At 44.5% G+C, this 140,028-nt stretch overlaps 3 protein-coding genes across 13 annotated transcripts; 1 reads left to right on the top strand and 2 right to left on the bottom strand.

Moving 5' to 3' along the window:
* Positions 1-1,252: 1,252 nt before the first annotated feature.
* LOC121453658 (zinc finger protein 367) lies at positions 1,253-15,822 on the bottom strand. The gene is made up of 5 exons (XM_041660584.1): positions 15,247-15,822; positions 8,468-8,618; positions 7,133-7,252; positions 5,724-5,862; positions 1,253-3,669 (listed from the first exon to the last, which is right to left on the bottom strand). The coding sequence occupies exons 1-5, from the start codon at positions 15,664-15,666 to the stop codon at positions 3,447-3,449; spliced, it is 1,053 nt and encodes a 350-aa protein (XP_041516518.1). The 5' UTR covers positions 15,667-15,822; the 3' UTR covers positions 1,253-3,446.
* Positions 15,823-26,941: 11,119 nt separating this feature from the next.
* Positions 26,942-51,258, top strand: LOC121453325 (intracellular hyaluronan-binding protein 4-like). The gene is made up of 8 exons (XM_041660005.1): positions 26,942-27,415; positions 32,448-32,607; positions 36,161-36,322; positions 36,655-36,723; positions 38,987-39,070; positions 44,746-44,917; positions 48,500-48,685; positions 49,896-51,258. Exons 1-8 carry the CDS (start codon positions 27,064-27,066, stop codon positions 49,950-49,952), a joined length of 1,242 nt encoding a protein of 413 aa, XP_041515939.1. The 5' UTR covers positions 26,942-27,063; the 3' UTR covers positions 49,953-51,258.
* A 5,397-nt stretch (positions 51,259-56,655) lies between these two features.
* On the bottom strand, positions 56,656-132,381 carry LOC121453499 (dual specificity protein phosphatase CDC14B-like). Of its 11 annotated transcripts, none has more exons than XM_041660321.1 (15): positions 131,482-132,381; positions 104,860-104,950; positions 104,215-104,290; positions 101,393-101,485; positions 86,277-86,353; positions 82,416-82,482; positions 81,031-81,093; positions 77,605-77,692; positions 76,957-77,187; positions 71,448-71,586; positions 71,176-71,335; positions 70,279-70,376; positions 62,069-62,185; positions 60,197-60,256; positions 56,656-59,905 (listed from the first exon to the last, which is right to left on the bottom strand). In XM_041660321.1, exons 1-15 carry the CDS (start codon positions 131,639-131,641, stop codon positions 59,869-59,871), a joined length of 1,557 nt encoding a protein of 518 aa, XP_041516255.1. In that variant the 5' UTR covers positions 131,642-132,381; the 3' UTR covers positions 56,656-59,868. The 11 variants fall into 11 exon arrangements, 9 of the variants coding, with proteins under 9 accessions (XP_041516255.1, XP_041516259.1, XP_041516257.1 ...); XM_041660325.1 differs by lacking the exon at positions 131,482-132,381 and adding an exon at positions 106,161-106,391; XR_005975018.1 differs by lacking the exon at positions 62,069-62,185 and adding an exon at positions 66,649-66,795 and having other exon boundaries at positions 59,895-59,905.
* Between the last annotated feature and the right edge of the window lie 7,647 nt (positions 132,382-140,028).

Here is a 140,028-nt window from a genome sequence, read left to right as displayed (position 1 = left end):
CCAGCTTTTACTCCAGGTTTTTATCATTGAGAACAGTTAGAATTTGTGCTACAGGGAAGGGCCCAGTCCCTGGGTAGGGAGAGTTCAGGGCAGGCGGTGGGATGTGCCTGCCAGGAGGACCTTGTAACAGGTAAGGACTGAGGGATGCTGGAAGAACCTGGTGACCACCTTGATATGTTAAAAGCACCTCGGTCAGCCATTTGTCCCAGGTTTGAGACCCAACATCAGTATATGTATGCCCACACATACATGTACAGAGATGTACCCACTCATCCCAGCACATGTGGAGGCTAGAGATTGACACTGGGATTTTATGTGCGTGGTTGTTTTTAGAGACAGGGTTTCTCTGTGTAGTCTTTGATGCCCTGGAAATCCATCTGGTCTTGAACTCAGAGATCCGCCTGCCTCTGCCCCCCAAATGCTGGGACTAAAGGTGTGTGCCACTTCTGGGCAGAATGCTGGGATCTTTCCTCAATCTCTCCTTGACCTATTTTAGCGGGAACTGGAGCCTGCCATTTTGGGTAGGTTGGCTGATAGGCAAGAGAGCCCCTTTGATCCACTGGAGCTGGAGGCCTCACCACCCTGCCCAGCTTTTATGTGGGTGCTGGGGATCGAACTCCAGTCCTCACGTCTGTGCAGCATGCACTTGGCCCACTGGGCCATCTCCCCAGCCCCAGCATAATTTTAGCACTGTGATAATGAATGAGGTGAGGAAATTAACATCCACACCAAGCCAATATCATACGGTAAGCTTTTAATCCCAGCATTCAAGAGGCACAGACACACAGATCTACAGAGGGAAATCCACATCAGTCAGGGCTACAAAGTGAGACCCTGTCTCAAACCAGTTTTAAAGAAACAGTAATTTGGCCAGGTGGTGGTGGCACATGCCTTTAATCCCAGCACTCAGGAGGCAGAGCAGGTGGAACTCTGTGAGTATGAGGCCAGCCTGGTCTACAAGAGCTAGTTCCAGGACAGTCTCCAAAGCTACAGAGAAACCCTGTCTCAAAAAAAAAAAAAAGAGTAATTCTGACTATATATATGATGCTGAAGGCTGGATATATGATGTAGTTCAGTGGTAGGATGCTTGCCTTTTTTTTTTTTTTTTTTTTTGTGGCCATGAACCTTAGAAAAGCTATCTGAGAGTTATGGGTTGTTTCTATTTTTTTAGGGTTTGTTTTTATAGCAGTTATTTTATTTTTGATAGAGAAATAAATTATAAAAGCTGCAAGAATGACCCATGTCCTTTAAGCTTTAAATTAAAATAAAATTTTATTCAAAGCATCTTTTAAAATTACAGCATGTTTATTAATATGCTGTTAACTCTGCCAAACTACAACTTAGCCATATGAAGCATAAAACACTTCAAAAATCTGAATGTAACCACATTTTTAAAACAAAAAGCAGTCATAACACACCTCAAATTTTAGATGTCAATGTATTTTGTCCAAGTACATAGCATATATATACCCTTTAAAACATGGCCAATGGTAAGCAGTTGGAATAATTTCTTAAACTGTCCAATCATACAAATAAAAATACTTGGGAACATAACTACATGGGTGACAAAGTCAGCTGGAGAAAAAAGCCCTTTTATCATCTGTGAACTGGCTAACTGCATTTTTCAAATTGTACTGCTGTCCTCAAGGTGAGCTGATCAGATTCCAAACTTCCCAATACTGATGAGTGCTGCACTTTGATCCACATACTCCCATTCATTATCTGAGGGAAAGTTCTAGAGACAATGTTGAACCCCAAACCAAGAAAATTCAGATGCTATGGTCTCTTACCAAACTTATAAGTGCTCCAAGTTAAAAGTCTACATACCAGACTACAAATAAAATTCTTAGACCATTACAAATATAAATTCTGTCATTACAAAAAGCCCCTAAAGATCTGCAATTGACTGTACAGAGGACTCCATTTTTACAGTGTGTCCTCGTCACACATTATTGTAACCACCACCTCAGTTTCATACCAGTGCTACCCCCCTTCTCCCTCTCCAGGCCGCACAGTCTAACTACCGGTGTAATCTAAACTTGTCGGGTGCTCTCTCAACTCAGAGAGAAGGCACTGAGGAGCCCGTCTTCCCCGTTACTTTGAAGTCTTCAGTTAAGGGGTCCATAAATCACCGTGTTCTGTATCTAATTTCATTCCCCTTTGAACAAAAGCTCAAGTGACAGAGATTCCTGACTCCATAAAAGAGGTGGCTGCCTGGCCCTGGGATTCTGTTCATTCCTAAATACACAGCGTGTGTTCAATAACTTCCTATTTGGAGAAAATGGTTTTGAACCACCAGACAACACACTTACAGTTAAACTATCTCAGAAGCCTGCACACTAGAGTAGCGAATATTTATTCAAGTGTTTAACTGATAGCTCGATTTAGTGAACACAAAATAGCTTGGCATGTTATTCTGAAGTGAAGCAGAAAGGTGGGAATATGCACTGAAATATAAATATGGAGGCTCCCATTTGCTAGTAATGCTAAACAAGCAGTACAATTAAAATTTAGTGTTTACTATCAAAAGACCTAAAACATTCCACTACAAAACAGCCCTGCAGATGTCCCTTTTATTAATATAAACACAAGTGCCAATCTCAATACAGGACCCATAAAGATCTCTCTGATGTACACACACACATACACACACACACACGCACCAGTTGCTGGGTTACCTAGACTTTGCAAGATTAATCACTCAGGCCCAGCAGCTGAGCAATGTGCAAAAGTCCCCAGGCCACAAGCTGGGTGAGGAGCGCTTTCTGGGCATCAGCACTACAGTGAGTAAAAAGCCCAGAAAGGTGGGATAAGACTCATTTTTCACCAATTTAAAAAACTCTCAACTACTGCCCCTTACCAAGATCCTCAAATACCTATTTTCTTCCAAGTCTATAACTTATAGCATCTTTACAAATAGTTGGCCTCCCATTTCTCTAGCCTTAATGGGCATGTGATTTTACAATTTAAAAAATATGTATCTTATACATATGTCTCACACTGCCCTGTTTCAGTGTTTACAGTACTGTCACACATACTAAAACTGTTTAAAATGATCTTATAAATAATCTATTTCAACCTTCTTTGGCTATTTGTACCAATCTGTTTTTTCATACAAATGTCTTATTCACAAAGTGCTTCCTGTGAGAACTGCTTTCAATGAATGCATTAAACTTGCAAAACCTAGCTTCCCACAACATGTAGCTTCTACCCTGTAACTGCAGTCCATATTTACAAAATATTTTAAACTTTACATCAAATCCATTTCTGTATAAAAAAAAAGTGCAATTCTCTCTCACCCCATGTCTGAGGCAACAACATTCTTCATAAGTTTCTACAGAATAGCAGCCTATGATAAGCAAATAAGGTGCTTAGCTTATGCCCAAGGATCTACTTTTTAAGTATGCTGGGCAGTACTTTTGTACAGTGAAGAGTCAGTGTCGGGGCTACTGGCGGAGTGGCGCCCCTGTTAGGTTGGCCAGCTCAATGAGCGCCAGGGCCCCATGCAGCCGCTCTCGCTGCTCCTGCAGTCGGCGCTGGGCGCCGCTCTTCTCATCATCCTCGCCATCAGACTGGAGGTACTCCAGCGGGTCCTGCTGCTCCTGATCAGCCTTCGGAACTAGCTTGCCTTTCAGGGTGGGCGTGCGCTGCTCTCTCATCTCCCAGTACCTGTGTGAAAGGCAGGCAGATTATTTACATAGTAGATATCAGGTTGTCAAATATTTTCTTAGTGGGGCTGGAGAGATGGCTCAGCACTAGCTCCTCTCCCAGAAGACCTGGGTTAGGTCCCCAGCACCTACATGACAGCTCACAACCATCTGTACTTCCAGTTCCAGGGAATCTGATGCCCTTTTCAGGCCCTCATGAACTCCTGCACAAACATACATGCAGGAGCACACACACAAAATAAATGCTTTTAAAAGTAGTTCTCAAAAGATGAAGCAAAAACAGTAAATAAACATGTTAAAAAATTCAACATCTTTAACTATCAGGAAAATTAAAATTACACTGAGATCCTATCTTGCCTCAACCAGACCTATTATACATACTGATAGGAATAGAAATAGCTCAGCCACTTCAGCTATCCCATAGGATCCGTGTACTGTAGGCTTACTCCGGCACTCACAGTAGCCACATTATGGATCAGCCTAGGTCTGAGTAGATGAACAAATGAGGAAAATGTTGTAGATGCACATTGTCTGAGCACTTGCGAGTGTCAGTGCTGCCCCCATGCACTTTCCTAACATGGCTCCTCTTAGCCCTCAGGGTATAAATTGTCTGATGTTCTAAATAAGTTATCTATTGCATGAGACTGTAGTCAGCCTCATTGGTCAGCTCCATTCTCCAGGTTCCACCACCTTTACAACAGTAAATCAAATATAATGGATTTTATTCAGCCATAAAGAACAAAATTATGTAGACATGAAAGACAAATAGCATGTTTTCACTAATTTGTGGATCTCAGACTTTATATAGTTTCATTAAATCGTTTATGTGTAAAGTAGAAACAAGAATATCCAAGGGAATAAAGGTGACTAGAAGAAAAGGATATGGAGGGATTACTGTGATCATATTACCTGATAGACTTTTATGTATTTAATGAAGTCTATTACAATATCCAGTGAAGATATATTAATAAAAATGGTATGTTGTTAAAGCGGTTCTTTAGTAATTGTTTTTCTGTGACTATTCAGAGGTAGCACAGGGACATGAAATTCAGGAGAAGACTCCTCCCTCAGGCATCTACAGTCAGTCCTTGCTGTTTCAGCCCTCATACTCCATGCTCTATCATCTGTTCACCATTACACCATGTGGTGCCATGTCTGTAGCTCAGCTCAAAGGTAGAACATTTGCATAACATGTATCAAAGGCCCTGAGTTCAATTCCCCAACACCAGGAAAAAACAAACAAACCCCCTACCTCTATGATTATATATGAATGAGCTTTAGACAACACCTTTCTTATTTTTTAACTCCGGAGATCTAACTGCCTCTGCCTCACAAGTGCTGGGATTAAAGACATGTGCCACCACTGCTCAGCTTTTTTGAGGGGGTGGGGGGCAAGACAATGGTTAACTTTTGGCAGAATTAAACATTAAACCTATGAAATATGACCAAAAGCTGGGCGTGGTGGCACAAGTCTTTAATCCCAGCACGTATAAAGCAGAGGCAGGCACAGCTCTGTCATCTCAAGGCCAGCCTGGGCTACAGAGCGAGTTCCAGGATAAGCAGACCTGCTAAAGGAAGAAGGGAGTGCTCCAGTCAAGAGCACAGGCCCCAAACAACAGTCTCTCAGCTGCTAAAAGCAAACAAGGGCCCACTGTGGCTGGGGGAGGCAGAGCCACAGCAGCACTGCTGAGAAGCTGTAAAGATGTTTGCATCAGACAAGTCTTTAAGTCAAATATCCTAAGAGAAAGATTTTAATACAGACTTCCTTGTTGCCATGACTTGCAAATTCATGAGTGTTTCATATTTTTCAACAGTGAAACAAAGAAAATGAGACACTCTATTCTTGAGGCAGCACACAAACTATTATATTTCATTTTTATCACACATAGATCCCAAGAACCATTAACAACTCTATAGGAAATTAAGAGTTATCTGAACTATTTTGTAAAGTACGTATAAAAGTAATTTATTTAAAATAAGAGGAGAATTCTCAAAATGTAACATGAACCCAAGCCCCAAAGGCACCTTTCTGGGAGACAACACACGCAGCCTTACTTTGCCAGCCACTCGGCAGCAGCTTTGTTGTCTGCAGACTGATGCTTGCTGAGTGTATCTGTTGGCTCTTCTCTCTTCAGCCTGGCATAGGGGTGCTTTGGACAGTGGCGGTTTGCATGGGTGAATCTGCTTAGGCAGCCTTTAAAACACAGAAGAAATGCTCACTAGAAACTGGACACTCAGACATACTAAACATGCTAAGCTTCAATACATTCTATAACCAAACAAACTTCCATAGTCACATCCATGGGATCCAATGCCCTCTTCTGACCTGAGGGCACCAAGAATACATACAGTATGTATATATGCATACAGATAAACACATGCTCATAAAATAAATTTAAAAAATTAAGCTTTCTATCATGTCAGCTGTGGTTTTATACACCTTTGATTCCAGCACTCAGAAGACAGAGGCAGATGGATTTCTTTGAGTTTGAAGCCAGCTTGGTCTACATAGTGAGTTCCAGGCCCTGCAATGCTACATGTGAGACCCTGTCTCAGAAAGAAAAAGAAGTTTCCTCTCATATGTGGAAACTAAAAATAAATACCCTGTAAACATAAGATGTAGGCAAATTATCAAGAAAACCACCAAAAAAGGGCAGAACTATACTGAAATATAACTGAAAATTTACGCACTTTAAAAAAATTTTTTTTGGACACTGTGACTTAAAAAAATAACACTTCAAGGGCCAGCAAGATGGTTCAATGGGTAAAGGCAATTGCATCCAAGCCTGAAAACCTAAGTTTGATCCCTAGAATCCAAGTAGTCTCCCGACCACACACACAAATAGATGGATGTAAAAATAGATCACTTTAGAAAAGATATACAATGGGGCTGGAGAGATGGTTCAGCAGTTAAGAGCACTGGCTGCTCTTTCAGAGGTCCTGGGTTCAATTCCCAGCAACCACATGGCAGCTCTCAACCATCTATGATGGGGTCTGATGCCCTCTTGTGGCATGCAGGCATGCGTGCAGATAGAGCACTCATACTCAAAATACATACTTAAAAATTTAAAAAGAGCCGGGCGATTGGTGGCGCACGCCTTTAATCCCAGCACTCGGGAGGCAGAGGTAGGCGGATCTCTGTGAGTTCGAGACCAGCCTGGTCTACAGAGCTAGTTCCAGGACAGGCTCCAAAGCCACAGAGAAACCCTGTCTCGAAAAACCAAAAAAAAAAAAAAAAATTTAAAAAGAAAAAGAATATATATCTACTCCAGTTAATACAGTACCTGTCTAGCATGTGCCAAGATCTGAGCTTAATCCATAGCATGGAGGTAGATTTATGTTTTATAAAAGCTTTTCAACAATTCTCTCTTCTCAAAAAATCTAAGTAAAACTACCCGATGGTTACTAAAAATCTAAGTAAACCTTACTCTAACTACTCTAAAATATCACTTCTAACACCATACCATTTTCTGAGCAGACAAAAGGCTTCTCTCCGGTGTGAAGACGTTGATGTGTTTTTAGCTGCCCACTCTGAACAAAGGCTTTTCCACAATCAGGATAGTCACACAGATATGGTCTCTCACCTAAGAAGACAGACATCATATCAGACCTGAGGCAGAAAGGCAAGAGGAGGAAGGGACAGGAGGACAATCCTCTTTACAGGGATCAGAACTCCAGTGAGCAATGCCCAACACACCAGAGCAGCCCTCCTCCACAGAGCACACTGCTTCCTCTAGGTCTTGAGGATTTAGAAACCCAGGGTATAGTCCTTAATAGCAACATCTTCAGCTTCTGTATACTTTTCTCCTCAACACTCCAGCTATGAGGCTTTCCTGATTGATACACTACTTCCAACTCTGCTGTCTGTGGCTATTTCCTGGGTCTTGCTCACCAGAGGGGATGCTGTAATAGCCTGCTAGCTGATCTCCAGCCTCCATACACTGTGCCTCAAGCTGGACGCACCAGCACAGAAAACTGCTTTTGTGTTTGTAGTACCAGTAATTCCTCAGACCATCCCAAGCCCTGCTGAGCTCCTTGGACAACTGAAAGTTGCCTGCTGATTTTTAAACGGTTCCTAATATCTTCTCTGCAGGCAATGTCACCAAATTCATTAGCTACTTGGAGAAGGGTCTTTATTTTCCTTCAGAAGAGACATTCCAGCCAGGAGGCAATGCCTTTTTATCTGTTTTTTTATCCTTAAAAATACTGATAATAGTGGAGCACACCTTTAAATCCCAGCACTCAGGAAGCAGAGGTCAGCCTGGTCTACAGAGCTAGTTCCAGGAAGCCAAGACTATACAAAAAAACTGTCTCAAAAAAAAAAAAAAACCATAAACAAACAAACCCACACCATCCTCCCTGCCCTTTCAAATCCTCACACAGGCTCTCAGCAGCACTTTGTACCCCCCATGAAGTGTCCTGTGGTATTTATTTACCACAGGAGTCTCCTGCAGAAATTCTTACTTTCTGCATCATTTAAATTTCTACATACAACATAATGAAAGCTAGATAAGATGCTCAAAAATATCAATTTTAATTAATGTATTATTTATTGCAAATGACAAACTTTAACCAATTACAAGTCTTTCAATATGACTCAAAACAATGACACATCCCTTTATATCACATTACTTGCAGAGACATTTACAGTCATGATAGCTATATATGCAACCAGGCAATGGTGGTGCACACATTTAATCCTAGCAGTCAGGAGGCAGAGGCAGGCAGATCTCTGTGAGTTCGAGCCCCCAACTAACCAAGTATTACTTCTAGCCATTTCTACAATGTTGCCATCTTACCTGTATGAGTCCTTTTGTGAGCCTGGAGTGATTTCTCCCTCGGAAACACCCTGTTACAGATGTTACAGCGGATCCTGCTGGACGAATGTTCTCCTTCATTTATTAAGTCCCGGACAGTGTCTGCTCTGGGTCTACCACGTCGGATTCCATCCTGTTGACATTTTATAGACTTTAATAATTTCCTATAATCAAAGCAGTACACCGGATGGTCGAGTTGGGGGAAGGATGGAATGGGAGAACAATGAAAGGGAGATCTTGACAGAGCCATTATGGGGTTAAGGAGAAACCTGGTGCTAGGGAAATTCCCAGGAATCCATCAAAATGACCCCAGTAAGACTCCTAGCAATAGAGAAGAGGGTGCCTGAATTGGCCTTTCCTGTAATCAGATTCGCGAATACCCTGATGTCATCATAGAACCTTCATTCAGTCATTGAAGGAACCAGATGCAGAGATCCACAACCAAATACCAGGCCAAGCTCCAGGAATCCAGTCAAAGAGAGGGAGGAGGGAATATGTCAGCAAGGGAAGTCAAGATCATGAAGGGGAAATCTACAGAGACAGCTGAATCAAGTTTGTAGGAACTCATGAACTCTAGACCAACAGCTGTGGAGCCTCCATGGGACCGAACTAGGCCCTCTGCATGTTGGAGACAGTTGTGTAGCTTGGTCTATCTGAGGGGCCCCTGGCAGTAGGACCAGGATCTGTCTCTGGTTCATGAGCTAGCTTGCTGGAGCCCATTACCTATGGTGGGATGCCCTGCTCAACCATAATGCAGGGGAGGGAGGGGCCTGGTTCTGCCATCTCAACTTAATGGGCCAGGCTTTGTTGACTCACCAAGGAAGGACTTACTTACCCTTTGGGAGAAATGGATGGGGAGTGGGCTGGGGGAAGGTGAGGGAGGGTGGGAGGAGGGGTGGGAAGGAGAAATGGGGTTGGAATGTAAAATGAAATTTTATATAAATATACATATATATGTATATATATATAAATAAAAATGATACAAACTTAGTAGCATCAGCAAGAATGGGCTCCAATAGCTCACCTCTCCACAGATAACAGAAAACTAGAATCAGTGGTCACAGACTTAGTATAGTCTACCAGCAATTATCTCATCAAATACTGAATCAACAAACATCCTTACAGCATTTTCACTTACCCATTCTTTCTTTATCCAGTAGCAACTTTCAAAATGTCTATATTCTTAGTGTGTGGCCCTTGTCCCCACTTGCAGAGACGGCAGACCAGACCCTGTTCAACATGAACTGTCTGCTGTGACCTGGACTGGGCATCTGATGAACTGACACAAGGCACTTGTCTTTGCCTCACCTAATTTGGATATCTGTCAGGATTTAAGACTAACTACCGAGAGGGCATTGCTCATAAACCTTGTAAAACAACCTGCTGTTCTCTGGACCAAATTATTGGTTTCAGCTAAAGCAAGCAGACACAGGAAAAGCGTGGGAGGAAAAAATCAGGGAGAAAGGTTTTTTTTTTTTTTTTTTGTAAAGTTAGGACACCGAAAAACACAGAAAACTGAGCATACTCCCAGAAAACCCTGAACCCAGTCAGAAGCTCTATCTGGGGCTGATCAAGCTCAACACACAAGAACGTGAAAGCTGTAGCAGCTGTAAACAGGTAGGTAAGCTAAACGTATCCACAGTTGAGAATGTGGCTCAGGGTGGAGGCACTTGCTTACGCCGGAGGCCCTAAGCTTAATCTCAGTCCTCTGCCCTAGAAAGAGATAATCATAAACGAAAACGGCACAGATGTAGTTTTAATAGGCTACTGAAACTAAGGTAATGTGGATTCAAAATAAATTATACATTTAAAAGGTGAATTAATAATTTCAGGACAATCGCCAGGAAGTTTAAAAAATAAATTAAAATGGTGTATGAGGGAAAGTCAGCTCAACATACAAGGCATCAATAAAGAAATTGAAAAACAGACCAAGTTGAATGAACATTAAAAAAAAAAAAAACAAACAGAAGTCCTTCCTCATCAGTAACTACTTTGAAAATGAGGAGGGCAAAGTCTCCCATTAAAATGCTAAGACTGAGATTTTCAATGACAACTACATGCTTTCCACAAGATTTAATTTAGATAAAACATGACTATATTAGTAAAAGGACATAAAAAAGATAATTACAAATACTTCACACCAAATAGACTCCCTAATATGCACAATTAAAAATGACATAATTAATGGAAGAAATAGTTCAAAATAATCTGGAGACTTCAAAGTGTGTAAGGCAAATAAGCAGGACCACAAAGAAAGAGGACAGACCCTGCCTTAGCAGGGTGAAACACATCTCAATGTATCCTAGACCCCTTTCCTGGACACAAAGAATGAAGCTGTAAGTTAACAACACATGGAAAAACGGAAAGAAAGAAAAAAACCTTAGAGAATTAAATACTCAAAAGCTGTACAAGACAAAAGAGAAAACATTTTGATATAACTGAAAACAGATTACAACTCCTGAGTCAGGAATCTGAAGGTCTAAAGACATCAGTACAACCTAAGACAAGCTCCCAAATTGGAAAGGGTCATTCTGTGTGTGCTGGGAAATGGGGCTCTAGGATCGCTGTTCAGTGGATGCAGGGACAGTGATGAAGTTCTAAAAGTTGTACAACCATCAATACCCTAAATGTCAGAATTGTACACTTCATAATGTTAATAATTTAATGCCATACAGTTTTACCTTAATTTAAAAAAAAAAAAAGGTTCAAGTCTTTAATCCCAGCACTTGGCAGAGGCAGATGGATTTTTCTGAGTTCAAGGCCAACCAAGACTACACAAGCCTCAAAAAGAAAAAAAAATTAAATTAAAAAAAAATCAAGACACTATAATGGCACATACCTGTAATCCCTGCACTCAGGAGTAGAGGCAGGATGATTACAAGTGAGTCTGAGGCCTGCCTGGGCTACAAATGAAACTCTATCTCAAAACCAACCAACAAACAAAAGACAATTGAAATAGCTGATAGCATTCCAGTTCCAGTGTGTCACAAATGTATTACAGTAACGACAACAAGGCAGAACTGAATAGTGTTCATGGGAAGTCTGGACTATCTCCTCTAATCTAAAAGGACATGTTTTTCTTTAAGAACTCATTTTATTTTCCAGGTAAGTTGTCACATTCATAGGTTACATGAAAACCGAACAGTGCTACAAGTATCATGCACAGCTACAAGCACTGTGAAGATGTTGTCACTGCTTTTCTTGTAAAAACCTACAGGTTTCCAAAGCATAAATCTTAGCCTCAAACCTAGAATGAAAATTTGGCTCTAACCAAATTTCTTTCAGTCAATTTTCACTTTGAAAGAGAAACTCACAACAGGCATGGTGGCACACACCTTTAATTCCAGTACTCTAGATTAGTGAGTTCAAGGCCAGCCTGGTGTACAGAGCTAGTTCCAGACAGCCAGGACTATACAGAAAACCCGTCTCAAATAACCAAAAAGAAAAAGAATAATTAATTAAAGAACCCACTACTATTTTCTTTACTACTAGAGAAAAATAAGACATGTTCAGTTGTAAGGGGCACACAAATACAACATATTTGCCATGTACAGGTAGTAGCTCAATAATGAGCAGTATTTACTAGCCACACATATTTGTGTGCATGTGCTGCATACAGGCATGCATGCCTGTGTCTGCACATCTGGGAACCAGAGGCCAGTGTCAAGTGTCCTCTATCCCTCTCCACCTTATTTTTGAGGGTCTCTAGCTGAACCTGAAGCTCACCATTTCTACTAAGCTACCTGGCCAGAGGCCCCGGGATCTGCCTGTCTTTCTACATTCATCACTGTGGACATAGATAGATGTGTTTCACCTTTTATGTGGGTGCTAGGGATCTGAACACAGGTCATCATGCTTTTTGCACCCTGAGCAGCCTCCCCAGTCCCAACCATATATTAAAATAACCAGTACTATTTGAATAGTCCCTTTTCATTTTTGTCTTAAAAATAAGAAAACCATGTTTCTAGGCAAGTTTATTAGCAACCAATTGTATCCCTGGCCTGAAAGACAAATCTTGTCAAGATTATTGGTGATTCAAAGAAAAAGCAATGCCAGCCTGGTTGTTTACTCCTGACACTACAAAGTGTCCACTTCATGTCATGTAACAAATGGTAGCTACTATACTAAAAGAATAGATTTTTTAGGTGATGATGATCAAAAATTACTATATACAAATCAACTATGTATAAGACTACACAGACTCTAGATGTTTGGATATTAAAAATGAATACAGGACAAGCAGGAACCAAAACAAGCTAGCAGGTGACATATTCTTTATCCACTCAGGAAGACAGCATAGGTAGGGACACACAAAAGAGCAACAGAAAGCTGATACAGAGTGTGCACAACTCAGATGTTAACACCTCCCCTAGAAGTCATAGCAACAAACAGAAAGTAAACACTGCTCACAGCCATTTGGTGCAAAGAGCTGCTGACACAGGCTACCCACAGACTTGGGCAAGCGTCATGACTCACTCAGAGATCATCACTGTAACACAAGGGGCACTGAACTCCCTCTTTAAACCAACACCTTGACCAGAAACCAGACAAGGTCCCCTTCTCAAATAAAAGCATATTCCAGCACTTTCTCTCAGGTTTAGAATCCTAAATGAATTTCTCGAGCTGCACTTGGATGTCTTCACTAATGAAAATAAAAAAGGCAGAATCTGTAATCAAATTACTTCTGAAAATTACAAATATTCTGTGAGAAGAAAAAAAATACATATGTAACAGCTTTTTCTTAACCTCTGAGCCATCTCTCCAGCCCTAAATTCCTTTTTTTTTTTTTTCGAGACAGTGTTTCTCTGTAGCTTTGGAGCCTGTCCTGGAACTAGCTCTGTAGACCAGGCTGGTCTCGAACTCACAGAGATCCTCCTGCCTCTGCCTCCCGAGTGCTGGGATTAAAGGCGTGTGCCACCATCGCCCGGCTGTAACAGCTTTTTAACTTCCACATTACTTCTGGTATATTTTCCTCTAAAAGAGGTGAAGATGCAGAAATAAAACTCAAGTTTATGCACTGTGAGAACATTTACACAGATCTGTGTAAAGATAAGTCTGACTCAAGTAAAAAAGAACACAGTTATGATTTTACTTATTTATAACAGTGGTTCTCAACTCATGGGTAGTGGCCCCTAGGGGGAGGGTCAAATAACCCTTTCACAGGAGTTGCCTAAGACCATCAGAAAATACAGATATTCACATTACAATTTCTCATAGTAGAAATTACAAATATGAAGTAGCAATGAAATAATTTCACAACATGAGCAACTGTATGAAAGGGTCACAGCATTAGGAGGGTTAAGAACCATTGATTTACAACATTATTTTTCTTTGATAATCCAAAAACATTAAGTTAAAGCTAAGATTAAGACATGGGAGGAATGGGTAGAGATAGCTCAGTGGTTAAGAGCACTTTTCCAGAAGACTCAATCTAGATTTCCAGCACCCACATGGTGGCTCATAACTGTCTATGACTCCAGTTCCAGGCATGCACATGTGTAGACATACATGGAACAAAAGCATCTATACACATAAAGTAATTAAAAATTAAAAGTCACAAATACAAAACCTTCCACAAGTATTTGTGCATGTAAGCCATTACACTGCTTAACCTTACAAGGTATGTTCTAAGAAAGACTAAAACATTAACACAAAAATTACAGCTACCTAAGGCACCTAAGATGTTATCCTAGGAGACTACCTAAAGCCGACAACAGCAGCTGTTCCCTACACCAACACAGGTACCAACACCTCGACTGCTCTTTCAGATATGCACTGATGTGCAGTTTCAGTACTTGAAATGTGCCAAAGCAGTCTTAAAACTTAACTGCTCTCCAATAATAATGCCACAGGTAAAGACTGATTTCCTCCACCGAAACAGTTTCAACATTCTAGTTAAAGACCGTAATGGGATTAAACTTGTTTCAATTTATAAACAAAGTATCCCTTTATCCACTAGGTGATACATCTGTAGCTAGGTGATTTGCTCACTACATCTGTAGCAAACCTATGTTATTCTGGCACCGAACCAATAGAACTTGGATATCTATCTCGTATTATCAATACTTATTCCACACACAAATTTACCGGCACCTTTATCGAGCGCTGACGACTGTAAAGTATTAAAGTCCACAGACACAGTACCGGGACCATCCAAGCAGTCACCCTGTACCAACACTCAAGGAAGGCTCCCCACAAAATCTTGACCAGCACTCCCAGTAGCCAACTATGCGATCTTAATGAAAACGGTTCAACAAACTCTGAAGCCTCAGCTGCTCCGGATAGAAAGTATTTATTGGGCATGGTGGCGCTAGCCTAGAATCTCAGCACTCGGAAGGTAAAGAAGGGTGGAACTCTGAGAGATCGGGGCCAGCCTGGTCTAGTTAGGGAGTCCCCGGCCAGCCAGGGCTACACTGATACCTCGACCCCTACCCCCATGAAGGCTGAAGCCGGGAGCTCACAACCTTTCTTCCCAGATCTAGAAGCCTGAGGTGCGGAGTGTCTGGACCACGGACTCGGCCAGCCTCCCTCATCACCCCGCTGCACCTGCTGCCCTCCGCCCGGCCTTAGCTCCGCGCCCGTCACGTGACCGCCCCGCCCCCAGGGGTCCGGTTTTGGCGCGCGGCAGTGACGTCAGCGTCCTGTCAGCCACTGCCCCCGCCGCCCCGCTTCTCCTCCCCAGCCCCGCCCCGCCCCGCGGCCGAGCCGCACCGTTAACGGGCCCAGGCTGCCCCGCGCCCCGACCGCCCGCCCTCGCTCACCTTGAGGTGGCCGCTGTCTGGGCTGCTCGCCTCCTCTTCGTCCTCCCCGCCCGACGCCCCGGTCACCGAGGCGGTGGATGGCGGCGCACCCCGCAGCGTCGGAAGCTCAGCGGCCGCGGGCAGCCCAGCCGACACGACGCCGCCCGCCGCCGCCCCCGGGCTGAGCGTCACGTTATGCGCGTTCTCCCCCCAGCGCCACGGGTACACCATGAAGTCGCTGAAACCAGGGCTGGTGGGGACGAGCGGCGGCGGCTGCTCGGGCTCTCCCACGCCACCGCCGCCGCTGCTGCTGCCGCTGCCGCTGCACGGAGGCGTTGCCGGCGTGGTCCTGATGACTGACACCAGCACGCGCTTCGGGGAGTCGTGGCAGAAGATGACCGGCGGCGGCTCCGCCATGGGTACCGGGGCGCCGCGGATCATGCCGACCGGCCCGTCTGCAGCCCTCGCGCTCTCAGCTCGAGCTTCGGATTGCTCGCCCGTGCTGCTCCGCCTCGGCGCCTTACAGCCGCCGGCTCATGGCAGGCGGCGCTGACCAGAGTCCCCGAGAATAACAACCTGCCGCCGCGGTCCCCCCGCTCCGACTTTTCCCGCGTTACATTTCGCGCCTGGGCGGAACCAGTCACCGCGAGGACCCTGCGGCTGGCCGCCGCGATGAGTGACAGGTCTCGCGGGCCAATAGCAGGGCCCAGGCTGTGTTTCGTCCGGTGGGGGCGGAACCAAGTCCGAGCGCGGGTCCTTACTGCCACGTCATTGGACGCCGCTCTCATATTTTTTTTTCTCCTTTTTTTTTTTTTGTATTGAGGGCCTACTGCGTTCGAAAAGTCGGTGGGAGCGCGCTCCTCCTCCGGACACACCCGTCGGAAGCTCCGCCCCCGCCGGTGTGCCCTGCAAAAGGAGGCTGATGATTGGAGCGCTGCGGGGAAGGGGCGGGGACAGAGTACCCTCGGCCCCGCCCACATCAGTAAAGGTCGCTGCTGGGCAGGAAGGGCTCCCCACCTCCCCACCCAACCGAACCCCGCCCGTCTGGGGCCCGCCTGTGTCTGTTGGGCGGTGGTTCCCGCGCGGAGCCTGTTTAAAGGGCTGTGGCCGTGCGGGGCCCTGGCCCTACCCCGAGCTCAGCGACAGCAGGGTACAGGTTTTTTGTGTTCGAGACGAGTCATCCGAGTCTCTCGACATAACCCTCGCTGGCCCGGAGCTCACTGTGTAGACCAGGCTGGCCTCCAACTCACATTCCCCTGCCTCTGGATTGCTAGGACTAAGGCGAGCGCCAGCATGCCCGCCTAATGGAGTCCTGGGACCAGCGTCGCTAAGAATGAGTCCTGCAGCGTCCCCCGCCTCCGGGAGCTTGCCACCAAGCTTGGGACCGCGGTGGGGTGCAGGAACGACCGTGCACTCATAAGGCGGCTCCCGCCCTCTGCTTCCTTCCCGTCTCAGCACCCAGTGCCCGAACAGTGGCAAATCGAAGGCCCAACCTCCTCACTGGAAGGTGCAAGCGTGGCTCTGGCCCACTTGCTTGCCGTATTTTCCAGGCAGTCCGACGCCCCAGTAGCGGTTCAAAGACTTGAATCGACAAATAAATTAAGTGGTTAAAGGATAGATCTGGTAACTGACTCATTCGCTGTATTTTCCTGGCAGCCTGATCCTAATAGCGGTTCAGTAAAGATTTATATATATATATATATATATATATATATATATATATATATATATATCGAATGAATATCCAGTGGTCAAGCGATAGAACTGGTAACTCCATCATGTGTGCAAAATAACACGTTAACTAAACCTGCTAATGCAAAGTTATGCGTAAGTTAATTTAGCCACAATGTTTTGTTTTGCTTTAAAGGGAACTTCCCAAGTTAACAAATCAAAGCAGCCAATAGTGTGCGTCTTATGTTTTATTTTTTTTAAGTGGAGAAATCACATTTTATTTTGCCATAAACAAAATATGGCAAGACACACAAATCAAATCTGATTTCATGGAGAGAAAGTAACTTGGAAACAGAAGTGAAAATGTTTCAAGGGGATACACTGAATAATGTGTATCTTTGAAGTGGGACAAGTGAAAATATCCTTTCAAAAAATAAGGAACTGGGCAGACAGACAGATGGCTCCATGGTTAAGAGCACTCGCTGCTCTTCAGGAACCTGAGTTCTAGCACCTATGGTAGCAGCATGTGATTCCCTCTTCTGGTTTCCTAGGACAATGTATGCATATGATATACACGAAGGAAGCATAACACCCATACATATTTAAAATTGTAAATATGTATTCTTTCTTTCCTGGAGGCTGGCTACTAGAGCTGGTATCTACTGTATGTGTAGGGCAAATTCAGATGAGATTTTAATAGTCAATTTGGAAACTGAACGCTCAGCTTTTGTTTCCCTTAATGTAATAAAATTGTGAAACAAAAAAGTTTTACAATTTAAAAACAAAAAAGCCTTACTATAATTTTTGGAATCCCCTGAAAGGGAACTATAAGTCATCTATCTGGCACTTGATAAGTGAAAGGGAAAAGAGTGATGGCCACAGGAACACTCGAATTAGGGGCTGGCAAGAGTCGACGGTTAAACACTGGCCAATAGTTCCTGTGTAGCATTCACAACATGCCCATATGCAGGATGAATCACAGAGCAAGCAGTACACTGACTTAATGCTTCTAAAAATTACCCCTGAGCAAGGGTAACTGGGAAATTCCATTGGCTTCCAGCCTCAAGAGAATGAAAAACATATCAGGAATGTGGGGATTCACCTGAGTGTGATGCTGGGAGAATTGAAGTCACTTTGAGAGCTGCTTCTGGTTTCACTTCTGTGCTCCCAGGGGGCTATATGAAGTGTGGTTATATTCTGGAAATCTGATATAATTAACAAACAGTCTAATGATGTGGAATAACTCTGAAGACAAACTAAAACCCATCTGAGGCCAGGTGGTGACAACACGTGCTTCTAGTCCAGACACTCAGGAGGCAGCAGCAGATGGATTTCTAAGTTCAACACCAGCCTGAGCTACACAGTGAGTTCCAGGGCTACACAAAGAAACCATCTCAAAAAACAAACAAAAATCTCAGAAAACAGATTACATTATTTTATTTGACTAATTATTCAAACTGTAGTCCCTAGGGCCTGGGAGTGTGGTTTAGTGGTACACCTAGGAATATGTAAGGTTTTGGACTCAATCCTCAGCACCCACTATGGAAAAAAAAAGTCTGATAAAAGTCTTTTTAAATGTATCTTAAAGTCTCAAAATGGAAGTAAAAAAGATTTTTCAATTTGAACATGCAGTGCATAAAGAAGCACGAGTCTACTTTATTGCTAATTAATACAAAAATTTTTAAAGTTTTTGACACTAAATTTCTGGGTGTTATGGTAGTTGTTGTTTGTTGTTTTGTCCTTTTTCCAGAATTTCTCTGTGTAACCCTGGCTGTTCTGGGACTCACTATGTACTCAGACTGGCCTCAAACTTAAGAGATCCATCTGCCTCTGCCTCCCAAGTGCTGGGACTAAAGGCATGCACCATCACTGACTGACTACATAGTAGTTTTTTAAATAAAGTGATTTGCTGTCATGGAAAATATACATGAAGCAGCTTTGAAAATGGAAGCTGGGAGGCTGGAGAGATGACTCGGTCATATTTAATGCTCTTGCAGAGGACCTTGGTTTGTTTCCCAGCATGCATCACATGGATCACAGGCAGTGGATCACAACTGCCTGAAACTCCAGTTCCAGGGCATCTGACAACCCCTTCCGGACTCAGGCTCATCAGCATATACAATAAATATATATATATGCCTTTGATTCATTGAGTCCCCAGGCTACAAACACTCCTCTTGTTTTCATTAATCCTGAATAATTTTATTTGATCCTTACCAGATTCTAATCAAATCCCTAGATTAAAAAACTTATTTTAAAGCAATTTTCTAGTCTTCTGCTCTGAAGTCAACAGTTCATATTGGTGCTATTTAGAGGCATCATTCAATAAAGGCTAACAAAGTACCACCATATCTGTGAGCTGTTTAGTAAAATAGAAATTATAAACTTACAGCTACAGGATTATGGCCTCTGTCTAGACAGAGTATGACCTATCTTAGCCAAGAGTCTTTGAAGAATAAGCAAGCACTGGTCCAATACAGCTAAAGAAGCATCCAGTAAGAGTCACAGGCTCCCAAGGCTGTCCCTTAAAAAGGAAAAAGAAAAAAAAGTTACAGGCTATCAGCAGGATTACTTTTTTCCTTGGAAGATCTGAGAGATCACAGTGTGAAAGCAAAGGAAGAGGAAGATAAAAGAACTAAAGTTATGTACTCTAATTAGCTTTAACTATCAACGTGACACAGCCTAGAATCACCTGAGAAGGGAGACTCAGTTGAAAGATTGTCCAGATCAGATTGCCTGGGGTAATTCTGTGGGAAATTGTCTAGGTTAACTGATGTAGGAGGGCTCAGCCCACTGTGGGCAGCTCCATTCCCTTGGCAGGTGTTCTCAGGCTGTGTAGAAAGGCTAGCCAAACATGAGTCTCTGAGTGAGCCAACAAGCAGCATTCCTCCATGTCTCCTGCTTCCAGGTTCCTGCCTTGAATTCATGCCCTTAGTTCTCTCAGTGATGGACTGTGACCTGGGAATATCAGAGGAAAGAAAACTTTTCCTCCCCTAAGTTTTTTCTTATCAAAGTGTTTTATTACAATAACAGGAAGGAATCGTAAACACTGTTCATATTACAACATTTACTAAATAATGTCAAAGGCAGATTCCATTGATCAAGAAAAAGCTTTTTTTTAAAAAGATTTATTTATTTATTGTGTATACGGTATTCTGCCTGCATGTGTGCCTGCAGGCCAGAAGAGGGCACCAGATCTCATTGCAGATGGTTATAAGCCACCATGTGCTTGCTGGGAATTGAACTCAGAACCTTTAGAAAAGCAGGCAGTGCTCTTAACCACTGAGCCATCTCTCCAGCCCAAGAAGCCTTTTAATATATATATATATATATTGCCTGACAGTAGTGGTTAACCCCAGTACTCAGTAGGCAATGCCAGGAAGATCTCTGTGAGTTCAAGGCCAACCTGGTCTACAAAGCAAGTTCCAGGAAAGCCAGAGTTATTACACAGAGAAGCCCTATCTCAAAAACCAAAACCAAAAACAACAAAAATATATTTATTTTTATATGCATTGATATCTGTGTGAGGGTGCCAGATCCTCTAGAACTGGAATTACAGACCATTGTGAGCTGCCATGTGGGGGCTGGGAATGAAACCCAGATCCTCTGGAAAAGCAGTCAATGCTCTTAACTACCGAGCCAACTCTGCAGCCCCAAGAAGCAGCTTTTACATTATGATACAGCAAACTTCTGTAGAAGTATCCTATAGTATACTGTAGTCAGTATCCCAGCCCCAATCCTTGGGATATTATTCTAATTTAGATGGACTAACTCATACTTGAGGATTTAAACGGCTCCAGGAAAAACTCAGATCCTAAAAAGAATCACGATCCTGTGTGTAGGAAACAGGCTTATTTAAAGAGTGACAGAGATGGGAGATACCTGTATGGCAGGGTTAATTAGGAAGTTCTTTCATAGTAAAGTGTAACCCATGACAGGGAAGCAAAGAATTATAGCAAGAAAAGAGTTCCTGATTCAGGAAAGGTGACCCAAACCTGTAACTCCGGCACTCAAAACTGGGAGCAAGAGGATCTGAAGAGGAAGCCCATCTTTGACTGTAAACTAGTTTGAGGCCACCTGGGCTATATAAGGTGCCGGTTTGGTTTTCGTTTGTTTCTTTGTTTTTAAAGATTTTTATTATGTATACAGTGTTCTACCTGCATGTATGACTGCACACTGGAAGAGGGCACTAGAGATGGTTGTGAGCCACCATGTGATTACTCAGGACCTCTGGAAGAGCAGCCAGTGCTCTTAACCTCCGACCCATCTCACCAGCCCTACAATGCCCTGTTCTAAGAAAGGAAGAGTGGAGGAGTAGAACGAGGGGCAGAGGAGAGGAGGAGAGAGGAAGAAAGAAAGCCACTGTTTGTGGAGGTGTTGGTTAGGGTTTCTACTGTTGTGAAGAGGCACGATGATATTTTTTTTCCTCATTTTTTGAGATAGAATTTCTCTGTAACTTTGGAACCTGTTTGGGAACTAGCCCTTGTAGACCTCAAACTCACAGAGATCCACCTGCCTCTGCCTCCCAAGTGCTAGGATAAAAGTTGTGTGCCACCACCGCCCAGCAACCATGACAATTCTTACAAAGGAAAAGATTTAATTGCGGGTGGATAACAGTTTCAGAGGTTTAGTCCATTATCACATGGCAGCACGCAGGCAGACAAGGTGCTGGAGAAGGAGCTGAGAGTTCTACATCTTGATCAGCAGGCAGAAGGAGTCTATCTCACTGGGCATGGCTTGAGCATGTATTTGACCTCAAAGCCCACCTCCACAGTGATACAGTTCCTGTGATAAGACTACACCTCTTAATAGTGCCACTCCTATGGTTAAGCATTCAAACACATAAGTCCAGTTTCAGTAATCTCACCTGGAACTTCAAGTTCTTTCGTGCAATAAGTCCAACCACTTGGTAAAGTCTGGTACACTCAGGGGTGTGTTCTACTACAGTCTGTGAGGAATGAAGACAATAGAAGACTGTTTGGCACCTTGTTCACACCTTCCAGGGCTGGTGTGGCTGCAATTGTAGAAGTTCCACATGACAGCCAGCAGGAAAAATAAAGCAAACAAATAAACAGAGGCAATAGGACCTGGGAGACATTCTTGAACAACTCAGAAAGATTTAAAAATTCGATTGCTACCTACGAATAGAGATGGGATCAGCAAGATGGCTCAGCCAGTAAGGACCTATGCCACCAAGACTGACAACCTGAGTTCAATACCTGGACTCACAGCAGGAAAGGAAAAAACTGAGTCTTGCAACTTGTCCTCAGACCACATTCTCACTGTGGCATGCAAGGCCCCTCCCTACTAAAATATAGTAATAATAAATGTGAGCTATATAGAGATAGACGCTTAGAATTACTTGCATGTATGACATTGTCCATGTACAACAGTTGAAAAAATAGGTTAGGGAGTGAATTACCTCTTTTTGATAAGCTCAAATCAGGTCATCTTTCTCATGTAGGTTTAATATAATATAATAACACTACTTATACATGAGGACACTCTGGTGATGTGAATGAGAATAGCCCCCACAGGCTCATAGACTTGGATGCTTGGTCAGTAGGAGTGGCACTACTAGGAAGGATTAGGAGGTGTGGCCTTTGTTGGAGCGCCTGTGTTCCTGGGGGTGGGCTTTGAGGTTTTCAGAGGCCCAAGCTCGGGCCAGTTGCTCTCTTTCCCTACTGCCTGTGGATCAGGATGTAGAACCCTCAACTACCTCTCCAGCACCATGTCTGCCTGTGTGCCACCATGCTTCCCACTATGACAACAGAATAAACCTCCTGAAACTATAAGCAAGCCCCAATTAAATGCTTTTTTTTTCTTTTTAGAGAAAAAGACATGCTGTGGTCATGGTGTCTAAGACACACACGAGAACACTAAGACAGACACTGTGAGGGCTCCACAAAAGCAATACAAATATTTAACAAAATCACACACTTATCCATCAATAGAGCTAGAACACAAAATTAGTGGTTGCCTTGTGCTAAAGGTAGAAAGTAGGTTGACTGATTGGCCAGAGGTATCTTCTGAAGTGGAGGGGAAAAGCTTAAAAACTAGATTGTAACAATGGTGCACAAAGCTTTAAGTTTATTAAGTGGAATTTTGCATTTACAACAGGAGACTTGAGGGATGGAGCATTGACTCTGGGGTTAAGAGCACTTGTCCTTGAAGAGGATCCTGGTTCAGCATTCAGCACCCACATAATGACTCACGACTACCCACAACTCTAGTTCTGAGGGATCCTGCACCCTCTTTGGATTCCACCAGTACCAAGTACTCATATGATGCACACACATACATGAAGGCAAAAACTCACACACACAAAATATTTAAATCTGAAAAAATTAAACAGGAGGCTTTTGTAATATGTAGATACCACCCCTTGGAAACCACTAATTTACTTTCTGTCTGTATGAACTTTATAATTGATATTTTCCATAAGTGGAATCCTATTGCCTTTGGCATATTGTGTCTGGCTTCTTTTATTTACTATAATGTTATAGAAATGCAGCTGGAAAAATAGTTCTATAATTAAGAGTGCTAACTGTTCTTACAGAAGACCAGAGCTTGATTTCCAGGACCCACACCAGGTGGCTCACAACAGCCTATAACTCCAGTTCCAAAGGATACACACACACACACACACACACACACACACACACAGAGAGAGAGAGAGAGAGAGAGAGAAAGTTAAAATCCCTAAAAAGTTCTTCCAGCCATCAGCTGATAAGTGCTAGGTAGCTTCCAAATTTGGGCTGTTGTTTTTGTTAATAATGCCAGCGTCATTTGTGTATAAGTTTCTGTTTGGGTGTGTGTTTCAAATCTACTTATACATATCTCACAGTTACAAATGTCTTCATTTCTGAATCCTTTTCTGCCTGATTCTATTTAATTTCTAAATCTTCTAAATCCACCCTCCAACATGTCTACATGAAGCAGAAGCCCATTTAGAACCTCTGAAGTTTAATTTTTTTTTTTTTTTGGTTTTTCGAGACAGGGTTTCTCTGTGGTTTTGGAGCCTGTCCTGGAACTAGCTCTTGTAGACCAGGTTGGTCTCGAACTCACAGAGATCCTCCTGCCTCTGCCTCCCGAGTGCTGGGATTAAAGGCGTGCGCCACCACCGCCCGGCTGAAGTTTAATTTTTTAAAGAGTTGCCCTGCTCTTTCCTCCAGTGCTCACACTGAAAGTCAAAACCTCTTCACATCCTCCTAATGTATATTTTGTTTTCCTTTAAAAATTACAGCCATGCCAGGAGACTCCCCTAACCAAGCCGGCTAAGGGAGACTAGCAACATCGGCAAGCTCTGGGTTTGACTGAGGCACTCTACTTCAATAAATAAGGTGGGAGAGTAAATGAGAATAATTCCTAATATCAACCTCAGACCTACCTCCACAAGCACTTGCACACAGGTGCACACACATCCATACATACGTGCTCAAACACATGTAAACATGCACACCACACACATGTAAAAATGGGAAAAAATACAATGGAATAATATAAATGCCAGTTATCAGAGAAAATGTGCCAGGCTGTCACAGGTAGCTTTTATTTCCATTTTCCTTAACAGCTAAATTTGATGAAGTGTGACTTGCTTGTGCATTTCATGTCATATTTATAAAGAGATCACCTTCCCACAGCTTCTGGTCTCTAAAATCAATCATCAGTAATAGGAATCAAGTCTCTTTGGAGAAATGGCTGATGCCAAGAGCTTCCAGGAGTAAATAATCATCTTTACTTCCAGAAAGTATGGGAACACTATCATTATGTATCTCAAAGCAACACAGGAGTCAATGAGAAAGGTCCTGTGTCTAAAGCTGCACTGACATGGGCAACAAAATGAATAATATAAGCCAGTGGTGGTGCCACAATGCCTTTAAGTCCAGCACTTGAGAGGCAGACACAGGTGGATCTCTGAGTTTGAGGCCAGTTTGGTCCAAAGAGTAAGTTCCAGGACAGCCAGGGCTACACAGAGAAATCGGTCTCAAAAAACCAAAACACAACAACAAAATGTAGTTCAGAATTGTGTAGACAGAAGTTTCTGTCCTGCCCAGTCCCATAGCCATTCAGTCCCAAATAAACACACAGAGGCTTATATTAATTATAAACTGTTTGGCCTATTGCTCTGACTTATTGCTAACTAGCTCTTATTACTTAAATCCACCCATAATTCTTGTCTATAGTTAGCCATGTGACTCGGTACCTTTTCAGTAAGGCATTCTCATCTTGCTCCCTCTGCATATGGCTGGTGATTGACTTTTCTCTTCCCAGAATTCTCCTACTCTGGTTGCCCCACCTATACTTCCTGCCTGGCTACTGGCCAATCACCACTGTATTAAACCTACATGAGTGACAAATCTTTACAGTGTGTGAGACCATTATCCCATAGCAGGATTGCATTCACAGAATAAACTAAATGCCATGAATCTACACCACATAACAAATCATTGAATACCTTAGTTTCTAGAAAAGAAGGCATTCCAATTAAATTCCTAACCTGCTTTCTGTTTCAAGTGATACAGCTGGAATATTGAAATGCCCACGTGGGGTCATGGTTTTAAACACTTGTTCTTCAGCTGGTAGTGTTATCTGGGGAGACTATGGAGTCTTTAGGAGAGAGCGCCTGGATGGATGAGTCCTTGGAGGATAAGTTACCCCTGCCTGGTTCCTCTTTTGCTCTCGGTTTTTTGGTCCATCATGATGAGAACAGCCTCCACCCCAGGCTCCCGACATGAACTGAATGCTTTCCCATGCCTTCCTTGCCATGATGAACCAGATACCTCTGATACTAGGAGCCAAAACAAATCTAATGTGCTATTGTGAATGCAGCAAGGCAAAGGTAACTAAACCATGTGGATTTACCCATTCCTGATATGACCTGACCCTTTGCACAATGTTTCAAGGTTCATCTGCGCTGCAGAGTGTTCTTTTTCTGCCCAGAATACAAGCTGCTGCTGTGGCACACTTCATTGAGTTGCCTCTGCCTTCTGCTCACTATGAATAGCACCTTTGAGAATAACACACGTTTTTATTTCAATAACTGTTTTCAATTTTTGCTAGAAAATGCAGGCATTATTCTTTAATTCAAAAAAGGAAATGACCAGCTTCTTAAAATCTCTAGACAATTCAACAAGTATTTACTGAGAATCTATCAGCTGCCTGAATGGCAAGTCTGGGGGATTACAACTTGAGACAAAAATCACTTTCGACTTCTTTGCACAGGAAAGTAGAATAGCAGTAAAACTCAGACCTTTTAACGCGTGGGTTTAACTATTCCTTTTACATGTGAACAGAAGGCAGGGGTGGGGCATGGAGAAGTGAGGGAAGGGAACAATTTTGAAGAAAGCGTAACGGCATATATATGCATATATACACATATATAAACACATATACCACAGAACCATTACTTGCACGATAACTTACAAAGTTAATTTTCAGGACAAGAGAGATGGCTCAGGAAGTAAAGGCACTTTCCAGCAAGCCTGACAGCTAGTTTGGAATTTGAGTACCAGAAACCAGGCCTTAACTGACTGTCTCAAAAGCAAACAACCACTAAACCTCACCCTGTCCGCGCCTGCACGCATCACCTCATCACAGTGGGTCGCAGGGTTATTTCTTTGGTTTGCTCTTTTGCCCCTGTCACCTCTGTCAGAAGCTCAAGTCTCTGCAAGCCTGACTGGCTCAGTTCCCAGCAATACTTCCATCTCCTGAGAACTCTGACTCTCCTCTAAGCACTTTCTCTCAGTCTACAGCCATTCCCCGAACACGCAGCCCCTGAAAGACTAGTGACCAGGTCACCTAGGTGAAGTGCAGCGAGGCGCAACCGGATTCCCACCAGGCTGTGCTGCGCAAAGGCGAGCTGCCTCCGGGGTGCCTCCCGTGGTAGCTCCGCCCCAGTCCCGCACCACCACGCCCACAGACCGGGGGGGGGGGGGGGGAGGATAAGGTGGGGCGTGACGTCACAGACAGCGGCTGCCCATTGGGTCGTCGTGCGCGCCGGGGCCGGGGGGCGTGTCTACGAGCGCTGATTGGCTGGCGCGCGCCGGCGGGGCGGAGCCGACCGCGGGCCGGGAGCGCGGCGGCGGCGGCAGCATGGGTCCTCGCCCGCGGCTTCCCTGAGCCTCGCTGGCCTAGGCTGCCCGCGGCGCCCGCAGCGGCGGCGGCATGAAAGGGGCCCTGGGGAGCCCGGTGGCCGCCGCGGGCGCCGCGATGCAGGAGACGTTCGGCTGCGTCGTGGCCAACCGCTTCCACCAGCTGCTGGACGACGAGTCGGACCCGTTCGACATCCTGCGCGAGGCCGAGCACCGGCGCCAGCAGCAGCTGCAGCTGCAGCGCAAGCGGCGCGACGAGGCGGCGGCAGCCAGCGGGGTCGGGCACCGCGGCGGCCGGAGCACGGCTGTGGTCTCAGGACACAGACCCGGCGCGGCCGGCCGCAGGGAGTCGCAGAAAGAGCGCAAAAGCCTCGCGGCAGCGAGCGCACAGGAGCCGGACAACCCTGGGGGCCCGCAGCCGTCAGGTACGCCGTGGGCATCCAGCTCACCCCCTCCGCCGCTGGACTCTGGTCGCGGGGACAGGTCCCGCGTGGGCGAGTCAAGTCAGAGCTGGGAGTCCTGATGGGCGCAGGGCCCCCTCCAGGGTAATCACCCTAATAACCCTCCCGTGGGTTATTATAATATCCTACCCTCCAGGGTCACCCCCTCAGAGTCAAATTTCCTGGAGTCAGTCTCTCGCAAGATATGACCCTCCAGGGCCACCCTTCTGGGTTGTCACTTTTCCAGGTCACCCTGTCTCGGTGTAGAGGCCAGGGTCTTAATCCCGGTGGGCTCATCACAGTTGAGGGAGAGTAAGCAGGGCAGTGAATTTTGATGGACCGAGGATCCTTGGTTACTCTCCCAGGATCCCTTATCCTCGAGAAGGGGTAGGGGAGTCATCCTCCCTAGTGGGGTCGGGGGGTCCTTGTCCCTATGGACTCGCTCTGCGTCGGGGATGGAGTGGACCGAGCTGAAGGTTCTTGATGGATGAGAAGGCCCGGGGTCCAGGTTCGGTGGAGGGTCCGGGGACTGACAGGCTGAGGGTTGCGAAGCTAAGATCCCGACATCTGCCCCTGGCTGCATCCTTCATTCCTTCACCCCCCCCCCCCCGCCCCCCCGCGGGCCTCTGCGGGATTCAGCTCCGTAGGCGACGCGCAGTTGAAGCCTTCAGGGATCCCAGACTCTGGGCCTCGAGATTCAGGGAGGCCTGGGCACCCGAGGGTGCAGGAGCCCCGGAACGGCAGACCCTGAGCTTGGGGTCCCGGCTTCTCTGCGCCTTATCCCTTTTCTTTATCTCCCTCTCGTAGCTTCTGTGGCATCGATTGCAGGTGGAACAGATAGCGTAGGTGGGGAGTGTAACTGTAATTGATTCAGTACTGCTTTTGGAGAGCCGGCTTTAACCTTTGCAGTCAAAATGTTCAAAGTTACCCTTTCTGGTTAGCAGAAGGGCCAACCCTCTGCTGGGTGTGCTTGTGTGCACAGCAGGCTCCTTCAGACTTCGGGGCTGTCACCTGAACTGCGTCAAGGCTTTTGCAGCCACGCTCTTGCCGCCTGCTTGCCCCGTTTTCCCCGTGATAACGTAGGGTTGGCAAGAAGGAGTATTGAGACCGGAGTGCAGTTTAACCACGGGGTAGGCAGGTATTCCTGTGAGCATTATTGCTTTGTCCTTGCTTGAGAAAAACGGTCTAGAAAACCTCTAGCTTTACGGTTGAGGCTTCGGCTAGGTAATGTTTACTGTAATCTGTGAAGTTAATTTGAGACATTGCTTGAGAATCAAAATTATTACAACGAAGATGGATACCACAGTGGGTGTAGGATTTCTTTTAAAATTGAAATGCATTAAACTGTACAGTTTTACTATGTATTTCTCTTAAACGCATTTATAAAAATGGAAGGGAAAGATTAGAGAAAGGCTGTTTTGCCTATTTACTTCTGTTTTGTTTGTTTTTTGAGACAGCGTTTCTCTGTAGCTTTGGAGCCTGTCCTGGAACTTGCTCATAGACCAAGCTGGCCTCAAACTCAGAGATCTGCCTGTCTCTGCCTCCCGAGTGCTGGGATTAAAGGCGTGCCACCCTCCCTCCATCCTCCCCTCTATTTACTTCTTAATCAAGTGAAAATATATTAGCCTTTGAAGAGTACCAGTTAAATTTTTAATTTGTTATTGTTGTTGTTTGTTTGTTTTTTGAGACAGGGTTTCTCTGTATGACAGCCCTGGCTGTCCTGCAACTAGCTTTGTAGACCAGTCTGGCCTTGAACTCAAAGAGATATATGCCTGCCTCTGCTTCCCTAGTGCTGAGATTAAAGACGTGTACCACTACGCCTGGCTAAAATGTCGATTTTTTTTAGCCCTTTAAAAATTAGAAATATTTTTGTTATGATGACCCAGTGTTTGATGCATGATGAGCAAGTGATCCACCCCCCCTCAAGCAATCTCAGAAATGTATGAAGCTAGCAAATGGGTCCCTTATTTTTTATTATCAGTAGCACTATGCATTATATACATATATTTATGTAATGAAAGCACAGTGTGGGTCGAAAACATGAGGACCTCATGTTCAATCCCTAGTCTGAATCCATGAGCCCCAGAGAGAGGCCTGGTCTCAGAGGGTATGAACCAGGGTTTACTCTCGCTTCTGGATCCATGCGCACACTGGCACACGCGTGCACACAGCACATTGCTGTTTCTGTTTTTGCAATCTACTCTCTCACTTGGAACCGTAAGCTAGTAGACTTAGAACTTTCTTCTGTCAGTCCACAGTCTAGGGGTTCTGGCTTTAGAGACCTAGTTGATGCTGTTAGAATGGAAATTTTGAAATGAGGGTTCTTTTTCCAAGTGTGCATGATTACCATGCCCGAGGCTCCTGTTCTAAATGTATCTGATGGACCGCAGAGAGTGACTGTAGGTGTTAGTGCTAACTGACATGAAAGACCATGGTTCACTGTGCTCAAAATTTTTTTTTTTAATTTAGCCGGGCAGTGGTGGCACACACCTTTAATCCCAGCACTCAGGAGGCAGAGGCAAGCCGGTCTCTGTGAGTTCCAGGCCAGCCTGGTCTACAGAGCTAGTTCTAGGACAGCCAAGGCTACACAAAGAAACTCTGTCTTGGAAAAAAAGAAAAAGAAAAAAATGCAAACTTTGAATGTCCTGAGTGAATGTAGTGAGCACAAATACTCAGCACATTTGCTGTGTAACAGAACAGTTGCTGATCTCAATGATGTAGAAGTCACTATTTTTCCCATGGAAATACAGATTTCTAGTGTTCTTGTCGGTCTAATGATGACCCTTGGGTGAGCCTTGTCCAATAAATTCATTCTTCAATCATTGGTTGTTCCATTCTTGTTTTCATAGACTTTCAGGGTTCTGGTGGATAAGCCCACATTCAGTTCTGTCTTTTAGGAAGTCTTATTGTAGACAGCTGACAGCTCCTTATTGAAAGGGCTGGGGAAATGCAGCATCTGCAACTGCCTTGCTGATTCAGCACAGAGAAACAAGCTAGGTCCAGTTGCATCTGGATCTCCTAGAACCAAGTTGTGGGGGAACACGGAAATCTCTCTGGTTACCTTTGTTTTGGGATTTTAGAGAACTGTAATGTTTGCAAGGTATTCCATTATTATAATAAATTACATTTAGTAGTTTCAGTTTATACACAGGGACACTGGAAGACACTTAATCGATTAAGTGTCTTAGAAATAACTAAGAGAAGCCGGGCGGTGGTGGCGCATGCCTTTAATCCCAGCACTCGGGAGGCAGAGGCAGGTGGATCTCTGGGAGTTCGAGGCCATCCTGGTCCACAAGAGCTAGTTCCAGGACAGGCACCAAAGCTATAGAGAAACCCTGTCTCGAAAAAAAAAAAAAAAGAAAAAGAAATAACTAAGAGAAGCAGAAAGAAGTGAGAATAAGCACTTCAGCAATTCTGTAGCTGAACGGAGATACATAGTTAAAAATATGAGTGGCAAGTGGGAAATCAGAAGCTGATTAAAAATAATAGTTCTTTTCTTGAAAAGATCTTTTTTGTCTTTTATGTGTGAGCATATTTGCCTTCATGTGTGTATATATACAGTGTATATGCATTTCAATGCCCACAGAGGCCAGAAGAGGGTGTCAGATCCCCAGAACTGGAGTTACAGATGGCTGTGAGCTACCATGTGGTTGCTGGGAATTGAACTCAGGACCTCTGGAAGAGCAGCGAATGCTCTTAACCTCTGAGGCATCTCTCCAGCCCTCACCTTATTTTCTTGAGACAGGGTCCTTTAAAATAAATTTAATGACTTATTTTATTTCATGTACATTGATATTTTGCTTGCATACATGTCTGTGTGAGGGTGTCGGATCCTTTGAAACTGGAGTTACCAACAGTTGTGAGCTGCCATGTGGGTGCTGGGAAGTGAACCCAGGACCTCTGGAAGAGCAGTCAGTGCTCCCAACAGCTGAGCCATCTATCTCTTCAGCCCCCTAGAGACATACTTTTCTTTCCTTTCCCTTTCTCTCTTTCATTCTTTTTTCTTTTTCTGAGCCCAGATTTCTCTGTGTAATCTTGACTGTCCTGGGACTCTCTGTAGACCAGGCTGTTCTTGAACTCAGAGATCCACCTTCTTCCCAAGTGCTGGGAGTAAAGGCCTTTGCCACCACTGCCTGAGACATGGTCTTTCAATAAAGCCAGAACTCTACTGTGTATCTGTACTAGCTGACTAAGGCTAGTCTGCCTCCCTAGTGTTGGTGTTACAGGCATTCTTCATCACTCTTGGCTTTTCTCTAGGTTCTGGGTGTCTGAACTCTGGTCCTCATAATTTGCACAACAAGCACTTTGCCCACTGAGCCATCTCTCCAGCACCCAATTTTGATTTCTTGGTAATGTAAATTTTTGCAATCAAAGTTCTATTTATATCTCTCGATGTTCTAAGCATACCACAAACACCTATCTTCATGCCAGAAGATAGACCCTAGTTGCCCTTGGTTTGTTTGTAGCTAGGATTCTTTTTTGTTTTGTTTTGTTTTTGTTTAGCTTTTCAAGACAGGGTTTTTCTGTGTAGTCCTGGCTGTCCTGGAACTCTCAGAGATTCACCTGCCTCTGCCTCCTGAGTGCTGGGATTAAAGCACCACCAAGCCCAGCTGCAGATGGGATCCTAAAAGTATTGTCTGAGGTACAGGGTTTTTAATCCTTTAATTTTCCTAGATGAGTCTTTATCACTATGGCTTGGTAAAGGTGTATTTGTGAAATGCCATCCATCCAGTAAAAGACACCTGACAGCATTCACAGAGGCACCGAAAAAATGTCAGACTAGCCAAGCATGGTGGCACACCCGAGGCAAGATGGTCATCAATCCTGTAAGTCTGTAGTTGGTATGGGCTAACCCTGGCATTTCCAGGACATGGTGCAGTTTTCTAATTAGCAGACACGGCACTGGGAGGCGGTGACTGTTTCTCCCTGAAGCCCTCGCTTTCCAGCGACTTTGATTCTGGGCAGAAACCGTGGTGCTGTGGATGCTGTGCTTGAGCTTTGCTTTGGTTCCCCGCAGGCCAGAAGCGGACTCCCAGAAGAGGGGAGCAGCAAGGATGGAATGACAACCGGGGGACAGACGCGCTTGATAGAGCAGAGCGAAGGCCCTACAGGGAATATCGACTCTATGACACTGAGAGACAGGCAGACTTGGCAGCGGAGAAGTTTACAGATGAAAAGTATGTACCTTAGTCCTCGGTTAGGGTGGCCGGGGCCCCAGAGATTTCCAGATAACTACTAGGCTTTGTGACATTTCTGTGGTGGCAGTCCTACGAATAATTTGCCAAGGTAAGTCTCAAGTCATGTTACCTTCAGTAGAACATGAAGGATCTTCCATTTACCTATACCTTAGTATATAGGAAATGATTATACAATTAAAAATTAATTGTGGCCGGGTGATGGTGCACGGCTTTAATCCCAGTACTTGAGAGGCAGAGGCGGGCAGATCTCTGAGTTCAAGGCCAGCCTGGTCTACAGAGGGAGCTCCAGGACAGCCAGGGCTGTGCAGAGAAACCCTGTCTTGAAAAACAAAACAAAAAAAAATGTGGGTTCGGGGTGCAGCTCAGTGGTTGAGCATTTGCCTACCATGCATAAAGCTCAAAGAACAGAAGGTTCATACAAAAAGCATTTAAAAAAACTTATTTTAGCCGGGCGATGGTGGCGCACGCCTTTAATCCCAGCACTCGGGAGGCAGAGGCAGGTGGATCTCTGGGAGTTCGAGACCAGCCTGGTCTACAGAGCTAGTTCCAGGACAGGCTCCAAAGCCACAGAGAAACCCTGTCTCGAAAAAAACAAACAAACAAACAAACAAAAACTTATTTTATGTTTGTGGGACTCCGCCTTTGTGTATATATGTGTACCACATCTGTGCCTGGTGTTCATGGAGGCCAGAGGGGTATCAGATCCCCCAGAAGCAGAGTTACAAGTGGTTATAAGCCTAGATGCTGGAAATCAAACCCAGGTCATTTTTAAGATCTCTTAACTGCCAGCACTCTTAACCTCTGAACCATTTCTCCAACTTCTGAAAAGCCCTCATGTTATAAAACAAAACAAAACAAAACAAAACAAAAATAACCAACAAAACACACACACACACACAAGTATATTGAAGAGGTTAAAAATTCTTCTGAAGTTAGATTAGGAAACTAATTTTGGGTTTAGGGATATAATCACTATGAGATTAGCAGTTGTCTCATGACCTCCTCATGTAAACTGTTGTACATGTGTGTTCATGCACACACAATAAACAAACACATGTGAAATCACAAAACCAATCAACATTTTTCCATCTGTTAATCTACTGAGGTAGTAAAGTGACATATTAGTTATTTTTCTTTCTTTTTAAAAATTTTACTTTTAAAAAAATTTATTTATTTGTATTTTATGTACATTGGTGTTTTGCCTGCATCTGTGTCTGTGTGACGATGTTTGAGCCCCTGGAGCAGGAGTTACAGACAGTTGTGAGCCGCCATGTGGGTGCTGGGAATTGAATCCAGATCCTCTGGAAGAGCAGCCAGTGCTCATAATCGCTGCGCCATCTCTCCAGCCCCATTAGTTTTCTGTTGCTGTGACAAGATATCATGATCAAGGCAACTTATGAAAAAGAAAGCATTTCATAGGGGCCTTAAAACTTCAGTGGGTGTGTCTTTAACCTTCATGCCAGGGAGCATGGCAGCAGGCAGGCAGAATGGTTCTGGAGCAGCAGCTGAGAGCTCGTTTCTCATCTATAACCACGAGGTAGAGATCAAGCTAACTGAGACAGGAGTGGGCTAGTGAGAGCTTTTGAAACCTCAAAGCCCACCCCCCATGGCACACCTCCTTCATCAAGCCCACACCTTCTAATCCTTCCCACACCTCTGGTCCTTCCCAAACAGTTCCACCAACTACGAGGCAAACATCCAAACATGTGACCCTATGGTAGTGCACACGCCTGACCACTCTATTCCCTTATTCTTCTTGACACACATGACGGTTTCCCATGGGATCAGCAGCGTTTGCTTGGTGTTTTTGGTTGTGTGCTAACTGCACACAATGCGTTAACTGTACACTCAGTGGTTAATTGTGTACTCAGTGACCCATTATTTGGGTGTCTCATACATCGCCACTTGTTCAGTGCTAATGGGCCTGTGCTTGGCTCAGCATCAGGCTTTTTAATGACGCATGGGAGCAGAAGCAGCTTTTGCTCTGTGTCAGGCATTTCCTCAGTAGAGTCCTACAATTAGAAGCCAGGTGAGGTTGTAACCTGCATCTGCTTTAGTACAAAGTTAGGAGGGTAGAGATGGTATAAAAACAGATAAAACTGGGATGGGGGAGGCTTGTCGACCCAGTGTGACAAACCACTGTCACAGCTACCTACCAGCTCGCTTTGTCACTTATCTGGGATAGCATCTCCCGCAGCACAGTCTGCAAACTGGGCTGTAATCCAGGTTGGCTTTTGCTTATTTGAATTAAAGTGCACTTACTTCGAATTTCTTGATACACGTTACTAGACAAAATTATAAAATTTTTGTTATCTTAAAAGAGTCTAAATTCAGCTCTTAGAGATGGAAAACAGAGACCTAGAGTTGGAGTGACTCGGATCTCAGTTAGTTGACAAGGATGTTGACTCTATACAGGCAGAACACGTGTTTTCCTTCAGAAGTGACATCCTTTGTGTGAGGAGTTGACCGAGCCCAGGATCAGATGCAGAGAATAGTCATGTTGGTGTATGTGGATCTGGGGTGCAAATATTCCTTTGAGTGAAGCAGAAGCTTTTCCTTAGGCCTCTTAGTGAACTTAATTGAACCCTCTGAACATAGACTTTTTAGGTTTGGCAGGCGAGCACCTGCTGTTCTTCCAGAGGAACTGAGTTTGGTTTACAGCGCACTTACGTACCAGGAGCTCACAACTGCCTGTAATTCCAGCTCTGGCCTCCAAGGGCACACACAGAGATGTTTGCTTACATAGAGATTGACACAGGCATACACATAAATAAAAATAAAGTAAGTCACTGGGTGGTGGTGGCACATTCCTTTAATTCCAGCACTTGGGAGACAGAGAGAGGCAGGTGGATCTCCGTGAGTTCGAGGCCAGCTTGGTCTAGAGCTAGTTTCAGGACAGACAAGGCTCTTACACAGTGGAACCTTGTCTCAAAAAACAAAATAAATAAATTAATCTTAAAAATCACTAGTCTTCCCTGTCTTTGGTCACAGAATAGAAAAAAGTTCAGTATGTTAAAGATTTCAGCTCTAAATATCACCTTCTGGGTATGTTTAGAAGAGAGATTTGGAGGGATAATTTTTAAAGATGAAGCATTTTTCTTACACAGACCATTTCAAATTAAGTGTTTAATACCAAGACAGGAAAGAACCTTTACATTTAACTAACACAGTCATTGTATATAAACGAGGAAACTGAATTCACAAGTGAAAGCCAGTTGAGAAAGAACAAGGACCTGTGCTCCCTACCTGATACCCATGTGACCCGGGGCAGATCCTTCCTGTGCTGCTTCAGGTTCTCGTCTCTTTACAGAAGTTCTGTGTATTAAACGTGGCTGTGAGCATTAAAGTGCTGTGTGTTCAGTGCCCAGAGAAGTGCCAGGTACTGTGTTCAGTGGTGAACTGTTTAGTCAAGCCATCATGCTTTCTGACTTATAACCATAGCTGCCTTCTAGAGTTGGTATGTTCTTCTCAAAAAGGCTTCAGACCTTTTAAGTCCAGTTCACCACTTCTCGTCATTCCTGTCTTCTCCTAGACCAGTTGACAGGTTTGACCGAGACAGGCCACTGAGAGGACGTGGAGGCCCCAGAGGAGGCCTGAGGAGCAGAGGCCGAGGTGGACCCGGGAACAGAGCTTTTGACTCCTTTGACCAAAGAGGGAAGCGAGACTTTGAGAGATACAGCAGCAATGATAAAGCGTAAGCTCCTTTGCTGTGCCATTTCTACTTCAGCTTTTGTGTCTGTTGATGATCAGCTTAATACGAGCGCTGTCATTCTCGTGGAACAGGATTTCATTCTGTAAGATTACATGCATCTGTGTGTATGTTGTGGGGGTGGGCTGTGACATGCATGAGTGCCGTGCCTGTAGAGGCTAGAAGATGATGCCAGAGTTACAGACAGTTGTTGCTGTCTAATGTAAGTACTGGAAATTAAACCCAGGCCCTTTGTAAGAGTTGTCTCCGCAGACACTGGGGCAGTGCTTTCTGATTGGGAGGCCGATGAGGAACATGGCTGTTCTTTGTTTCTTCAGAGCAAACAGAATGGAGGACAGCATGGGTGTCTGCGGTGTGCGCTCCTGGGGATCAGGTAAAGACACTAGGTAAGGTGCAAGGGTGTGTTCTCTGAGAGCCTGCAGTGGAGCCAGAGTCCCTGAACCTTGACTTTTTAAAAACTGTGTTCTCTCTGGTTCTGTTTGTCAAGTAGAAATTGATGTGGATTGTTGTTTGGAGTGTGTGTGTGTGTGTGTGTGTGCGCGCGCATGTGTGTATGTGTGCAACTGACTGAATCAGGAGAAAGCTTTTTAAAACATAGTTGTTGTGTTGTACTTAGATTCTTAGACTGTTTTTAACTTAGCTAAAATAAGATAAAATAATAGACCTTTAGGGGGTCAGGTATGGTGGCAGATGCTTTGGATTGGGAGGCAGAGGTAGGAGGCTCTCAACGAATTCTGGACCAGCCTGGTCTATATAATGAGTTCCAGGCCAGCCAGGGCTACATCATGAGACTCTGTCTCAAATAAATAAAGCAAGTAAATAAGCAAATAGACCTTAAAAACAACATAACAACTATGTTTTTAAAAGCTTTCTCCTGATTCAGTCAATTGCAGATGTACACACACACACACACACACACGCCCTAAACAACAATCCACATCAATTTCTACTTGACAAACAGATGGCCACATATATGCTCATATATCTTAAGTATATGGTGTGTACACTTGCACATCTCAGAATATGTTTATATATATATGAGACAGGTTCTCAATATTTGGCCCAGATTACTGTGAATCCTTCTGCCTTAGCTTTCCAAGTGCTGGGGTTATAGACATATGCATCACACTCAGACCTGTACTTTATTTCCCTGTGAGTGTCCAAAGTTCTTACAGCTGTTTATTTGGTAAAGTATTTTTCAGGGTCTTTACACGTGGCTCAGGTAGAACAACTCACAACTGGGTGGTGGTAGTGCACGCCTTTAATCCCAGCACTCTGGAGGCAGAGGCAGGTGGATCTCCGTGAGTTCAAGGCCAGCCTGGTCTACAAGAGCTAGTTCCAGGACAGGCTCCAAAGTTACACAGAGAAACCCTGTCTCAAAAAAAAAATTTTTTTTTTGCTTATCATGCAGAAAAGTCTGGGTCTGTTTCTAGCACCGTATGAACTGGGAGTGATGGTGCATACCTGTAATCCCAGGTTCTGACGTTCAAGGTTATCTGTAGCAAATAAGGAGTTCATGAAGCCTTGTATCAAATTGAGCACTTGCTGCTCATATAAGGGAGTTTCAGAAGTTTTGAATAACTCTTCTATCTTTGGTGGGCACTGTGCCCACACGGTACCCAGACAGGCATGCAGACAAACACACATATACAGAAAATAAAATAAGCTTTTAAAAAAATTGAAAGCTATAATAATTTTTTAAAATCATTTTTTGAGGTTTACTTATTTTACGTATATTGTGCTCTGTCTATCTGCATGTACACTTGCATGTCAGAAGAGGGCGCCAGATCCCATTATAGATGGCCGTGAGCCACCGTGTGTTTGCTGGGAATTAAACTCGAGACCTCTGAACCATCTCTCCAGCCCCCAAAGCTGGAATTCTTGCCAGGCTTGGTAACATACACCTGTGAGTTCAGCACTTGGAGGGAGGATCCCAGCCCATTGCAGAGGGAGGTAGATTTGTATGTGAGTTTGAGGGTAGCCTGGTCTACACAGTGAGCTCTCAGACACTCGGGGCTACACAGTGAGACATTTACTCAAAAATAAAATATATAAAAAGAGAAAATGAGGGGCTGGAGAGATGGCTCAGAGGGTAAGAGCATTGCCTGCTCTTCCAAAGGTCCTGAGTTCAATTCCCAGCAACCACATGGTGGCTCACAACCATCTGTAAAGAGGTCTGGTGCCCTCTTCTGGCCTGCAGGCACACACACAGACAGAATATTGTATACATAATAAATAAAAAAAAAAGAGAGAGAGAGAAAATGAAAAGATAGATTCTCCAGTATTATAAGAGTTTGGATTTTTTTCCCCTGATCATTATCGTCTGGTCTTAAATTTAGAGCATTTATGGATGTTTCTATTTATCTCTAATATTTTGGAAATAACTTTTTGTTTTTAAGGCAGGATTTCTCTTTGTAGCCCTGACTGTCCTGGAACTTGCTTTGTAGACCAGGCTGGCCTTGGACTCACAGAGATCTTCCTGCCTCTGCTCCTGAGTGGGAAATAACATATTTTTAAGCAGCCCTTACTACTGTTTTTCACTGCAGTATGGATATGGTCGCTTCAAGGGCATGCCCCTAAGAAACGAGGCCTAAATTGTGTTTCCTTGGCGTGACAGACTGTATGACAAATGTTCTTGCTGCTTTTCAGTGACACGGAGCCAGCTGCACCCATGGACGAGATCTCAGCGATGGAGGAGTCCCAAGGCACCCTGGATGAGGAGTCTCCCGCCAAGTAGGCAGCTGCTTCTTAGACCTATGGGTTATCTCTCATAGTGATTCTTAATGATACATTTCCCCTCCCCTCTCAAGATTGGACACTGTGTGCATGTGCGTGTGAGAATGTGCATGTGTGCATGCGAGCATGTGTGTGCGTGTGTGTGTGTGCGGGGAGGTTGCTTGTGTGAATGTAGAGGCCAGAGCAGGGTACTGGGTTTCTTTCTCTGTGGTTTTGTCCCTTGTTGCCTTGAGATGGGTCCCTCACAAATGAAAGCTCACTATTTCAGCTAAGTTAGGTTGCCAGTGAATTCTTAGGATCCTTCTGTCTCCACTCCACATTCCTGGAATTTTTAGGTGGGTGTTGGACATTCACACTGTGGTCCTCATGTTTGCAGGTACTCTCAAAGAAGATGGGATCTCTCTGTGTAGCCCTGGCTGTCCTATAGTGCAAAATTCAGACCAGGGGTCTCTCTGTGTAGCCCTGGCTGTCCTATACTATAGTGCAAAATTCAGACCAGGGGTCTCTCTGTGTAGCCCTGGCTGTCCTATACTATAGTGCAAAATTCAGACCAGGGGTCTCTCTGTGTAGCCCTGGCTGTCCTATAGTGCAAAATTCAGACCAGGGGTCTCTCTGTGTAGCCCTGGCTGTCCTATAGTGCAAAATTCAGACCAGGGGTCTCTCTGTGTAGCCCTGGCTGTCCTATAATGCAATATTCAAAGCAGGGGTCTCTCTGTGTAGCCCTCGCTGTCCTATAATGCAATATTCAGACCAGACTGACCTTGAGCTCACACAGCCTCACTTCTCTCTGCGCCCCAACGCTGGGATTAAAGGTGCACACACCTTACCCAGCTGGAGCAAGCATTCTTAACCCACTGAGCCATCTCTCTAGTCTTTCCTTAATGGTTTTAAAAGCTGAGTCCTTTCTCATATCATACTGGGTTGATCTTATTAACAAACTAGTTAAGTAATCTGATAGGTTTTTTTTTTAAGTGAGAATAGATTAAATTCAAGCATTGTGTCTTCTGCCCCCTTACCTCTTCTGTTTTGCTTTTGTCCCCTTTATTCTCCTGTCTTCCTTTTTTCCATGAAGACCGGGTCTCTTGTTCATACCTAGCACACTGAGGCTTTAAGCCTCCTTTCCCTGTGAATGAGCGAGGGTGCTAGCCACAGAACTTGTAGGATCCTCCTGTTTCCTAGTTTTGTCTCTCAAGGCAAAGCCACCTCCTGGAATCCATAGCCAAGCAAGTCACAAGGCAGGGCTAATTGGAACCTTTGAAAGGTTTTTGTTGTTTAGTTTGGTTTTTATTTTTATTATTACTATGTGTGTGTATGCATCACATGTGCATGTGGAGGTCAGAGAACAGCTTTGTACATTGTTCTCTCCTCCCTCCTCTATGTGGATTCCAGGATCTATCCCAGGTCACTAGGCTTGTGTACAGCACCTTTACCCATTGGGCCATCTCTCCATCCCCTCTGGACAATCACACCGTGCAGCATCCCAAACCTTGACAGGACTTTCCCCTGGTGTTGCCACACCTCTGAGCAATCCAGTGCCCCAGACAGGAAGCTGGTGGTCTTCCCATCCTCAGAGCCTCTTTTCCTCGGTGCAGAACACTGTACCATCTCTTCTCCCACCTCTTAGAGCTTTGGGTCCATTCCCACAGATTTCTTCAAACCCTCAAGCTGTCAGTGTATTCATGTATTCCTCCCCAGCTCTGGTCTTCTTGACATTTTAAATGTGTGCAGTCTCCTACTGGCCTTGCACTGTGCCACGGTTATTTCCTCTCTTACTCGTTCTTTTAACTCCAGACCTGCCTCCTGTTGTCATTACCCTCTGAACACTCCCTCCATGTCACCAGGCTTAATGGCTACTTCATTCTGGATTTGTGCGGATTTGAGCTCTGCTCTCTGGCTCTGGTTTCCCTCTGCCTTGAACATCTCCTTTGTGACTCATGAGGGTTTTGCCTTAGGCCTCTTCTCCTTTTCTGAATCTTTACAGTATCTTACATACCTGCTGCTTAAATTGTCATGCCTGTGTTGACACCAGAATACAGATCAGTGGCTTCCTCCTTCAGTAAGAGCTCAAGGTCTGTGTGCGTCTCTTGCACACCTTCTCCAGCATCCCCTCCGCTTTGCACGCTCAGGTGACTGCACTGCTTGCTTCCCCATAGACGTCTGACCTCACCAGTGTCTGTCTGCTGGAACAGCATTATCACCTGTTAGCTTCCACAATGGAAGCTAAGAAGTCTCCCTGGGAAGCCCTGTCTTCAGTCCTTTCCCACCCCCAAATTCAGGCCTGCGCTCAGACCCTAACTGTTCACTGTCTGTCACTGGTACAACCTAACCTGTTTTCTGGTTGTCACTGCAGCTCCCGATGGCCTCTGCATTCCCACTGCACCAGAGTGGCTCTTAGACTGGTTCTCTGAGTGTCATGTCCTCCGACCCCTTGAAACCCCCTCCAGTGGCTTCCTGTTCCCTCCCTGTTCTTACCCTGATGTGTACAGTCCCGCAGGGCCTGGCCTCGCTGGGATGCTCAAGTTTGACTATTCTTGTGCCTTCCCAGGATTCATTTTGTGGCCCCTACTTCGTGTTCTGAATGTACCTTATCCTCACCCCACTGGGAGCCGTAGGCTTGCTTCCCTGCTTGCTGAATTCTGCTCTTGACCCTGCTGCTGGCTTCTTACTCACCTTCAGCTGCAGAATAGACTGCACCAGTTTGATCAAGTTATTTAATCTGCCCTCATCTGTAAAATGGGGCTAACCAGCTGCCGCAGCATGGAGTTGTAAGGACTGTGTTGTGTGCATGGCTATGTTCATATCCACAAGTGGGAGAGAGGGAGGGGCACCGAGAATGGAGCCAGAGCTTGGTTGCCATGTAAATACCTGCCAGTCTCATCTTTGCTTCTTATAAGATTGGCAGTGACTGACAGTCGCAACAGCTGCGAACTTACTGCTCAAAACAACTAAGAATGTGTTTTTAAAATCGGACTCATAGTTAATGTGCCTATTTGGACAGTGTTAACTAAAGAAACAGACGCATAATTTCTGGGAAAGTGAATTATGTAGGAAACACTGTTAGAGGAGTAAACACTTGTGTGTGTTCAGGTGCACAGAGGTTGAAAGCCAGCAGGTTTTTATCATTCTAATTGACAGAATTAAGACACAGTAGCCTTCCTAATATTAGACAAGGTAGGATGGACTAACACTGGAGGAGGCTAAGCAAGGCCACCATGCTGCTCTGTGCAGAGCAGCAGAATGTAAGCCTCCGTGGGAATTCAGTGCGGCCAGCAGAGTAACCATGTTGGCCAATGTTGAGGAGCTCTTGTTTCTTTGGCCCCGTCAAACTTCAAAATCATGGAAATCTCATAGCGATGTGCCATTTTTGATGGTTTAAAAATTCCATTCCTTGGCCGGGCGGTGGTGGCGCACGCCTTTAATCCCAGCACTCGGGAGGCAGAGGCAGGCGGATCTCTGTGAGTTCGAGGCCAGCCTGGTCTACAAGAGCTAGTTCCAGGACAGGAACCAAAAGCTACGGAGAAACCCTGTCTCGAAAAATCAAAAAAAAAAAAAAATTCCATTCCTTGCCAATAATGTTCTCTCCTCGTGGCTCTGGCTGACTGACTTGACATTGGGCTTTCAGCATTAGCCACAGTGCAGCTCCAGTTCACCTCTCGGGCTCAGAACTTCTCGACGGAAGAGCTTGAATCCTGCATGTACAACCTAAAACACACACTTACTCTTCCAGTTTGGCCAGTTTACTGATGTGTTATACACTTCCTCCCTTGCTTCACGCAGCAGCTGAATTGTTCCTCATCACAGCGTTCTGACGTTGGAGGGAGTCTGCTACCCTGACTGCTTTGGTCTCTGAGTTTTCCTCTTCACTGGAGACCTCACATAAGTGGGATCTTACACAGGAAAGAGGACACGCTGGTTTATTTCACTCTTCATCATGTTTCCAAATTTCTGTCATTTAATGACCTTCCTTAATACTTTTGTTTTGCTTTGTTTTTGGGACAGGGTTTCTCTGTGTAACAGCTGTGGCTATCCTGGAACTCACTCTGGAGACCAGGCTGGGCTTAAACTTAGAAATCACCTGGCTCTGCCTCCCGAGTGCTGTCATTAAAGGCATGTGCCACCATGCCCAGCCTTTGTTATTTTTTTAATCCCTTATTTTCCTTATCTGTTCATCAGACAATAGACACTGGTAGTTTGTAGTTTGAGGCACTGTGTAGTACCACTGTGAACATTCGTGTGTGGTCTCATATGGATGCATGTTCTCATTTCTCTCAGGTGTGAAATTACTAGGTCATATATGAACTGTCAGAAAAAAAAATTTCGAGACAAGATCTCTCTATGTAGGCTGCATTAGAATTTGCTATGTAGCCTCAGGAGTCTTGGGGCTCAGCTGTCCTTGAACTCACAGAGGTCCAGCTGACCTTACCTCCCTAATGCTGGGTTTAAAGGCATGAACCACCACACCTGACTGTAAAATTTGAACACCCACCAGACTGTTTTCTAAATTGACACACAATTCCCTAACCATATATTTTTGACACCCTTGTCAACACTTTTTAAATGCCTTTAAAGACACTTTTTTTCCTTCTTAAAAAAGAATTATTTTTATGAGTGCTTTGCCTGCATACATGTATACCACATGCGTGCCTGGTGCCATGGGGTCCAGAAAAGAGCATTGGATCCCCTTGAATACAGCTGGTTGTAAGCCACCACGTGAATCCTGAGACCCAAACCCAGGTCTTCTGCAAGAGCTGCAAGTACTCTTGCTGATGAACCATCTCTGCAACCCTTAAAATGCCTTTTTGATACCAGTTGTCCTGTTAGGTGTGGAATGGGGTAACTTCTTGTGGTTTGCCACCCTTCTCTGACAACTAATGATATTGGGCATTTGAAAAGGTTTTTAATGTGTCTATTTTGCCTGCATGTGTATGTGCAAATGCAGTTCCTTTGGAAGCCATACGAGGGCACAAGATTCCTTGGAACTGGTGCTTCCAGAGCCAGCCATCTCCTAGTCTGTTTTAGATAGGATGGGGACAGAACGTTTGCTCAACACATGCTACCCCTAAGCTCCACCCACAGTGCTCCAAAAAGGTCTACAATAAAAACCTCACTCCAAACTGACTCATAGAAGAGGGTAAAACATGAACGATTTTTAACAGGTTCTCACGATGAAGTTACCAGACAAATGTGGAAATAAGCATGAAGATATAATGAGGCCACAAGAAAACCTAAACTTATAATGTGATCAAAAATAGTTCTGGCATAATGAGGAAGAGGTCTAAAAAGGGTTTGGAGCATGGGCCTGGAGAGAGTCTGAACCAACAGAAGGGGTATTTATAAAAGTGTACTTTGTGACCCATTGTTTTAAGACTTCAGTCCATGGTTTCCATGACTTTGTGTCCACAACATCTCTTATTTTTCCCCAATTATCATATTGCCCCCTGCCGTCAGAAAAGGTGCATGATGGTGTAATTGATGGGGAGAACATGGGGTGATGACGTCATTTTCACAAACCACTGTGAAGGTACCTTTAGTTTGCAGTGCAGGATAGGATGGAAGAGATAAAACTCAGATGTGACCCCAAGGGTCTGGTTACTTTCCACCTTACTACATTTCTAATAAAGTGCTACAAAAGTTCCATCAGCAAAAAAAATTATGATAATATACCTTTACAGAGTTCCTGAGTTGGAGGTAGAAGAGGAAAATCAAGTCCAAGAGATGACCTTGGATGAGTGGAAAAACCTTCAAGAGCAAACCAGACCAAAGCCTGAGTTCAACATCCGCAAGCCAGAGTCCACAGTTCCTTCCAAGGCAGTGGTGATTCACAAGTCCAAATACAGAGACGATGTAAGTAAGCCTTCTGTCTTGGGGGAATATGTACTGCTGCCCTCATCAGGCACAATCAGACCTCTCTTGGAGGACGTGAAAACAGAACCATCTGTGTGGGGAGTGTGATGTGGAGGCCAGAGGAGACGTGTGGTTCTCAGCACTGAGGCCATCTCTCCAGCCCCTCCACCTGAGGTTCTTGTTTCTGCTCAGGCCTCACCAAGGGTGATGGGAAGGAATGGCACTTGGTGTGTCGACAGGAGAATACCGCATTGTCTGCTGGCCTTGAAAGTAAGCCAGGAAGACACAAGCGCCAAGGGTTCCGTCCACCTTGGCCTCTCGGAGGCACAGAGCAGCTGTTTCAAAGGCTACTATTTTGATGATTAGATCGCCATCCCCTCGGGTTCTTTCTTTTTTTTTTTTTTTTTTTTTTTGGTTTTTCGAGACAGGGTTTCTCTGTGGCTTTGGAGCCTGTCCTGGAACTAGCTCTGTAGACCAGGCTGGTCTCGAACTCACAGAGATCCGCCTGCCTCTGCCTCCCGAGTGCTGGGATTAAAGGCGTGCGCCACCAACGCCCGGCCCCCTCGGGTTCTTTTGTTTAAGACAAAGTCTTGAGTATGTAGCCTGGTCTGGCCTCAGACTCTCCATCCACCCATGTTTCAGTGTCCCGAGGGCCAGGCTAAGGTTTGCACCACCACACTCCTCTTTCATGATGAGCATTCCACTGGGTCAGTTATGAGTTGAACCAAGACCAGGGAACCTATATGTAAACAGAGGCTTTCTGCTGCTCCGCCCAGTCCTGCAGCTGCTTTTAAAATACTCAGAGGCTTACTAGTACTTATAAGTGCATGGCTGATGGCTAAGCCTTCTTACCAGCTAGCTCTTAACATTTAAATTACCCGGTGTTTCTTATCTATGCTTTACCACATGGTTCGTGGCTTGTTCTCATTTTCTACATGTCTTGCTTCCTTTGTTGCTGGCTGGCTGGCATTTCCAAGACTCTGCCCTTCTTCTCCTCTATCTCTGCTTGGATTTCCCTCCTGGCTCTTATTTATCAACCAATGAGACCACATATTCACAGTATACAGAAAGACATCCCACAGCACCTATATTCTGTGATCCCTTTGTTACGGTATTTGAACAGCACTGCTTCCTCTGTCTAACTCCAGAAACTGCTGAGAAGTTCCTAGATCGCTGATGGCACTGTCAGGTACCAGACTGCAGCCAGCTGTACTGAGGGCATTATTATGGACTCTGTGTTGTGTAGGGTTATTCTTCACAGTTCCTGTCTAGCACTGATCCTGTGTGTGTGTGTGTGTGTGTGTGTGTGTGTGTATACATACTTACTCGTGTGTCTATCACTCTTCACTTTTGTTTTGAGACATGTTTTGAGACAAGGTGTCTCAATGAACCTCGGACTCACCAATTCAAGTAGACTGGCTAACAAGCTCCAACAATCCTAATCCTGTCTCTGCCCCCCGCTGTTGGGGTTACAGATGCGCTCAGCTTTTTACACGAGTGCTGGGATCCACTCAACCCTCATGCTTTATGCAAGCACCTCCCCAGTATCTCCCCAGCTCAGCATGGGGCTTTTTACCAGATGCCTGGACAGAGAGTCTCCAGGGAAATAATGTTTATAATAAGTAAATAATGTTTACAAGGCTGATCCCTTACCACTTTCTCCTGTTACTGAAGTTAAAGGAACACTGAAGCACCCAGGTGCAGAGTTTAGAATTCCTGTTGTCAGGGCTGGAGAGATGGCTCAGTGGTTAAGAGCATTGCCTGCTCTTCCAAAGGTTCTGAGTTCAATTCCCAGCAACCACATGGTGGCTCACAGCCATCTATAATGGGGTCTGGTGCCCTCTTCTGGCCTGCAGGCATATACACAGACAGAATATTGTATACATAATAAATAAATAAATATTAAAAAAAAAATTCCTGTTGTCCCAGCACAAGCCAGACTGTGGTGATAAGCAATCTTCCCCGCTGGGGAGACTCGCCAACTTCCAGTCAGCTCAGAACACTGTGTATTTTTCTCTGTGTTTCTCTATTAGTTAGATTTCCAGTGTTGTAGCAAAATGTCTGAGATCACTTATGAGAAAAGTTTTGATTCAGCCTCAGGTTGTGTGACCCAAAGATGCAAGCAGATGGCAGAAAGCCGTATGCTTGCCTCACTGCGGCCAAGAAACAGACAGGAAGGAGCTGATGTCCTAATGATGTCCCCATCTGGGACTCAGCCCCACGACCCACTTCCTCTTACCATGCCCACCTCCTCCAGATTCCTGTGAGGATTTTCATGCGCACTTTGGTCAGTTGAGTACTTCATTTAGGAGGCTGCTGATGACACAGTATATCCACTCTGCCTTCCTGGTCAGCTCAAGGTCTAAGACACTTGACTGGTAAATTCTGAGGTGTTCCACCAGAGACCTAGGAGGCCAGAGTTGGCTTAGCAGGCAGCACGTCTTTTTGTTATTCTTTTCTGTTGTGAACACTAAAAATGTAGCTTCCTGTGAAGCCCAGTACTGTTAAGGCTGGGAAACAGGTAAAAATAGTAGCCGGTTCCTCAAACAATACATATTATCCTAGGACTTTCTTTGGTGGGAGGTCTCTTAAGACACCAAAATCTTCGAGGGTAGCCTAGTCTGTAAGAGCTAGTTCCAGGACAGGCTCCAAAGCTACAGAGAAACCCTGTCTCAAAAAACCAAAAGACCCCGAAACCAAAGTAAGTTAGCAACCCCAAGATTTGGCTCATGTTGGTTTAAGAACGATCCTGGCTAAAAATGTCATAGATTAACTAGGACCAAAGACATTTACCTTTTTTTTTTTTTTTTTGGTTTTTCGAGACGGGGTTTCTCTGTGGCTTTGGAGCCTGTCCTGGAACTAGCTCTGTAGACCAGGCTGGTCTCGAACTCACAGAGATCCGCCTGCCTCTGCCTCCCGAGTGCTGGGATTAAAGGCGTGCGCTACCATCGCCCTGCCAAAGACATTTACTTTATTGAAACCAAACTAGCCGAGTCCGATTCATATTCCCTGGCTGCAGAGATCTGTCGGAATATTTGATGTAACTATGTTAGCTAACTCATTGACATTCAAAATACACTTGAAACATGCTAATATAATCTTACATTTTAACATACCCAGAGTGGGTTATTTATTTTTTTATTTGTTCCTTTTAAGACAGGGTCTTACTATGTAGTTCTGGTTGCCTTGAAATTTACTATGTAGATCAGGATGGCCTCAGACTCAGAGATTCACCTGCCTGTTTCCTGAGTGCTGGGATTAAAGGCATGAGCTACCACACCCAATAGGATTTTGGTTCTACTTGAATAGTAAATTCAAAGATGCTTGGTCAGAGACTAACTAGGATCCCATACCTATATCCCCAGCACTTGGGAGGCTGAGGGCAGGAAAGCAGCCTGGGTAGTTTTGCTTGTATTAGACCAGTGTCTGGTGTCTAGCTAGGACACATCCAGGGTCTTCCAAGTCCACAGGGACACACAGGCCACCAGTGCAACGTTTTAAAAATGTTCGTTACTAGGCCCAGGCTGTGCATCTGTGGAGATGGCCGTGCGTGTGACCGCCTGACCTGTGGCTGTGTTCCAGATGGTGAAGGATGACTATGAGGATGAGTCCCATGTCTTCCGGAAAGCTGCCAATGACATCACATCCCAGCTGGAGATTAACTTTGGTAACCTCTCTCGGCCCGGACGGGGAGCCAGAGGCAATGCCCGAGGAGGCCGAGGAAGGATCAGAAGAACAGAGAACTATGTCCCCAGAGCAGAAGTGGTGGTAAGTCCTGACGGCCTTTTGTGACCAGCTGCAGCAGGCCGCACCCCAGAGCCTCAACTGTGTGTCTTCCCCTGCCAATCTCGCGTAGATCCCCAGCCTCTAAAGCACCCTTGTGCACAGCGCCCTCCAACAGTCGAGGTTTCTGAGCAAAGGCTTCCCTCATGAACCATTTCTTCCTGCTGTGTCCCCCTACTGCGCGATTACCCATCAGTGCTGCTCCCTCCAGGAGGCTATAGCCAGTCCCAGCCCAGTCTCCTGTGCTGGGATGAAGGGTCTGTAGCTTGTTAAACACACAAACACAGGGCTGGAGAGATGGCTCAGTGGTTAAGAGCAGTGCCTGCTCTTCCAAAGGTCCTGAGTTCAATTCCCAGCAACCACATGGTGGCTCACAGCCATCTGGAATGAGGTCTGGTGCCCTCTTCTGGCCTGCAGGCATATACACAGACAGAATATTGTATACATAATAAATAAATAAATATTAAAAAAGACAAAGACAAGACCTTTTTAAGCACACACTTGAAGTAAAAACAAATGTATTCTGTGAACAGTAACTGCCACTCCTGTTGAGCGAACAACCGCAAACTCGTGCAGGACACAGGTGCCACATCTGTCCCCTGCTCCTATGCTGAGGCTCATCTCAGGACTCTTCAGAAAACCTTGCTGTGACCCCTTGCTGTGACTTAAGTTCCCCACTTCAGGTCTCCCTGAAACTTAAGCTCTGTGTGGGAAACTGTGAATTCATTCTTGCTTACCTTAGGTACCTAGCCTGTAGTAAATGGTTACTTTTTAGGTTTATTTTATACGTATGTATATGAGTACTTTACATGTGTGTGTCTACCACCTGTATGCCTGGTGCCCTTGGAGGCCAGAAGAGGGCATTGGATCTAGATGGCTGTGAGTTACCATGTGAATGTTAGGGATCAAACCCTGGTCCTCTGGAAGAGCAGCCAATGTTCTTAACCACTGAGCCTACTCTACAGCCCTAAACAGTTACATATTGGGACAAGAAAGTGTCAAATCCAGAGGGCAAGAAGGAGACAGCTCCTGACGGTGGCCCTCAGGCCACTGTGCCTTCCACTGTGGCTCCATTGGTTCCTCCCTGGGCTGTCAGGGGTAGAAATGAGGTGGAAATGTGTCACCCAGTAAGTGGTCTAATGCTGGCCACAGCTGGGTAGGGGAAGTGACTTTAAAAAACCTCTCTTTTCTTTAGACCCAAGATGTCGCTCCCAACCCGGATGACCCTGAGGACTTCCCGGCCCTGGCCTAACAGCCATTCCCCGTCAGCAGAGCAGCACTATGAAGAGACTTTCCTTGCCGCGAGAAGAGTCAGACTCTAAGAACAATAGATGTTGCTTTTCCCGTGTCGTGTGAACTGGCTGCACTTTCTTGCTCTGTGGGATGTGAAGTGCAGGTCCCATGAGGTCAGGCACTTCCCACAGATGAACGATGGAGACCTTAGTAAGGAATAATGTTTCAAATGTATACATAGATTCTAACAGTTCTGCCACCGAAGTCCAGTGTAAAGTAATCAGACGGCAGAGCCGCTGGGCATGGTGGCGCACGCCTTTAAATTCAGCACTTGGAGGACAGATTTGTCTACAGAGTGAATTGTGAAATCCAAGAAAATAAAAATAAAAAAGAACCACCTATTGAGATGACTTAGGGAGTTGTCTAGACAAGCCCTCCAGCATTTCAGGAGCTGCCCATTTAAAGCAGCCATAGCCTGGTTTTCACACCATTGTCCATCACGCACCAGTAACAACCACTCGGTGAGGCAGAGGAAGTACTAGCTTTCAGTGGTGATTTAAACTACCTCGTGGTATATGTCTGTGCACACTTAGTGTTCAGATGGTTGTTAGGTGTATGATTTAAAACTGTGTTATTTAAGTCACTAATCAAATGAAAAGCTTCCTGGTAAATGTATAGTTTTTCTTTCTTAAAACTATTGTCACCTGGCAGTGGTGGCACACACCTTTAATCCCAGCATTCAGAGCAGAGTTCAAGGCCAGCCTGGTCTATAGAGCAAGTTTCAGGACAGTCAGAGCTACATAGTGAGTAAGACTCTGTCTCTAAAACAGACAAAACAAAACAATAGTGTCAGAATTCAGCGCTGTTACTACGGACTTATAACTCAGTCCCACTTACCAACTGTGAACACCGTGGCAGGCTCCTCCTCTGGGCCACCCTCTAGTTCCTGTGTTGTTCTTCCCACCTCTGGTGGAGTTTAGGAATCACTTCATGGGTCAGTCACTCACCTGGAAGCCCACTAGGCAAAGCCACCCAGCCACTGGTAAAATCGGAAGATTCCTCATGTGGGGGAGGGCCGAGCCAAGGTATCACAGCTGTGGAGATGTGCTTATGGTGGAGCCTCGCCTCCAAGACCCGTGTCCTTCCCACTTGGTCATAGTCTGAGATGGTGCTGAACTGGACCCAGGTGTGAGGGTCGGCGTTCCCTCTGAACTCTCTTGGGGTTTGGTTGAATCAAAGTTGAACCTCTAGATACGTTACTACCAAGGATGTTCGCTTCGGGTGTCCTCCTGCTTCTGATCCCATGTTTATTAAATGAATGAGTACAAAGATATATGAACTGACTGTCTTATTCATTTTCCCTGGAGCTGGCACACTGCTTGTGAGTACTATGGGATGGCTGGGGCAGTGTAAGGGCTGCCCCACGACATCATTCTGCCTCCCTTGGCTCTGAAGGTCAGCCGAGCAAGGCTGCCTGTTAAGAACATTCCCATCTGAGTTGTCAATGACACTGGGAAAGCTTGAAGCAATGCTGCCTCGAGTCACACGGTCAGACGATGGACACCTTGCTGATTTGATGGGGCGAGTTGATTTAATTATTGCTTGTACCTTGGGTCACAGCCTGGGTATTCCAGAGAAGATGGCAGAATACAAGTCAAGGGCCGGGCGGTGGTGGCTCACGCCTTTAATCCCAGCACTTGGGAGGCAGAGGCAGGCGGATCTCTGTGAGTTCGAGACCAGCCTGGTCTACAAGAGCTAGTTCCAGGACAGGCTCCAAAACCACAGAGAAACCCTGTCTCGAAAAACCAAAAAAAAAAAAAAAAAAAAAAAAAAGTCAAGGGCAGAGAAAGCCATCAGCAAGATCATTCTGCATGGATGTATACCCAAAGTAGGACCCAGGCTCAAAGTTGCCTGCCAGGCTCCTTTGAGGGGCTGGGGGAAACATGTCATGAGGTGGGCACTCTCAACCGGTGATTCTGACCGATAACTTAAAACCCAAACAGATTAGTCATACCAGAGAAACCTTGTCTCTTAGAAGTGGGAGACCATTCCGGGGTGGCCTGTGTGTGTGTGACTTCTGAACCAAGTGGTTTCAGACTTCAGGGCTGTAGAACATAGCTGGGCAAAGGAATTCTGCTTGCCTTGCTGGGGCATGAGCCGTGCCAACACATCGTTTCCCATCTCTGGATGAGTGACAACTTAAGGCGTTTGGGAACCAGAAGCTGCTGCTGTGCTAGGGATGTCTGCTGCAAGGGCCTCCACAGGTCTGCACTCTTGGCCAGGCTGTTCTGCAAACGTCTTTGCTGTTTCCAGGCAGGTCAGGCACACACTGTCTTGTCAGCCTTAGTTCCTCATGTGCAGGCAAGGCTGAAGAGCCAGCTGTCCCAGGGTGGGAAAACTGACCACACTCTTGTGAACATGTGCTGCCCACTGCAGGCTTACCATGCAGTACTACAAGGAGAGGCAAGGTCCGCCCATATTTCCTGCTACTGCTACCTCCCACCATCCCTGTGAGAATCAATTTCCCAGGGTCCAGTCTACTCCCTCTGTGGCCCTAGGTACAACCCAAGGGACAACTCCGAGTGGACCCTGAGCACTGAATTGGCTGGGCAATGTCCTGTAGTCACCTATGTTTATATGGTACAGGAAAGGATTAAGAAAAAAAAACAAAAAACAAACGGGTTCACCCGAAACTTTCCTTAAATAGATGAAACCGTCCTTAAACAGATAGAACTCTTGATGACTAAAGTCCACACCAAAACACTTTTCCTCAGAGTCTGTGCTAACGTCATTTCTCCCTCAAGGCACCATATCCTGACCCACCAGAATTACTATTAAAAGGAAACAATACAACTCAGACCACCCACAGCACGGGTGTCCCCACCATGGGAAGAGCCCAAGGCAGACAAAGGCCCCATTCCCCGAGCCCAGTGTTCTTTCTAGGCACTGTAACTGGAACACAAAGGACCATGTGTACCTCAGTGGGACATAGGAATCCTGGAGTATTTGTGACACGCTCCTGCTTTAGCTACCCCAAGGACCACCATCAGAGAGGAACTGGGGTAGACTAGGAACCAAGGGAGAGCTTAGTCTTAAGACCCTAGCGGCTCCTGCTGCCTCAACCCCATCCATCTCTGCTCCAGAACTTTTGCTCAGGCTACAAGGCTTGGTAACAGGAATGTCCCTAATCAAAACAGGTGTTTACAAACCAGAGAACCACCTGTGGGCCTGGCAGGTCCAATCAACAGGGCAGAGCCACAGAAGCCTTTAAAGCACTCTTCATAAGAATGCCCAGTTGCAGATGGCCAACGTAGCTGGGGACACAGAAACATTTATAAGGGGGTGAACAGAGAGGCAGTCCTGAGTTGTCAAATACTAAAGGCACCACGGGCACCTATGTGCTCATTCCTGATGAACCCCAGAACCGTAACAGGAGGCTCTTTATTTAATAAAGTCCCAAGTGCTCAGGAATGCAGATTGGCTTTTGGAAGGGCAGAAAGGGAAGAAATAATACCAGGCGGCCTATGAGGTAAGTGAACCATGACCGGCGTGACCACTGTTGAGGATGTTCTCTGAGCATCCCATAAGGCCTTGAGGTAACAGGCAAACAGGTTGTTCTCCCCGGCATGCTGTGCACCCGTGGAACCAGCCATGCTGCTGGAGAAGTTGAGGGTCTTTTGCCCACGGGAGGCATTGAGCTGAGAGGGCTCAAGTGGTAACAGCCCCACTGGGCTTGTAACTGAGCAGCTACCCCAGGGCTGTCAACTGGGCTCCCTCCTCACCCACCAACAGAGCCGACGTGACACCCAGTGGCAATACTGGAAGAACGAGGCAGACACGTTTGCGGGGTGGCTGAGGCACAAGCCTGAGAAAATAGGCTTACATTGTACAAGATTCGCAGTGAGGAGCGCAGCACCGTAGTCAGGAGGGATCTCTGGAGGGTTAGGCCCTGCGGACTCTGAGCCATATCAAAAGCCGGTCTAGAAAGGTTACAGCCCGAGACAGCCAGCTATCACTGGAAAAGGAGGAGATGGTTAAGCTGTTCTCAAACCTGTTCTTACCCCTAGTCCAGGGCCAGCCATTGTGCTCATGGCAAAGCATGACCAATGAGACCCTTGCAGAATGTCCCTCCGGATAAGTACACCATGACCGCCTCTAGCTCCCCTCCCCGTCCTGTCCTGCCAACCCACAATGCTGGAGGACTTGCTGCCAACCCCAGGCCTGCCTGAGGTGTTTCCTGTGTCGTCCAGTCAGACCACAGACCTCCCCCATCTCCAAGGGAAAACAGATACAGGTTACCGTGAAGACACCTAGGATCAGGCAGGAAAATAGCTGACTAGACAACCCCAAGCTCACCCTAGAATTTGGGCCTCAGAAGCTCCACTTTTCCACTGTCTCTAAGTGATGTCTTTTCCCTTCCCATTGGTCTTGGATCAGAGCAGAAAGGGCAAGGAACCCCTATTTCAGCAGGATCCAGTGCTTGGGCGGCAGCTTTGATGCTTCCAACAAAAGCTCTATACGCACTTAGTCATTCTGGGGGCAGGGCAGCAGAATCCCCTGACGTTGGCAGAAATGGGAGAGGAGGGGACGGGGGCTGTCCAATGTTTGGGAGTCTGGCTGGCACTGAGGTGTGGGTGGGACTGCCAGACACCCAGCATCATCTAGAGTCCTACACAAGGGAGAACTGTCCTCTGAAAAGATTCGTTCCGTAAGCTCGCTCCCAGTAAGGCAGCACCCACCCAGCCTGTACCTCCTCCCCCGCCTTCTCCTACCCAGAGGCTGTTTAAAACTGTGCTGTTCTGTGAACACTGGTGAGTACTGGTAGCAGGCAGCCCTATGAGATCCGGTCCTCCGGGCCAAGTGCCTCCTTACCTGGCCAATTCTGTTTGCACAGAACACTGGTCATCCATGAGCTCGTCAAGGCCATGCAGACTGGCTGACAAAGAGATGAGACTCCGTTAGAAACAAGGCAGGACTGCAGGCGTGGTACAGGGAAGCACCTAAGGACTCCCACACATATGAACCAGTCCCCTCAAAAAGGGAGCGAGGGAAGAGACTGTACAGATTGCCCAGAAGGGTCCTTTTTCCTCCCACAACAAACATGATAGAAACAGGGTCATACTGTGCCAGTCACCAACAACAAAACACTTCAAATCTGGATAAAAGAGACCCCATCCATGACCTCAGTGCAGGGCGGGGGGTCAATATCCTGCTATCTGACTAACCAGCTCATCCACGTCTCAACAGCTACCAACGGGAGCTGTTACCATCCATTTGAAAAGCACTATAGCAATATTTTCATATTTTTTTAATTGAAAAATACATATTAGTAAATACCAAGCACTTGCCCTGAGTGGCTCATGGTATTAACTCATATAATCCAGCAGGAATATTATCATCCCCATCTTATAGAAGTAGAAACAGATCGATTGACTCAGTTCCAGTCGACAGTGGTCAGAGACCAGTTTTATACAAAACCAGTCTGGGCTCTCCTGCTCCTACCATGCTCCTACCAACATAGGCGTGAAAACTGGCTTTGCTTCTTTAAAAGGAAATGTTTGTGTGTATGTTGGGGATGGGAGTGTGTGCACCCTGTAGAGGGCTGAGGACAGTTGTGTCGAGTTCTTTCCTTCCACCTTTCTGTGGCTTCTAGTTGGGCCATCTTGGTAGCCCTTTTGCTTAGCTTTCCCTTCGCCAGGGCTCTGAAGAAGACACTCCCAGAGACTTGCCTGCTTTGGGTGTATTTCCACCTTCCCGCAAAGATAATGTGAACTGACCCCATTCCGATGCATGAGCTTACATACCAAAGATACCAGGAAACATGGGAGCTATAAATCTAAAATCAGGCTACGTTATCAGACATTCACTTGTGCTAAACGGTACAAAATAACCTCCGCAAACCTGTGTTCCAGTCGTGGGGAATACTCTGCATGAACTGTTTCATTTGGTTCACTAGGGAAGGAATGTCAGTGTGGAGATGAGACTACAGACCGTGTGGCCCCGGGTCACACAAGCAGAAAACCCAGGGAGCTGAGACATAAAGGGCTTTGCCAGGTATGCGACCAGGCTGCATGCTATGATCCAGGACCTACAGGCCCCACGCCTACTATTCCTGACTCTTATCTTCCAGGTTGTCCAGTGTGGAATGATTTTATAGCAGGCACCCTCACTCACTCACCTCCTGTGCATCCTGAAGCCCTAACCCCTCTGTACCTTACAACTGGCTACATCTAGAGGCAGGACTTTTAAAGAAGTGAAGGCAAGCCACTACCATGGCCCTAATCCATTCTCACTGGTGACCTCCTAAGACAACTCCAGGGATGGGCAGACAAAGAGGACATCCAGTGAGAAGGGTCCATCAGCAAGCCAAGAACAGCAACCTCAAGAGAAACCCACCCCGCTGACATCTTGATCTTGAGATTTGTGCTTCCGGCACTAAGGGAATATATTTTTCTTTACTTGTCCCACACAGTCTGTAGTGTTTTGTTTTGATGTCCCTTGCAAGCTAAAAATTAAATCACACGCCTTTAATCCCAGCACTTGGGAAGCAAAGGCAGGCGGATCTCTGTGAGTTCGAGGTCAGCCCGGTCTACAGAGTGAGTTCCAGGCCAGGCTCCAAAAACTACAGAGAAACCTGTCTTGAGAAAACAAAATCAAATCCATTTTATATTTAAATTACTATCTACTGATTTTGCTCAGTAAGTGGACGCAATAAGTCAAAAAACTGTTTAATATTTTTAATTATATGATTGTAAATTATACAATTTCTACTATTTAATATTTTGTATAAAACCATTTTACAATACACAAGATTTTCAAATGCAACAAGAAGTATCAAAAACTACATGTATGTGCCAAGTTTACAGGCTACGGTGAAGCTTTGTCTTAAAAATACCTTCAGGAGAATAAACATCCAACCACTTCTCTCAGCTTTAAAAAATATGATTAGAAATATACAATTTAATAAAATATCAAGACAACGATTGATCAAATACTGATTCATCAGTTACACTTTAAAACTTCACTTAATCACCTGCACATGAGCGTACAACAGTCTTCAAATGAAGGATGCAGAACTGCGGTTCTCTAATCTGACGGACACATCCATCCACAGTGAGTTCTACTGGGTCACTAAGGAGGTAATTTCTTATACAGGATAGGCAAACTCCTATCAAACACATCTGTAGTATTATTTCCACCCAGTGGCATGGGAAACACTCAGATTTAAGGAGAAACGAAAGAGCGGTCGCTAACCTTACTAGGACATTTCAGTGGAAGAGAAATCTTAAAGAAAATAGATTTTTAAGGTTTCTGACTAACTGCTTTCTAAACTCCGGTAAGAACTTTCAGAAAATATATGCAGAAAGCAGCTGTTACTTCTAGGACACACACCAAACGACAGCGATTCAAGGTAACGGAGGCCTAAGCGTTCCAGGCACAAAGTTACCCAGATAGCTGGAAAGGTCTGTTAGACCCGAAAACGCTCCAAGAGCCTCATGAGAACACTTGAGAAAGCCTCTATGACCTGTCGGGGCCCAAGCCAAGAGGTAGAAGCCACCCGTGGGGGAGAGGCGGGAGGGCATGGGGCAGGACAATGGGTAGGGGCTACGTTTGGGGGATCAAGTTAAAGCTGTAAAGTTCTGAGGAAGAGCATCATGTGGCCATGTTTGACCAATACAGCTACCATTGTTCAGGGCCCATCCTTCCTGCCTCTTGGCAACAGAGTTCTAGCTGGGCCTCGTAACTGTATTCATCTATCTGTAAGTCCTGAAGCCCAGCTTTGCAGAGATTACTCTCTGGAACTCTGGAGGCTCTGAGTTCCCCTTCACCTATATGCATACTTCCCAGTTCTAATTCTGCTGGAGAAGGACTTGATGACTTTCAAAGCCATCTGAAGTTAAGGGGCCCCTCCACCCAACAGCCACTGATTTATGCTCTGCAGCAACAGGGTCTTCTGCCCACTAATTCAAAGCAGGAAGGATTTTCCATTAGTCAGACCCAGACCTCCTGCGTCCTAGATGCCACCAGTCGGTGCTGGTGACTGTCCATCCCTAGAATTATCACCACAGCATCTGAACGAAGTAGGATTTCCTGGGAATGTGTCCTCACCAACTCACGTTTCCTAAGCAACCAGGCAAGAGAGGAAATTTTAGCAAGAGCCACACCACAGTGGTAGCAATTGGAGCTGAAAACAAAGGGGCAATTTCTAAAAAGCACTGTGGTTATCACTGACGCCCAAGTGGTTTTATTCCCAGACTCAATCACCATGAGTCACGGTGGGCGGGCCCTGTTCATCCATCCTGATACACAAGGCAAATCCAGCTTGGTTCACAAGGAAGTAAGGTTAAGTACTAGGCCTGGCTTGCTCAGGGGAGGGAGAACCTCCCTGCGAGGGTGCTATTTTAGACTCAGGTGCAGTTTGATTGAGCATTACAAGTAAACGAAATGTCCTCCTACCTAGACCTTAACTGCCTTTCTCTGGTGTTTAAAAGCTGACTGGGGAGGGGCTCTTCGTGTGGATTCTACATTGATATTCCTAGGCCCCCAACTCAATGTCAGCCAGTGCCATAGAGGATAGAAACACTGAAACGGGGGACCCTATGTCTTTCCATTTCTTTCTTTCTTTTTTTTTAATTTACCAGACTTTAACTTATTCATTCCATCTACAAGAAGGTCAATTGTTCAAGTAGGGTCGCCTGCTCGCCTGACACTCGTCTGTCTTAGGAAGGCACTGGCTCTCAATGGCTTTCAATACTGCATTTCTCTAGTCTCCAAACTGGGAAGAGTCAATAAAAACCATTCCTCTGCTGTGGAGGTAACCAGGACAACTCTAAAGCATTCTCTAACGATTGGCTCTGTCTTTTTCTTTTTGGCAACAGATAAATTCTGGCTTTTGCAATTGCTTCATGGCACAGGTGCTGTTGACTTCCAGCAGGGGTGAAGAGAGAAGGCACGCTACAGTTTCTAGTCGTATTCCCTAACCAAAGGCAACAGTGAGTTCTCTTACACAAACAGCCTAACTCCAGAAGCAAGCAATTGCCGCTAAAATCAAACTGTGGATCATACAAATAACAAAACTCCACAGCAGCACAGAGAAAAGACTCTACAGAGGGTGAACAATTTTGTCTTTAAAGCCACCAAACACCAGCATTGCTGTTTGGTTTTAATGGAGGAAACACAATTCTGACGTGTGACTGAGCGATCTAACGCTCAGCCCTGAAGTCTTCATCCTAAAGGACACAAGGAAGGACTTACACAACCTTTCAACTGAGAAAAGGTTCAAACACTCTATCAACATTCTTTAGCATATTTTGGTAACCACAGCAACACATAACAGTGTTTAAATGTAGTTTTCACAGATTGTTATTAAAGCACTCTTTGGTGAAAGACAAGCAGCTTGGGTACTTCACATAGTGAACATCACGACAGTATTAACAGGAACAAAATGAAACATTGTACCAAATCCTGTCTTAGACGGAGGGTACCACTGGAGAGATGCTCCTCTTCTTTCATCTTTAATCACAAGACGGCGGTCACAGGCTGAACAAAAAATAAATACCCAAGAGACCTTCATCAGATCCTTCTGAAGGCCAGCAGCGAACACGATTGCCATCACAGGAACACACATGTACCACGATCACCAGACAGCTCTCTGGTGGCGGAGGGCCGGGTATTGACACCTGAGACTAAACTTTCGATAGCAGCTTTCATCCAACTTGAGATTACAAAGGGGGAGTCGGGCCCTCAAATGTTCAGCCACGCCCTACAGTCAGTGTGTGGCTGAGAGGCCGGTGATATTTTCTTCATTGAATGAACTTCTTATGTGGAGAGAAACTAAGGCCTTTGCAGTGTCTGTTTTGTTTTCAGAGCGATTGGCTAACTCCTGTTGGGGTTTTCTGTTCCTAGTCTTCCCTGGAGTGCTGGTCAGCGGTTTTTTAACGCAAGACTGTCTTAGTCCTTGAAACGGCTGGACTGAGGAGAAAAAAGAAAAAGATTTACCATGAAGACTTTCAAGCGTCCCAAAGGGAGTTTCCGAAGACAAGGGCGGCAACACGAGACAAGCAGGGACACGCGGAGAAGTGCATACGTGGTGTGGTTCATCTGACTCTTTGGAAGAGACAGGACACCACCAACCATGAAGACAGACACGAGAGGAAGGCAGGGCAGAGGAAAGTTCAAATTTCATTAAAAAAAAAAAAGCAATAGAAACAAACAAAATAAACAAACACAAGCAGGCGCAGGCAGCAGAGCAAGGCAAGGTACCATAACGCCAGCACGGGCATTTGTCGCAAAGCGTTCCTCCTCTCCCTCCAAGGAGCCAGGCTGTGGGGGAAGAGGGAAGAACGGAAAGAGAGAGAGAGAGGGGGGTTACTGGGTGGTTCCAAGGCCAGAATGTGGTCACAGGAAAAGCTCCAGCGCCTCAAGCAGTTTCTAGTTTTGGCAGCCCCACCTTCTCAGAGTGCTTGGCCTGTCTGTAAGGAGATCTGGGCTCACCAGAAATCAACCTGACTCACCCTTCCTCTCTTCCTTCCTCCCACAATGTTATGTTTCAAACCCACTGGCAACTTTCAGAGAAAAAGGAAGAGCGAGAAAAAGAAAAGACAAAGTCACCCATAAAACTGCTTCTGATCGGGAGGTGACCCTCACTTGGCTAACAGAAGACACATCTGAATTTGGTGTGTAGTTTTTACAGACATGAGCTAAGAGTACTGAGTACAAAGACAACTGGCAGGTCTAATCAAACGGAAATATAACTGGAATCCAAATGCCAGCACTTAAAAATAGAGACAACATCCCAGGACTCCTGGAGATGATGGTGGATGAAGGATGAAATCCCAGAGCAATGGAACAGGACCCAGGGGCCGAGACCGTGAGAGTCGTGATGCAAAGACAGGAAAGATGGCCATGGATTTCACAGCAAGGACTTCAAAAGTCCATCTCAGGTAAGATGGTCACAGACACACTGATTTATGGTTTGGATGAGTAATGAAGGACCCCGAGCACCACACCACACCACGTAACAGGATGACAAGGTACAAGTTACCCCGAGCCACAGGCGTTAGGACAGTTTGGTGGCAGAAGAGTGATGGTTCCCAAAGATGCAACCTGAAAAGTCACTTGGACAAGACAGACTTAGGAAAATGGGATGAAATAATGAAAAAGAAAGGACCATACAAAAGGAAGTGCAGCGATGGGGTGAAGTCGTCCACCTGGAGGTGCGATGAGGGTGCTTCAGAGTGAGGGTGGAAACACAGAAAGGCAGCATTGTAATGGATTTACACTCCTGAGAGGAGGTAGGGGGTGTAAAGTGTGGAGACTACAAACTTCCTTCTGAACCTGACAAATGAGCAGGAGCCACGCAGGGCACCAGCGCAGGAACCAAACCTCTCTATCCCGCAGTCTGCATGCTCCACGCCGTCTGGACGTGGTTTCAGTCCAGATGGACACACAACATGAGGGCAAACTTACACCGATGTAAGTGATGAGGATGAAGACTTCCCACGAAAGGACAAGACTGTAAAAGAGGCGGGCGAGGAGAATGCAGAGTCTGGCTCAGGATAAGCTCAGAGCTACCCATTTCAAAGTGGAGCGGCACCACCGCCAGCAGATGGCGCCCAAGCTCCTGCTGTCTACCTATGGGCGGGAAACAGCGACCCTGTGGTCTGTCCCTCATCAGAGGCTGGGTCTCAGGACAGCTTAAAAATTACACAAGTGCCTTTGGTTTACAACAAACATCCAGAGACAGTGGAAAACTTTCTCAACAGAGCCTAGCATAACAACTGAGGAGACAGCAGAGGAAGCAGCCACGGCAGGTCTTGAAGAGAGAGCTGTGGCCAGAGATTGCTCTGCCATGACTCACTGAGCTGGACCTGACAGACATGACATGAAGGGGCTTCCTCCAAGACGGGCGCAGCACCCTGGAAGAGTTCTGGGGCAACGCCCTCAGCTTCCCCATGTCATGCCAGAGACAGCACTTGCAACACAAGGAATTTCCTCTGGACAGCCAGTAACACAGAAGCCTCCGTTCTCATCACAGAAACTCCACCTTCCTATCTTCATGTCTGCCCCAGAAGCTGGGGCCAAGAGAGTAAACTGGAGACACATGGGCCCTCCAGAGCAGGACTCTTTTCTCACCTTTTTAGACTGCTTTTCCCCGAAGCAGATCTGGTGGTTCGTTTAGTAATGCCTGCACTGCCAGAAAGGTTAGGTTCAGGGGTTTTACAGCTCTGAACACTGGGCTGAAGAATTACTCTGAAAACAGTTGGAAAAAGGTAAGATTACAGTCACTAAAACAACTTTTAAGTAGTTGACAGAGAAAGGCAATTTTGCACTTTGATATAATTATTTGTTTTGCAAATTGAAGAATATTATGCAGTCAACATTTGCCACACACACACACACACACACACACACACACACACACAAACCTTGAAGCACATTACTACACCAAGCATCTCGTTTCTCTTTGAAGGTTATTCGGAGATAACCAGAATAGTCATAAATCCCGTATTTCAAATATACGTCTAAATATAAACGTAGCAAAACAGCTACATAATATTCACTGGTCAGAGCAGAAAGCAGATATAATAAACAACAAATAATTTTATATGCCAATGGAAAATTTAAATAACGTTCAAGCAAAATTTCAGTTTTGTCTGTATCATAACTATGTACTAAATGTTCAGTTAATCACTTAAATGCTGTGAAACTTGTCTTAGTTAAAACCTAAAAGCCTTTCTATGACAGAAGACTGCCCAGAAGGAAAAATCACAAAACAGAGCAAGCAGGTCACACACAAAGCATGCTCCCCATAAGTGAGTCTCATTAAACGGTCAGAAGAGAAAATAGCAGAAAACACCAAAAGATGTTGGCAGGCCAGTCTTTGCTTCAGAACCACATGCACTCATTTACCTCCATCAGCGTTTGCTAGAGGAAGGAGAAAACACTGACTTTAAAGCTTCCTCCTTAGCCGGGCAGTGGTGGTGAGGCCTTTAATCACAGCTTAGGAGGCAGAGGCAGGTGGATCTCAGTGAGTTAGAGGCCAGTCTGGTCTACAAAGCGAATTCCAGGACAGCCAGGGCTACACAGAGAAACCCTGTCTGGGGGTAGAGTGGGCTCCCTCCTTTTAAGTCAAACTATAGTCGGGAGAGCCAATAACAATCTGCAAGAGACCAGCTCCAGGGAGTAAAAATAAGTCCTTTCAGCTCTGGAGGAGTCCGCTTCACAGGCCTGTCATGGCCAGGATGATTGACAACTGGTCCTCCTAATGAAGCACAGGTTCCGAAGTTCTGATGATGGTGGACTGCCCGCAGTAAAGGCACCCAAACACCTCACTGCTTGGCTCACAACAGAGTGAGAACAGGCGGAGCTGTCAACCCACTGCTGTTCCAAAAGCCCTGCAACTTCACAGGCAACGCAGGCCCTGGCTGAATCTGCCCGTGTCACACAACTGACCTGAAATATTCTAAGTAGAAACAGTAGGTGCGTGCAAAAATGTGACTCAGGAAGGAACCAACATGAGCCCAGATACCCAAAATAGGATTTAGTGAAAGTTCTTTTTAAGGAATGACGTAACAATTTAGGATGCACATCATAATCCCACATATTTATTGGGCACGAGGACTCACTTCAGTATGTGTATATAATGTATAACAGTAAGATGGAGGAGCTGACTCAGCCCGGCCTCATCCATCATCCCTAGTGCTGGAAACCTTCAAGGCCCCTCCCTCGCCTTAAGAAATTCTGTCAGTCGTCACCACAGTTACCCATACTGGGCTATACAGAATACTGATACTACTCCCAACCAACTGCTAAAATTTCTTTCTGCTAATACAAATTGAGGAGGAAATATTTATTTATCTCTCTTAAGGATATGAATCTAGAATTTGCATAAAGGCAACCAAATCCACCAGGTTTGGTTTGATTTTTCCAGGTTTCTGGGCAGGGTGTATACTTGATTCTCCTCTATGGCTTCTTGACAAAAGAGAAAGATGAGACTGCATTTTTCTGAAATGTCACTCCTCTATTTCAAATCATTTGAGGTCAAAAGCAAGGGTAACTACCGTACTGTAAGATCATTAGCACAAATAAAAAAAAAAAAAAAGAAACCAGTGCACCGCCTGCTCAGGAAATCTGCTCCTGGTTTCTTAAAACTGAAACTGAAAGTTTAAGTGCTATACAATATGAAGAACTACAACCCCCCCTCCCACCCACATCCCCCAAAAAGGCTGGGCACTGGTGGTGCACCCCTTTAGTCCCAGCACTTGGGAGGCAGAGGGAGGTGGATCTCAGTGAGTTCAAGGCCAGCCTGGTCTACAGAGCAAGTTCCAAGACTACCCAGAGAAACCCTGTCTCAAAAAACAAAAAGCAAACAAAGAATTGCAACTGAGTCAATAATTATTTCTTAGGCTGACTGAAAATAAATTTTTAGAGCATTAATTTTTCTATAAAATAGTGTAAAGGAATGTGAAATAGTGATATTAGCGGTTACTAATTTCTGTGGAATTTTGACGCTCAGAAGGAAATTCAGTATGCATTAACCACACCAGAGAAGCCTCAGGTTATCCGACCCGAGTGAGCAGTTAGCACATCAGTACAGTGGGAAGCTCCAGAACCACGCTGACATACATGAACTCAGACAGGGCAAGGAAGCCAAACTCAGGTGTTTCCCTCTGCCACCTGCTCTCCTCACCTGGCTTTTCCCAAGCAATATGCAGAATATACATTTTCTCCCCTCTTTCCCAATGAAATTTGCATTGGTCTTCCTCAACTTGTGCCCAAACAATAGACCAGTGCCCTCTCTGTGGTGTCTATGGAGCCTCAGCTGCCCCAAATCTCAGACAGTGACCATGTGAGAGACACAGCAAAGTTTAAAAAAAAAATAAAAACAAAAAGCAAATGATGAGCCATACCAAAGTTTATAGTATAACAAACAAACAAACAAAAAACCAAAACCAAATGTTTGACCAGTGTGTTCTCTGAGCCTCCAAACGCCTGGCCGGCTTTCTAAGGGACCACTGACTGCCACAGAGTTTTTTGTATGATGCCCCACAAAACCCTCCAAATTTCTCTAGCGATACCGCCCCCCATGCATGCACTAGAAATAGAACACTAAAAGCTTTCTGGATTTCAGGTTCCAGACAACCAGCTAATGGAGTCTTAACGGTTGCTAGGCAAGGCTCTCTTACCAGCTCACAGCAACGGACCATCACCCACAAATGAAGCCACTTTGGAAGAAAGTGACCAGGAACTAGTGGTTATAAAGATCACACAGATGGCTACGAAGATCAGCTACGGAAAGGCTTTTGCTTTTGTAAGTTCAAATCAGTAGGCAGGCTAAATGGAATGCCCTGCTTAGGTCCTGAAGTGTGGTGGCAACCCGTTACAGGTGACCTGACTATCTGGCAGAGGACGCCGAGGAGGAAATCCCCAGCAGAAGCAACACTTAAGTTGAAGACATTTGAGCCTGAAGACAAATATTATTAGCAGCAACTCCACCCACTCAGAACATCCTGGCCACTTGGAATGGTCTGAGAGGAACTATAAAAGGCAACACCGCTCTTCAGTTGACAGAAGAGGCAAAAAAAAAAAAAAAAAAAAAAAAAATTAAATTCTATAGAAACCTGAGTGTGAATGTAAGATTATAAATTCACCTAAGATATTCAAGAAAATGTCATAAATAAAAATGTGTTCAGTAGGTTTTCTTTAATCTTCAAGAATTGGCACTGATTAATTTTTTATTTTTCTCAGTCATATGAAAACACTCAACAGAACCACAAAGGACCAGGGTTGGTTGCAATGCACTTTTACTTTGGAAGAGATTCTAGAAAGGAATTCCAAATGCTTTGGTAATTTCTAAGTCCAATCTGAGACAAGAAGAGTCATTTTTCGAATGAACAGAAGAAAGGTTACGGAAAACAGACAGATTTGGGGTGTTGTTGCTGTGGGACAAAGTCTCCCTCTGTGGGTCTCAACTGTGGTGCTCCACATGGGTGTTTTTTACAACACTCTGCGGAAAAGAAGATGACAGATCTCAAGAGACTACAAACCTGGGTACATAATCTAATAAAGACAGTCTAGCTACGCTTGAGAAAGGAAGAAGGCGGAGTCTAGAGACTGTAAGGTGGAAACCTGAGCAGGAAGGAGACAGCCAGCTCTGTCTGCTACTCTCACTCAACAGAGGAGGATGCGACATGACCGTGTGTGCTCTACCACCAAAGACAGGGGACCTCAAGAGAGATGCTCCGTGGGCAGAAATCACGCTACAGTCCTTGCTAGCCCTCCATGCTACAAACCCAATCTTTGATAAAATAAGAATGGAGATAAAACCCTTTTGACTGGAGACACACTCAAGGTACAGAACATGAGAGGAGTGTGCAGACCCTGGTAGAAAGGAGATCACACTAATCAGGCCAACTACCTAAACATTTCTACAGGGAAGAGAACTATTCCAAAGTCCACTTATATAAATAACTAGCACAACTTTCAAAAATGGGTGTCATTTTTCAACATTCTTGGCTTCAAAGGATCATTGAGGCCCCGCCCCACCCCCTGCTGCTACCATCATGCAGTTCATGGAAAAGATTCAGAAAGAGAACCCTGGAAAATAAGCAAACCAAAACAGCCAGGAGAGCCAGAAGGAGAAACACATGCACCTTGAAAACCACACTGGACAACAGGGGAATGCAGGAGAGAAACGGGAACAAGAAACTTACACAGCAAACTATCTGTCAAAGGGTCCGGATGGCTACTGTGTTCTGAAGCCATCAAGACAGAACAGCAGGGTGGGAAGGATGTAGTCACACACAATCCACCAGATGGCAACACTACACAGTGCAGAGGTCAGCACAGCTAGGGGACATCTGGAAAGGGCGAAGGGGAAATAACAGATGTTCACATTGGGAAGCCAAAACAAATCCTGTAATAAAACACAGAGCTGCCTATGGCTTTGAGATACCCTAAAAGTCCCAAAGCAGCCAACTGTGATGGCAAAGGGGTGGGAAAGGAGGGTGGTGGTGGTGGTGGTCCAATTTCTGTTGAGACAAAAATGCTGACTTTAGTTTAGCACACAGAAACAAATGGTTAGACTCCATGTCTGGCTGGATAACCACCCCACCATCCTGACTTAACAAAACAGATTTGGCCATAGTCAAATACGCAGTATGCTCATACAAAACTCTACACCTGAGTACCGGGAGAAAAGGAGGCAGAAACAACCCACAGACGTCTGACAAGATCAGAAGGCGTGGCTATGAACAGGGAACTGAGTTTTAGTTGGAAGTCCAGGTGATCTGCAGACTTGACAGCAGGGATTACAGAAGCAGACCTGACCAGAAACCATCAACTTCACTACTGTGGTCACGCTATGTGTGGTTCCTTGTTTTCTTTACACAACCTGAGGTGATATGAAAAAGATGGACCTCACAGCCTTGGGAGTTTAAGTGCTTAGTCTGCAGTTGGTTAGATGATTTGGGTAGGTAGCTGTAGGAGGTGTGGCCTTGATGGGGGAAACTATGTTACTGGGAGTGGGCTTTGAGGTTTCTAAGCCTCTTGCTATTTATTCCCAGGTGGCCTGCCACCATGCATGCTGTCGCTTCCCTGTGATGCTCATGGACTCCAACCCCCTGGAACAAAAAGCCCAAATACACATTTCCTTCTGCAAGCTGCCTTGGTTATGGTGTGTATCATAGCAATGGAAAAGTATCTAATACACACCCAAAATTTGATATTAATTTTCCTTTTTCCTAATTTTCCCTTCTTTCTTAAGACAATGTCTCCTATTGCCCAGGCTGGCCTTGACTTTACTATGTAGCGGAGTGTGACCTTGAACTTCCTACCGCCACCTTTCAAGTGCTAACGTGCTAGGATTACAAGTGTGTATCACATACCCAGTTTCTTGTGTGTGCGCTGTAGGTATTCACATGTGAGCACCCGCCTGTGTGGATGTGTGTGGAAGACAGAGGTCAATGCCAGGGTCTTTCTCAATTGTCCTCCACCTTATTTTCACTTACAGTTACTGACTACAATGTTATCTCAGTGGGTAGCGGCATGCAAACGGGGTGTCTGCACTAGAGATCTTCATTTGTTCCTCTGGTAAAACTCAAAGCTTAAGAGTTACTTTTCTTTGTTGAAATGTTCACTTGTCTTTTTTGCACTGTTGGATTTAAGTGGTTTTTCTAAAGTGATTGTATGCTTCTACCTTATGACCACGTAGGATACAACTGCAACCCCGCCTCCATGCATTCTTTCCTGGAGATCTAACACAGAAAGTTAGTGGCAAACAGAGTGACAGGCCATCTGGTGGTCAATACTGTCAACCTGACGGAATATAGATTAACCATCCAAGAGGCAAGATGTGTCTGAGAGGGTTATCTAAGATTAACTGAAATGGAACCCTCCTCGAGTGGTGCCATCCCCAGAAGGAGAAAGTTGGCTGAGCACACACAAACATCAAATGACATGTGACCAGGTCTCCTGCCCTGACTTTTCCACCACGGTTAATTACACTGTGACCAAGTCTTCTGCCCTGACTTTTCCACCATGATGAATTACACTGTGAGTTGAGCCTAAATAACACCCCCCCTTCCAGTATTTTAAACACAGCAACAGTAAAAGCTTGGGCATCTACCATTCTTTTGTTCTTTTTAATCCCAGTGGGGGAAGGGTATAACTAAACAAATGCCTGCAGAGAAGGCCAGTCTTTTCACCCAGTCTTTCCTAAATCCCTCTCCCCTTTCTTCCTTCCCTCTCCTCCTTTTCCAGCAGTGAAGAGGATTAAATCCCAGCCCCCTGCAAGCATCCTCCCACTGAGCTCACCCCAACCCCTCTAGTGGCTTTCATTCATTGAGAACAGCATCCGTCTAGCCCAGTCTCATACCCTGCTGAGTGGAGGGACATCTGACATCTTCTGCCAGTTCCAAAGGTCTTTAAATTTTAGTCTCCATACACCCAAGGCTATGAATTACATAATCTCAGCATCCCCAAGAGATCTAAAGAGTGGAGAAGGTAACATTTCCTGAAAGTTCTATTTAACAAGAATAGTTTTTTTTTTTTTTAAAAAAGGATTTATCTTTTTATTTGTGTGCGTATGTGCGCACCTGCAGAGAGGAGAGGCTCCCTGGAGCTGGAGTTACAGGTGATTATGTGCTGCTTGATCTGGGTACTGCTGGGAGGCAAACCTGGGGCCTCGGCAAGAGCAGCAAGTACTCTCAAGCAACTGAGCCATCTCTCTAGCTGATAACAAGAACTTTTGATCAAGCAGAATATGTATCCCCTACCTTCTGAATATGGAATAAAACAATCTATTAAAAATTAAACTGGCAATGGATAGTCTTAGCACAAAAAATGTGTAACCTACAGAAGCATTCGCTTCCTAGGCTTTGCAATTCAAAGGGTATCGTGCCCCACCAACCTACCAGGCCAGGAGTAAGGGGCAGGAAAAGAGGCTTGCTAGAAATAAGAATCCTAGGGCTGGAGAGATGGCTCAGAGGTAAGAGCACTGGCTGAGTTCAATTCCCAGCAACCACATGGTGGTTCACAACCATCTGTAATGAGATCTGGTGCACTCTCTGAAAAGGGTATATATAATAAATAAATTAATTTAAAAAAAAAAAGAAAGAAATAAGAATCCCACCCCAAAAGTTCCAACCAGAAGTTGCATTAATAAGGTAAGCGCCCACATGACTCAAAAGCTCAGCTGGGTGTGTGGAGAGCTGCTAGGAGGTTACATAGCTTGAGTTCCCGTATTTGTACACCAATTTGTTCCCTGTAGTTGGAGCCAAATTAACACAGTGCTTAAGGAGTTCACGTGGGGATAAAGACACCCACTATAAAATTTCTTATTGTACTAAATCTCTGTCGACAATTTGAAACTAATTCTCCAGACCAAAAAAAAAAAAAAATTATAAGAACATAATTTGGGGATGAGTTTATCATTACCCTGAGATGACAGAATGATTTTAAGACATCACATGACAACTGACTCCATCCTACTGTGTGCAGACTGAGGACTGACATGTAATCATCTTAATAACTACGGCCAACTCTGTCATTCTGGTCTTGACATCTGCGATTCCTCTCTTGAAGGTGTCACAGCGGACTGTCTCTGGACAAAAGCTTTGCTAATATCGTTTTCTTACCTATCATGGCTCCTGAGGCTTACAAGAGAACACAGAGATAAGTGAATGGCTGAGCGCTTCCCAGGTGAGCACCTATATATTTTAAATCACACGTGTGATCACTGCATCACAGGTGTGCAGCTAGGGAGAAAAAAATGCAGGAAAAACGTCCACTAGGAACCTACACGACATAAACGAGGATGAGCACAGTGAAGGAAAACCACTCACGTGAGGGGGATAGTGTTGGCTTTGGACTGTCTCCGACTTTTCAGGGCCCGAAGCTTGTCTCCTTGTGTTACTCCACTGATTTCATCATCATCACTATACTGTGTGGATTAAAGCAACAGCAACAGAAAAAGAAAACACTGAGCTCTTAACTTAGGTTCCTACTGAAGCAAAGTGGCTACTTATCCAGACACACACAGGCATGCACACACACACACACACACACACACACACACACAAAGCATGTATGCATTTATGCACACATGTACACACACAGAAACATGCAAACTTATACAAACACACTCAGAGGCATGGGTGAGCACTCAGAGAGGTATGTGTATTCATGCGCACATGCAAACACACATACTTTAAGTTTCTTCTGAATGCTACAAGAGTTTTCAAAAATCAAACTATCAGCCATATATTTCACGACAATCAAAGCTGACTTTTGGAGTCACTGGACCCAAAGCCCTCATATGTAAAAGAGTAAAGATACATAATAGGCTTTTGGTATTAGAACTTGTAATAGTTTGGACATTCATTCAATACCCCTTAGCCTAGTATTGCTGCCTCTGAAAGTGCAGCTCTTTGAAAGTTCTCGACTTGAACCTCTAAAGCAGCTAAGAGGACGGGGCGCTGGGGTGGGGCAGTGACCAGATCCAGCTGAAGATGGCTCCCTACTGCTCATTTCCATCTGTGTTTAGGAAGTAAGACACTACGAGCACACAACTTTCTTTCCAGTCAAACACTTCCAGAGAGGGTTGTATCTTAACACAACTGTGTGGTGGCAGCCCTCCAAGGTCACTTTATTATCTTTACCTATGGTTTTCTCCATGCCCTACAAGGATCTCAACAGCATTTACAGCAATAACAACAGCGTGATCGGGACGGTTCCATTACCGGCTCTGGCTCTTGATTGTCTTGATTCTCAAGCCCACTTATCGAAATGTCGTCAATATCCGAGAGTTGTTTGGAGAAGGCTGTTCTGAGGGGTCCATTCTCCTGCCCTCTCAACTTCTGGCGGTAATAGTCACCTTCCAGCCAGAGGCTTGACTGTTTCCTAGGGTGTTTAGACAACAAGAAAATACAGCTTTCCATTAAGGACGCCCTCCCATCCCCCGCCCCTACTCACACTCCTGCTGTTACAGGAGACAAGCTTCCAGGGTACTTACATGACTAGAAACTGCTGCTGGGGCCCAATCACGGAACCCGGTCTACAGATTCTGAGCCAGGCAATGCTTTCGGCTGCCGTCATCCTATAATGCTTCATGAGGTAGCAGCCTATCAGAGTACCTGTTCGGCCAAGGCCAGCTAGAAAAACAAACAATCCATGAAACCTGGTTGCACATCCTCCAGAATTTTTGGAACAGGAGGAAGAAAAAAAAAAGCAAAAATATTAAAGCCTTCCCAGGGTTTTGCCTCCCTCCACAGAGGTTCTCTGAGTCAGTCTTAAGAGGTCTGTAAAAAGGGCAGTACCAGGTTTCATCCTCAAGACCTAGGAGGATGCAGCCTAGGAACAGAGACTGGATCCTTCTAAAATCCCCGGAGGATTCGATGTGAAGCCAAAGACTGAGACTTGTTTTCTGAACAGGGATTCTTTTCTTTTTTTTTTTTTAAGATTTATTTATTTATTCTGTATACAGTATTCTCAGTACTCTGCCTGCAGGCCAGAAGAGGGCACAGATCTCATTACAGATGGTTGTGAGCCACCATGTGGTTGCTGGGAATTGAACTCAGGACCTTTGGAAGAGCAGGCGATGCTCTTAACCACTGAGCCATCTCTCCAGCCCTGAACAGGGATTCTTAAGATTCTTAAGAAATGTGGTGGTGGAGAGGAGACCCAATGGTAAAGAACACTTGCAGCACAAACAATAAAAACCCAGAGACAGATAGATACTGGGGTGCAAGCTGGAGATCAGAAAAGCAAACTATCGTTGAGCTCTTACCTCTGTGAAATCTTCAGACTGAAAAGGGTGAGTTCCTGTCTCCTCCCACCTTATATTCCTCTCTGGTGCTGGGATTAGAGGCGTGTACCACCACTGCCCAGCCTCTGTGGCTAACTACTGTGGCTCCTGGGATTAAAGGTGTGTGCCACTACTGCCTGGCCTGTATGGCTGACTGGTGTGGCTAGCTTTGCACTCTGATCTTCAGATGAGCTTTATTTATTAAAACACAAAGAAAATATCACTATACTTCCCCTTTTTGTCTAAAATAAAAAAAAAAGTTATTTGTACTACAAGCACTCCTGCTCTCACAGAAGACCCAGGTTCAGTTCCCAGCACCCACTACCAGGTGGCTTATAACTGCCTGTAACTCCATTTCTAGGAGATCAGACACTCTCTGGCTCAAGAGCCACACACATGCACACAAATAAAAATAAATTTTTAAGAAGTGTTTTCTGCCCAAGCCTTACATCCGCTATCAAATCACTTTCTCAGCATCCGTAACTGTTCACGCTCTGCTTTGGCTGAGGGGTGCTTGGACATGTTAGACAAGCACTCCGCCCTAAATATACCCTCAACTCTTTTCCTTTTCTTCCCCCCATTTTGTGTGTGTCTCTGTATGTGATGTGCATGTGAGTGTGTATGTATGGTTGCATTTTGGGGGGCACATGCATGAGGAAGCCCTAAGTAGAAGTCTAAGAGTCTTCCTTCATTGCTCCCCGCCTTACTCACTAAGGCAGGCTTTCTAAATTGAACCTGACAGATCTCACCCAAATGGCTGGTTTGGCTAGCTAGTGTGGAAATCCTTGTCTCTTCCGTCGCTGTAACTATCAGTGAGCTACATGACCACCCAGCGTTTATGTGTGTCAAGGAGATCTGAACTCCAGTCTCAGGCTTGGTGTGGCAGAACGTTAGATGCTGAGTCATTTCCTGGCCTTCTCTCCTCCTACAGAGCCCATCATGATTAACTCCTATGGTCTGTGTCATCTTGGAAGGAATTTCTGGTTAAAAACCAGCATTTCAATTGGTGCCATTTTTAGCAAGCACACTGCTTTCCATAATGTGGGCAGTCCTCTTCCAAACCATTCAAAGTCTGAACAGAACAAAAAGACTAGCTTTCTTTCCACCCAAAAGCAGGTCTGCCTTCATGCCTCCAGGCAGGCAGCTCATAGTACAGATGATGGATGGACTCACCGACTCCAAAATTTCTTTTAATAAACCATGCTATATATAAACACGCTATTGTTCTCTAGCGGACCCTCCCTGATCCCCACGATTAGAAATGGGGTCCCATGAAGCAAATACATGAAACTGTGGCAGTGGCTTTGGAACTGGAATTATATGGGAGAGAACAGAGGCAGATATTAGGAAAACCACCCCAGATCAGAGCAAGCCGCGAACAGTTTCCCTCTCTTACAACCCACAGGGTGACAGCGGCTGTGGGCTTTTTAAACACGGCTTTTATGTTGAGACACTTTCCTTCTGGGCCTACTTTGTTCTCCGTGGTTTTATCACAAAAGGGAGGGGCTGAATTCCATCAAATGCCATTCCCGTATTAGCAGAGCTGATGATGCGGGTTTTGGAATTCACTGTTGCCGTGGAGATTCACACCGACTTTTTTATGTTGCACTACTTCTGTGACTCCAGGACAAACACTTTATTAGCGTGCACAATATTTTACTGTATCGTATTATCTCCTGTACCCCAGACTCACTATGTGGCTGAGGATAATCTTGAATTCTGATCCTCAACGCTAGGACTGCAGTGCGTACCACAGCACTTGGATTAGGCAGTGCTGCAGATCATGTTTGCAAAGCAAGCCTTCTACCAACAGAGACCCAGCTCCCTGTAATCCATTTACATGTTACTGAGCTCAGCTGGTAAACACCTTTGTTCAGGATGCTTACAATACTGACAGTACCTTACGGCTTCTTTGTTTGTGCTTGGGAGCAAGGCAATCCGAGCCTCACACAACAACTTGTGGTCTTCGTTCTCCTAAACTTTGAGTAAGTCTCTGAGAATCGGTGTTATTCACAGGGGATAAGCATGGTCCAGTGTTTTTCCTTCACCTGGAAACTTCATTTCAACCTTCTCTGTGTTTTAGACTTTAAACCCACTGTCTACGTCTCACGGAAACTCTGTCTTGGTAGGCTTTGTGTTTCCAGGAATTTTCCACTTCATCCCCATTACCCAACTTTCTGTTCTGCAACTGCTCATAGTCATCCTTATCACTTTCAACCTCAGACCCTTGAGATATGGTCTCTCCGTGATCCCAGAGCTTGCTGGTTTCACCTAGGCTGACAGGCTGCTATGCCCAGCGATCTTCCTGTGTGTCCCAAGTCCCATACAGAAATTATAGGTACATTCAGCCTTGCCTAACTTTTACACGTGGATCCAAGTTCAGGTCCTCTTGTCATTTCTATAGACTCTCCGTTAGTGTCCACATGGTCACGTCTCGATTTAATAATCTGAGCCTTTTCTCCTTTCTCTTCATCAATATAACTAAAGGTTTGTGATTTTTGTTAGACTTTGTGCAGAACCAATCCTGGATATTTGTACTGGTTTCCAATCTTTTCAATGTTACAGTATTTATATTACAATAATGACAATATCAAAAGCTATCACTAACTAGTCTTTAACTGTCCACGTGCAATTTCACCTCTACCAGAAATACCTGCGGGGGTCTTTCCACTCCACCCAACAGAGCACAGGACCATCTGAGGGTGGTTTAATTTCTCCTGATTTTTGAGAGAGTTTTGAAGACTTATAGGACTCTTGGTTGTAGGGTTTTTCCTTCAGCAATTAGATTAGTATCAATTCACTGCCTCTGGTCTCCACAGAACTTATAACAGAAGATCTGGTTAACTAGAGTTTCCTCTCGTGCTTCTTCCAGTGTCTGTAGTCTGTCTTTAGACAGTCTCATTATAATGCATCTTCACGGGAGTTTCTGCGTTGGTTTCGTTTGGAGTTTGCTGAGTTTGGAGAATGTTTACAATCATGTCTTTCATCAAAGTGGGAAAATTTTCCAGGCCAAGAGTTTGCCTCCTTTCTCCCTCTCCTCTGCTGGAGCTTCCTCCACACAATGGAGCTGGTCTTACGGGCTCCATCCCACAACTCTGCTAGACCTGGTGACTTTTTCTTCCCCCTCTCTCTCAAATGTATATTGGGGCTTTGCTGTATGTATGTCTGTGTGAGGCTGCACATCCCCTAGAACGTGAGTTACAGACAGTTGTGAACTGCCATGAGGGTCCTGGGAATGGAACCCAGGTCCTTTGGAAGAGCAGCCAGAGTGGCCAGTGCTCTTATCTCTCCAGTCCCTGCCCGGTGACATTTTAATGGTTTTGTTCTGCTCTTAACCGTCCTACTTCTTCCTTCTGCCTGCGCAAGTCTTCCTTGGGACCCTGTCAGTAAGTTTTTTGTTATTTTGTCTTTTTTTTTTTCTGAAGCTGAGGACTGAACCCAGGGCATTGTGCTTGCTAGGCAAGCGCTCTACCACTGAGCTAAATCCCCAACCCCTGTCAGTAAGTTTTTAAATGTATTTTCAGAACTGCTTTTTGGGTTCACTTTGTGGTTTTTGTCTTCTATTGACACTTAGATTTTGCTCACAATCCCCCCCCCCTCGCCTTTTCCCTTATTTTCTTTTCATCATGAGCACCGTTAAGGGTGCTGTGTTAAATCATCTAAAGAATCCACTATCTGATCCTTGTCAAGGATAGTTTTGTTTTGTTTTTAGGGGGGGTTGGTTTGTTGTTGTTTTGTTTTTCGAGAAGGGTTTCTCTATATAATAGTCCTGGCTGTCCTGGAACTCTCTTCGTAAACCAGGCTGGCCTCGAACTCACTGAGATCTGCCTGCCTCTGCCTCCCAAGTACTGGGATTAAAGGTGTGCACCACCACTGTTCAATTCAAGGGTATTTTTGTGGATTTTTTTATACTTTTCCTGTCTCCCCTTCCACTTTACTTTTTGGTATGCCTTGTCATCTTCCACTGCAAAATGAACATTTGAATGTTGGGGTTATAGCTCGACTCCTAACTACAAATACAGTTTTAATTCCAGAAATTAATTTGGTGGTTGTTTTATTTTTTCTTTATCTTGCTATTGAACTTTTCTTAGTGATTATATCCCTTGCCTCCTTAACCAGTTCACATTAAAGTTAAATAAACTCTACTATATCCATACAGTGTGTCATTTACAGTCATTCACGGAACATTTAGTATGAGAAACTGCTACGGCTGCTGAAATACACCTTGTCAGATCTTATTCTCCACACAGCAAGCTGCAGTAAGACCTTGCTCTATCACTGACAACCTAAGGACTTACCACATAGGCACACGACAGACATTTGAATAAATACACACATTTCAATGTGATAAGCCTTTGTAGGCGTATTCATGAAAATAATTTACTATGCTTTTCATGATTTTAGGGTTTTAAAATCATTCTTTCTGGCCAGTGAGATGGATCCACTGGTAACTTGCTATCAGTCTGATGATGTGAGTTTCATCCCCAGAAACTATATGGTAAGAGAACACACACACACACACGTGCTCACGCACACACACACACATGCGTACGCGCACACGCATGCACACACACACGATAATGTCATAGAAAAACTTTAAACCATTCTTTCAAAAACACAGTGTCGTATGTCTCCCGGTAACACAAGCGGATACGACACGTATCTCCACGCGTACTCATCCGCGTACACTGTTCTTTAGCCCAGCCCAGCCGCTTACCTTTGCAGTGCACTGCAATGGCACCCTCAACATTTTCACAAATATCCAGAAACTCTTGGACAATTGCCTCAGCAGGGGTGCTGCCATCCGGAAAGAAAAGATCATGGTGATCGAAACCAGCATCCGTAAAGCGCTTAGCATCATACATCCTCTTATTCAGACGGATAATGGTAGTTACATTGTGATTCTTAAAATATGGAATATAAGTCTCAGGAGAATGTTGGTGGTAACCTACATGAAGAAATGCACCACATCTTGTAAAATGCAGGAAGGAAAGAATGAAAAATAGTTTCACCTGAAAGAGGGTGGAAACAGTGTCTGGATTTGATTATAACTGTAAAACACAAAAGTTGTAAAAAGTTAACATCCAGGCAAAACAATGCGCTCCAATAACCACCAAGAGTGATTAAATCATACAGACTGAGTCAAGCTTAGCTTAATTCTTTCGTCTCTTTCTAAGCTGGGCTGGGTCATTCTCAGAGGTGACCATGGCAATACCGGCAGCCAACCCCACAGCACACCAGAACTCAGGACTCTTCCTCCTGCCTCACTCAGACTCTCAAACAGCTGAGAGAACAGGCACACTCTACTATGCCCAGCTTGTGCTTCCACTTCCAAAGGCTACAATGGTTCCATAGTTTTGCATACCACTTTCAAGCCTCGATCTTGAATGAGGTCCACAGAAGGCAAGAAACCGCTCTGGTATTATCCAGTTAAAATCTCCATTTTCTGCTTTCTGCAAAGGAAGACCAGGACAAATAACCTTTGAACCCCATCTCCTTCCACCTCCCTTCTCAATACTCTCAGAGTTCCAAGCCACTGGCGTTAGCATGTTGTTGTTTATTAGTGAGCACAAGATAGAAATCTATTGTGCCTTGCTTTGGGTATTCCCAAGGGGTGGCTAACCTTCCTGGTGTCAATCACTTTGTTTTAAAAGTATTTCTTTGCTTGGGTCATCAGCCTAGAAAACATACTCTGTACTCAATTACTATATTTCAACTACCTGGTTATTTTATCTGAAAAAATTCTTATGATAGGAAACTAATTCCTAGTAAGGAAGCAAACGTGTCTAGTGTACGAGGACTCTAAAAGGTCTCTCACCCATTATCCTAAACAGACGAGTAACTTGCTATGTAAACAATTTTAATTTTGACTCCCTGAGTAAAAACAGGGAATGTGTCAGATAGAAGCACGGTCTCCACTGCTTCCATCTAACAAGAGGGAAGCAAGAAAACACTTTATGCTGTGTGTGTGTGTGCAGAGGACAGAGACAGCCTTGGTGCCATTCCTCAGGTGCTGTCCACCTTGCTCTTACTGTAACCTTGGATGGTCTCAACCCGCTATGTAGACAAGGATGCCCTTCAACTCAACAGAGCTCTGTCTGCCACTGCCTTCCAAGGGCTGGGATTATAAGCATACACCACCACGCCTGGCAGAACAAGACTTTTAAAGCAACAAAAGGCAATTGACTGTGACAGAGAGAATCAGCGCCAAGAGAGAGAAAAATCACTCAACTACAGTAGAAGAAACACCGCGCTTCATGTGCCAACTGCTATTTTAATATTTCATACACCTAGAAAAAGTATTTTTAAGTGCATATGGTGCACATGTATGTGTGCATGTTCGCATGTGTGGAAGTTGACATCTGATGTTCAATGACTCTCTGCTTCATTTGTTGGAACACGGTCTCTTGCTAAAGTCAGAGCCTGCGGACACTAACTAGGCCGGTCTGGCCCACCCCTGGAATCATCTGTCTCTTCTTTCAAGTGCTGGGATTACAGGTCTCAGCCATGCCTGCCTGGCTTACTCATTGGCATCACAAGGAGGACACAGTTGCCATGAGCGAACCCCAAGGATTTGCTCTATCTTTGCCATGAAAACAGCCCAGATCGTCAACAAAACACTTCAATTCTACTTCAGACTTCTAAATAAATAAAAGCTCTTTAGAAACCGACAGCAAAAGCTAATTACCTACGGACTTGGGATATGAATGCATGGAGTACGGTCTAAAGAGCCTCCTCTCCTCAAAGTAACTACAGCTTTCCTCTTACTCATCTGTTTGGATGAGGACATCTGGAACCGAGGATTTTCTGTTTTTTTGTTTTTTTTTTTTTTATCTTTAAGTTAAAAGATATATAACTTAAAGATATCTGTGAATTTTCCTGCCTGGATACTTTCTCCTGCCCCATCTTCTCCATCTTCTTTATCTGATAGGGTAGGCCAGGACCAGAGCTCCTGGAAGAGACTTCAGTCTGGTAATAATAATCCACATTCCCACATGAGTGTGTGTTGCGCTTGTGTACGCAAATGTGTATGTGTGTGTATGTGCGTATGTGTGTGTGTGTGTATGTGTGTGTACGCAAATGTGTATGTGTGTGTGTGTGCGTATGTGTGTGGGCTGGAGGTCGACTTCCTCTCCACCTTATAGTGATACTTATTTATGTTTTAATAAATAAAGCTTACCTGAAGATCAGAGGGTAAAACTAAGCCACTAGAGGCCAGGCAGTGGTGTCACACACCTTTAATCCTAGGATTTGGGAGACAGAGTTTCTACCTGGGCTAAACAAGATCAATGCAGAAACAGATCCAGGTGGTAGTGGCTCACACCTTTAATGCAAGTACTAGGGAGTCATAGGCCTTTAATCCCAGCACTAAAGGGGAGGGGATAGAGGCTCGGGGCTCAGTCTGCAGCCCATCAGCCTTGTAAGAGGTATGATTTTTCTGTGGCTTGGTTGTTTTGCTTTTCTGATCTTCAGCTAGAACCCCAACATGGGTTGCACCACTTTATTTTTTGAGACAGGTTTTCTCACCGAATCTGGAGCTTACCGATATCAGCTAAAACAGTTGACCAGTGGGCCCCAGGGACACTGCTCTCTGTACCTCCCCAGTGCTGGCATTAAAGATGTCTGCTGCCACACTGGGCTCCTTTCACGGACACTGAGATCTAAATAAGGTTCTCGCTCTTACACAATAACCATTTTATCTACTGAGTCATCTCCCCAGCTCTGCTCCTGGATTTTTAACGTGCGGATTCCAGTAAAAGGCTCACTCTTTTATCTAAAACATTTGGGGCTTTTTGTTTTTAGATAGGGTGTCACTATGTAGCCTCAAACTACAGGCTGGCCTGAAACTCACTATATGAGACCAGGCTGGCCTCAAAGATACAGAGATCTACCGGAGTACTGGGATTAAAGGTGTCTGACACCAGGCCTGGTTATTTGTGCTTAGTTTTCATAACGGAAAACAGAAGTGTCCAGACAATACAAATAGGCTCTAACAACAGTCAAATATACTTTGGCGGTCACTAGACACAGCAACTAATTACCTTTCTGTGTCCACACTGAGGACTTCAAAACCTGTATCCCCACCACTACAGGAAAATCACCAAGACTAAAAACAGAATTTAAACTAAGCATTGCAAAGACTATACCAATGAAAAACTGTTCACCCTGGAACCACTTATTAAACTCAGAAATCTGCCTCTGTCTCCTGAGTGCTGGGATTTTTTTTTTTTTTTTTTTTTTTTTTTTTTAAGAGACAGGGTTTTTCTGTGTAACAGCCCAGGCTGTCCTGGAACCAACTCTGTAGACCAGGCTGGCCTCAAATTCACGGAGATCTACTGCCTCTACCTTCCGAGTGTTGGGATTAAAGGTGTGAGCCACCACCAGTCACCGCTGTCAAGTTGTTCCTACATCTTAAATGTTTTCAGCACACACACTGCAGAGATAACACACGTGTGAATGAACTTGACTCAGGGACCCGTTTCGCAAGCACATATCCATCAAAACATCATCCCGGCCAGTGGGGTGACTTAACAGGTCATGCAGTTGCCACACAAGCCTGATGACAAGTTGGGCCCCAGAACCCACGCAGATGTGAAAGGAGAAAATTGGCTCTGCTAAGTTGTCCTCTGACCTCACAAGCTTACCAATGCACATCATTTACACACATATAAATAATAATAACAGTAACAACAAATTAAAAGCATTACTTTGTGCACTAATATAGATACGCCGATCAAGGGCATTTCAGTGAAGTGTGGGGCAGGGAGTTTGAGAAGAGCCGGGAACTTACTTCATAGTGTTCATATTCATCAAGGTTAAATGCGTTGAAATTTAAAAAGCCATACTGCATTGCCTAAAATACGAAAGGAAAACTTTTTAAGAACAAAGGTATAAACAAAAAAAAACCAATGTCCTACCCAAGTTTCTACTAAGCACCAGGAAACGTCCTAGAAAGTATCACTGAATTCATGCTGAGGATTTCTGTTCGCTTATTTGTTGCTGGGCCCTATGCCATACCCCCAGCCCTGAAACTTTCTGTGAAAGCAATTGTGACTCACTTGTTTTTATATACAACTTTGTAACAATGTTGAACTCAAAGTTCAATGCCTGGAAAGAAAACTGAGTCTCAAGTTACTGTGTTGTTGGTACAGGGGCTGGGACCTAGGACATTGTATATGCTAACCCAACAATGTCACTGAGCAAGTCTCTGCCCCACGGCTACTATGTTACAGATACATAAACAGAACTTGGGAGGAAAAAGTATTCAACTTTTTTATTTTAAATCAGACACACTCAAAACTAATACTGTATCTAGAACCGAATTACTTAACTCTCTTATTTGTGCCTTATTTTTGTGATGCTGGGGTTGAACCCTTAGCCTCTCACATGCTACACTGCCGTGGGACAACGATCTTTTATTCTGTCACTTGTATTATTTTTAATAAAATGCTGATTGGCCAGTAGCCAGGCAGGAAATATAGGCAGGGCAACCAAGGAAGAAATAGAGGCGGGGCAATGAGAACAGGAAAACTGTGGAAAGAGGAAAGCTCACTCTACAGTCGTGACCCAGCCTCTGAGGAAGCCAAAAAAGGTACCAAGCCACGTGGCTAACACAGATAAAAATAATAGGTTAATGTAAAATGTAAGAACTAGTTAATAAGAAGCCTGAGCTAACAGGCTAATCAGTTTATAATTAATGTAGGCCTTGGTGAATTTATTTGGGACTAAACGGCTGCAGGACTGGGCAGGACAGAAACCTCGGTCAACACAAATAAGGTACCAAGCCACGTGGCTAACGCAGACAAGAATTGTGGGCTGATATAAATTATAAGAATCAATTAATAAAAAAGCCTGAGCTTTGGGCCAATCAGTTTATGATTAATGTAGGCCTCTCTGTGATTTTTTAACAGCTGCGGGAACTGGGCAGGACAGAAACCTCAGTCAACACTATACTAGTGCTCAACCAACTAACGGACAAACCCAGCCTATCTCCTGCCTGTGCCTTTTCCATCCCATTCATGCAGAGAAGCAATGAGAAATTCAGAATGAGCTGTCTATCGCTTTGGGGTCCCTTTAATGTTAACTGGGACTGGAATACTTCTGACCTCACACCCCTCTTTTGAAGAAATTCTAACAGAGCTGTGCAGAACGCCTCATCTTCTCCAAGACACTCACCTTCTTTACTGCGTGAAAACAGTCGAGAAGTGTAATATAGAAACTGCAGCTTCCGTAGGCAGCGTCTCTGAAATTCCCAAAGTGTTACTCTGTTAATGTTCTACAGCATACTCACCCCAGACAAAGCTGGCTAGAAGTCAATGCACCAATGATCTCTAAAGCAGTCCCAAGCATTTTGTTCCTACAGCTATATCACAACTTTAACTGGGTAACTTTTTCCTAATTCTTTTCTTTTTTAATTTATTTAACTTGATTTTATGCACACTGGGATAAGAGTCCCTGGAACTGGAATTACAGACTGTTGTGAGCTGTCATGTGGGTACTGGGAATTGAACCCAGGTCCTCTGGAAAAGCAGCCAGTGCCCTTAACTGCTAAGCCATCTCTCCTGACCCCTTTCTAATTCTTAAGGGTCAAAATTCCAATAAAAAAAAACTAGAGCAAAAGAGCATCCAAACCTTTAGGTAAAAAAAACAAAAAACAAAAAAACAAAAACCTCTCCACATCTGAGCAAGTGCACAATTAGCCGACAGACAGTCAAATACACCAGCCCTATATCAATCAATAGGAAGAGAGGAAACTCTCCAAGTGCAGTAATACGACTTTGACAGCAACTGTTAATTACTATCATTAATTCCTTAATGTGATCGACAATTCTCCAACCCAGCTAAAGGCTTGCAGATTCAACCTTGCAAAGAATCTGATGCACGATCTCTCTGAGAACCACGGTAGCTGAAGGCCTGCTCTATTCAAGCCTCACCCCCTATCTGAACACACATGCTTGCTTCATGAATACCCTTGACCTGAGCCATCAGAAATCATCCTCAATTGCTCGTCCACCTTATTCATTGAGGTAAGATCTCTCAGCGAACCCAGAGTCCACCAACATGACTGGCCTTGCTAGCCTAGCTTGCTCTAGGGATACACTGTCTTTGTTTTCCAAGGCAGGAATTACAGGCAGGCTGTCATTCCCACCCAGCATTCATGGGTACTGGAGAACCTAAACCCTGGTCTCCAGGCCTGTGTAGCAACTGCTTTAATCACTGAGCCATCCCCTCAAGATGCACACTGGAGGACTCCAAATACAGGAAGTTCAAAAGCAAACAGGTCTAAGACACAGCAGGAAAGGTAACCTAAGAGCAGTCTCCAGGGCAAGAGGGAATCTTTGGGAATAAGAGCCAAGTTCTACACCCAAAAGTGTGGCAGTCACACATACATGTGTAAGACTCAGCTGTATAATTCAGATTAGTGTTTTGTGCTGGGGTTCAGGCTCAGTGGTGTGTGCCCGTGCAATGCCTGAGTTCAACTCTTAAGTGCTGCACACATACATGTGCACATGTACACGTTTGTATGCAATGTCTGTTTACATTAGTGTTTCCTTTCCAAATTCCAAATATGCAACAACTTTAAAAAAAGAGAAAGGGCTATGAACACTGAGCAAACAGTGGGTGAGAGCAGGCACTAAATCTGCTTGTTTGTTTTTATGTGCATAACCTCTGCAGGTCATAGTTCCTATCTTCATTACAAATGGAGGCTTAAGATTGTAAAGGAGACAACAGCAAAGCTGAGAACCAGTTTTCTATCTGATAACCAAAGCGAGCTATTAACAACCACAGGACAGGCATGGTAGTGCATGCCTGTAACCCTAGAATTTCGGAGGTGCAAAGAAGAGGATCAAGGGACAATGCGAACTGCATCTCAAAAAAACTGTATCTCAACAACGACAAAAAACAAATAACTCAATTAAAAAATGGGGTACAAAGTTAAAACAGAAAATTCTCGACAGAAGAATCTCAAATGGCTGACAAACATTTAAAGAAACATTGAGCACATTTAGCCATCAGGGAAACGTAAATCAAAACAACTCTGAGATTTCATCTTACACCTGTCAAGAATGACTAAGATCAAAACTACAAGTGACAGCTCATGTTGGTGAGGATGTGGAGCAAGGGGTACACTCTCCCACTGCTGGTAAGAGTCCAAACTCATACAGCCACTTTGGAAACCAATATGGCGTTTTCTCAGAAAACTGGGACTCAATCTACCTCAAGACCCAGCTCTTGGGCATCTACCCAAAGGATGCTCCATCTTACCACAAGGACACTTGCTCAACTATGTTCATAGCAGCTTTAAATTCGTAATAGCCAGAAACTACAAACAACCTATATGTGCCTCAATCAAAGAATGGATAAAGAAAATGCGGTACATTTACCAAGTGGAGTATTACTCAGTTGTTAAAGACAATGACATCATGAAATTTGCAGAAAAAAAAAAGATAGAACTAGAAAAGACATCATCCTGAGTGAGGTAACCCAGACCCAGAAAGGCAAACATGGTGTGTGCTCACTTCATAAGTGGTATCAGCTGTAAAGTAAAGGACAATCATGCTACAAATCCACAGAACCAACCAAAGAAGCTAAGTAATAAGGAGGGCTCAAAGGGAGACGCCTGGATCTCCCTGGGAAGGGGAAACAGAATATATTTTACAAATGGACTGGGGTGGGTGGGGATGGGAATAGGAGAGATCAAGTTGGTGGAGATGGAGAGGAAAGAGTACTGGAAGAGACACTGGAGGGGGGCATTTGGGGTGAGGGAGAAACCTAGTGTAATGAAAACTCCCAAGAAATCTACAGGGTGACCCCAAGACTCCTAGCAATAGTGCATATGCAGCCTGAACAGGTCATCTCCTGTAGCCAAGACTTCCAGAGGAGGGACTGGGACATCAACCATCCACATAACTACGGACTTACAATTTGTCCTGCATACAAGATATGCTGGGGTAAAGAAGGAGCAGAAATTGAGGGAATGGCCAATCAATGACTGACTGGTCCAGTCTGAGACCCATGCCAGGAGAAGCCCACACCGGACACTGCCTAGAGTGCCAGGATTCGGAGGCTGGACAGCCCAGAGACCTAGGATAGAACCAAACATGACTGGCAGAAAAAAAAAAAGTCAATGTAATGATGCCTAATGATAGTCTGCTATACTCATAGACTGGAGCCAAGCCCAATTAACATCAGAAACATCAGATAGGCTTTATCCAGCAACTGACAGAAACAGATCCAAAGACCCACAGCCAAACAATAGGCAGAGCTCGGGGAATCCTGCAGAAGAGGGAGGAAAGAATTATAGGAGTCAGAGGGGTCAAGAAAACCCACAGAATCAACTAACCAGGGCTCATAGAGGCTCACAGAGACTGAACTGACAGTCAGGGAGCCTGCATGGGGCTGGCCTATGCCCTCTACATATATGTGACAGCTTGGTCCTCTTGTGGGACTCTCAACAGTGGAAGTAAGGGCTGTCTCTAACTCTTGACAGCCTTTGGAACCCCTTCCTCCTACTTGGTTGCCTCGTCTAGCCTTAATAAGAGAGGAAGCGGGGAGCCGGAGAGATGGCTTAGTGGTTAAGAGCACTAACTGCTGCTCTTCCATAGGACCCGGGTTCTGTTCCCAGCACCCATATGGCAGCTAACAGCTGTCTCTGACTCCACATACAGATACACATGCAGGAAAAATACCAATGCAAATAAAATAAAAAAAAAAAATAAGAGAGGAAGCGCCTGCCTAGTCTTACTGCAACTTGAGATGCCATGTTTGGGTTTTACCATGAGGGGCCTGCTCTTTTCTGAATAGAAATAGAGAAGTAGATGGGGGTGGGGCTGAGAGGTAGCTGGTGAAGGGGAGACTGGGAAAAGTGGAGGGAGGGAAAACTGTGGTCGAGGCGTTAAAAAAAATAAAAAATTCATTTAAAAAGATAAAGAATTACCACTAAGAACTTCTTGGTAAGGATCTGACCAAACAGATCAAGTAGGTCTATTTGGTCTATAGATTTATACATTTATACAAATAGATCTATACATTTACCTGAAAGGAATATAAGCTGTATCTCCAAAGATTAATGTTCTATATGCATCTTCTGGAGTCCTCCCCAAATATATAACCTGTATTTGGAAAAAAAGAAAAGGGCAATTTACTTCTAAATGACACAGTTCTGTCACCAAGAAGCAGTTTTTACAAAAGTTCTAGCCTAGCAGCAGAGCCAAGTTCTCAGGCTCCCGGGACCCTAAGTTAATTGTTTGTTTCAACCTTATAAACAGAGGTTTCTGGCCTGCCCAGTCCCACAGCCATTCAGTCCCAAATAGACACACAACGTCTTATATTAATTATAAACTGTTTGGACTATTGCTCGGGCTTATTACTAACTAGCTCTTACAACTTAAACTAACCCATAATTCTTATGTATGTTTAGCCATGTGGCTTGGTACCTTTTCCCAGTAGGCATTCTCATCTTGCTTCCTGTGTCTGGGTAATGACTGACTCTCTACCTCTCCTCTTCCCAGAATTCTCCTAGTCTGGTTGCCCCACCTATGCTTCCTGTTGGGCTACTGGCCAATCAGCATTTTATTAAACCAATATGAAAGACAAATCTTTACAATGAACAAAAGCATTTCCCACAGAACAACCTACCAGGGAAGAGTCCTCCTTGCCACATGAACCCTGAGTGCACCAACACTAAACAACCTGTGCTAAGAAGTGTAGCACTTTAAAAACACATTTTCTTTCTTTCTTTTTGTTGAGACAGTCTCATGAGCTTTGTAGCCCTGGCTGACCTAGAACTCACTATGCAGACCAGGCTGGCCTTAAACTCACGGAGATGCACCTACCCCAGGAATGCACTACCAGACCTGGACAAATCCCCTTCTTTACCAATTGTAGTTCATGCTGAGATACCTTGATTGTGGCCTGGAGTCTTTTCTTCAACTTTTGTATATTGTTTTGAGGTCTTTTCATCTGAGAGCTTTACCTGTATCTCTGAAGAAACTGATCCCATTTTCCCCAGCCACCACTATCTGCAGGGTGTTCCCAAATCCCATGCAGGAACCAGGGACCCACATACATTCAGTTAGACACATATGAAGACAGAAACTAAATTCCAAAGCTTATTTACGGAAAATAGATTTTAAATTACAATAGCAAAAATAAATAAATAAATAAATAAATAAATAATCAAATCTAGGTTAGAAGTATCTTGGTAGCAGAGTGCAGAAGGCCCTGAATTTGATTCCCTAGGTCCGAGAAACAGAATAAAAGGGAAAAAACACTACCAAGTTACTTACAAGCTATTGCTGCTTCTTTTGGTTTTTGTTTCTCAAGATAGAGTTTCCCTGGGCAGCCCTGGCTATCCTGGAACTCTATCTGGAGACCAGGTTAGCCACAAACTCAAAGATTCACCTGCATTTACCTCCTGAATGCTAGGATTGAAGGCCTGCACCACCAGCATCAGCTCAATTACAAGCTTCTGTCTCTAGTGCTTAATACTCTAAGTGAAAGTTGTTCTTATGGCTGGAGGCGTTCTGAAGTGAAGGCTGTGTTTCCTATCACTCAACTCCTGTCCAAGCATAAATGAATGGTTCTACTATGTAGAACCCAATGTACTTAGGATAATAAAGAGCACTTAATAACAGTTCATAAGTAAGTTGACTTTAATGTAAGCCCATCACTAGATTAAAAGCAATTATTCTTTAAAAAAAAGAAAGTAACAAAGCCAGACATGGTGGTGCATGCTTTTAGTCCATGTACTCGGGAGGCAGACAGTTCAATCTCTTGAGTTCAAGCCCAGCCTAGCCTACAGAGAAGAGAGTTCCAGGACAGACAGGACTACATAGAGAAATCGTGTCTCAAAACAAAGATTAAGAGACCACAGCTGGGGACGGGTTCATTTGGTAAAGTGATTACTAAGCAAGCATGAGCATTCGAAGTCGGATCTCCAGGATCTGTGTAAAAGGTGAACATGCCAATGCAAGTCTCTAACTGCAGTGCTGGGAAGCGGACAGGCAGATCTCTGAAGCCCAGTGGTCAGAACAGCCTAGCCAAACTGATGAGCCTCCAGGCTCAGTGAGAGATCCTGCCTCAAAAAAAGGAGGTGGAAAATGAGGAAAACACATACATCTACCTCTTGTCTCTATACATATGTGTATACACACACACACACACACACACACACACGTCAACAACACGTTAATATATTGAGCAAAAATCTTAAACATAAAGCTAGATCTTAGAACAAATAATAAAAACTTGACACCTTTCAGAGGATATTTCAATTATTTTGTTTTAACAGTTATAAATGGCCTGTCTCCCCAATATCTGAACTATTTCTTGCTAGAATTTTATTCCTTTTAGTCTCAAAAGACCACACTTGACTGGATTTGGAATCATCTAGAAGACGCACAACCTCTACCAGTCTCTGAAGCATTTCTAGAGCAATTTAAAGAGAAAAGACTTGTTCTCCAGTGGGCTGAGGCTTCAGACTAGGCAGGATTCCCTGTTCTGTTTCTTTGTCAGCTGAGAAGTGAAGAATCCCAGCCACCTCCCCTATCATAAATTACACTGAACTCTCTTTGACCAGGAGCCAAAATAAATCCTTCTATTACATTATTTTTGTTAAGTATTTAGTTACAGCAATGGGAAAATAATTAACAGAATGCTCAAATATTTACTTATCTTCAGTGACGTTATGAAAAGGCCTACCATAACATCAATCAATTTCAAGAACAAAGAAAGGTATTCTTTTTTATTGATATTTATTGAGCTCTACATTTTTCTCTGCTCCCCTCCCTGCCTCTCCCCTCCCCACTTCAACCTTCCCCCAAGGTCCCCATGCTCCCAATTTACTCAGGAGATTTTGTCTTTTTCTACTTTCTACTTCCCACGTAGATTATATCTATGTAAGTCTCTCTTAGTGTCCGCATTATTGTCTAAGTTCTCTGGAATTGTGGTTTGTAGGCTGGCTTTCTTTGCTTTATGTTTAAAAACCACCAAGAGTGAGTACATGTGATAATTGTCTTTCTGTGTCTGGGTTACCTCACTCAAAATAATGTTTTCTAGCTCCATCCATTTTCCTGCAAAATTCAAGCTGTCATTATTTTTTTCTGCTGTGTAGTACTCCATTGTGTAAATGTACCACATTTTCCTTATCCATTCTTCGGTCGAGGGGCATTTAGGTTGATTCCAGGTTCTGTCTATGACAAACAAAGCTGCTATGAACATAGTTGAGCTCATGTCCTTGTGGCACGATTGAGCATCCTTTGGATACATACCCAAAAGTGGTTATCACTGGGTCTTGAGGAAGGTTTTTTCCTAATTTTCTGAGAAATCGCCACACTGCTGGGATTAAAGGCTCCTGGTTCACTGCAACTTTTATTAGTGATCGAACCAGACATCATGCTGTAAACTCCTGGACATGTGAGACACATCAGATAAACTCTCTCCTGAGGGATGCTAGAATTATAATAAAGAGAACTGCCAAGAAAACAAAGCTAAGACACTGTACTCCTGAATGAATCACCTGAACAAATACACAGAACCAAAGCCCACTAGTCAGTGAGAAGAGCACTGCATACACACGTAATTCAAACTAATGAAATCCAGAGAACCTTCTTTCAAAGTTTCTCTAGCTTTCCAAGACCACCTTCTCTGTATAAAACTATACAAGCTTTTTGCTTAAACATCAATTTAAAGTGATTTTTATTCCGCCAGACTGTAGCTTCATGGTTTCTTTAAATACCAAAATGGTAATGCCCTGATTTCTTTCTAAATTTCAAGAGAAAAAATAGCCTTTTAATTCATTAACTGTGGGTTAGTCTTGGAATACAAGTTCAATTCAGAAGAAGAGAACAACGTAGCATTTTTTTCCTATGGGGGATGGTGAGGGAAAACTCCAGATTCCCAGCAATGAACTTTTAAAAAAGCTGTGGTTTTAAAATCTGTTTGGGAAATGAATACATAGAAATAGATATTATAAGACTTAACAGGATAAATTGAAATAAACTTAGAGATTTAATCTAAGCCCCTGTACATATAACTATTAAATACTTGCTAGCAAGCTGGAGAGATGGCCCAGTGGTTAAGAGCTCTTGCTGATCTTGCAGAGGACCCGGGCTCATTCCCAGTTGGTGGCTCACAACCATCTATGACCCTAGATCCAGGGGATCTGACACCCTCTTGTAGTCGCCACAAACACTGCATGCACGCGGTGTACAAAGCCATAGGCAAGCACTTTTACACATAAAGTAAAAACAAATCTTTAAAAAATGTCTGCTAATATCTGCAGTTTTTCCTTTCACACCTACTTGTCTTTCTGACCCGAAGACCTTCTTCCCACCTGAAGTTATTCTCAAAGTGGCTCTCAGGAGGAACCCTATTAACTGGTTTCTATATTAACACAAATGCTCAGATGAGCAAAAATTATCAAGAATCAACACAATTTCATAATATATCACTGCCGGCTACTTGGACACAAGGAATGCCTTGGCAAATGCTTTCAGGATATTTATATCAGAAGCTATGTATACAGAATGCCCACTCGAATGTCATGATGCTATTTTGAAGCCAAGAAACAGATGATTACCAAGAGAAAGATTAGACACTATGATCGCCAGATTCCAAGACACTCCCAAATCACATTAGCTCCTTGTATTTCCACCCTTAACCTCTCCTCTTGTACAGTAACATGGACAATGTGTGCATTGTCACAAATTACAGAGACAACAAGAGCGTGGGACTGGGGAGAGGGCTCAGTGGTTAGGAGCACCAGCAACTCTTCCAGAGGACCCTGGTTTTACTCGCAACACCTACTTGGTGGTAAATGATCTGTAACTCCAGTTCTAGAGGCTCAGACACTGTCTTCTGGCCTCCAAGGGCACAGGACACATGCGATACAGACACATGCAGGGGAAAAAACACCCATACACATAAACAAATACAAATGTTTAATGGAGGGAACAAAGACCCAGCAGAGAGACTTCTGAGACGGGACACAGAGAATGTGGCTCTGCCTTGATCCCTCACACTGGGTAAAGCAAACTGTCACTTTGGGAACATCACATGGTGAACAGTGTCTCCTGCCAAAGTTCAACAGTGACTTGCCAGAGATGTAAGTAAGCCATCTCTGGAGAAGATCCTCAAGATTACTGAGGACTCGGAGCTTGAGAACCAGACCCACCCAAGAGAAGCCCTCACAACTCCTAACCCAGAGAGTATTTGCTGGGACTGAAGCTCAGTTGAAAGAGTGCTTGTCTTAGAAGCACAAAGTCCTGGCTTTTGTCTCCAGCACCACATAAAACAGGGCAAGGCAGATTCAAAGTAAACCTGGGTAACATGACACCCTTCATCAAAACAAACAAACAAAAACCAGATCACTTCCTATTATTTTAGGTCACCAACTCTAGAGGTGACGTGGGCAGCAGTAGGTTATACAGTAGCAGGCCCAGTGGTAAGGAAAAAACTCAGTTTATAATACTAGATAAAACAACTGCATAAAAATTACTCGTCGTATCATATCTCTGCAATAATCATGTAATTTTCCAGTTGGTTTATGAAAATTACATGACCATTGCAGAGATATGATATGATCAGTAATTTTTATTCAGCAACTGAAGTCCCAAGAAAGTATTAAGTACTTGCAGCAAGATGATCCTTTTTAAATCAATGAATCACAGCCAGCCAAGAATGGTGGTGTGGTGCAGAAACAGAGACAGAGACTGTGGTCCCAGCTAGTTGGCAGGAAGCTTAAGGATGGGAATACAAGGTCAGCTTGAGTGGAACGATGAGACTCTCTGACACAGACACAAAAACAAACGACAGGTCCCATTTAGACCGCCCCACACTACAACCCTTCTTATTTAGTCTTTTTAAGTCTTTGATTACAAGTTCTGGGTCCTGGACCCGTGACCCTGGAATACTGGAAGATGCCACTAGTGACAGAGGGCTTGGTGACCTAGAAAAGGCGCCCCTACTCCATCATGTATGGTTTTAATTCTGACAAGCCCAGCCTCTAGCCACGAAGACCCAACATAACATGTGTTTCTCATTTCTGTTCTTATACACACTTTGAAGCTTCATCTACATACTTAGAGAGGCTCTGATAATGTGTCAAGACCAAACATCACACCAGTCCCAGTTAAGAACAAAAGGCATTTGGAGCCCAACAACAAACACAGCCACAGGAGAAACCAATGAACTATTTGCAAATATTCTTCATGCAAAAAAATGTCACAATGTTTGGAGTCTTTAAAGGCTCCTGTAACTATTTTCACATGTCAGCCAGATGACACAGTCTTTTGTGTGCCAAGAACTTGACTGAGTTAAAAAAAAAAAAAAAGACTTCAAATTACCACAGTATATGCACAAAATCAACAGAAGTTCATATTCAGCTGCGAAAAGTTGCAGAATGTACATAACTCACAGACCCAGATAAAAACTAACAAAAAATGTCACAATTGTTTTTTCTAATGTGTGTGTACACGTGGAAGCTGGCAGACAATCTCAGCTGTCAACCTCAGGCAGGTTGTCTATTGTCTGGCCGATTGTTCAGGCTTATTACTAACTAGCTCTTACAACTTAAACTCACCCATAAATAATTCTGTTTAGCCACGTGGCTTAGCACCTTTCCTCAGTGAGGCACTCTCATCTGGCTTCCTCTGCATCTGGCTGGGGACTGCCTCTCTGCCTTCCCTCTGCACAGGCTCCTCTTAGTCTGGCTACACCACCTTTAACTCCTGCTGGGCTACTGGCCAATCAGTGTTTTAAAACCCACCAAGGCCGGCTGGCCAATCAGTGTTTTAAAACCCACCAAGGCCGGCTGGCCAATCAGTGTTTAAAAACCCACCAAGGCCGGCTGGCCAATCAGTGTTTTAAAACCCACCAAGGCCGGCTGGCCAATCAGTGTTTTAAAACCCACCAAGGCCGGCTGGCCAATCAGTGTTTTAAAACTCACCAAGGCCGGCTGGCCAAACAGTGTTTTAAAACTCACCAAGGCCGGCTGGCCAATCAGTGTTTTAAAACTCACCAAGGCCGGCTGGCCAATCAGTGTTTTAAAACTCACCAAGGCCGGCTGGCCAATCAGTGTTTTAAAACTCACCAAGGCCGGCTGGCCAATCAGTGTTTTAAAACTCACCAAGGCCGGCTGGCCAATCATCAGTGTTTTAAAACTCACCAAGGCCGGCTGGCCAATCAGTGTTTTAAAACTCACCAAGGCCGGCTGGCCAATCATCAGTGTTTTAAAACTCACCAAGGCCGGCTGGCCAATCAGTGTTTTAAAACTCACCAAGGCCGGCTGGCCAATCATCAGTGTTTTAAAACTCACCAAGGCCGGCTGGCCTCGGTCTGAAAAAGCATGGGATAAAACCGGACTCACTGAACATAGCGGACAATAAGGACTACTGAGAACTCAAGAACAATGGCAATGGGTTTTTGATCCTACTGCACGTACTGGCTTTGGGGGAGCCTAGGCAGTTTGGAAGCTCACCTTACTAGACCTGGATGGAGGTGGGTGGTCCTTGGACTTCCCACAGGGCAGGGAACCCTGATTGCTCTTTGGGCTGACAAGGGAGGGGAACTTGATGGGGGAGGGGGAGGGAAATGGGAGGTGGTGGCGGGGAGGAGGCAGAAATCTTTAATAAATAAAAAACAAAAAAACAATGCAAGTGACAAATCTTTATAGTGTACAACAGCATTATCCCACAGCAGTTCCCCTCCAGGTGGGACAGAAACTTCTGTCCACACCTGTCTCTAGGCTAAACACCACACCCAGCTTTTTTATACAGGTCCTGGGAATCAAACTCAGATCCTCAAGTACTTTAGTAATCAAGCCCAGCCACTAACTCACATTGTAAAACTATCAGATGGTATCCAGGTATGGTGGCACAGGCCTGTTAACACTAGGGAAGCAGAGGCACAAGGATGGAGAATCTGAAATCAGCCTGAGCTACAAAGCCCCAACCTGCTTCAAAAGGAAACAAAAACCAAAGACATCAGCTGCCCTTACATTACAATAGCTTTAGCTTGTAATTACTTTTACTTATAAGCATATTATGGCTGGCACTAAGTTCCTTAGCTTAAGTATAAGAACTGTAAGTCAGAATACCAAATCTCTCTACTATCCAGCTGCAATGGCACACACCTTTAGTCCAGCACTTGGGAGGCAGAAGCAGGAGGATCTCTGTGAGTCTGAGGCCAGCCTGGTCTACAGGGTGACTTCTAGGACAGTGAGGGCTGTTACACAGAGAAACCCTGCCCCTGAACAAATAAACAAATAAATACATATGTATACAAAAAATGTGGAATTCCCCTCTGTATGTTGTGAATATGTTTTAGGTTAATAAAAAGCTGCTTTGGCCTATAGCAGGACAGAACAGAGCTAGATGAGAAAACTAAACTGAATGCGGGGAGAAAGAAGGTGGAGTCAGGCAGACGTCACATCACATAGCAGAAAGATGCCAGAACCTTTCCAGTAGGGCCATAGCCTTGTGGCGATACAAAGATAAACAGAAATAGGTAATTTAAGATATAAGAGCTAAGTAAGACTATGCCTAAGCTGCTGGCTAAACAGTGTTGTAATTAATATAGTTTCTGTGTCTGGGCAGTCGGGAAATAAAGTGCAGTCTCTGTTTACAAAAAAAAAAAAAACTCGATGCTTTTTTATTTTTTTCTGATAGTTTCATACATGTATATAAAAATGTTTTAGTCATGTGGCTTTGTTTTTGATTTGTGAAACAGGGTATCACTGTATCACCCTGGATGGCATGGAACTTGCTATGTATACAAGGCTGGTCTCTAACTAAAAAAGATTCATCCACCTGCCTGTCTCTGCCTTCCCAGTGCTTCAATTGAAGGCATGTGCCACCATGCCCAGCACATTCTGAGTTTTTTAAAAGAAAGATCACCATTTTTTTGATATTTTTATTTTTTATGTGCATTGGTGTTTTGCCTGCATGTATGACTGTGTGAAGATGTCAGATCCTAGAATTGCAGACAGTTGTGAACTGCCTTTGGGTACTGGGAACTGAATCCCAGTCCTTTAGAAGAACAGTCAGTGCTCTTAACCTCTGAGCCATCTATCCAGCCCTGTATTTTACTTATTTATTATCTATTTATCTATTTATTAGCATCGAGTCTCATGTAGCCTGTGCTGGCTTCAAACCCCGCTATGTAACCAAGACTTATCATGAATGTTTTATCCTCCAACTCCAAAGTGTTAAGGATTATAAGCAGGTACCACCACACCATGTTTATTCCACATTAGGGATCAAGTCCTAGGTTTGCTGCATGCTGGTCAAGCTTCTGCCAACTGAACTATATATCCCCAGTTCTGGGATCACAATTTTTAAACATGTGTGAGGGTGGAGGACTACAACTATTTAAAAATATTGTTAGTTACATAACCCTGGACGGCTGCTCTTCTCCAAAGGTGGCATTAACTGCTCATTTGGGGTCACTCTGCTTGTTGCTGATAAGAGACCACTGCCCGACCCTAATTTATACACAAGAAACCACCCTGTCTAAAAGCAGGACTGAAAAGATAAGAGCAACAGATTTGCAAACAAGAATCACACATGCTCAAAGAGTCAGTTAATATCACTCAGCTGATATCCCAGGGGCCGCAGACTCTCGGGGGCGCTGACCCGAGTGGACAGAGAAGTAAGCCTCATGAGCTGGGAGCAGCATCTGCCTCCACCCTGTACAGCGGAGATGCTGTGTGTGCGGCGTCTGCCTGTGGGCCTGGCTGCTTGCTATGTTTACAGCCTTTAACATCCAAGGTTTACCCCAGAGTGTTTACAGAGCCTGTTACCATCCCACCTGGTTCTACCCCTATGGTTTCCATTGCCCCATTTGTAGGGCAGGTTGAACTGTAATCTGACCTTCAGCCTCCCCCTATCCTGTCCAGTCCCTCTGCCCTGGAGCCACCTTAACTGGCTACTGAGAGTCCAAAATAATGAAATCACTTAAAAAGTGCAGCAGAGGTCCAAAAGTCCACCACTAAATAAAGTCCTGAAGTTCTCAGCTTGACTGTTAAGGCAATCTCACACTGTGGGATTCTACTCACAGACTGCTGAGCTAATATATTCTCAGGAATTAATTAGGACCATAATTTTCCATATGAATGCTTATAAGTAAGCCATTCTAAAGACTATAAGAACCATTTAAAAAACATACAGTGACAAATATTTACTAGGGAACCTACAAGTTACCAGAATTAGTTCTTCCAGAGTAATTTATTAACCATGGAGGAAAGCAAACTTGCAAGCTATACGATAAGGAGTCTGCTGTGTCATGGAGTCTACACTAGGAGCCTTTGAATTAATTCTATTTATTTATTTATAGAGGAAAATGTTCCAGTCAGCTGGGAGGTGGTGGCCCTGGCCTTTAATCCCAGTACCTGGGAGGCAGTGGCAAGTGGATCTCTGAGAGTTCAAGGCCAGCCTGGTCTACACAGCGAGATCCAGAATAGTCAGAGTTACACGACACAATGAAACCCTGTATTGAAAAGTCAACAAACAAAAAAGCCTTGCCTTCACAAGTATGTGTAACCTAGAAGGTAAGAACCAGTAAGACAGAATAGCAACTGTTTTTAATTTAAAAAGCAGATTTTAAGGCAGCAAGACAGACCAGTGGGTGAAGGAGTTTGCCACCAAGGCTGACAATCTCAGCTTGATCCCTGGGCCCCACACGGTGGAAGAGAACTGACTTCTAGATGTTGTTCTCTGACCTCCAAATGTGTTCCATGGTGTGCACAAGCACATCCACACACAAATTAAGATAAATGTAGCTCAGTGGAGCACTTAACCAGCAGGCATTAAATCCTACGTTCAATCCCAAATTAAGTGTGTGTGAGGGGGGCAGGTCAAGGGAAGCTCGGGGGCTGAGAAGGTGACTCAGTGGTTAAGAAAGCTTGTTGCTCTTCCAAAGGACCCGAATTCAGGTTCTAGCACCCACATTAGTCAGGCCAGGAGGTCCGACACCCTCTTCTGACCTCTGAAGGTCCCAGACAAATACATGGAGCACAAACATACCTGCAGGAAAAAAATCTATAACATACATAAATTTTTTATTAAAAAAATTGGAAATTGACAGGCATTTTGTAAAATGTTGAGCAAATACGTTCAAAACCCACTAACCCTTGTTTAATAACTTTAAAACTGGGGGGCTGGAGAGATGGCTCAGTGGTTGAGAGCATCGCCTGCTCTTCCAAAGGTCCTGAGTTCAATTCCCAGCAACCACATGGTGGCTCACAACCATCTGTAATGAGGTCTGGTGCCCTCTTCTGGCCTGGAGACATACACGCAAAACAGAATATTGTATACATAATAAATAAATAAATAAATATTAAAAAAAATAACTTTAAAACTGTTAATAAAATTGTTTTGTAACATATATATATATATATATATATATATGTATGTTTGTTTGTTTTGATTTTTTGACAGGGTTTCTTTGTGTAGCCCTGGCTGGCCTTAAACTTGAGAGATCTACCTTCCTCTGTCTCCCAAATGCTGAGATTAATGGAGTGTACCAACACTGTCTGGCCTAAAAAATATTTTATTTGCACAACCAGCAATTAAATAGATATGTGTATGTATATATGTGTGTGTGTGTATGCATGCATGTGTGTGCATGTGCAAGCATGTGTTTATGTATGCATATATATGTGCCTCTGTACATGCCTATGTGTACCAATGTGTGCATTATCCACATGAGAGTGTGGGTACACACATGTGCACATATATGCAGAGGCCAGAGGAAGACATCACGTGTCCTCCTGTGTTGCTAACTTACTTCCTTGAGACAAGGTCTCTCACTAAACTGAAAGCTCATTTGTCTCCTCAGAGTTAGGGCTGCCTATCGGCACACTACAGGCTCATGCAGCTCTACTCGTTTTTTTCACATGGGTACTGAAGATCCTCACACTCACACAGTAAGCAGTTTTATCCACTGCTCCATCTTCCCAGTTTTTCTTTGTTCTGTTTCTTTTTGTTAATTGTTGAATTTTTTTCCCCTGTAGTACTGGGGGTGGAGCTCAGGGCCCCTTGCATGCTAGGTCAAGTGTTCAATCTACCACTGAGCTGGAAAATTCTATCCACATTTTTGGTTTTGTTTCAGAATTACTGTTCAAGCTTTCCTATCTCCAAATTTCAACAACTCTAGAAGAAGTTTACCAAAACTTCAATTCATAGGGGTTAGCGCTCAACTCTACAATACTTTAACCAGATAACTAAACTGACTTTAAGCAAAAGAGGCCTTGATGACTTAGGTGTTTTATCTTCTCAAGTGTCCTTATCACGTGTCAACACTCTTTCCAACTATGAACAACTTTCTTTTCTTGGAAATCTTTCTCCTGTTTCCCCACCAAACTCCCCCATTTGACCACCCACTATGGCCTCAAAGGCACCTGTCATGGCCATTCACTAATCCCTCCTGGGAACTGGCTTCTATGTGAGCAGAGAAATAAACTCCTTGGTGAATATTCAAGTCTGTCCAGCTTTCCCGGCAAATTCTTTACCATGGAATTGGCATTGATGTGCAAGGGTAAACCTCTCAGCAGAATTCTAAATCCAGATATATTAACTATGAAAACAAAAATAAACTCAGCCTCAGTGTGCCCAAATACAACCGCTAGCTAAGTCAAGAGTCAAGACACTGTCTATATATACAAGAAGTTATCTTTTTCACTGTTGAAAAACACCAGCTGTGGGCTAGGTACACAGCTTTATGGTAGAACACCTTAGATACTGAGGGCCCCAAGTTTAATCCAAAGAACCAACGAATAAAAACAGCAAGAATGTGCTGGGTGTGGTGGTTTACACCTTTAATACCAGGCTTGGATAGGAGAGAATCTGAGTTCAAGGCCAGCCTGATCTACAAAATGAGTTTCAAGACAGCCAGGGCTACACAGAGAAATTCTCTCAAAAAACTAAAACCAAACCAAATCAAACAAAACAACAACAAAAACACTACAGCAAGAACAACTTCATGTTTATAAAATTATCCAGTACTTTCTGGTTTTAACCCTAAGATTCCTCCATATCCTCAATCATTTTCTGAGAAATTTTCCACTCTAAAATTACAGCAGCTGGCTCCATACAACATGGCCACCAGTGCTTTATCTGACAATGGACAAGAAATCGATCGAGGGGTAACCCTGGTTAAGAAGTCATGTGTGGGGCTGGAGAGAAGGCTCAGCGGTTAAGAGCACTGACTTCTCTACCAGAAGCGCCGAATTCAATTCCCAACACCCACATAGACAGCTTACAGCTGTCTGTAACTCCAGTTCCAGAGGACCCAACACCCTTACCCAGATATACATGTAGGCAAAACACCAATGTACATAAATAAAATTTTTAAAAAGTCAGACGGTGGTGGCACATACCTTTAATCCCAGCACTTGGGAGGCAAAGGCGGGAGGAGCTCTGTGAGTCTAAGACCAGCCTGGTCTACCCACAAACGCTAGTTCCAGGACAGGCACCAAAGCTAAACAGAGAAACCCTGTCTCAAAAAACCAAAATGAATGAATGATTGAATGAATACATACATACATAGAATTGATGTGCATGAGCTGTTGGCGGTGACTGTTCATTCATACCCAGCTGCCCAGAGCCGAAATAATTACTCAGAAACTATATTATTTGCAATACTGTTTGGCCAATAGCTTAAGTATATTTCTAGCTTTGTGAGTTTGAGGCCAGCCTGGTCTACAAGAGCTAGTTCCAGGACAGGCTCTAAAGCTACAAAGCAATCCAGTCTCTAAAACAAACAAACAAAAAATCAAATTTTGAGGTGCACTTTCAACTAACTCCACCAAGTTTTTTGACTCAATCTTTGTAAACCAGATTACCAAACTGTATGACAGAAAATTATAAATGAGTATGGGGTGGTATAAGACTTGTGTTGGGGATCCAGCCCAGTGAGAAAGAGATACCTAGCCTAAAAAAAGGGCCTGGGGTCAACATCACAAATGCAAACGCTGTGGGATGTCCTTCTTTGTAGGTGTTACTTTTATTGGTTGATAAAGTTACTCTTAGCAGAGTAAAGCCAAGCAGGAAATCTGAATAAAGATATTTAGAGAGATTAAGCGCAGTCAAAGAGACACCATGTAGCTGCCAAAGAAGAAAGACTCCGAACCTTATCAGTAGGCCACAGCCTTGTGGAGCTACACAAATTAATAGAAATGGGTTAATTTAAGATGTAAGAGCTAGCTAGGAATATGCCTAAGCTATTGGCAAACAGTGTTGTAATTAATATGGTTTCTGTACAATTATTTGGGCCTGGGCAGCTGGGAAACCAACGTGCAGTTTCCTTCTACATGCAAGCATATAAACCTATCAGAGCAGGAGCAATAGTTCAGTGGTTAAGAGCATATAAACCTATCAAAGCATATAAACCTATCAAAGCAGGAGCAATAGTTCAGCGGTTAAGAGCTCGTGCTGCACAATCATGACCTCATTTCAAATCAGAATGAGTGTGTGTGTGTGTACGCATGCAAAATGCCTGATCTAACTCCAGATCTAACACCCTCCCCTGCGTGTGTCCAGTGTACACGAAGCTACACACACAAGCTCATACATTCACAGAGAAATATCCACACAAATAAACAAGTCTTTAAAGGGGGCAGAGGTATCTGGAGAGATGGCTCAGCATGTAAGGGTGATTGCTACCAAGCTTGACAAACTGAAACCCACAAGGTAGAAAGAGAGAAACAATCCTGAAAGCCATCGTCTAACACACACACACACACACACACACACACACACACACACAGTCTACATTGGAATTGACACCAATAAAATGACTTTACAAATCTCTAAATGGATCATGGATTAATAAAAGCAGCTATGGAACATTATTCACTAACCTTAAAAGTTAAAAGATATCAACTTTTTCATAGTAATCAGTCAAAAAATCCTTAATAAAATTTTGTTTTCACATTCTAAGTTCACAGTAAAACTGGTAGACAGAGACTCATGTGGTCCCCAGCAGCATGAGCAAAGTCTCCCTGAGTGAGCGGTTTTCAAAAAGAAAAACACATCCCCTCTGGAAACAAACCAAGACAGTACCTTAGCAAAGAGTAGTTTCAAAATACCCACCCCGACTGTAACGCAGCCCAGCTGCGCACACTGACCGACCTTCGGCCCGCTGACACTTACCATATAACACCCAACAAGGAAAGCAGCATTCGCTTGTTTTCTCTGATCGGTGCCAGTGAAGTGGATAATTCTCTTCCTCAGCATCGTAATGGACTGCACCAAAACAAACTGCTGTTAGTCTTCTCTTGACCACTTAAAGCTTCCTAAATTCTACATCTCACACGCAGAAGTAATCTAGATATCAGAACTTCCCAGAAGAACCCCGATGCCCTGAAATCTCAGGTGCCTTCCCATGAGACCTGCGGTGACATTAGAATGACTTAAGGGAGAAAGGGAACTGCCTACAGGACAGGCCAACCTCCCGGTCATTTCAGAAAGCTGGGAATAAAGCCGAGAACTCTTTTTTGTTGTTGTTTGTTTTGGTTTGATTTTTGGTTTTTCGAGACAGGGTTTCACTGTAGCTTTGGGGCCTGTCCTGGAACTAGCTCTGTAGACCAGGCTGACCTCTTAACTCACAGAGATCTGCCTATCTTGCTGCTTTTGAAAAAGACCTGGGTTTGATTCCCAGCACCCACATGGCAGCTCATGTCTGTCTGTTAATTCCAGTCCCAGGAGATCCAATGTACTCCTCTGAAATCCAAGGGCACTGCATACACACACACGAAAAATACTTATAAAGTAAAAAAAAACAAAATTTTTTTGAAAAAATTAATCTCTAGTCTTAAAGCCAGTAAATTAAAAGGATATGCAGAACAAAGACAATTCATGAGCCAGCAGCTGAAAGGCCTCTTCTTAATTTATGAAAACTAAGTGTACACTGGGGATCTGTGTATGTTTCTCTATGCATGTTACACTTCGACAGAAAGTTAAAAAGAAGAGGAAGTCATCATCACCCAGCAAGTCCCCAGGGGCACTTCACGAACGTGAGATGTACCAAGGCTAGAACAGAGAGGGGCTTAGCTCAGCTGGAAAGCCCTGCCTGTCTGCCTGTTCCAGTGCCTCTGCCGTTCATGTGTGCTATTTTCTCTCCTAGTGATTTACATAAACTTAGGAACCTAAATCTACTAAAACCAAAACCAAAACCCAGTCAGTTGTTGGCAGCACAGGCACCCGACTCATCTAGGACTCTCTGAATCACACCAGCTAAACGGCCAGTGAGTTTTCAGACAGGCTGGTGCTCAACTTTTCAGGGCTTCTAGCAAGTCATTAGAAAGGAATGCACTCATTTCTGGTGGACACAATAAGTCTCCAACAGGCTAGGCATGAAGGTGTGTGCACAGGTGCACACATGCAGACTTACTCTTTCAAAACTAAAGCCAATGACAATAGTTGGAAGGAGAGGGGATTATATTTAGCCTCTCGGTCCTGTGGGAACAAAAGACTGCCTGTGACAAGTGGAAAAGGGGAGAGGGACCCAAAGAAAGAAGGCCACAGGTGTTTACTTTGCTATTTAAGAGAGCCTAGGAAGAAATCTACTCTTGTGTCTGAATGTGTAGTGAATACAGTTGATGCTCAGGAGGAGAAATGTCTCCTTTGCTCAAACTTGTAACAATATTAAGCAAAAATAAATGTTTTTTTTGCATTGTTCTATGGTAGGTAACCCATTGATAAGTTTTTGTTTTTAATTACTGATAACAAATTCAGTATTTCCTACTTGACAGTTTATAATGACTAGTTACTTTTTTAAAATTTGAGACACAGCCTCACTATGTAGTCCTGAAACTCACTCTATGTCAATTATACTGGTCACAAACTCACAGAGATCAACCTGCCTCTGCCTCCCATGTGCTGAGATCAAAGCATGCACCATCAAGCCCAGCTAGGTACTCCTGAAGTATCTGATCAGTAATTCAAAGTTTTTAAATGAAGGAATGGGGTTTGTGTTCACACTGTGCTCTCAGGGAGGCAGCTGAGGACAGGTAAATGACCTTTGTTTCTCTCCCTTCCCATTAGATGTGTAAAGGATCCAAGTTGAGGAGCAACCCATGCCACAGTCCATGAGTTTCCAGCTCAGAGAGAGAAACCAGGCTCTGCTTTCCCGGCCATGCATCAGCTTCACTTTGAGGGGAAGGTGGGAAGAATGATGGCCAAAGCAAGGGAAATTCTTCTCTTGTCCCAGCTTCAGCTCCCATTAGGTCAGACAAAAAGGGACCTAGTTAACTAACTGCCTTTCACTGAGGATCCTAAACCCAAACCAGAATCAAGATAATCCAAGCATAACCTACTCTAGGAACCGAGTTACGTGTGTTAGCATTCACGAGGGGATGCAGACACTGCTAGACCAGTCTGGGTTACATATAAGTATGTCTCAAAACCCAGAAAAAACTCTAGGAAAAAAAATGCATGCAGTAGTTGTTTAGAAAAAATCATTTTATTATTATTACTTAATAAAAATAAAGTATATACTCTAAATACTACTACAATGAGACACAAGACCTTTTTATGAGATAGACTCTCACAAGGCAGATCAGGCTAAATAATCTCATACAGTGACTATATACCAGTGAACTCACAGCAATCCCCCAGAGTATGAGATTACAAGGTGCATTCTACCACACTGCTAAAACGTTTAGTATGTCCTCAAGACACACTTCAGTAGAAAACTCGTTTCTTGGTAAGCCCTTTATGTTTTGTGAAGATAAGATCTTTCTGTCTAGCACAGGCTTGCCTTGAACTTGGGACCCCCCACCACCTGAATGCTCATATGTCCAGCATGTGCACCAGCACACCTGGTCTGAAACTGTTTTGGTTTTGTAAGAGGAAGCGTTCCTTCAAATTTTGAATTTTTTAAACACTTTTTAAAAAGGAGCCGAGTCTCCTCTGCTTTACTCTAAAATGCTGCTGAGTGATCACCTCAGTCAACCTTGACTTAAAAGATTTACCTTGAGCTTCTTATTTATCTTGCAACAATATCTGTAAACCATTGCCAGATTGAGCGGTCCAAAATCCGCGTAGAAGCTTTAAAAAAATGGACAGAAACAAGTATGAATTAGCTGTTGTGAACGTAAAAACAAGCTGCTAAAAACAAGTTACGGCAAGAGGGCCTCCACCAACCCAAATCAACTCTAAGGCCCTGTCCTACTAACGCTAACAGAAGGAACATTCTGGTAACCAACACCTGTTTAAATAGGCAATGCATGGGGTAGAGTTGCACCTCATTGGTGGAGAAAGCTCAGCTAGCATGCACCAGGCCTTGCAGCCCCTCCCCAACACACACCCCAGAGGTGCTGACTAACTCTAACCTCAATTATGAAAACTGTTCTTGCACACATTTTCCATTAGCAAATCCAGTATCTTACATATTCATATTTCACATAGCTCTGCGGTGCAAACTACGGCAGTATCAAATCTCAGTGTATAAATGGAAGTTCTCAAAGATCTATTTTATTACCAAGATTTGAAACAGCACCCAGCTGTAAGTGAGCATCAGATATAGGAGTCTCCGAGGCTCTGTCCTCTGTGCTCACATCAGGAGATTCCTCAGAACACAGTTTGAAAGTTTCTGTCTTTCAAGGGGCAATACTTACTTCTCATACTCAAGTTCATTATCTATGCTGAAATAATGCTCGTTTGACGCACTCTTTGGTCTGCTGTAGAGAATGGCAAAACAAAGGCGATCTGAAATGGAAAAATTGCAATGTTCCTTCCTTCGTGCTCTTAAAAGTGTCCCAAGTCAAGACCCAATTCTTTTCTGATGAATTAAAAGATGGAAGTTGGTTTTTTTCTAAATTGATTTTGTGTGTCCATGCCCACCCCACATTTCACATAGGAAAGATAACAAGGTTTAATTTTCTAGTTAGCGTGAACCCACCCCCACTCCGTGGTGATGGAAAAGGTGACAATGCAAAATTTCTAAACAGTCTCTTTTGGTGAATAACAATAAATAAGCAAATGTTTTTAAAGAAGGAATGCCTTAATCTGTCAGTTCCTACAGTGGTTGCAGGGATACTGTTTTGCCTTCTGAAGTAACTAGACTAAGGAATCTTGGGAAATACAACATGCATTTGAAGGCTAGCCTGCAGCCAAGCATCAGGTTTATGAGGACATCGTGAAAAGACATGCAGCAGGAAACAAACCTTTTAAAAGTAGAAACAAATAATTTTTCAATATTGCTGATTATACCAATACAACACAAGGTGTGTTTACCCAATTCTTTGCACAGATGCGTATTTTTTTTTTTAATTTTGGAATCGTGGCTTTGAGTTTCTTACGGTTACTGTTAAAACCGAAGCAGTGGGAGGCCAGACTGGGATGGCATCTGTTGCATGAATGCAGAATGCCATGGAGTTCAGCAAGAAGGGCGGTAAAACCCAAAGGCTCCACCCTTACCCCCAACCCCCAGAAAAGGGCACTATCTCACAGTAATTAGATGCCTACACTCAAACATGGCAAAAATCAAGGACAGCCTTTGAAATATATATACTATTTTCAACCAACTTATTAGGGGTAAGAAACAACACAAGCTGGCACATGCTTTTCCCCAAACAGCAATTTAAACTTTTCTTTTCCATTTGCACCTCCACTCTTAGAGCCGCTGCATATCGTCCTAGTAAACGCAACTACAAACTCCCAGCAACTGCATTCAAACGAGTGACGGGGCTTAGTCCTTTCCAACCACAAATGACCTTTGATGCGCGGCGCTCAGTGCCTGGGATTTCAGTAGCTTCCAAGCGTGGGTGGAGAGGGTGTAGGGCACAGAGGTCATAAGCACACTAAGGTGTCGGTTAGCCCCAAAGCCACTAGCCCCAGAGGGGAGGCCAGTTGGGACTCTGGGGCAGCAGATCGCTCCTCTAGCCAGCCCGAACCCTACCCTGCCCTGAGCACTCACCTCGGATCACCTCGGCCACCCAAGGGGTCCCTGGGCCCTCCCGGCTCATGACTCCAAAGCATCTGGAAGGCAGGACAAGAGAAGGACCTGGCGGGTCCGGGGATGACCGGCCACGGGAAAAAGAATGCAAGGGCGACCACACCCCCGAAGTTTAAAAAACAGTGAAGTTTAAAGGGCCTCGCCCATGCACTGGCACGGCGACGCCCTGGCGGGTGACAAGCAGCAGACTGGGAGCCAACCCCGGAAGTCCAAACTCTGGGACGTCCCCGGGGTGGCCAGGGGCCAGTGTCCTGCAAAAGGGCCCAGCCCACGGGTACGCGCGACTAAGGGTCAAATGCCCTGCAAAAAGAGAGACCTGGCCCACAGGCATACGCAATTAGGGCCAGCTGTCCAGTAAAGGAGGCGACCAGACAAACAGGAGCGTGTGCCCAGTTGTCTTGCAAAATGCGCGACTCAGTTAGCTCAAGGTACACAGGAACAATTCAAAACCCGCCATCTCGCACAATCCAGGCACGCGTGAAGAAGGATTTGGAGCCAGGCCTACAGCCTCCGCCACAGGCTCGGGATTCCCGCCCACCACCGCCTCCCCCGCCTCCCACCCGTCGCCCGCCACCCCCACTACCACGAGGGGGCGCTGTGCGACCCACAAAGCTGAGCGCCACCGCTTGGACCAGACAGGCCTGCAGAAAGGCTCCGCAATAAACTGTAAATAAAGCACGGTGAGTTTAGCCTGCTGGAGTTGGGCTCCTCTCATTTGGAAGACGGAGGTAGAAGGAAAAATCAAGAGTTCAAGGTTAGTCTCACCTAAAGAAAACTCAAGGCCAACCTAAGTTGAGAGTCTCTCTCAATGAATAGGTGTTAAGAAGCTTAGCAGGTAAAGGTGCTTACTCCTCAAAGATTCAAGCCCAATGACCCGAGTTTAATGCCCAAACCCCCCATAATGGTGGAAAGGCCTACAAAGTTATCCTCTGACCTCCCACAGGTCATGTGCACACACTATTTTTTAAATTAAAGATAAAATCCTTTCAGCCTTGTGTGACTCCTGTATATGCCCACTGACTGACCCAGAGACGAGAAAATGATGACTATCCTTTAAAGCGAGGGGCCCTGAAACTTCACGGGGGTGGGGTGGGGGGGCCGGGTCAGCCCGGCATGTCTCACACGCTCTCTGATTATGTGAAAAACTCCAGTTCATATTCTAGTTTCAGCTGGAGATGCGGTTCAATGATACACTGTCTAGGCACAAAGCCCGAATTTGATCCCTAGCACCACATAAAACCGCATGGTACCCCACAGCTGTAATCTCAGCTCTTGAAAAGTAGAATTGGCTGGGCGGTGATGGCGCCCGCCTAAAGCACTTGGGAAGCAGCGGCAGGCGGATCTCTGTGAGTTCGAGGCCAGCCTGGTCTACAAACTGAGTTCCAGGGCAGTCTCGAAAGCTACTGAGAAACCCTGTCTCGAAAAACCGAAAGAAAAGAAAAACCAGAAAAGTGGAATCAGGGGAAGGTGGAGTTCAAGGTCATCTTTAGCTACAGAAGTTCGAGGCCAGCCTGGGAGACAGAAAACCCATCTCAAAAACAAACAAGACCTTCGTTTCAGGTAAAGGTGTAGCCCAGTGCTCCAGTGCTGTGCTGCTTAGCAGCAAAAGGCCCATGGCTTCATTACCAACACACACGCGTGCGTACACACACACACACACAGAGAGAGAGAGAGAGAGCGCGCGCCTAGGAAGACTATTATTTTAGGGAGCTGGTTACCACGCAGTCCCCTCCCATCAAGTTCCTGGCTATGAAGTACCAGTTGAGTGGTACTAATACCAAGAATAACAATCTTATACAAGAGATATCGGAGTCTGCCCAAAGAGAACCTGATCTCTGAGTATGACCACAGCCAAGGGTGAGGGTGTTATCAAACTCCCTCTACTCAAGATTTTTCAGAAATGGATGTTAAAAAAGAGAATCTCCACCGAGGAGTTGCCTTCATCATACTGGCCTGTGGTAGACTGATGCAGAAGGCCCACCTCGGTGTGGGTGATGCCATCCCTAGGCAGATGGTCCTCAGTTGTATAAGAAAGCAGGCTGCGTAAGTCCTAACAACAAGCCAATAAGCAGAGCTCCTCCATGGTCTCTGGCTTCAGGTTCCTCCCCTGACTTCTCTTAGTGATAAAATTTGAACTGAGAGTTTTCAGCTAAAATTAACCCTTTCCTTCCCAAGTTGCTTCTGGCCATGGTATTAATCACAGCAATAAAAGTCTGACTACAACTGACTCAGTGTGGTCAGAGAGCAGGTCCCATGCATACCCAGGAGGCACAGTGGGCAGAGCTGACCCAGAGAGAAGTCACACACAGGCACGTTAGCCAGATGGATGCTCATCTATGGTTATGAGCCAGGAACTTAACATTCTTATCTTTCTATTTAAGTAATTTCATCAGAGGGGATTTACCTCTATATTTACCTGATTTCAAAGGGAAAATTTGCCCTAAGGAATATTTTCAATATACTTCACTGAAGGCCTTCTTAAAGTTGTTTTTTTGTGTGTTTGTTTTTTTTTTGTTTGTTTTGTTCTTTGCCGAAGACCACTTTGCCCATGGAATTTTTTATATTAACCTAGGTAAAACACGGGTGTATGAAATAGGCATGCAAATCACGAGGAAACTTATTTTCACGCACTTCTTTGGCACACATGTGGACTTTACCACTAAGGCTAAACCGAAGTGGCCAGCTGGACGGACGTGCTGCTTGTTTTCACACAAACAATGAATTTCGGGGCGAATATCTGATAATGCAGGACACAAAGCATCTTCAAGATTTTTTCAGAATTCAACATTTTGACTTTACAATCATCAGTGCTTGAGAACACATGCAACTTTTACATAAACATATAGTACAAAATGTCATAGATACGTTTATAAAGTCATTTCAGAAACTGTCTCAATTCTGTCCCAATCTCAATGCAAAACTCATTCAAACATTTTAGTTTGTCTAACAAACTCAAGTCAGCAATTTTTAAAATCAAATATTTTACTATAACACAACCCAAAGATAGATTATCTGACACATACATGCTGAGGTGGCAGCGGGAAGGATGACCAAAGTCTCTGCCTTCGATAATTAAACTGAATGTCTGTGAGAGAAGAGAACTTATGTGCAGCAAACCATGCAATCTAAGAGGTGTCCCAGGGAGCGCTGGTTAAAGCTGCACAGAGACATGCACAGTAGAAACCGCTATGTTGTGTTTCAAAACCAAGGATGCAGGGCTGGAGAGATGGCTCAGTGGTTAAGAGCATTGCCTGCTCTTCCAAAGGTCCTGAGTTCAATTCCCAGCAACCACATGGTGGCTCACAACCATCTGTAATGAGGTCTGGTGCCCTCTTCTGGCCTGCAGACATACAAGCAGAAAGAATATTGTATACATAATAAATAAATAAATATTTAAAAAAAAAAAAACCAAGGATGCAGTGAGGCTGCCCAGGCAACACCACCAGCAAGGGCTGCCAGGGACACCTCATGGCCACTCTGGTTTGATTCTGAATGAGTATTTGCTCACTGTACACTTTAGAAGTTTTTTACTATTACCATTTTTTAGCTACCTGAACATTCAGCTACCCAGCTCTACACGGGGCTGCACCTCACAGATTGGGAAACTGAACCTCTTTATAAGAAGCAGGGAGGCAGAGGCAGGTGGATAGTGAGTTCGAGGACAGCCTGGTCTACAAAGTGATTTCCAGGACAGCCAGGGTTGTCTTACACAGAGAAACTCTGTCTCTAAAAACCAAAAACAAACAAACAAACAAACAAACAAACAAGAAAACCACTGGCTATTCTTCCAGAGGTCCTGAGTTCAATTCTCAGGAACCACAAGGAGGCTCACAACCCTATGTAATGAGATTTGGTGCCCTCTTCTGGCTCGTAAGCATACATTCAGGCAGAACATTGTATATATAATAAACAAATCTTAAATAAATAAAAATTAAAGAATTCTGACTACCTTAGACTTGTGAAACAAAATGTTCTATGTTGAACACAATGAAGGATAATGTTAACCTAATTATCTCAAGATCATAAATAATAAAGTATACTGCACCTAAAACTAGGGAAGCAATGAGGTGAGAACGAGGTTCAATGGAGAGAGCACTTGTCGAGTGCGCAGGAAGCCTGGGGTTAGCTCCCTGGCACTGCCTAAAACTGATGTGGGCAGCGATGGCAGGGTTATCCTCAGCTGCAGTCAAAGTCTAGGTTACAGAGACCCTGACCCCTAAAGATTTGCCAGATAACACATTAAGGATAGTAAAAAAAAAAATTTAAGATTCTTTAAATAGTATTATTATGCTGGGCATGGTGACACGTCTTTAATCTCAGCATCTGGGAAGCAGAGGCAAGTGGATCGCTCTGAGTCTGAGGCCAGCCTAGTTCCAGGACAGCCAGAACTACATAACAGAAAGAACTGTCCCAAACTAAGATAATAAAAATATGATTTTTACTTATTTTCAGTCAAACTGTTTGCTCAGAATAATAATAAGAGGAATAGAAAATTCTAAACAAAATAGGGACTGGGGTGCTGAGGTCTTCACAAAGGAAAGGTCACAGAAACCAGGTGCTCTCTGTGGGGAGGGGCAGTGAGTGGAAGGGATTAGGCAGGTGAACCACCGCTGAACTACACCCCTGGGGACTTCTACTTTCCTTAGGATCATCTGCCCTTCCTGACAAGTAAACCACATTTTATTTATTATTTAAAAGGTGAACTAGGGGCTGGGGAGATGGCGCAGTGGTTGAGAGACTGACTGCTCTTCCAGAGAGGCTGGGTTCGATTCCCAGCACCCACATGGCAGCTCACAACTGTCTCTAAATCCAGTTCCAGGGGATCTGACACCTTCACACCAATGCACATAAAATAAAGTTACATAAATCATAAAAAAAAGTCTTTAAAAATTTTTTAAAAATAAAATGTGAACTGGATTAAGAATAAGGAGAAAGAGCAGTTCCTGCAGCTGTCGGCACAGCCCTCTGCAGAGATGGTGCCTGTGCCTATCCGCCTGTCCGCTGCTCTGGTGCCCAGCGAGCTTACAGGTCTCTCAGTTCTAGTTTCTAACTGGAGCTGGGCTTTCCTGCCACTCTGGAGGCCCTTTGGAGAACTCCCCAGCACCAAGCTTCTCAGCCCCAGGGAAACACAACAGGCACTTAACCAACACCTGTTTAACGACCCGAAGGAAATACAAGTGAAGCTGAACAAAAGGGACCCTAGGAGTCCATCCTGGTCTAAGCACCCGACTAGGGAATCTTGGCATCCAGCATCTAATGATGCCCGGGCACCCCAACTTCACCACGGGGAGTGTTACCATTTTGGTAGAAACTAAAAAGTATTCTAAAGAGACACTGAGCCCCTCCTTTTGGCTATCAGACTATACACTCCAAGAAACTGGGATTTCCCCAGAAATTCCATGTTGAGAAAAGGGAGAGACTGAAGTCTGAGGCCAACCAGAGGAGGAACTTTCTGGGAACTGCACTGCCTTTTGGGAGAAACTGGAGCCTAGACTGAAGGGACTCTCTGCCAGCTCAGGCACGGCAAAATGGCTCTGGCAGGCCTGGCCCTTCTCCTCCATTCCCTCTGCCTGGCTAAAAACAGATTACATTCCTGAAGCTAGCTACCAAGGTCTGCTTCCTTATTTGGCCTCTTCTTCCGCCAGAGGCTGACTACCAAAATCCATCTATTAAAGTTCAGCTATCAAAAACTCTCTTTGGCTTCCCCTAATTAGCATGCCCAATCAAAATTTAAGGCCTCATCCTAACACCGAGTATCCCATTTACCTTTATAAAACTGCCAACTGTCTATGGGCTACGCCCTCCCCCCCCACCGACACACACACACACACACACACACACACACACACACCCCAGGAAAAACACCCTTGTCTCTCTTGTCCCTCTCCCTCATCCTCTATCTCCTGACTCTGTCTCCTCTGGGGCAAATCTCCTTTGTGCTGAGAATTTGGTCTTGGGTGTCTTGTGCCTTCACAGAGAATGATGGCATTAGTGACCAGACCTCAACCAGTCTTGCGTAGCTAAGCATACCTTGGGCCTGGTCTCATGTAGCCCTGGCTGGCCTACTAGAACTTGCTAAGTAGTAGAACAAGCTGGTCTGGAACTCACAGAGTACCGGATTCTGCCTTCAGAGTGCTGGGATAAAAGATGTGTGCTTCTGTATCAAACTTGGACCCCAATTACACCTAAATTTTACATCAAAACTCTAGAACATGGACTGGGGGACAGGGCACATGGATCTCTTTGTTTATTCCCCTTCTCAATGTGGCCCCACTGAATAAATTTCTTTTTCTATTTTTCACTAGGCCTCATTTGTTTAATTCGCTTACTGAGAACAGGTGGTCAAGGCAGGCTTCTTAGGGCTGCCAGAACCCAGACCCTGAACCTAATAAATAAGGAAACAGCAGAAAGCATCAAGAGAGACAAACCAACTGTGCTACATCATTTGGTTTGTGCCATCTGGGTAAATCAAAGCTCTGACCCCACAGAACCAACCACCTTATGCAGTCAGAACTGACGCTGCTGGAGCTAAGGAAAAAGACTTTCTTTTGTTTTTTGACACAGAGACTCATGTAGTACAGGCTGGCTCAACCTGATCTTGGATTTCTGATGTTCCTGTCTCAGCCTTGCCAGTGCTGTGTACAGGCATGCACCACTTTGACAGGCTGATGTGGTGCTAAGGACAGAATTCCAGGCTTTGTGCACACTAGGCAAGCGTGACTGATGCCCTCTCCTCGCTCGGTCCTGATTACTGCATCACAGCGTGACTCCTGTGAGCGCCTGGTGGCAGTAATTAAGTTCCACATCCAACTACCGATTCTGGATCAGATGGCATGAACAATTTGGAAAAAAAAAAAAAAGGAAAAAGGAAAGAAAAAACAAGGTGCAGTGGGAGCAATGAAGCCCATGCATGTGAGCTTCCCCTCAGCTCTGCACCTTCCAGAGGACACAATGCCAAGTAGAGCAGAAGGGACTAGATGGGGTGCCCAGCAAGGACCCAGACAGCGAAGCAATGCTGTTCCGTCAGGCATCCCCACCTTTACTTACAGGTCAACTTAATTACAGCTGATTTCCCTGTGGTGTCGTTTAGCTCCAGCCACAGTAGCTGTGCTGCACACGGACCTGGCATCGGCTCCACAGGAAGTGGGAAGCCAGAGGCTCTTAAGACAAGCTATGTGCATGCTTTGGAGGGCAAAATCCTCTGCATATATTTTTCAAGTTAATGTGACAATGTGGACGGAGTCATCCCGTGTGAAACACTTTTGACAGACAGCCAACAATCCCCAAGAGACCATCTATTCAAATAATATTAGACTTCAGAGTTGAGGATGCCATGACACACCCCACCCACAGATTCACAACAAAAAAATGTAATTAACTTTTAAAAAGAATAAACATGAAAAATCTGTGTATATGGTACTAGGAACGGAGCCCAGAGTCTTGTGCATGTTAAACAGGTGCTCTATCCACAGCCCTCTTTATTCTGAGGCAGGGTCACACGTGGTTAACCTGCAGCCCTCCTGTCCCCATTACTGCTCCCAAGCTTGTCCCTGAAAACACTCTAATATTTCCAAATTATTAGGGGCAGTTTTGCCTTTTTGAATGATCTCCAGGCAGCACCATCAAGTGTGACCAGAAGTCTCCATAAACTCTGAAACACATGATGTGTGAAGAACCCAGAATACTAACTGCACCCCTAGTTCAGGGAACAGGCTCAAAATGGTAGGTAGGACGAGAAGCTCTAATCTAGGAAATTCTAAAGCTGCCAACTGATATTCAGTAGACTAAGGAAAAATTATCTCTCATGCTTCCAAAGTCAAGACTTTAGTCTCTGAATGCGGATACCAGGAGAAAGCTTCAGTTTTGTTCAATGACAGGTCTGCCAGAGTGAGCAGTTTTATTTTCCGTGGACTAAGAATGCATTCTTCCCAAAGGAAACACGTTGTTGTGCAAGGCTTTGGTAAGTAAGAGAATGCAACCCAGAAGGTGGAAGGCAGTGTTCAGTTACTAAATCACATCCTGTAAACCACGGCATCCCTACTTTCCAGGCATATAACTTCATACAAGCCTGTCACACAGTCAATCCAAGTCCCGAGCAGTTCGACCTGCAGGGTATATATCTTGCATTAGTCCCAGGAAGGCCTTGTTAGAAGACAGACTTAAAGTTGGCTTCATACACTTGTGCACACTCCATTTAGCTGAGAACAAAGAGTTCCTGGAAATGGAACTTGACTCTGAGTCGGCTGAGTCTCCATGGAGACCCATTCCTGGCATTGCACCTCGGCAATGGTTTGGTTCTTCCAGTCTCACCACATTCACCACAGTCAAGATCTGCCTTCTCACCACCTTCTGGATGTTCCTGACACAACTGCTAATAGAAGCTTCAAGCAGCAGTAATGTTTACAAGACTCCCGCCGGAAGACCTCGCCTCAGGGATGCTGGTCTCACTGATGACGTCTGATCTTTCAACCCAGCTCACCAACTTTGTCCCAGTAAAGCAAAGGTTTCACCTCAGTGGCTGTGGTCTTGTTAATCACAGCTGACTCTTCGGCCACAATGGACACAATCCAGACTCTTTTTTTCCCCTCTCTCCTACCCGCTCAACTCACTGTTGTATAACATATCCTCCCAGACTGAAACATTCAATCCTGCAGGGAAGCTAAAAAAAAAAAAAAAAGGGTGAAAGCTCGGCACACGCCTTTTATCCCAGCAACCAGGAGGCAGAGTCAGGCAATCTCCGAGTCAGAGGCCAGCATGGTTTACGGAGGGAGTTCCAGATCTGGGACTAAACAGAGAACCCCTGTCTCAATCAAAACCACCAAACTCAGGAAGGTAAGAAACTCAAAATAACTTCAGGCAGCTCCTGAAACTGACCAGATTCACTAGGCCCCTCTCCACTAGAGTAAACAAGAGCTGAAAGATCCTCTCAGACAAAGAGAAGCCAAGCTGCGAAGACAACTTTCACACAGGCAAAGCTGCAAAGACAGAAACCACATAGGCTGCCCAGAAGCAGCAGAAACTAGCCTGACAGCCTGAAGGAGATTTAGACCAACTGAGGCACCTGGAAAGGGAACTCTCCAAACTGTTAGCTGCCCACAGGCCATGCTTGTGTGAGCTCACCCATGTTAGGGTGGGGGCTTTGGCGAGGCAGCGATCTTCAAGTAATTTCTGCTCAAGTACTTTGATGCCCTCCAACCAACGGAAGCAGTCTAACGTAACGATAACACCAGCCCCTTTTGCAACCCCTGACTGTTTATTAATAGCTGGAAAATCCACCAATCCCTGAGCTTAAAATCCCACCAGCCCCCCACCCTGGAACCCCACCCCTCCCCAAGAAACCCTGTAAAAGCCTGCCTTCCACTCAGTTCCCTGTTGCCTCTGCCCAGAGCAGGGGCAGCTACCCTCTGGAGTTTTTCCCTTCTGTGAGGTTTGTTGCAGTGTGACTTTATGGTATTCCTTGGCTCCCAACTCCCAGGAAATCTTTCTCCTCAGAGCTACAACACTTACAGCCATATTCTTGAGAGGAACTGACGATTCCATAAACAGCCCCGGTCATCTTTACACCTTTCTGAACCTTCAGGAGACAGGCTCCACCATCTGCACCTCTCTCAACATCACCTTCCAGGTTCCTAAAGAACGCCTTTAATCCCAGCACTCGGGAGGCAGAGGCAGGCGGATCTTTGTGAGTTCGAGACCAGCCTGGTCTACAGAGCTAGTTCCAGGACAGGCTCCAAAGCCACAGAGAAACCCTGTCTCGAAAAACCAAAAAAAAAAAAAAAAAAAAAAAAAAAAGAACAACAGTTCACTGAACTCCAACCATTCAATGCTCTTCTAGTCTAAAGGTCCACAACCTTCCCCCCAAAAACACGGTCAGGTGTGTCACAGCAACCACCTACTTTCCAGTACCAATTGTGTCCTCGTTTGCTCTCTGTTGCTCTGATAACACCATGACTGGAAACAACTTGGAGGAAAAGGGCTTTATTTCAACATACAGACTATCACAGAGGGTTGTTGAGGCAGCACCTGGAGGGAGGAACTAGACAGAGACTGTGGAAGAAAGCAGCTATGGCTTACTCTCCATGCTCACATTTAGCCACCTTTCTTATGTCTATCAGAATCGCCTGAGTCGGAGTGGCACCCCCCACAGTGGCCTGTGCCCTCCCACATAGACCATCAATCACTAATCAGACTTGCTTGCAGCCAATCTAATGGAGACATTTTTCTTAGTTGAGGTTCCCTCTTCTCAGAAGACTCTAGCTTGTGTCAAGCTGATGGGGTTTAAAAGAGAAAACAAAACAAAACAACAACAACAAAAAAAGCAGACCCAGCACACATGTGTCTTTGAAAAAAAGTCTTGTTAGGTTTCCATCGTCAACATCCAGCCTGGTATTCTCCCATTAGCCCAAAAATGCCAACTAGCCAGACACGACACAATGATTGTTCTAATTTTAAAAAAGCGCCACGCGAGAAAGACACCATGCAACACATCTCATGTGGAGAGGCTTTTATTAGGGGAAAGGGAACGTAAAAGAGGGGGGAGACTGGTCTCTGGGGACAGGAGCAGCAGAAGAGCAGAGAGGTAGTGGGGGAGAGATAGGGGGGAGGTGGGCAGGGCCCTCTTAAAAGGGAACTTAGTGAACAGGCACAGAAGGTGCTCTTAGTGGCTGCAGCTGAGGAAGTATCCTGTCAGGACCCCAAGGTCAGTACAGTACAGGTGCCTGAATACTAACAGTGACAATATCACATTTGCTGGGGCAGAGGGTGCAATAAGTTAAAGCTTCACAATAAAAAACAGGAAGGGAAAACCTTAACTACATAACTATCTGAAGCAAGCACTTTAAGAACCTCATCCAGGGGCTGGCATTTTGGCTCAGGAGTGAGTGCAAGCTTAGATATATAAGAACCTGAGCTTCTAGTACTACCAGCAAATAAATAAATAAATAATTTTTAAAAATCGGGAGTGGTAGAACAAGTAGATGAACAAGGGTCAACCTCAGCTAGGTTGAGCTACGTAGTGAGTTCAAGGCTAGCCTGAGCTACACGAGGCCTTCTCAGAAGAGAAAAGCCTAACAACCCCTCCTGATTTCCAGCTCAATTCAATTGCATCAACATTCCTTTCAAGGCTTTCTCTACCTAGGAGACTGCTTGGCCCAACCTGACAGTCCCTGAAAACTCTGCCACAAGTAGCCCTCGGGCAATGACTGTGTCACCCACCGATTTATAAACATAAGAGGCCTGTACACTCTGGTAACTGCAGGCTAGCACCCAAATTGGCTTCCAGGTCTCTACAGCAACAACTTGATAGACAATGGCACTGGGTTCAGCTCTACACAAGCCTGCTTATTTTCAGTAGACTTCTTCAAAGACAATGTAATTGCAACAAAGCAACATTTGCCAAGGGTTTTGTGTTTACAAAAATGGCCTTATTAAAAATTACTCAAAGCATAAATCTCCTATTTCATGCTTGTTTCATTAGCTCAGAAACTAAAATTAGAACAATATCCAAGATTAAGAACGGCCCCTGCACAAAGTCGACCGACTTGAAAACAAACTAACAGAAAACAGTATTCCTATAAGGGTGAGGGGTGATGGGTACTGAACCTGGGGATTAAAGTATGCTGTTAAATACCATCTAGTGACACTTTCAGGGCCTATATATCATTTAAAAATGATTCTTAACTCAAAGCTTCAATTTAAAAATTTAAAGAAGCATGCCTGCAACCCCAGCACTAGAAAGGCTGAGGCAGGAGAATTATGATTTTAAAAGCCAGTCTAGGCTATATAAGTGATGCCTTATCTCAAAATAATAATAATAGTAGTAGTAATAATAATAATAATAATAATAATAATGAAGACCAAGATACAGTATATGTTACTTTTCAAAATATTTCACACCTTCATTTTGGAAATTATCAAAACTTTCTGCTTAAGGAAAAATTCCTAGGGTAATACATCTGTACTCCCAGCACTCAAGTAGAGGCAGAAGGATCAGAAATTCAAGGCCATACTTGACTACTAAATTTGAAGCTAGCCTGGTCACATGAACTGTCTCAAAAATTAAATGAGTGAATAAATAAATAAAATCAGTTCCTGTTTGCTCTAGAGGGGAAGTAAGACAATCTTTAGAGTCAGCTGCCAAGCCTGGCTGTCTGGGTTTGATCCAAGACTAGCAGGGCAGGGGATAGCTGAGTGCATGGTGTATATGTGTGTGTTTAGTGTGTGAGTGCATGTGTGTATATGTGTATTTAGTTTGTGAGTGCATGTGTGTATTCGTGTGTATTTAGTGTGAGTGCATGGGTGTATGTGTGTATTTAGTGTGTGAGTGCATGTGTGTATTCGTGTGTGTTTAGTGTGTGAGTGCATGTGTGTATGTGTGTGTATTTAGTGTGTGAGTGCATGTGTGTATATGTGTATATTTAGTGTGTGAGTGCATGTGTGTATTTGTGTGTATTTAGTGTGTGAGTGCATGTGTGTATTCATGTGTGTTTAGTGCGTGAGTGCATGTGTATATGTGTGTATTTAGTGTGTGAGTGCATGTGTATATTCGTGTGTATTTAGTGTGAGTGCATGTGTGTATTCATGTGTGTTTAGTGTGTGAGTACATGTGTATTCGTGTGTATTTAGTGTGTGAGTGCATGTGTGTATATGTGTATATTTAGTGTGTGAGTGCATGTGTGTATTTGTATGTATTTAGTGTGTGAGTGCATGTGTGTATTCATGTGTGTTTAGTGCGTGAGTGCATGTGTATGTGTGTATTTAGTGTGAGTGCATGTGTATATTCGTGTGTATTTAGTGTGAGTGCATGTGTGTATTCATGTGTGTTTAGTGTGTGAGTACATGTGTATTCATGTGTATTTAGTGTGTGAGTGCATGTGTGTATGTGTGTATTTAGTGTGTGAGTGCATGTGTGTATGTGTGTATTTAGTGTGTGAGTGCATGTGTGTATTCATGTGTGTTTAGTGTGTGAGTGCATGTGTATATGTGTGTATTTAGTGTGTGAGTGCATGTGTGTATTTAGTGTGAGTGCATGGGTGTATGTATTTAGTGTGTGAGTGCATGTGTGTATTCGTGTGTATTTAGTGTGTAAGAGCATGTGTGTATGTGTGTATTTAGTGTGAGTGCATGTGTGTATATGTGTGTATTTAGTGTGTAAGAGCATGTGTGTATGTGTGTATTTAGTGTGTGAGAGCATGTGTGTATGTGTGTATTTAGTGTGTGAGAGCATGTGTGTATGTGTGTATTTAGTGTGTGAGAGCATGTGTGTATGTATGTATTTAGTGTGTGAGTGCGGGTGTGTATATGCTCACATGTACACACACACACTAAATCATCATAATAAAAATGTTTACTTGGGTATGGTGGCACACACCTTCAATCCCAGCACTCAGGAGCCAGAGGTAGGTGGAGCTCTGTGAATTTGAGGCTAGCTTGATCTACAAAGCAAGTTCCAGGCCAGCCAAGGCTATATAGTGAGACCCTGTCTCAAAAAAACTCCCCCATCCCTCCACAAACAGGGTTTCTCTGAGTAACAATCCCCGATGTCCTGGAACTAGCTCTTGTGGACCAGGCTGGCCTCGAATTCACAGTGATCCACGGTCTCTGCCTCCCGAGTGCTGGGATTAAAGGCATGCGCCACTGCCAGGCTCAAAAAACCTTTTTTTTTTTTTTTTTTTGGTTTTTCGAGACAGGGTTTCTCTGTGGCTTTGGAGCCTGTCCTGGAACTAGCTCTGTAGACCAGGCTGGTCTCGAACTCACAGAGATCCGCCTGCCTCTGCCTCCCGAGTGCTGGGATTAAAGGCGTGCGCCACCACGACAGAGAGAGGAGCAGGGAGGGAGGGAGAGGGAGAGAAAGGAAGCCTGAAAATCCTACTCAAACTTCCAGGTATCCCATCATCCCAAGGCATCCACTGCACACAGCAAGAGCAGCACCAGGCCACACCTCATCCTTTCTAGCTCCCTTGCTGAGTCTCTGCTGCAGCTCTCCCTGCAGCCAGTGCAAGGATGAAAATGGAAAATACATTCAAGTGTGTCTTGATTGAATTTGTGCTTTAGGCCCTTTCAGTTTCAATGATATTAAAATGAGAACACATTAACAGTGGAGTTAAAAATCCATGCTTAGCTGTGTCCCTGGCTTTATAAACTAAGCCTGGCTGATATTTCAGTATCAAAAGGGAGAAATGCATGTTAAGATGCTCCAGTTCCATGTATGCGGCACTTCCAACAAACCACTTAGACGGTATTTCAACAGTAAGTTCCAAATACAGTTTGAGAACATCTTCCATAAAGTTAACATGATTTTAATTCCATCACAATGCTTGTCAAAGCAATTCTCCTTCAGCACCCTAAAGGAATGTGAAACTTAGGGTGTTTTTCTGCTCAGCTACTGAAATAGTTAGCAATTTAATTAATATTTAGTGACTTCCACATAAGAGATCAAAAGCAACCTGGGGAGGAGAGGACTTATTTCGTCTTACATTCCCAGATGATAGTCTATCACTGAGGGAACTGAAGGCACAGACCTAAGGGCAAAATCTGAAACCATACAGTTGAGGCCAAATGACTAAAAATTTATTGCTCTCTTATTCAGACCTAAGGACACACTCTTCCACATCTAACAGTAACCAAGAAAATGCCCCACAGCCAGACAAGCCCACTAGCCAATCTGATGAAAGTAATTCCTCAATTAGGATTTCCTCTTTAGAGAAGACCTGTCTGGGAGCATGGGAGAGATTCCCTCTTTCAGATAACTCTAGCTTGTTTCTAACAAGAAAAAAACTAAAGCATAAACGAATAATTTTAAAGTAAAACATGCACACAGAAACACACACAAAGATACACTGAGCAGGAATGATCAAGGGACATAAAACTGTCTCAAACTGGTACTTTAAAGAGGAAAGCTACATGGTTAAGTCCTTGTTACCTGTCCTCACTGAGATGACCAAGAATCCACTGCTCTCTGTGTGCTATTATAAATCTTCTAGTCCTCTGCCCCCTCCCCTCAGTAACACTTGGTTCAACTCCTTGCTCATAGCAATTGCGCAATAAATCCTTATTAAATAGATATTTTATTTAATTCCATAGAATAATTCATACAGATGAGCAAAATGCAGAGAATGATTCAGCGGAGATGGTTCTAAAATAGGGAGCTTTGCAGAATTTGAAATTCGTAAACGATATTAAAGAATTATGGATTGGGTATAAAAAGATCAATGTCATAAACTGCACAGCAGAGCTGAGAATAATTTCACTTCCAAATGAGAACCTGAAGGAACAACAAATTCCAGTGACATCAGGAACAAGATGTTTTGCTTCTGTGAAGAGCAGGCTGCCAACAGAATTTTAATGGGATAAAAGTGAACTACCTGGAAAATGGAGTCAGCGAGTGATGTGGTCTAGTATTAATTCCATCCCAGCTTCCTCTGCTTTCCAGACAAAGGGACTAAATCTGATTGGTGAACATAGCATCCTCCAGAACTGCCCCTGTGGAATATATACAATACTAAGAACGGTACAGGGCTGGAGAGATGGCTCAGAAATTAAGAGCACTGGCTGCTCTTGCAGAGAACCTACACTCAATTTCCAGCACCCACATGACAACTCACAACCATCTGCAACTCCAGTTGAGGAGATCTGGTGGCCTTTTCTTGCTTTCTCGGGCATCCCACACATATGGTCCACTTACATGCAGACAAAACATTCATACAGATAAAATTATATATATATATATATATAAAGAAAAAGTGAATAATTGAAATATATGCTACTTATTGTATGTATGAGATCACTCTCTCCTTATTTGAACACTCGAAAATCAAAATAAATTAAAATATTTAAAATTTTTAAATAAAACAGAGAATGACTTCTGCTGTAGCTCTGCAGCTCCAAGGCAGAGGACCTGCCAATCACACATGAGGCCCTGGGACTGAACCCTAGCATCCAGCTTGATTCCCTGTCTGAACCCAAAACAGAACATAAAAGCACTTCCCGAGCCCCAAACTGAAATTAGAATTTCATGAAATTTCCCTACTGCTTCATGGAAAACAACAATAACAACAAAAACATAAGCCTGCCCGGTAGGCACAAAAATCCTAAAAAATGGCAAGATTTTAAAAACGCCCACTCAAACAAACAAAACAAACAAACCAAAATAATACCTGCTATAACAGTTATATAAAATTCCTTCAGAAAGCACATTCAAAGGTATTTCAATTTTAAAATACAAACTTTAATGCTATCAAAAATATTCACCACTTAGCATTCATAATCAGTAAAATATCTGGAAATCACATTTGGTATTATCATACACAGAAATCAACTCTTCAGCTGTGAAGAAGTCAGAGCTGAATCTGTCACCACAAGGACGGACAAGCAGACACAGACAGAACCAAGAGCCACAACTCAACGGTGAGATTTTATTGTTTAAAAGTTACCAGAGGGGGCTGGAGAGATGGCTCAGTGGTTAAGAGCATTGACTGCTCTTCCAGAGGTCCTGAGTTCAAATCCCAGCAACCATATGGTGGCTCACAAACACTGGTAATTAGATCTGATGCCCTCTTCTGTCTGCAGGGACACATGCAGGCAGACCATTGTATACATATAAATAAAATAAATTAAAAAAAAAAGTTACCAGAAAGAACCACAAAGTAGGCAAGGATCTGAATACCTTTGTTGGGGAATATCCATGAAAAGCTACAGAAGAGAGAGAGAAGGGCGTAAAATTTCCATCGCAACAGGGCCCAGATGAGATGTACACATCACACTTCGATAGTCTTGACTTTGAGGGCCAGGGTGATACTTAACTTGTAGTAAGGGCTTGCCACCAAGCCTGACAGAGTTGGATCCCAGGGACACAGACTGTTATGGGAGAAAATCAATTCTCCAGCACCTACGCTTATTCATGTATACACACACGCACACGGTCACATACATACACACACTAAAGAAATATAAATTTTAAAAATTTAAAAATATTTATCTTTGGCTTTGGGAAAGTTAAAATCAGTTTTTAAAACTTATTTTTAACTGTGTCTACAGGTTCTCAAGGACACCAAGCAGGCACTGCATCCCCTAGAGCTGGAGTTATGAGACTGTAAGCTGCCTGACGTAGGTGCTGGGAACCACGTCTGTAGGAACACTACACAATCTTAGCTAATGAGCCTTCTCTCCTGCCTTGTTTTTGTAATCAATTTTATGTTTGAAAATGTTTTCTACAGCCGGGCGGTGGTGGCGCACGCCTTTAATCCCAGCACTCGGGAGGCAGAGGCAGGCGGATCTCTGTGAGTTCGAGACCAGCCTGGTCTACAAGAGCTAGTTCCAGGACAGGCTCCAAAACCACAGAGAAACCCTGTCTCGAAAAAACCAAAAAAAAAAAAAAAAGAAAATGTTTTCTACAGTAATCTCTGTAAAATATTGGAAGCCAGACCATCTAAAAACAAACAACGAAAAACACCAGAAGATAGGGGGCCTGAGAGCACTTACTGCTCTTGCAGAGGACCCAGGTTCCATTCCCAACGCCCACAACTCCAGGTCCAAGGGATCTGACATCCACTTCTGGCCTCTACAGACACCAAGCATACATGGAGTGCATGGACACACATGCAGACAAAACATGTATCTACATATAAAAAATAATTAAAAAACAAACTAAAGTTGGGTGGTGGTGGTGCACGCCTTTAATCCCAGCACTCGGGAGGCAGAGGCGGGCAAATCTCCACGAGTTCAAGGCCAGCCAGAGAGGTCTACAAGAGGAATTCCAGCATAGCTAGGACTGTTACACAGAGAAACCCTGTCTTGGGGGGGGGGGGGGATCTATTTCTGGCTTTTGACCCTTCCATATAACATGTCTCTGCTCCTCATGAAGTAATTAATGAAAGGGCCTCTGGAAGCCAATCTGCTTTACAAAACAAAGAGCAAACTAAAACCAGGCCCCCTGGTAGACAGGCAACACCAGACCAAACCCTTGAGCAGCTGGCCATCTGTGGAATACAGATACGACAGGACACAATCATGCTTGCAATTAACCATCCTGAAAATGGTTGTTGGCTCAGTGTGTGTTTGTTTTACATTCTGAAACCTTCTACCTGTGTTTCCCACACGAAGACACATGTAAACTTAGCAACTATAGGCCCTGCAGGATAACGGCTCAGACGTGAAATCGGAGCTTTGGTGTAGTGCTACGCTTTGAAGTCTTTAAAGAACACTCCTCGGTGTCTCTGGCCTCATTGCTGGCTCTGATGCTTCCTGTGACAACCGTGCAGCAACTGGGAGCTGTCAGCAGAACAGCACTACCTCCGTGTTGATTCACGGGAAGGGGACGACTGCATCCTCCTCAACTAGGAGACTTCCAGCATAATGACCTTCTCCCCCCCACACACACCCCACCACCGTCACCGGGGAAACCCTGGAGCCTGGTGCAGCCACGATCCTCAGCATTTTCCCAGGCATCCCTTTCACTTCACCCCTGACACACTGGGGAGTTGAGGCTCCAAAGGGTTATGAACAAAATCAGCCTGAGTCAGTCCCATGAGCGGTAGCAGGGACCAAGTAAGGTTCCTCCTGAGTCCTTCAGCCTTCCAAAAGCCTGGTCTCGCTCTTCAGAACCTGCCCCCAAGGATTTCAAACACAGTACACGCTTGCCATCTTCTCTCTCAGCTTCACCCTCCAAGTTCTGTCTTCTCAATTCACTCACACACACACACACACACACACACACACACACACATCCTAGTGATGTCTTTTTTTTTTTCAGCACTTGAGACACTGTTGAATGAAAGGAATATCTGAAAAGTTGGGGCTATGCTGGTGGTCAATTTGGGAAACAGCGTGCACTGGGAGGACCCACAGATTACACCTGCCAAAGTTCACCAGCTAAATTCACCCTCGCAGGTAATGGTCACCAAGTGCCCATCACGACATGCCTACTTGCCTAAGTGGCACAGGATGTTCTACTAAATTAAATGGTCAACGTGACAAGTAAGTTTTGTACAACTACGAAGCAGTTTTACCTGCTGGAAGAAGGCAAAGTCAGACAGTCAAGGCTTTATCAAACAGAAACCATCCGTTGGACCAGTCACCAGTCTCTTGCATTGGGTTGGCATCCTCAGTGGGAGAGTGAAGGGTTGTATTATCTGTAGAAGACCAGTTGGAATTATTTAAAACACACACCTATGGCTGGGAAGATGCCTCAGAAGCCTGACGACCTGAGTTCAATCCTTAGGACTCATAATACAGTAGAAAGAACCAATTCCTGCAAGTTGTCCTGAGTGCTGTCTCTCTCTCTCTCTCTCTCTCTCTCTCTCTCTCTCTCACACACACACACACACACACACACACACACAACCACGAGTAATAACATAATTTAAAATGTTAAAAACACAGCACCTTCCCTATAGCTCAGGGACAATCAGGATTTTTCAAGAGCTGCACCATTGCCTTCTATTTACATCTTAAGAACCCAGAGTGACTTTGGCACCGCTGGCTCCAGCCCCACTCACTAACACAGAGAACTAACAGTGATCACTAACTGCTCACTCCCTGGCTTTAGGGCTGGGAAGTTACCCACGTTCCCCTCACCTCTATGCCTTGCCACTCTAAGGCCATAAACGGATAACATTTGAGGCTAACTTTTTACCTGTATGTGGGCTGTAAATGCCTTAGCTAGAAGATTTAAAGGCAAGTATCATCACCAACCAGAAGCAAAGAAGAACAGCCAGGAAGCAGAAAAAACAAGAGATACGAAGTGCAGAAACATGTCGCAGGTGGGAAGACAAATGAGCAGCTCACGGAGCTCTGGTTCCTGAAACTCAGCCACCTTGACTACAAAAGGAGCCATGAAAATGGATTTATTTTGCCCTCTGGCTCAATGTTCTGTGTCACAGTATTTCCTCTTCTATCCAGAAAAAGACACTTCCATTAGGGCAAACAATGAATATGCATGAGGATTTTACATAGTAAGCATTCAATAAACACTTCTCGAATTAATGAATACATTTCCTAGCCTAATGACATCTGCTGTGAATTTTAAGGATCCTAAAGAGAAAGGAGAGGGGGCAAGAGATGCTTCTGTTGATTTCATTTGATGAGTCGCCTGTGCTGCTGCTACCCAGTGCTCGGATGGGACCAGCCTGACCTCTACTAGGGTTTCTCCAGTAAATCCTATTATTACATAGACACCCCTAAGGCTAAATCATGGCAAACACCAGGAAACGTAAAAGGAGGAAGAATAGAGAAACTTAAAACAGAGTCAGGCAGTGGTGATGCACACCTTTAATCTCAGCACTTGGGACGCAGAGGTAGGCGAATCTCTGAGTTCGAGGCCAGCCTGGTCTATAGAGTGACTTCCAGGACAGCTAGGACTGTTACATAGAGAAACCCTGTCTTGAAAATTTTCTAAAAATTAAAAATAAAAATAAAAAAGAACTTTAAAACAGGGGCTGTAGACGTAGCTCAGTCATTAGAGTACTTGCCTAGCATGCAGACGGGCCTGGGCTCCATCCATCCCCAGCACTGATAAACCAGGCCCATAATCACAGCACTAGGGAGGTGAAGGCAGAGGATCAGAAGTTCCAAGACAACCCTGGTTACATACCAACTTCTAGGCTATACTGAGCTACACAAATGAGACTCTGTCTCTAAAAACAAGCAAATAAAATTAAATTGTCTTTTGGGCAATAGCAACTATTACTAATTTTCTTCAATAATTATAAACTTAAAAGATTAAGATACTGAAATAAATCAAAAGTCTGCATCAACTATTCGATCCTGAAAATGATCAGACTTTGCAGCTGTGATGGAATGCTTAAAAAATATCTTCAGACCGGGTGGTGGTGGCAGTGCTCGCCTTTAATGCCAGCACTCTGGAGACAGAGGCAGGCTCTCCCTCTGTCTTGATCTCCTGGAGTTCAAGGCTGGTCTACATATGGAGTTCAAGTTCAATATAGAGAGACTCTGCCATCACTTCCGGCCCCTCACAAAACAAATATTTGGACAAGGGAGACTGTCCTTGTTATTAACAAAAAAGGAAGTTTTGCATGGCCACTTAATGGAAGGCCCTATTTAATGATTTGACAGTTGAAAAAAAAAAAAACCTTTGGAACTCTGGCACCAAGGAGGTTCATAAAAAAAATTAAATCCCTGCCTGCATTCAACCATTTTTTCTCATCTATTGTCCCAATTTTGGATCTTACAGTTTTCAACCCACTGAAAACTCAAGTCCTCTTTTTTTTCTCTGCTTCCTTTGTGTATCTTTAGTATCTCGGGGTATCAGCTACACAGTTCACCTGTCTTTAGGAGATTTGGTTTTCACGGTACACCAGAAATACAGTTCAAGTTTAAAAAAAAAAATCAATAACAAAGCATACTGCTTGTGTCGGGGTAAGAATTAAACCACTATTGAGTAGGTTGGCTCCTGGAAAGAGTAAAGCCCCCACCCAGAGCACAGCAGTGAGGCTAGCCAGTCTCTGGACCAAACAAGAATGATGACCACACAATGCTGCACTCTGGTGTCGGCAGGAATTCAATTTACAGATTGAATAAGCCATCATAAAAATATCAAGGATCCGCCAGGCGATGGTGGTGCACGCCTTTAATCCCAGCACTCGGGAGGCAGAGGCAGGCGGATCTCTGTGAGTTTGAGACCAGCCTGGTCTACAGAGCTAGTTCCAGGACAGGCTCCAAAGCCATAGAGAAACCCTGTCTCGAAAAACTATAAAAAAAAAAAAAAATCAAGGATCCACCTGCAATGGTGGCAAATCCTTTAATCCCAGTACTTGGGAAACAGAGGCAGGCAAACCTCTGTAAATTCAAGGCCCCGTCTTGTCTACAAAGCTAGCCAGGGCTACACAGAGAAATCCTGTCTCAAAAATAATTTAATTAATTAATTATATCAAGGGTCTTGTCTGGGGTCTAGAGATGTAGCTCAGTGCTTGCCTAGGATGTTGAAGCCCTGGATTTATCCCAGTACCACGTAAGACCAGGCAAAGTCATTTGTGTTTATAATCCCAGCACCCAGATGGAAGGCTCACATGTTCAAGGGCCCTCCTCAGCTACACAGCGCACTTGAGGCAAACCTAAACTGTGTGAGAAAAAAAGCTTTAGGAACAGAACAGGCGAAACAGACAACATGGTTTAATTTTTCCAAACCATGCCTGCTACAAGAGTCTTTCTGTTCACTAACGAGTATTGGTAAAGACGTAGAAATGATTGGCACCTCAAGGGTAGAAAGCTGACGGCGAAAGCTCTTTTTAAAACAGTCTGGCAGCTGCCAAAGATGAAAACACGAAGTTAGCACACAATTCAAGAAGTATACTCCCAGCTACGCATCAAAGGAGCTGAGCATGTCCTGAACACAAAGGTGGATGGTGGCAACATGCATACAGGTCCAAAAGTCCACTGAAGCTGTATAAATTGGCCCGACATTTTTATTTCTAGAATCCGCTCAAAAATGCAGTCACAAATACACAGACTCCATCCACAGGGATGCTTCCACAGCCATTTGCAATAGAACCGAACACATTCCCAAGTGTTCTCGCTCACTACTGCTAAAGAAATCGTGATTCAGCCATACAATATAATAGCACTCGGCAGTTAAAAACAAACCATCCTGATGGCTCAGCTGGAAAGAGAGCCTTCAGCCAAGACTGATGACCTTAGTTCAATTCTGGAAACCCGTGTGGTAGAAGTGAATCAGCTCCCACAAGCTATCCTGACTTGTACACTGGGCCCCGTTAAGGTGAAATCAATAACTCCCCTCCATCCCCCAACACAAATAAAGTAAAAATTAAAATTAAAAAAAGTGAAGGATTAAAAAAAAAAAAGACCAAACTGTTTTGGTAATAATGTCTGATTTTCTTAAACAATTAAGAAAACTGTCAGGCCTGGACGGTGGTGGCACACACCTTTAATTCCAGAGTGAGTTCCAGGGCAGGCTCCAAAGCTACACAGAGAAGCCCTGTCTCGAAAGGAAAAAAAAAAAAAGCAAGAAAGAAAACTGTCGGGTATCAAGTATGGTGGCACATCCCTTTAATCCCAGCACTTGGGGAAGTAGAGGCAGGAAAACCCAAACCAGCTTGCTACAGAGTGAGACCCTGTATCGAAAAGCAAATTACAGTAAGACAATGACTGGGGCAAAAACAATTTGGGAAATTAAAAGACCAGGTGCCATTTGCTAAGCACAAAGCCTTCCTCCATCAGCACCTCACACAAAATAAATAAAATTAAAAGTAATCTGATCTTTCCAACTTTTGTTTTGTATTGTTTTTGTTTTTCGAGACTGGGCTTCTCTGTATAGCTTTGGCTGTTCTGAACTCACTATGCAGACCAAGCTGACCTCAAACTCATAGAGATCCGTTTGCCTCTGCCTCCCAAATGCTGGGATTGAAGGCGCGGGCCACCACTGCCCAACAGTTGACATTTTCTAAAATTAATTCTTTGATGGTTTCCTCAAGAAGGCTTGCCAAGTTACACTCTATCCCCATGAAATAGAAATATTTCCTCCGACTGCTGTCAAAATTCTTCTGGTGGGTTGTAGCTCAATGCTGGGAGAGCTAGCCTAGCACGCACAAAGCCCTGATGCCAGCTTCGGGGCCACTAACAATTTCTATTTGAAAGCAACCACCTAATCTTATTACAGCTTTTTTTTTTTCTTTTCTTTTTGTTTTTGTTTTGAGACAGGATCTCTCTACACAGACCTGGCTGTTCTGGAATTCACTATACAGATGAGGCTAACCTTGAACTCACAAAGATCCACCTGACTCTGCCTAAAGAGTGCTATTAGGATTAAAGGCCCAGTCTTACAACTTTTAATGAAAACTATCTAAATGTTCAACAGAGAACTGTCTAAATTTATAAAACATTTAAATCTATAACTGTGTTTAAATCCATAAACCTTTTTTTTAAGTTTTATCCTTTAAAGCCACACATCCTTTGGTTTAGGTAGTAATTAATCAAATGAGGTTTTGAACACAGCAACTGGAGGCTGACATTCTGCCCTGAAGTACTCTGCAGAGCAATGCAAAGTCAACTGTATGCCATCCCGCACGGATTTGCAAAGAATAGATACATATGTGCGCGGGTCCAAGGTGTTTCTGGAAAGATTCACGAGAAATTGGCAACATCGGTTACATTTGGACACTCCTGTTCTTTGCCACCAACTTTTCTCAGTATACTCTTGTGTACCTCTACAATTCAGAGCTATACAGGGCTTAACTTGTTCCCATAATAAATAGCCCTAACCAAAGATGATTTTAAGAAGTGTAAGAAAGAGCGGAAAGAATGCGCAGATCCCACCAGCACGAAGGAACCTGGGCAAGCTGGCATCTCCTCCTGCAGGGCCACCCCTAGGCCTGGAAAGAAGCCAGTCAGAGGCTGTACTTAAAGCAACTCCTTTCTCTTCCTCCTTCAAACGCTAAGAAACCTTCCCCTCTCCTCTCGGCTTCCTTTAAAATCGGTCTTATTTTCTAGATGCCCATCAATCTAGAATATAGTTTCTACTAAATTTCTGTGTCTGTGTAAACACTTCCTAAATCAATAACGTTGTCGCCAACTGAGCCCACCTAAGAAAGTCCAAGTCCAAGGCCTGAAAACCGTTTCTTAAAACCCCACGCCGAGGTGGACACCATCCGCCCCAGAAAACGCGGCACATTCCCTCAACCGCGCAGACAGCTATGCAGTTGATAAAGCGATTTCACGTACAGCAGCACACCGAAGGCAAGCTCTGGCTTCGACACCAATCCCGGCAAACCCAGCAGTTGCCAAATTAATTTCAAGGACTGAGACACTAAGAAAAATCACCCCTCGAAAGCGGTTTTTCTACATGTTCGGACTGGCGGGGATTTCTCAAAAGTGACACCTCTGGGCTCTCAGAACGCTGGATGGTTCCAACGCCATCACCGTGACACCTCTCTGGATGCGCCGGAGGGAGGGCAAGGATCTCCGAGGAGGCCTGAGGAGGGCGCGACGGCGTGGGGAAGAAGGGGCAAGGGCCAGGGGCTCGGGGTGGGGGGGCGATCCCTCGCGTTGCTAAGGCGCAGCGGGGGCTTGGGCCCTCGGGCCAGTAAAGATCAGCGCCCTCGGAGCTCAGCAGAAACTCGGACAGGCGTGAGAACAACCGCGCCAGCTTTCCCGAAGTGAGGTGGGTTCGAGGGCACAGTCCTCACCGCCTCCGGAGGCCGGGTGCATTTTACAGAGGTGACCCTCGGCCCCTCTCGGTGTAAAAGTTGCAGCCGCCGGCGCGAGAGTCGCGAGGAAGCCGCGAGTCTCGTGGGGGGTGTGGCGGGGGGCTCACCCGTGATGTCCAGGTACAGGTCGTCCTGCTGCTCCAGGCGGTGCAGCTCCTGCGGCGTGGAGCTGCGGCTCTTCTTCACGCCGGGAGAGGAGGACGGGATGCGGCGCGAGCAGGGGGGCGCGGTAGCCCAAGCCGAGCGCCGCTCGCTCTTGCGCTTCATGGAGGCGGCCGCGGCCCGTCAGGGGACCGCGACCATGGCCCGGCAGCCCGGCCCCGAGTCCTCGAGCTGCGTCTCCCGCAGCCCGCGCCCCGGGGGCCACACAGCGCTGGCCAGCGGCTGGGGCAAAGCGCGCGCGCCCTGGAACGCTGCTGCGTGGGCGTCCGAGCTCTGCGGGCCGCAGCTCCCGGGGACCCCCAGGAGGGATGTTCCGTGGAGCTTCATTCACAAAAAAGAAGGGCCCACAACCCTCCTCGGGGCCCGCCGGCTAGGGCCGTTCATTGGTCAGCGCGGCGTGACGTCACGCAGCCGGGGCCTTCCTACAGGCAGGTACCCGGTGACGCCATAAAGAAAAGTCTGAGCGCTTCCGCCAATCGGGCAGAAAGCATGCTGGCGACCCCTGGGTGGGATGCCCCTAACTTTTGTCTCCCGTGTCCAGGTGCGACGCCCCAGCCCCCAGTTCTTCGAGTGAGTCCCCAGGTTCCTGCACAGCCCTGCCCAAGTGACTCCACTCCGGGGCTTTGGGATGGAATTTTCTTTTCTTTCTTTTTTAAAAGTGTTTCTTGGGTTTCCTTGTAATTCGCGCCAAGGGAGCCTTGTCATGGCCGCCTGCTAGGAGAGTGTAGCCTGCTGAAGAGGTCAGCAGCCCAGTGGTCACAAGGCAGAGCGTACCTCGGAACTTGGAAGTTCAGCCCCGCGCTGCTTTTCTCCACCTATCGGGACAGAGCAATGAGGGCTTCTCGGAGTCGGTTTAAAAAAAAAAAAAAAAAAAAAGACAAGCCACCTGGAGACTTGATTTGCCGTGGTTTGCCCCTTCCGCACCTCGTCCCGGGACCCTGGAGCTGCGCTCACTCCTGCCGTGCGTAGCCCGGGTGCCCACGGTCTGATTTAACAAGAAGTGTAGGAGCACGTGGCCAGCGGGGCCCTCGGACTTTGCTCTTTCAGTTCTGCAGGAATGCAGTCCCATATTTTGCTACTGTGTTAAAAATTTGTCAGACCTTTTCGGAACTTGACCACAGCTGCCATTTTGAAGGGCCTAGCTCCACCGTAGCATCTAAATAGGCGAGAAGTCTGGAAACTGCCTTTGGAGTCGGTGGTCCCAAATTCTCCATCTGCAGGACAATTCCTGTTGTCCACAGCGATTTAACTCCCAGTCTGCAAGGGAAGCCAGAGTCAGGAATAAATTTCAGCACCTCTTCCCTTCCCCCAAGGAACCTCTCAGAAATGCAGATTTCACGGAGTTCCTCGCTCTAGGGTAGTTTGGGCTTTTGTTTTAAAGCGATCCATTAAAACAGCTAAGTGGGAAAATAAAGAGAGTGGGACGTCGCCTTAGCCAGGAACCGCTTAAGAACTTGCTCGGTTTCGTGTTCATCTTTCGGTTTTCCGTAAGGATGCCAACGTAGGCCTTAGATTTAAAATGTTCTACATGTTTGTCGTGGGAGCAAAAACATTTGACCTGGAAGAGGAAGTCTTTTCACACTGTTCCAGTAGAAAGGCCACCACGTGTCACAATCAGAAATTTTAAGAGTAGATTTTTTTTCATGATATCAACAGTTTTATTTTTTTATTTTTTTTAAAATTTATTTATTTATTAAGGATTTCTGCCTCGTCCCCACAACCGCTTCCCATTTCCCTCCCCCTCCCCCGATCAAGTCCCCCCCCCCCCTCATCTGCTCGAAGAGCAATCAGGGTTCCCTGACCTGTGTAGATTTTTTTTTAATAATTACATCAGGGTTACTCCAGTGGGTCCCTAGGATTATAGAGAAGAAAGTATTCTAAAAGATTATGTGTTGTGTTTTACTAAGCAGACTAGCCTCTCCAGTGCTGGGATTACAAATGTGGGCCACCGCAGGCACCTTACAGGGTTTTTTCTGTGCGTGTGTCCAGTGTGTTACACTTTTCGAGGTTCTGGGATTTTCACCCAGGGCCTTGCACGTGATCTATTAGTAAATCAAATTCCTGGCCCACGTTATTTTTTGAGATTGGCTTAGTCAAATGTCTAAGAGCCAAGTAGTTTCCATATTCAGCTGATTTCCTCTCACCTTCAAATAGAGTGTATGGGCTAGATTCTAGTTGTTGGAAATTCTAACAAAATGCATATATGGCTTAAGTAAAGGGGGAGAGCTTATGTATACACAATTATACCATGTAAGCATTTTCGTATTTTGCAAATTCATAATTTTGTGATCTTGCTGAAATAGTATTTTTAAATCAAGGCTTTTGATTAAACCTTCTAATTATTCAGACATGTCTTTGATTTTGGGGAACTAGAAGCCACGTGTTAAACATGTTCATCATTTGGGTATGGCCACACAGGCCTATAATATATAAGCATTTGGAAGGTGGAGGCTGGAGGATACGGAGTGTAAGATCATCCTCTCTTAAATTAGGCTACAACCAGATCCAAATAAAAAGATTTAAGACCAGTCAGATGGCACATGGGAAAAGGCACATGCCAGCAAATGTCACAACCTGAGTTCAATCTCTGGGCACCCATTTGTTAGAAGAGAACCAGCTCCCGCAAACTGTCTTCTGCCGCATACCCCTCCAAACATAAAGAAATAAGTAAATGTAACCTCAAGCTCTCCTTATATTTTGTTTTCCTGTCATGGTTATATAGTGGCAGGAACTATCTCAGCTGATCTTTGTTGTGTGTGTGACATTGCCTTTGAATGGTCTGGTTTCTAGGTTCTGAAACTTTGGCTGCAGGAAAGTGCCTGAGTTTGCTTGTATGAGTATATTATTGTTCATTGTTTGCTCACTGGCCACAGAATTGTAGAGTTTGAAAGCACCTTAAACAGTATTTGGTCTGAGGCTCTCCTTTGACAGTGAGGACAGGGGACACAGAGGAGTGGTCAGTCAAGATAGAAAGACAGGGAACATTATGGGGGCCTGGGAAGGAGAAGCCCCTTACTCAGAATTCTCACTGAAGGATCTTAGCAGCTGAGAACCAAAAATTTCAGACTAGGGCCAGAGAGATGGTTGAGAAGTTAAGAGTGAACACTGCTTTTGCAGTTTGGTTTCTGGCACCCAGGTCAAGCTGCTCACTACTGCCTGAAACTCCAGCTCCAGAGAATCTGGCAACCTAAGCACCTGAACGCATATGTACTGCGGTACATGAATAATTCCAGAAAAGTTCCAGACTGGGAGATGGCTCAGCGGGTAAAGTAATTTCGATGTAACAATGAGGGCCTGAGTTTGGATCCCTAGTACCCATGTAAATAAAAAAAAAAAAAAACACCCACGGATAAGTATGTATAATCCCAGCATTGAGGAGACAGACATAGGAGGATTTCTGAGGCTCCATGGCCAGTCTGCCTCCACACACACACAGGTGCTTGTGCACCCACATGAACGCACACACAATTCCAGCACAGTGTTGTTGTAAAGGTTCAAATTGAAGCCTTTTTGGTAAAGCCTAATTTGCAAAGGTTCAATATTTTATATAGAAATATTTTCAGGGGCTGGTGTGTTTTATATCTTTTAAAAATAAACTCATCCCATGGGGCTGGAGAGATGACTCCATGGTTAAGAGCAGTGGCTACTCTTCCAGAGGACCCGAGTTAAATTGTGCTCATATGGCAGCTCACTATAGTCTGCAACTCCAGTTCTAAGGCCTCTGACACCCTCACACAGACATGCACGCAGACAAAACGCCAAGCTTGTAAAATCATTTCTTTTTAAAATAAAACTGTTTCCTGCTGGGCATGATGACACCCCTTTAACCCATGGGAGGTTGAAGCTGGAGAAGTATGGTGAGTTTGAGGTCAGCCTGGGCCACCTAGTGAACTTCATGTCAGCTGGAATATAGAGTGAGACATTATCTCCAAAACCCAAAGTAAATTTTAATTGTTTTCGGTTTTTTGAGAAAGAGCCTCACTATGTAGCTCTGGTTGTTCTGGAACTCAGAATGTAGACCACAATGGCTTCAAACTCAGATCTGCCTGCCTCGGCGTGTTGTGGAATAATCTTTTTTGTACACTGTGAATGTGTGTCACTCAGATTGGTTTAATAAAAAGCTGAAAGGGAAGATTTTGGGGGCAGAGGACACTGGGAAGAAGAGGGGCAGAGATGCCAGGAGATGCAGTCATCAGGATGGGCACTATGAAGATGAGGTAATAAAGCCACTATGAATATGGTCACTCAGATTGGTTTAATAAAAATCTGAAAGGCCAATAGTTTAGACAGGATTTTTGGGGCAGAGAGGATGCTGGGAAGAAGAAAGGTGAAAACGCCAAGAGATGCAGAACAAGCAGAAGGACACTACAGAGATGAAGTAATAAAGCCACAAGGCAGAAAGTAAATTAGTAGAAATGAGTTAATTTAAGTTATAAGAGCTAGTTAGAAACAAGCCTAATCTATCAGCTGAGCTTTCATAATCAATAAGAAGTCTCCATGTGGTTATTTGGGAGCTGGCTCATGGGACAAAGATTTGCTACATCAGCCTCCCAAGTGCTGGAATTAAAGGTATACACCACCATGTCTGGCTCAAAGTAAATTTTTTAAAAAGTATAATTAGCAATGGTAAAAACAAAGATTGTACAAGGATTTTGAGTGGACTCGAAAGGCTCGTGTGTTAAAGGTTTGGTTCTCCCTAAGCACTATGGGAAATGGTGGGAATCAAAGAGGCAGGCTCTACTAAGAGGTTTTCAGTCATTGGTAGCATGCCATTATAGGGAACTGTGAGACATTTTTCAGTTCTTGACTATGAAGTTAGCAGCTTTATTCTACACTTTATGTTTGCCATATCTGTTGTCTCACCAATGGCCCCAAAGCAGTGAACCAACCAAGTGTAAGCCTCTGAAACTATAAGTCAATATAACAATTCTTCTTTTTAAGTTGATTTTCTCAGGTATTTTCTTACAGAAATGAAAGCTAACACATTAGGTATTAGTTCAGTGAGTTATAAAATTCTTTATGGTAGGTAACCACTGACCAAAACAAGTTATATAACCAGTGAGTCTTTTTTATTTGTTTTATTTCTTGAGACAGTGTCTATGTAGCTCTGACTGTCTGAAACTCACTATGTAGACCAGGGTGACCTGGATCCAGCTCTGTCTGCCTCTGCTTTCTGAGTACTGGTATTAAAAGCATGTGACACCATGCCCAGCTCCCAATGAGTCTTTTTAAAATATCACCTCCTGTAGTTTAAATTTGATTTGAGGATACCTCCCAAAGGGCTGGAGAGATGGCTCAGTAGTTAAGAGTACTGCCTGATCTTCCAAGGGTCCTGAGTTCAATTCCCAGCAACCACATGGTAGCTCACAACCATCTATAATGAGATCTGGTGCCCTCCTGAGGAAGAGGACCTGGCCAGTCGTCCTCATCAACTTAGACCATGAAATCCAATATGGACAAGCTCAACGAAACCACCATATACGGGCTGCCCATGCATGCCCATGCCTCCTACTTCCCAAAGATTCATTTATATTGGGGGCTTGGTGTTCAACATGGGGGTATTGATATGATGGAACTTTTAAGAGAAGGGATTAGTAGAAAGTTAGTAAGTCTTGGGGGTACCACCTTTAGAAGGGATTAATACAGGTAGGTGTCCTACACCAAGGTTAGCCCCTAAGAGGGTAGATTAATAGAGGAGAGGCTAGCACTTCACCTGAATCTCTCTTCTGTGTGTGTCACTTGCTACTCTCAAACTGCTGCAGTTTTCACCATTTACCCAGTACACACTGGGGCTATGCCCCACGTGCTGGGGTCAAAGGTGTGTGCCATCACCCTAGTAAACTTCCAACACTGTGAGCTAAACAAATCTCTTTTTTTTTTTTTGAAATAACTAACCTCTGGTATTCTGTTACAGCAATAACCATGAGCTAACCCTACATACAGACATGAACATGATTCTGTAGGTCAGACCTCTACCCAAACCATGTCCTGTAGCCATTCCCCTGCCTCCAACTCCCTCTTTTTGCTTCACTGTCTACTCTCCAGGTCAGATATAGCTTCTGGCACGCTACTTTGGCTTCTGAAATTTATTTCTGGCGCTCTCATCCTGACCGAGTTGGATCAGCTCTTCTGGCTGAATCCAGGTACTCTTAGACACACGGGGCTTGGACAGTTTCTCCCAGACTCTTCGGAAGTGGCTGCAGATCCAAGTAGACTCTGCCTATGGGCCCTGCTGCCAGACTAGGCGGCCTCCTCCCAGGGCAGGAGACAGTAGGCTTCACAGTCAAAATCAGCAAAGATAATCATGTAACTGGAGATAGCCAACCTGCTCCTTTACCCACGCTACACCTTTTTTTTTTTTTTGCCAACTATTACAAAACAAGACAGACATTCTTGTCTAACTCTCCCCTTACTGATATGGAAGTAATTGAAAGACATCAATTTCAAGTCTCTTAGTCTGTCGCAATGTAAAAGCAATTTATTCTTCATCTCCTGGTGGGGCTAGGAAGAACATTCTCGAAGATTGTCCAGTTTGAGAAGAGAACTAACTACCAATTCGAATACAGTGATTTCCTCTGGACCTTTTTTTTATTCAAGCCCCTGTGTGGGGAGGAAGTCCTAGTCCACCCTTAGGTCTCCGTTTTCCCACAAAGGCCAGAAGAGGGCCTCAGATTCCCTGGAACCTGAGTTTCAGGAGTAATCTACCATATGTGTCCTGGTCTTCTGCAAGAGCAGTAACAAAACAGCCTGAGCCACCTCTTCAGCCCTCATTCTGTTTTTAAATGCAATCATGCAAACAGTGAATCCTTTAATCCAAAGTCAGTAGCTAGGGAAGAGGGAAAACATCCAAAGGTTAAGGAACCCATAACACAAGCAACCAAATTATGAAAATTAGTGAAAGTGACTCATGTCTTGTGCATGTCTGTGCTTGCGTGAGTTTATGTGTGTGCCTCTGTGTGTGTTGTGTGTATACACATAAGGTCATATACAGTTATGCCCGTGTGTGTGGTAGCCAAAGGTTGACAGGTGTCTTTCCTCAATAAATCTCCATCTTTTTATATGTTAATTTAAATTTTTGATTTTATATGTGTGGGTGGTTTGCCTGCATGCCTGGTGCCTGGTGCCTGGAGGACAAAGAGGGCCTTGGATTCTCTGGAACTGGAGTTACAGATGGCTATGAGCTCTCATGTAGAACAGAACCTGGAAGCACAGTCAGTGTTCTGAGCCATCTCTCCAGCCCCTCCACCTTTATTTTTTGAGGCAGCGTTTCTCATTGAGTTTGATGTTCATCTGATTCAGTGGCTGGATGGCTAAGGGACTTCAGGGACTCAGCTGCTGCTACCCTTACATCCCTTCTAGGACACACATTGCCTTCTGCAGGTGATCCCTGCTCTTGCTCTGCTCAGAGAGATCCACCTGACTCAGGCTTGGGACCAAGGGTGCATCCTGCTACAGTTGGCTCTGGTCTATTTTTCAATCCTGAGACAAAACTTAAGAAGGCATACAAGTAGAAAAAATATATATGTATATATAAAAAATGTATATATAAATAAAAATATATAAATATATGTATATATAAATAATTTGATACATTATAATGGGGTGTTGATGCTAGGAGCGGAACCCATGTTCTCCCTTGCTCTCTCGTGCACTCTCTGTTTTGTTTGTTGTTTGTTTTTTTTTTAATATTTATTATGTATACAACATTCTGCCTCCATGTATGCCTGTACGCCAGAGGAGGACGCCAGATCTCAGTACAGATGGTTGTGAGCCACCATGTGGTTGCTGGGAATTGAACTCAGGACCTCTGGAAGAGCAGCCAGTGCTCTCAACCTCTGAGCCATCTCTCCAGCCCCCTGTTGTTTGTTTTTTGAGACATGGTTTCTCTCACTCTGTAGACCAGGCTGGCCTCTAACTCAGAGATTTGCCTGTACCACCACCAGCCAGTCCCACGTTCTCTCTCTCTCTCTTTTTTTTTTTTTCGAGACAGGGTTGAACCTGTCCTGGAACTAGCTCTGTAGACCAGGCTGGTCTCAAACTCACAGAGATCTGCCTGCCTCTGCCTACCGAGTGCTGGGATTAAAGGTGTGCGCCACCATCGCCCGGCCCCTACATTATCTCTTTTTTTTTTTTTAAGATTTATTTATTTATTATGTACACAGTGTTTGGCCTCCATGTATGCCCGCATGCGAGAAGAGGGCACCAGATCTCATTACAGATGGTTGTGAGCCACCATGTGTTTGCTGGAAATTGAACTCAGGACCTCTGGAAGAGCAGTCGGTGCTCTTAACCTCTGAGCCATCTCTCCAGGCCCCCCACGTTATCTCTTATGCCAGCTAAATGTCCTACCACTAACCTACATCCCTCTCCCTACTGGGTTTTGGGGGATGTTGTTATTTTGCTTGAGACAGAGTCTTCTTGCTAAGCAACCCCAAAGATAGCTTAGAACTCACAGAGCTCTGTTTGCCTCCTGAGTGCTAGGATTTTAATGA

Source organism: Microtus oregoni, unplaced genomic scaffold, assembly GCF_018167655.1.
Source record: "Microtus oregoni isolate MIOR12 unplaced genomic scaffold, Mior012 000011F_ref0000422, whole genome shotgun sequence".
Classification (NCBI taxonomy): Eukaryota; Metazoa; Chordata; class Mammalia; order Rodentia; family Cricetidae; genus Microtus; species Microtus oregoni.
The sequence above is the reverse complement of the archived record's forward strand: the minus strand, read 5'-3'. Positions and strand labels throughout refer to the sequence as shown.

Coding starts and splice junctions, on each gene's coding strand:
- LOC121453658 (XM_041660584.1), bottom strand. CDS start 15,666: ATGATCCGCGGCGCCCCGGTACCCATGGCGGAGCCGCCGCCGGTCATC. Junction 8,619..15,246: donor CAGACAGCGGCCACCTCAAG/GTGAGCGAGGGC, acceptor AAATGTCAACAG/GATGGAATCCGACGTGGTAG. Junction 5,863..7,132: donor TTTTGTCTGCTCAGAAAATG/GTATGGTGTTAG, acceptor TGTGTTTTAAAG/GCTGCCTAAGCAGATTCACC.
- LOC121453499 (XM_041660321.1), bottom strand. CDS start 131,641: ATGAAGCGCAAGAGCGAGCGGCGCTCGGCTTGGGCTACCGCGCCCCCC. Junction 104,951..131,481: donor CCTGTACCTGGACATCACGG/GTGAGCCCCCCG, acceptor TTTCCATTTCAG/ATCGCCTTTGTTTTGCCATT. Junction 70,377..71,175: donor ACAATCAAGAGCCAGAGCCG/GTAATGGAACCG, acceptor TAATCCACACAG/TATAGTGATGATGATGAAAT.
- LOC121453325 (XM_041660005.1), top strand. CDS start 27,064: ATGAAAGGGGCCCTGGGGAGCCCGGTGGCCGCCGCGGGCGCCGCGATG. Junction 44,918..48,499: donor AGTCCAAATACAGAGACGAT/GTAAGTAAGCCT, acceptor GCTGTGTTCCAG/ATGGTGAAGGATGACTATGA. Junction 48,686..49,895: donor TCCCCAGAGCAGAAGTGGTG/GTAAGTCCTGAC, acceptor TCTTTTCTTTAG/ACCCAAGATGTCGCTCCCAA.